Source organism: Meriones unguiculatus, chromosome 16 (assembly GCF_030254825.1).
Source record: "Meriones unguiculatus strain TT.TT164.6M chromosome 16, Bangor_MerUng_6.1, whole genome shotgun sequence".
Classification (NCBI taxonomy): Eukaryota; Metazoa; Chordata; class Mammalia; order Rodentia; family Muridae; genus Meriones; species Meriones unguiculatus.
Window position 1 is genome coordinate 58,237,121 of NC_083363.1, and position 130,341 is coordinate 58,367,461.

Below are 130,341 nucleotides of genomic sequence, written 5' to 3' on the forward strand. Positions count from 1 at the left end.
TCCTATTCCGGGCCAGCATCTGCAGAGTCCTTGTGGGCAGGCAAAACCCCACCTGCACCAGGAGTAAAAGGGGAGACCCCACCCATCTGGATGTCCAGCAAAGTCGAGCAGAGGTACTGGACCTCCATCCAGCCCAGGCAGCTGAAGAGATCCCCGTTAACCTTCAGGGTCAGAATCAAAGACTGAGGAAGCACAACATGTAAACCAGACCTATGGTTTCATAAGTTTCATTCAAAACCACTCAAAAAGACTACCGGGAGCTGAGCTGAGGAAGAATTCTCAGCATGAGCAAGAAGGTAGCTGACAGATACCAACATCAAGATGACACAGAAGAGAAACTGTCAAAATAAAAATGGAGTCATAATTGGCATGATGGTACACAAAGCCAGAGGGCAACACAGAGAGACCTAGCTCAAAAACTAATGATAAAAAAAAAATAAAATAAAATAAAATGGAGTCACTTGTGCCAGCCTTCCAAAAGTAACTAAAGAGTTTGGGCTTGTATGTATGACTGTCTGACACAGATTTGGCTACCTGTATTCTGCTTTTGGTATAAACATATTTTTAGAATTTTCACGTTAGTCTAGCAACAAACATTCCCAGACAAAGGAAAGTTAAAAGAATTTGTTGCTGGTTGACCTCTAAAGGCACAGCTAAATGAAGTTCTCCGGACAGAAGAGGAACAATAACAGAAGAAATCCTGGAGCATCAGTAAGAAAGAGCAAAGGAAAGGGTGAAAGAAGGATAACCACAAAGACCCCACCCCCATCACCTTTAAGTAAAAACTCAGAGCCCTGGCAAGACTTGAAGCTCCAGAAAGTGTGGAGAGGCTCTAAAAGTGTGGACAACCATATCAGAAGTGGGAGGAAAGGCCCAGGGTGGCTCTAAAAAGATGTGGTAAGGCCCAGGGCTATGGAGTGAGCATGCATGTTCGGCATGCAGCAAGCCCTGGCTGCACTCTCAGTACCATAAAGCAAGTTAGGTCATATAACACCTCAGAGCACACATCAAAATCTCTGTGTAAGGAGACACAACCAAAGACACTATAGGCCAATCAAAACTGCACTCCACAAAAAAAAAAAAAAAAAAAAAAGGTTTCAAGCAACCCACAATGGCAAGAGAAAGGAAAACAAACAACAGAAAACAGGAATAAAAGGGCAGACTGAAGCCCTGACATATCTATAATTATATGTAATGGAAACAGTCTAAGCCACCAATTCAAAGATCGTCACAGGGAAAATCACATGCTAAATGCAGTCAGTCCACTAGACATTCATGTCTCATATAATCACATAGGTAAGTTTAAACAGAGAACGGAAAAAATACACAAACACGAATCAAAAGAAAGCCAAGGAATTGAGTGCACCTCAGGGCGTACAGGCCCTGGGCTCTGTCCCAAGGAAACGGTGGGGGCTGAGAGAGACGCAGTCAGAGAAAGTAAGTCAGACTTCAGCTAACAACAGGGACAATAATTACGTGATGATAACTAGGTCAACCCAGGAAAAAGGCAAAGGAATCCCAAATGCATTTGTACCCAATTACAGAAATGCAAAGCATGTAAGTAAGAACTGGCAGAACTGAAGAGCTTGTAGTGGTGATTTCAACTCCACCCTGACAGAATAGCAGCAGAGTAAGCGTTCCTGAAGTGTTCACAGAACAAAGGGCAGAGTGGACCACATCCCAGACCATAGCACATCTCGACAAACACGAAAAACCAAGTGAGCCATCATCTGCACACTGTCAGACTGACAAAATAAAACACGTCAAGTGGTAGGGGACAAGACAGCAGGTCGCACACTGCTGCTGAGTGTAAATGGCACAGCTACCCTGGACAAGTTAACACAATAAAATAAAACTTCACCACAGGACCGAGTAATCATACTTCTAGACACTTAACCCTACAAGCACATGTTCGCATAAAAACTTGCACACAACCACTTGCTGCAGCTAGAGGCATCAAGATGTCCTTCAAGTTCTTTGAGCCCAGAGGCCTAAGTAGGATGATGAAGAGAATGTCCCATTTTGGAAAGCATGGACTTAACATACAAACACTGTGATGCTTCCATGACTCTAAGGTCTTCTGCCTTCCTGAAGTGTCTCAAGAAAAAGTGTAAATGGAAGGGCAAAGCTAGCAGGACACTGGGACAAATAAGGCATCTCATTTGGACACGAATCCCATTAAGGAACAACAGCTAAATCCAAGAGGACAGTTAATCCTCAGATTTAAATGGTTAATCATAAAAATGCATGCTCTGGTTTCAAAAACTGAAGGAAAAAGAGGGTCACGGCGCAGCTGCACTAGAACACTAGTCAGCAATAAAAGGAATGGACTACAGTAAGCCGTCACACAACTTGGACAGACCTCAAAGGAGTTACACTGGGGGAGAGGGAAGACAATGTCAAAGGTCATGTACTATACGGTTCTATTTATGTATCATTCTATTTACAGAGCTGAAGAAGGGATTAGTGGTTGCTCTGGGCCAAGATGGATGGTCATCAAGGGCTAGGACAAGAACTCTGTGCAGAGGGAACACTGGGCCTTGACCGTGCTTGCAAGAATTCAGTGACAAAGAGCCACACGCATGAAAACTGCAGGCCTGTTATCCCAGCGCTCAGGGAGGCAGAGGCAGGCGGATCGCTGTGAATTCAAGGCCAGCCTGGTCTACAGAGTGAATCCAGGACAGCCAAGGCTACAAAGAGAAACCCTGTCTTGAAAAACCAAAAAGAAAAGAAAAGAGAAAGAAAACTCTCATGTGCATTATATGCCCTGGCACAGCAGTGGAGGTCAGAGGACAGCTCTGGGAAGCTAGTTCTTGCTGAGGGAGGGTCTCTTTCCTGAGGCTGTAAACATCAGGCTAGCTGGCCCGCAAGCTTCCAGGCAATTCCCTTTTGCACCTTCCACCTTTCTGTAGGAGTGCCGAGATTACAAATATGTGGAACCAAGCCAGCCTTTTACATGGGTTCTGGGGGAGCAAACTGGGGTCATGAGGCTAGTGAACTAGTACTTTTACCCTGAGCCATCTCCCCAGGCCTCAACTTTCTCATTTTGGTATGCTAGCCAGGTGCAGGGGTGGGAGCACCTGATGCACATAGGCCCTTCACTATCACTCTTAAAGCAAAGACAGCAAAATAGCTCAGTAGTTCATGGCTCCCAACTCTTCTAGAAAGGCAGGGCTATGACCTGCATGACTCACTGGATTAGGGACTGGGTAGGGTAAAAACCAGCCCCTCAATGGGCTCAGGGCAGTCGTGCTGTTTTGGGAATTTGAACTGAGAGATAAGCACCCACCAAAGAGTGTGTGGACAGCCCTAGACAACAGGAGACAAAACAAAACTAATCCTGAGGGGCTAGAGAGATGGCTCAGCAGTTAAGAGCATGCATTAGTGGCTCTTGCAGAAGACTCAGGTTCGGTTCCCAGCACCCACATGGTGTCTCAGCCATCGGTAATGCCAGTTCCAGGGACTCCAACAGGCACACATATGGTGCATATACATGCATGCAGACAAAACACTCATACACATCAAGTAAAAGATATTTAAAACTAACCAAATCATGAAAACAAGGCCACAAGGCAAGCAGCAAGGCACCGTGTCTGCACAGTGCTTTCTAAAGTCAGACTCCGAGGGTCATGCCTATCATCTCAGCACGGGAGGAAGAGGCAGGGAGCTATGTGAGTTCCAAGCCAGGCTGGGCTAGAGTAAGAACCTTTTCAAAACAAGGAGCTCGGAAGTGAACAGACCCACCTAAGGGGTAAGCCAGCTTCTGCTTCTTCCAACTACCAGTCCTCACGCACATGCTTAAAGAGGAAAAGGCAGCTAAGACTTGTCCCATCTTAATGCTATCAGAGCCTCACCGGTCACCTGACTCAGCAGCAGGTTCAGGAGGAGAAGTGGGAGGGAAGTAGTTGGCTCTGCTAAAGACAGTTTAATGTGCCAAGTGTCTATGGCAGCTCTGGTCTGCCAAGGCAGACATCCACTACACAGCTAGACTGGCCTTTAACACTATTCTTCTGCCTCTTCTTCTTCCCATTTTTTTTTAAAGATTCATTTTTTTTATACAGTATTCTATCTGAATATGAGCCAGCAGACCAGAAGACACCAGATTTCACTATAGGTGGTTGTGAGCCACCATGTGGTTGCTGGGAACTGAACTCAAGACCTTTCAAAGAACAGCCAGTGCTTTTTTTTTTAATATTAATTACAGGTTATTTACTTTGTATCCCATCTGTAGCCTATTCCCTTATTCCCTCCCAATCAATCCCTCCCTCCCTCATCTCCTCCCTGCCCCCCTCTAAATCCACTGATAGGAGAGGTCCTCCTCCCCTTCCATCTGACCCTAGTTTTATCAGGTCTCATCAGGACTCAGCCAGTGCTCTTAACCTGAGCCATCTCTCCAGCCCCTGCTTCAGCCTCTTGAACCCTGGGATTACGGACTTTTGCTGGCGCATTCTGCTGTCACTCCCTTTGTAGGTGAGGAAGAGGTGCAGGCTCCTGTCTGTTCTGGGTTCTGAGAAAAAAAACCAGAAGGATCTAAGGGTCAAAGGGAATTGGGAGGTCCTTCTTGCTACAGATAAGTTAACTGGAAGGTTAGAATCCACTTAGCCACCTTTAAATCCTTATCTTGGGGTTAAAGGGACAGCTTTAGAATTCGCACTTAAGAGTGAGCCTCAGGGGACAGGAGTGAGAGGTCCTACCTACAGGCAGGCCTACTGAGAGCTCCACAAAGGCAGCAGCGATATCTTGGCTTGGTGGGAAAACTGAGGAGGCCACATTCTCCTCACTTCCTAGGCTGGTCTCCATTTCTGGTCTTGCATCTCAAAACTCAAAACAGACACACGAGCCTGTACCTCTTCCTCACCTACAAAGGGAGTGACAGCTGGATGTGGTGGCAAATGCCTGTAACCTAGCATGCTGGAAGCTGAAGCGCAAGAATCAGGAGTTAGGCCAGCTCAGCTCCCTGAAACCCGGTTTGTGTTTTTGCTTTCATTTTTCTTACGAAGTCTAGTATTCAGGTCCAGAGCACCTGACAGCAGCCAGCTGATCTCAGGCACCACCACTCTATCTCCTCTGCACAGGCAATTCCAAAGCATGCAAAACCAAATGAAAACAAGTTGCAGCACAGAGTTGAATGCTTTGTTTTTTTATTCTTTTTGCTAACGTAAGATCAGAACCATAACTCTGGCTCACTTCTATGAATTCATCCACCCCAAATTATTACAGCAATACAACCAAAGGAAGACAAGTCTTTGCCCTCAGTGACGCCTTCCACGGGGCACGAACAACCCCTCTGCTGTCCGAGAGTAAAGCCTTCCTGACCCTTCCACATACTCACAAGAGTACTACCTTCTGAGGCTACGCCCTCAAGTCTGCCACGAGGTGGGTAGGGTGAAGCATCTCTCCACATTCCAAGCAGTGCAGTTTGAGATGGGACCTGAGGATGTGATCTACAGCCTCCAGCCACTTCCTTGTTGGTGAGTTCCCTCAAAGGTGAAGATCAGTGTACTGTAGCTCCCCTTCCTCAGTTCTGCAGTTCTTCAGGGTATGTAGGCCATGCCTCAGAAGTCACCCATGGGATGCACACATTCACCACCAAAGCAGGATATGTGTTTTCTTTGGTTCCAGAACACAGGGGCAGCATCTTTCAGCAGCAGCCCCTCCAGTGTTGTTCAAGCTGTTCTTCTAAGTCACAAAGGGTTATTCAGGCCCCTCTGCCAACCTTAATGATTCCTAAAACTTCCACAAAGCCCCAGTCTTATCCTCTCTTTTGGTGGTTATATGCTCTGACCTAGGACATTATCAAGGCCCCAGTACTGGAGGCCTCTTCTAGATTCCATAGCTTCTCAAATTCATTGAGTACCTTCTGAATTTCAGAATACAGCCCCACTCTGTGAACCACTGCTGCTCCACAGCCACGGGGTGGTGTGGAGTTTGGAGACCTCCTTACTCCTATCCCACGCCTCTGACCTGAGGCTCTTCAACACCATGTGTCCACTCAGATTACAGGCGAGAGGGCTTTGATGTAGCTGTATGTGGCCCGTGAACAAAATCACACTTGAGTTCCTTTATTTCTTTTCTTGACGGACACTTTCTAAGTATGAAAAGGAAAGGAGCCTGCTGTGGAACCAAACACAAAGCCAAACCCCACGCTACACCTGCACAGCGTAACAGGAAACAAGAGGCTCAGCTCCACCTCCAGGGCCCACATCACCAGAATCCATGATCTGTAAGGCTCAGGCCGGCACCAGAGCTGCACACAGTAGTCACTGCAACAACCTTCCTACTTCTAAGCAGAAAGACAAGGTTCTAAGGAAAGAAAACGAATTCCAATGCACAGTCTTCACTGTCCTACTGCCCCAAGCTTCCTAAAGCAGATATAGCATGGTAGCTGGTCAACCTGCTGCATCGCCAGCCCCCGACAGGGCTCTCAGGGACTCAGGATCTCCCTTGGACAAGGTAAATTCCATTTCTCTAGCTACTACTACATCCTCATGTCATGCAAAGCTCCGAACCCAAACTGTCAGCAGCACAGGGTCTGTGGGCACGTCTTGCCAACCATTTCCTCTGCTGTTCCACCCCTCCTCTTCCGTCTTTTTGAACCCACAGGCTCTCTGGTACAAGGAAGTGTACAAACACAGTGAGGAAGAGGAAGGGGCTAGCTTTCTCCTGGTAACCACTGTTCCCACATCTTAGAGCAGCTAAGGGCTGAAGGCCGACAGCCCAGCTCTCCCTGCCTTCATTATGACACTGCAGCCAGCAGTTCTATACTGACACTGGGGTCAAATTCCATCAGTCTTGGGCTAGAAAATCCAACAGCCCACAGGTGGCTAGTCCTGCTGGGGATATGAGGAACCAACTAGCTGGCCCTGGATAGTACTCCCCTTGCTGCACTGTATCATCCGGTCTAATGCTTTCTCAAGACCCAGAGGCCCAACCCCAAAGACAGCTGGTAGAAAGGTGACAATGACTGTCTTAAGGACATCTTCAGACACTCCAGACGGCTCAGCAGGACCACACGGTTCACCTTGAGGCAGCTGTCACCAACCTGGTAAGGAGGACATATTGCTGGCATATTCAGGGTGCTGGAGGCAGGCGCTGTAGCAGAAGAAGAGTGAAAAAGGGTCAAAGCTTAGCCAGGCTAGCCCCCTCCTTTGACCCAATCATCCCACTCAATCAAATGTAATGATCAATCGGAAGATCAATTGGAAAGAAGACACATAAGATAAGATGCTGTAGTATCCATGCACTTAGCAGAACATGAATTCTAGAGTCAAAATTCTGACCATTCCTTAGGGTAAGGACTCACTAGCTCATAAGCTCTGTGAACTTCCTTTTCCTCACCTGTGGACAGAGACGGCAGCACCTGCTTCCCGTGACTGCTACAAGAGCTGAGTGAGAACTGCATAAAGCATCAACAGTGTACCTGATGCTCAACCACAAACATCAGCTCTTGGCAGTGGTCCTCACACCGGAGGACAGAACAGGAAAGGACACAGGTGCGTCACTAGACAGATCCAAAGGGAAATTTCCACAACTGTTCTGACAGTATAATTTTTAGGTCTTGGGAATTTTGGAGGCACGAGGGTCCTAGACTGTTGAGCTCTGCAGCCTGGGAAGAGGGAAGCCAGGTGAAGGATGGCATCTGCTCAGCAAGTCTACCACGTTTCTATACTTCACACTTGCAGAACCCCCAGGAACACAGTGAAAAGGATGAAGAGAGTGGGAGGGAAGGATGAAGAAGCATCTGATCAACTCTCAGAGGATCCACTTCCTGCTTGCTCCAGGACAGAACTGCACACAGGAGGTCACTGTCCTCATTTTAAGTGAGGGTAATTGATCAGGGACTCCTGCAAGGCTGCAGTGAGGCCCACTGCCATGGGCAACGGCTAGAGGAGGGCCTCCCAGGCTGCCACCGTCATGGTGTGGTCAGAGGGACACAGAGTGGAAGCATAAGCCAGTGTCTATTCTCAGAACTATGATATATGGTACAACATAACCTTCTTCCATTTGCAGCCCTTAGGTTTCAGGACACTCAAATAGCTCATTCCCATCAAAGCAACATGCCAAGACCTAACAAAAGTTAGTTGGTACTTATACTCTTTCTTTAAAATCCATTCCATGCAGGAGCACCATCCTACATAATCCTAAAATAAAGAAAAAAAAGTAGAAGACAAGGAGGAGAAGACAACAACTACTACTTGTTCAAAACAAGGTCCCACTGGCCTGAGTGGGCTGAGCATGACTCTGGGCCTCCTGACTCTGTCTCCTGGATGCTGCTATTATAGGCACTCACCACCTGATTGACTTATTCGGTGTACTTAGGGCTTCACGTATGCTAGGGAAACATCTGACCATGCCCACCTCCAAAAAACTATGTTTTGTTTTGCTGTTTTGTTAAATGAGACAGACTTGATAGTTCCTGCCTTTAATCCCAGCACTTAGAAAGCAGAGGTAGGTTGATATCTCCGAGTCTGAGGCCCGTCTGCTCTACATTGTGAGTTCTAGGCCAGCCGGGGCTATATATAGTAGAACTATGTCTCAAACAACAAAAATTAGGTAAAACATCATTATCACATATAAAAAGTTTAACAAATGCTAGGCATGAGAACAAAGGCCTGTAACCCCAGTACTTAGGAGACAGAGGAAGAACATTGAAATAGAGAGCGGTCTGGGCTACATATTTGAGGGCGTGTCCCAACAACAACAAAGCAAACACTGTCTTAATATCAACAGGTATCCAGAGTGTTCAAATCTCCAACTGCCTCACAAATATAAACAATGGATGGTTTGTTTTTAATCACTTACACAACTGTGTTTTTAAGGTCCCTGACTCTGTTGTCTAGCTTTATGTCAACCTAACACAAGATAAGAGAATTCTGAGAGAACCTCAATTAAGAAAATGCCCTTTCCCTCTGAGACTGGCTGGGCAAGCCTGTGGTGTATCTTCTTGATTTTGATAATGGAGGTGAGAGAGGCAAGCTCACTGTGCACAATGCCACCTGAGCTATTGGTCCTCTAAGAAAAGCAGGCTGAACAAGCAATTGGGAGAGCAAGCCGGCAAGGCTTCTGCCCTGGCTGCTTCATGTTGGTCTGTGATCTGGACATGTGAAATGGAATAAATCCTTTCCTCCCTAAGCTTCTTATGGTCATGGGTGTTTTATCACAGCAATACAAATCCTACCTAAGACACCGACTTAAGTCAACCTCCATACCAAACTAGATAAAAAGACCCAAACTTCAAGAATCCATGCAGTTTTCTCAGAATCACACAGCTGAAACAAAGAATAACCCAAAGAACACTGTACTATCTGCCACAATGTACAACAAAACTCAAAACTCTTCCAGCAACACACACATGAACTCACAAGCAAGAGTTGGAAGCAAAACCAAACAAAAACCTACAGGTTTATATTAGTAAATGGAGGCTAAAATCTCAAGCAAAACTGGAGCTAATGGAATGGATACGCTTCTCCTCTTAAACAGGCTCTTCTTTTTTCCAGTTTGTTCTCCTTTGATAGGGTCTTATTTCCTTTGTACATATAATAAAAGCAGTAAGAGGTCTATAAAGTGAGTCTAGGATAGGCAGGGCTCTGTTACAAACTCTCAGAAAAACTGTCTCACAAAACCAAAAACCAAAAAAGAGAAGGAGAGAATGTAGAGTGTAGACAAGAACAAGAAGGTGGCACAAGGCGCCTGGAAGACACTGCACATCTGAGGGAAGAACTGAAGAAAGCGAAAATGAGCTAGCTGGTACATGCCACCTAGATTTAAAAGACTAAGCCAAGAGGGTCAGGTTTAAGGCACTGTGGGTTATGCAACAAGACCCTGTCTCAAGGAAATAAACCAAACAAATAAAAAGAAACCAACCAGACATACTGAAAACAACAAAAACAAACAACAAACTACTGAATTTAGAATTCAGACGGTTGAATATTGGGAAGGCTCTTTAATGAATCACTTTAACTAAAAAGGAAGTGTTTTTAGTTTTAGTGTTTTATGTTCAGTCATCTCATACAGATGATTCTAACTAAAAGGGCTTGGGATCTGCATTTACAGACACCAAAAGGCTAGTGTAAAAAGAGAACAAAGCCACACAACAGAGCCACATGTGTGCAGTAACATGGAATATTAAATAGAGGACTTCAAATGCTTTTTAAAGATGATTTATTTTCACCTTTAATGGATGAAAATAAAATAAATTATAGCTGCGCATGTGGTACGTGCCTGTGGTCTCCCAGTGCTAGCAAGGTTAAGGGCCTGAGAGTCTGCCTACCTAGTGAAACATCTCAAAAACAGAAATAAAGATGGTCAAATATAAGGGCAATCTATGCCCTTATAGGGAAATCTGTCTCAAAACCAAACAAAAATGGCTGGGCGTTGTTCTAGCAGATGTGAGTGTCTCAGTCAGTTTGAGGCCAGCCTGCTCTATATTATCAAGCTCCAGACCAGCAGAGCTACACAATGAGACCCTACCTTAAAACAAAACTTTTTAGCTGTGTGCCTATAATCCTAGTTATGGGAGGCTAAAGTAGAATGATTACAGCAGGTGCCCAGGCAGGTTGGCCTGGTGGGAGGACAGGAGCTGGGCTCGCCCACAGATAAACAGCCTGCATACCCCTCGCTCATATGCAGATGAGCTGCCAGAACTGAGCTACTGGAGAAGAGTGCAGTGTTGGACCAGGACTATGCCTCCCTCCTATCTCTGGATGGCTCCTCAGATCAACATTTTCAGATTAGGAGCACTTAATTTACTTTAAAAAGTCTTAATGAGGATCAACTAAGAAGAAGTGATGGCAACTTCCTGGGTAAACCCTAAAAACCTAGCTATATCCTAAAGACAGCAATTAAGACAAGCTCTGAGAATCAGCCTCTACTCAAAAGCTGTGAATGACAAAACAATTTGTCCTCCGCCTGGTGGGAGGAGGAGAGGAAGAAAAGAGAAATACACAAACTACTATATCCAGCCATGGATGTACTTGACTATTTGCAGCCGCCAGTTTTACACCTAGGGAAACTCAAAGAGATCTTGCCTTGCTCAAAGTGACAGGCTGTAAATCCCAGGGTCCAGATTTATCTAGGAGCTCACTTCCTAGGTCTGTCAGGCCAACTCACCTGTGAGCTAGATGGCAGCATCTGGGAGCTGGGCTCCTCGGATGGTGCAGCTCCTGAGCCCATAGGGCTTAACGTGCTGATTCTGCTTGGCTGGCCACGGAGCGTCAGGGTGATGGTGGTGGGGACCTTTAAGCCTACGTAAGAGACAAAGAGACAGAAAGACAGGGTATTGATTCAGAGCCTCTGTGTTCACGTAACAGTTTCTTTTCCCATATAAAACTTCCTCTTGACTTCATTCCTGGGGGGAGGGGGTAGGTCTATGCTCTGTCAGGAAATCTGAAAGGCAGCAGCAAACAGCCTGTGTTCTCTGCCCTCCCTGAGGGCAGGCACCACAGAGCTGAATCCAGACTCAAGGGCCATGTGGGGTAGGCTTACACCTATGTGAGATTTGGAAATACTCAGATCTGGAAGTCCTCATTATTTTCATGAGACTTACCTGATGCTTGGTTAGAAATCTGAGCCAAGCCAGGTAGGCTGCTTGCCAACTTAGCGAGGCCCCCATTGGTCAGCAGCTGGTGGATGGCAGTGGGCTTCCCACCAGGAGTGGCACCCAAGGAGGAGAGAGTGGTGGCCACAGGAATGGTACGGACAATGGTGCTTGTGCCTGTCGTGATGGCACCCAGACTCTGCATGGGGGCTGACAATTTCACCCCAGTGGCCTATTGAACATACAAGCAGAGATTAGAAGTTACCACCCACAGCAACACTGGAGCCTGGACAGCCTAAAGCTACTATTAAAACTAACATGCACAGTACCCACCGGGTTAAGGTACGCTTCCAGGAATTCTGCATGCACTTTCTTTAACCATCACAAATGCATAAGGGAGCTAACACTATTATTTTACAGATGAAGAAACAATACATCATAGATTACACTGCCTGGTAGCTTTTTGGCTGTGTACTGAGAAGGCTTTTCTGTCCTTAACCCATTAATGCCAGACTTAAATCTCCCACAGTGCCCAGCACAACAGGTGATATACCTGTGGGGCTGGCCCTGGGGAGGGACTTCCTGGGACGCCAGAGGTCTTGCTGCTAATATCCTGCAAGCTGAAGCTGAGGCCTTGGAGGAGGCTGCTGGCTGAAGCGGCCCCTAGGAGAGGACAGGGCAGAGAGCAGCAAAGGTCAGTCACTTGTATGTACCCACAAGTGGCCACTCTTTCACCCTTACCAACAACTCCCCTACCCTCAGAAAGATACCAGGGGACTCTTCACAGCACACACAGCAAACAGCACACAAGGAAGGTGCTATGCCAGACACTGCCTTGGATTTGCTCTCCATTCCCAACCTGTTCCAAGGCAGTGATGCCTGACCACACTACACAATTCAACACCCTCAAAGAAAAAAATCTGCTTAAAAGGAAGATTAACTAATTAATTAAACTAATCTGAATTAGTTAATTCAGCAATGCCCTAACCCGTGTGAGCTAGCTATCAGTCCTTCCATGCAGGCTGGGTGCAGAAACAGTAAATGACATAGGTAAAACACATCTCATTTTGCTGATGTCCAGTTTAGCACCACCTCCAGCTCTGTCTAGACAGAGGTATCAAAAGAAGAGCAATACAGGCATTGCCCATCCTCATAGTTGAAGAAACAGCCCCCACAGATATTAAAGACAAGAAATCTCCCTCACCGAAGCTAACTCCAGCTTCCCATTCACTTCTGCAGTCACCGGGACAGCAGATACTCCGTCCAGCTTCAGAGCTCCTGGTCTAATGCAACCCTCTAGCATCAGATCCAAAAGACTGCTGGGAGAGGAGGTGATGGGTTACCATATACCTGGAAGGGAGCTGCCTGGAGAAGTGGCCACCAAGCGGCTCTGCAGTGTATGGATGGCATTAGGTGTGGCATTGCTGGAAGCCACAGACGGGGCTGCACTGGCTGTAACTCCACTTTCAGAAGAACCTGACCTGGAAATAAAGAAAGGAGCCCTGTCATCCAAAGGGCAGCAGCCACAGAGACCATCCAGAAGCAAGTCAGCAAGGAAGAGTTTTCTGTTTCTTCATTCAGCTTCTAAGCCCCATCTCCATCCTTCTAAACACGAGTCCTAAATTACAGACTCAAGTCTTAGGTAAAGTCAGTTGGTGCTCTGTAATCTCATACGGAAAAATGAACTGACTGAAATGAAAGAAAGCTCCCAAACAGAAAAATGTCACATGCCTGGAATGGACAGACTCCAGAATCTCTTAAACTTTTCCTGAACACCAAATGAACCAGAAGTTAAGTGCAGGGAAAGAAAGGTAGGAAAGGCCAAAGGCAGGCTCACTTGGCAGTGGTGAGAAGTCCTGTGAGTTCCTTGGCTCCTGAAGACCCCAGTGTCATGGTGATGGGCTTCCCTCCAGCAGCTGCAAAACAAGCCCAAGACCAAAGGTCAGTCCTAACTTGACCCTAAACCAAGGCTAAATTTAAGACGGGGAAGTGAAAAAAATAGCTACACTCTTACAAGAGAGTTGGGTTTTTTTTCCTTCCTTCTATTTTCTAAAGCTTTCTAGAGTATCTCAATACCTTAATTGAAAGCCAAAGAGGAAGAAAATATGTAATGCTCCAAGTTGCCTCATAAGCAGTGTTACATTGTTGAGACAATGTGACCACCACTTTTTCACCATGTGTAACCTCAGACCATCTCTGTTCCAGGTGTCCATCACACTGACAGAGGCTGGGCTGCCTGCTGGTAAGCCTCTACCAAACACTCCACAAAAGACTCACCTTCAGGCGTTCCACATGGCCCTCCAGCTGTGTCCCCTTGGGAGATCAGGGACACTTTGATCTTCGGTCGCTTGGAGGGCTTTGCGCCAGGAAGAGGACTGGAAGGATGGTGCCGCTTCAACTGGACCCTAAGCTCCTCTTTATCAGCTTCCTCCACTGGTTCTGATGAAATGGGAACTAAGAAATGGAGCTGAGGTAAGAGCTCCCATAAGCTTATAGATGTCATAGGTCAAGCCAGCCAGAAGCAGCCATGTGGGGGATGCACAGGAGAAACACTCCAGGTACAGGTTACACCTCAATATCTACCTCAGATCCCACCCGCTGTGGACCCTACTTGGAGCATCTCAGATAGTCCAGTCCATTTCATCTGCCCTGGAGTGGGCAGAGAAGGGGCCTGGAGCTGTTGGGAACCAAAGGATAAAAGGCAAGTTGATGCTGCCTAGCAAAACCAACATCACCAGAGAATAAAGCATAGTGTCTCTCAGCACTTTCTGTACTCAAGGGATGTGACCACTTCCTTGTTATATGTCTGCTCCCTCGCTGTCCCGTAGTTGGGGACAGTAAATGCCCTTTGAGGAACATATGGAAGGCGGGCCACCTACTCTTTCTGCAAAAGGGTGTTTTCACAGGGCTTCCAGGAATCTCCATCATGCCCTAGGTGCTCATGTCTGAGGGGTTTGCATGTCCAATGGAGGTAGGGCAGACTGTCATCATGACTTGCTGGCTCTCAGGAACTACCAGGTGAGGCAGCATTTCAGCTGCTGCCAGAGACAACAAAGCAGTAGCAGCCCATGTCACAAACAGGACTGGCTTCCATTAACTCAAACAAATCACTGTGCATAAAGACAAGCTTTCTGGACTCCATAACCTTGAGGCGTTCTCAGTTTTTCTACTTTTTACACTCAGACCTCTCCTCTCTTCAAAGGCAAACAGACTAGGGTAGGAAGAAAGACAGTAGCCCAATGAACGTGGGGGCTTCCTGACATGGGGCTACAGTGAGGGAACCAAGGACTGCTCGGGGATGAATGTACTGGCCAAGGGCAAAAGAGAAAGGCAAGCACTGGAAGAGGCTCCTGTGACTGCAGCAATCAGAAACAACCAAGGCAGGGAGAACACAGACAAGGAAACACAGGGTCACAGGCAGACAGGAGAGACACAGAGCCAAGCAGCATGGCAGAAAAACCACAGTGAGAAAGCAAAAACACCACCAAAGAAACCAAAAGAAAGAACTGAGAAAAGCAAATGCCACTGCATAAGCAAGGGGAACTAGTAGAAAGAGGAGACAAAAGAGAGGAAAAGAAGAAACAAAGTGGAGAGAAGGGGAAACAGAGGCGGGGGAGGAGAGCAGCAAGCCTAGGCGAGCAGGTGAAAGTGATACTCACCAAAGAGACAGGAGGAGGCGCCGGGAGGAAAAGCTTTCCTCACCAGCATGTTTTGTTTCAGAAAAGCAGCAAACTGTGCTGGAATGAATCAGAAAGAATTATAGAATCACAGCCAGGTAGAGAATTGAGGAATAGAGTGGGAACAAGGAAAAGATGAAAACGGTCACTTGCTCTTTCTATGGAACCTGACTTTGCTGTGCCACAGGGGGCCATTGCCAAACCTTAATGAGCTAGAGCAAGTCAACTCCAAAGAGAGGGGCAGCAGACAGTAGGGCTCTGTTTATATTAACTACTATTCCCCACCTACCCAACAGCTCTGTCAAAGCTATAGTTTTATGGCTGCTGCTGTCCCCACTGACACTTGGTCTCATCCTAAACCCAGCTTACCACTCAGCCTTCTACATCAACTTAGTTTCTCCAGTAAGCATGCTACCCAGAACTACAGCAACCCATTGGTTCTTCCTTCACCATATTTCTAAGGGAATCCCACCAGGGACTCAGCTTGAGCCACCACTCACAGAGCACTGACACGGAGCCCAGGGCGCCTAGCCTCTTCTGTTGCCTTCATCCATCCACTCACACTTGTTAGTGGTACTTCCTAAGAAGCCTGGGTTTAAGTAATAATCCACTGGCTCCATTAAAAGCAAAAAGGGAGGTAAGCAGAGGACCATGTGGTTGTGGAGGGAGTGGGGAATGGAATGGACCAACATAATGGACAGAGCTAAACCGATGCCTTTTTCTTGACTCACTGACTTTCCCCTTTTCTACAGCTCCTCACATAGCCCTTGGATCCCTTCAAACCCTGATTTTAACAATATAAATGTTTCTAAGCCTTATCTAAAGTGTAACTGCAAAATCCCAACCAAACTGTACATGTCCCAAAATGGAACTCTTCAAGACCAAATCAAGGAAGGGAAAGGTGAGCTAGCCTAGAATCTGAGGAATAAAATCTGTCACCCTGTGCTTATCATCTGGAAAGTGCTCTGACTCCAGGAATGGTTGGCAAAATATGCAGCTTCTCCAATTAATAAGAAAAAAAGTCAGACCACTACACACAGCTTGTAAGCTCAATGTCTCCAGCACACCAAGACAAGGCTGTGACTAACAACCACAACGCCTAGTACCACAGCCTTGGGATTTTGTCTAGAAACAATGAGAGCCTCCCACACTGCAGATCTAATACTTCCCAACTGCCACTAGTAGGAGACAGACCCCACTGGGGTTGCTGGGCCAGGAGACTGACTATACCTTGGGCTTGTTTGTGGGTCAGCACAGCTTCCGTTCTCTGCACATGTCTTTTCAGCAGCTGGGGAGTCCCAATCTGACTGGACTTCTGGACAGAGGCGACTGTGGTCACTTTGGTCTTAGGGCTAGAGGTGGGGCTGCTGGACACACTGGAAAGATCCTGGATAGAAAAGGTCCAAATAGATTTGTATCCAACCATCATTCCGCATGACTCCCTGGATCTCCCCTTACAGGAATTCCCAGATACCCCTACAAAAGAAGACCCAACTATGCGTCTTGAGATATCAGCAAAGCTACCCTTTCCTGCCCGAACTACCTCTGAGCCTGAGGGGGATGTGGGGAGTCTGGCAGCTGGGGAAGCAGGTCGACTGCCTCGCTCAGGAATTTCGAAGGCCAAGTCTCTTCGGGCCAAGTCCCGGGGCTTCTTCTTCTTCTCAGCATCCTGATCCCGGGGCTCAGAGCCCACATGACCCTCAGCACGGGTTAGCACCCCAGTCAGGAAGTCCACAATCTCATCCTAGTGTGAAAAGAAGCCATGGTTGTTATGGATATAAACACGTTTTTGTTTTACTCCCAGGTGTGGGATATGGGACTGATCCAGATTGTACATAGCAGCAAGCTATTTGCCTCGTGTGGGCTCTGAGAGGGGCTCTTTGCCAGCTGAAATTAGTTGAATTTTGAGGACTTGGAGGGGTATAAGTATGAGGAAGAAGGCTTTTGGCTTGGAGAAGTCGGAAGAGGACTGCTTGCTGCTCTTGCTGGTTACTTGGACTTCCTCATGACAGATACTGGTATTGGCCCCAAAAGAATCCCATGATCCTACCAAGCATAAAGAAGTAAAGAGGGCTATGTCCCCTTTTCCTTACAACCTTCTTTTTCCCTTGCCTGGGGTTAGGGGGTTGGTAGGGAGGTATAAACTTTAAGGAGCCCCCAAATAAAGTAGCATTTGAAAAACTGGCGCCTACACAAAGCCTTAGTCCTTCTCTGGAGAACAGGACCCTCCAAGATAGCACCAAGCTAAACAGAACTCCACTCTCAAATGATGGTTGTTCCTCATCACAAAACCACACAAGGGCCAAGGTTCTTAGCTGCTATCCTTGCAGAAGACCAGCAGGGGCCTATGTGAAACTTCTGGGCATACTCCACCCCTCCATTCTGTGAGATACCTCACCCAAACCTTAGTTCACCTTGCCTTTGCTCCTTTTCCTCCTCCTTTCTCCCTTTATTTGACTGTGATTTGGTATACCACAGAGCCTACTTGAAGCCCTTCATGCTCCAGAGCGAGTAAGGTTGCTACCAGTAAGATGAAACCTAAACACAACAGAAATGAGGGCCGAGCTACAAAACACACGAGAAAACTGTTTACCTGAATACATCTGTCCACCATGCTTTGAGTTAACCCTTCTGACTTCTTCTTTGCTTTGCTTATTCTAAGAAGCAAAAAAGAGAAACAGTAAGGCCAGTGAGATGACTGAGTGGGTAAAAGCACTCAGAGAATGCATGATGACTAAGTTCAAACTGCAACCGAGTGAAAGGAGAGAACTGACCCTGAAAGTTGTCCTCTGACCTCCACACATACCATGCTCCCATGTCCTGGTTCATGTTTATCTCCTTCATATAGATCTCAGGGAGAGAGAGAGAGCGAGCGAGAGCGAGCGCTATAAAAAACTTTTTATTTATAAAGAGCCTGTCTAAAAATAACAAAAACCTGGTTTCTGAGTGAGGCTTTTGGCAAAGAGAAAACCAGGCCCCTAAGTTATACCACAGAGAGCAATATTATATTATTGAAACTATATTTACTCCAAAATAAATTAATGATGCTTAATACAAATAATACCTATGTTCATGTTGATCCTCCAACCTGAGTTGTTTAGGAGCCACATGGTTCAAGAGAAGAATTAACTCTTACAAGTTAACCCCTGACCTTCATAAAGTGTAACATCTGCACAAACAAAATCAGTACTAAAACTCTAACTTAAAAATCACAAAAAGATATTTTTTTTTAGCCAGGTGTGATGGTACACACCTTTCATCCCAGCACTTGAGAGACAGAGGCAGGAAAATCCCTCAGTCTGAGGCCAACCTGTCTACCTGAAGAGTTACAGGATAGCCAATGCTACAAAAAAGAGACTCTATCTGAAAAACATTTTTAAAACTAAAATGTAAAATGTACTGTAATGAATGTTTGTTTCCAAAGATAAGAGTCTTATTGTTTTCTTCCAATGGATTGGTAGGTGACCTGATCTTAACACCATCATTTTGCAGATGAGAACAGTGAGTTACAGAAGTTAAGCAACTTACTCAAACCTCTACATAAAGGAATTAAGACTAATGGAAGTTTCCCAAATTTTTAGTAAAATGATCTTCCAACGATGTCCATATTTCATAAGCAGCACCACAAACCAACAGCCAGCATTCCCATCCTTCCCTATTCCCTAAAAGCCACTCAGTTCACACACACACACACACACACACACACACACACACACCCCACACTTCTATTCTCTGTGGATAAGATCATTTGAGTACCTATGAAAACAATGTGTTTACATGAAAACACTGCTTTAAACACCAACAATCAAGTGGTAAATGACGAAGGCCAGGAAGACAACTCCAATATTCCCGAGGGAAAAAGCCACACACATGCCCACCTGTTCAGTAAACATGAACAACGGAAGCTGGGCACACCTTGAATCTCAGCACTCAAGGCAGAGGCAGATGGCTAGCCAGAGCTACATCGTGAGGCTGTTTAAAAAACAAACAAAAAAACCCTACAAATAAAGGTGTCCTCTAAGACTGTCTTGGATGACCAAAGCTACAAATCACCTTCCCCGAACACCCTCCCCCCAAATTTTGGCTTTATTTATACTTCAAAATGTATCCAGTCAGTCTTAACCCAAGTCAATCTGCATTCACATTGATCGTCAAGAAATAAAAATTTTTAAATGCCTACGCCAGTAAAAGTTTGATGACAAAGAATCTCAAAGCATGTTCTCCCCACAAGATGACTCCTAATTACAAAGGGGAAACAGTAATTTCATAGTGGAGAACCCCACAACAGCTACCTCAACTGTGTGATCCAAGTTTTCTTCAGTAGTAATAAGGCAAATTGTATTATTTATCTCCGACAGAGTACACTGAGAAGCTGTGTCCTCTCGGTGGCATTCCTGATAACACTGAACATCTTCAACATAATCAGAAGAAAATAACTGATTTGTTCCATTGCTATTTTTTATTTTGTTTTTCCAGACAGGGTTTCTCTGTGTAACAGTATGAGCTGATTTTGAAACATGGATCTGTAAACCAGGCTGGCATCGAACTCACAGAGATCCACCTGCCTCTGCCTCTCAAGTGCTGGGATTAAAGGCCTGTGCCACCACGCCTGGCTGAAAATAACTGAAAGAACTATCTATAACTGGTCAGCTGTCTTCAACACTGTCAAGGTTACAGAAAACAAACACTGAAGACTGGGCATGAAAGTAAGGTCAGAATGATCATATTCAAGGTCATCCTCAGCTACATGGTAAATCTGAGCATAGCCTAGGCTACATGAAATCTTGTCTCAAAACAAACAAGAAAAGGGGGAGAAGGGGAAAGAGGGAAAGAGGAAGAGAAGAAGGGGGAAGGGTAAAAAACCCACTGAGAAACTAAAAGTGAAGAGTTAATACAATCTGTGATCTTGGACTGGATCTTACATCAGAAGAGACATTAGGGAAACATAAAAATCTAAGTTTCTTATTTAGACTGGACAATGCTTTCAAATCAACACTAATTTCCTCATTTTGAGAGTTATATTTTGGTTATACAAGAAACTCTAGGTAAGAGATAGATGAGAGTTCAGATTTCTTTTACCAGTTTTACAGATTTTGGAGTTTTTGAGACAGGTTTAGGCTGGCCTCAAACTGAATCCTCCTGCATCAGCTTCCCAAATATATACATAAGGCTTATAGGATGCAACTTTTAATTGATACTTCAATCAAACTGGCCTGTCAGTACTGCTTCCAGACAAGCATTCTTTTAACATTCTAACACTCCTTCTCAGCTCAAGGGAAATGTACCCACCTGAGATTATCATCAGCTCCTCCAACCACCACCAAGCTATTTTCTGCTCTAATCTTTTCCCGAAAGTCCTCCATGGCTTCAGGGTGACACTGTAGAGAATTCTGACCAATGACAAAGAGGACTGGAGTCTTCATGTCCAAGAGTGGGTCATCCACATCCTAAAAGAGGCAGCAGTTTAGATTTAGCCAGTCAGTCCTCAGGAAACGCTGTCCTTGAAGCTGTCCAGAAGGCTCAGCTTTAACCTGCAGGAAGCCTCACCCCGCCCTAGAGGCAGCATGCACTCCACTGTCCTGTCCCCATTCCTGTTGTCTGCTATTCCCACTGCCAAAGACCAGCCAGCTTCATCTCACTCCTTGCTCTTACCCCCCGGGGGCCATCCACAGTAAGCAGAGGAAACCCAAGACAGACAACTGCAGCGACGTACTCCATCACAGACACCTGTAAATAAGGACACCAGTAAATAAGGGCACCGTTCACCTTTGGGGCAAATAAATTCACTGCAGCTCAGCCTCCCCAGGATTCGGGGGCCTGGGTAGCCCTGATACACCTGTCAGCCCCAGCTTTCTTTGCTTGTCCTAGCCTTCAGTTTTGTCAGCCATGTCATGATTAGGTGTACGGAACACAGGCTGTCATCACCTAGAGAACTGGAGCCCTGACAGGACCCTCACACACACCTGTCATACTCAGCCCTGTCGACTAGAGCCCTCCTTACTTTGTTACTGAGAACAAGTATAATCAAAAGAACAAATGTTGCCAGGCTGGGAGAATAGCTAGAGCAGAGTAGCACACTTAGCTCACATGTGCAAGGACTTGGCTCCCATCCCCAGAACATACAGAGAAACACCCCAAAACAGAAAAACAAACAAAAAACACAGATGTCAACACTGTCCCTTAAGTGTAGAATCTCTCACCAGTGGTTTTAGCTCCCACAGAGCTGAGACTTCTCAAAGCAAGTGGCTACTGAGAGCTCTGTTCTGGGGTATGCACAGTGTAGCAATGCTTGCTCTCTCACCACTCTAGATAACACACTTAACTATACTGGCTGGAAGAACCCGGGCTTTCAAAAGTCAAGGGCACTTACATAAACTGATGTACACATGCAGGAAAAAAATGCCCCTTGATATTTATAAGCATGACTATAACATCAAAATCAAAACTACTATTTTGTACCTATTTGAAATGTTAAGAAGACAGCACAATATAATATTTACGTCTTGAGAAAAGAAATTATTCTTTTTTTTCCCAGAGATATATACTTAAACATATATAAATGAAATATAGTATTTGGGATGTTTAATGCTGTTTTGTTTTCTTCTCCTAAGAAGTTTGGGATAGCCCAGAACTCAGTATATATAGCCCAGGGTAGCCCCAAATTCATGGCAATCTTCTTGCCTCAGGCTCCCTAGTGCTGACATTACATGCATGTGTCATCATACTTTGGAACTTCAAAATAATCTGCAACACAGAGAAGGTGGGCAGGAATACGACAAAAACAAGCTATGAGTGAATCACTGGTGAAGCTGGGAGAAGAGATCCAGGAGTTGCCCTATTCTTCCTACTGTAACATTTCCACAATAACATTTAAAAACTCAGACTGTCTCCCGCAATGTGAACAGGTTCCCACCCAAAGTATCCAGCACTGAGACAAACAACGAAGAACTCAACGTAACAACAGTAGCACCAATCCCATGACCACCTTCAAGTTTTCAGTGACCTCCAAACATAACAGAAGTTACTTACATGACAAGCCACCAAAGCTCCAGTATTCCATCCAATCAAGATGATGGGTTTGTGTGGGAAATGGCTGTGAATCTTTGTGGCGAGAGGAAAAAAAAAAGACAGTTAAAAAAAAAAAAAAAAAGACTGTGCATGGACAGAGAACAGACCCACATGACTGGGTACACCTCAGTGACTAAACCTGGACATTCTCACCTCCAGCACTTTGCTTCTCACTGTCCCAATCATGTGTTCAAGGCACTGCAGAACTCCTACCTCACCGCCACTGTTCAGCAGATGGGTGGATACAGGGATGACCTACAGGGAAGAAAGGACATCCATGCCAAGCTAAGTTTCAAACATCAATTCTGCTTAACTTATCCCAAATTTCTTAGACAAGTGACACTTAGATGCTAAAATTAGAGTTAGGGGACAAACCACACTGAGTTCAACAAACTTGACATCCTCCCACAAGGCTTTCTCTTTAATCCTCCAAGACTATACCATCACCTTGCCTAAGCAGGAAAGCTGCGACTGCCAGAAGCGCTGGCGGCGTGAGGCGGGGAGCACGGAGCTGGAGGGACCAGAGGAGGCGATGAGAATCAAAGGAGAACCAGGCAGTTTACTCTGAGGAGACAGAATCCCATCCAAAAACTGAGTGAGAGGTATTCATCTAGAAACTCCCAGCACTGATCCTTTCGCTCAGAAAGGATGGCTCAGCAGTTAAGAGCACACACTGCTCTTCCAGGGAAGCCGAGTGCAGTTCCCAGCACCCATATTAAGTTAAGGCCTCCAGCTGCCTATAACTCAGTTCCAGGTGATCCGAACCCTCTTCTGACCTCCATGAGCACCTGCACTCATATGCGTGTGCACTTGTGCAAGTGCACACACACACACACACACACACACACACACACACACACTTTAAATAAATCTTTAAAAAGAACCCAAGCTATCAGTGAGAAAAGGTAGGCCACATATCTTCCTCCTGCCAAGCCTCTAGGGCTCAGTCTGAATATTCATGTGCACATAAAGACTGCTGATGTTAAGTCAAGGCTGAATACCCAACTTACTGGTTTGTTATGAGAAAGCACACCAACAGCAGGGTCCCAGGGTCTCTTGAGGAGGAGTGACAAGGCCTCCGCTCCTGCAGCCCCAGTCTTTGTGTTGGATGACACAAGCATCCGGTCGATCAAAGTTGGGATCTACCCCCCCAAAAAAAAGAGCACAAATGCTTTCAGTATGAAGTGAGAATGAGAAACCTTCCCTCCAGCAGCAATCCGCAGCAGGAAGAACCCCACTGAGCTCTGAGCTCTTATGCACAGCCTCAAATCAATGCAGACAGAGTACGCTGTGAAAGGAAAGCGGAGCTGATCCTTTGAAGGCAAGCTGGTTGGATGCACCAAGGGACAAGTTTCTTCCACCTCCACCCCCATGACTGTACTTCAGAACTTTCTCATATCAGAAAGCACACAGCAATCATGGTGACTTATGCCTATATGATCCTAGCAATTGGGAGGTGAATGCAAGAGGATCAAAAATTCAAGATCAACTTCAGCTAGGGGGAGGAGGGGAACACAGACATGACAGCTTGGGATACAAAAGACCGACAGACAAACAAATAAAAATATGGATATAGCCTTCAAGTTGAAACATGTATAATGAACCCTGTTATTGTTTCCCCCAAATATATCCCACTATATTAGGTATACTGCTTTATAACATGTGCTGTTTTTAACTATTCCCCAGAAAAATGACCACACCAATATATAAATATAGGTTTCAGACATGCTGATGCTGCAAAGAAATATCTTTATAAATCCCACAATACCCACAGAAAAGTCAAAACAATCTCAAGGAAAGAAAAAAAAAAGATTTTTAGGTATTAAAGGTAGTTTTCAGAGGAATTTTAAAAGGTTTCAGAGACTAGAGAATATGGTTTGAGGTAGACATAAAATCCTAAGGCAGCAGGCTAAGATGAACTACTCTTAACTCAGGGGAAAAAGAGAGACAGACAGACAGAGACATGCAGAGACAGAAAGACTGAGTAGAAGCGGGGAGTAGCTCTTAACCTAGGATTTGCAATTAATTATTTTGGGTTTAATTTCCACCCAAAATAATTAACTAAAATAAAACGAACAATGCAGTGTGGTATGTTACTTGAAATCCCTCATCTGGCCTTCATATAAATATGCTTCAGATAAATAAGCTTAATAAGATTTGAAATCTGGGTCCAGTACTCAGGAAGCCGAGGCAGAACGGTACCCAATTCAAGGTCAGAAAAGGGAAACCCTGTTGCAAAATAAGTAAATAAAGAAGAAAGGGAGAAGGGACACTAACAGGAGCTCTGCATGAGACTTTGGAAAATTATCATCTCTAGACTGTGTCAGTTAACTCACACAGTTAACAAATACCTCAGCTGCTTTTACAAAGCAGCGAGCTAATCCTGCAAAGGGATTTAATCTCAAAGGGTAAGAAAGATAAACCAATGGGGTGGGGTGGGAGCAGGGGAGCCCTATACTGCTGACAGAGCCAACAACAGAATAAGGAAACAGGCAGTATCTGAAGCAGCAATCCATGAGCTGAAACAGGCTTAAGATAGACAGGACTCCAATGTGACATGAGGTATGAGTTATTAGTAAAGGCACAGCTAGTTATGGTAGTCCATCCCAGTTATCCCAGAACTTGGGAAGCAGAGATAAGAGGATTAAAGCAAGTTCAAAGCCTTGCTTTAATTTGTTCACAGAGCAAATTCCAGGTCAGACAGGGTCCCAGTGAGATCCTGTCTCAAAACAAAAAGCAAGGATGTATAGAGCTTATTCCAGACCCAGGTGGACTTCAGTAACAGATTCCAGCAAGGAAGTAGGAGTATACAATGACAAAGGTTAAAGACAAACAGCAAACGCTCACCACCCCAAACTGGCCATCCTTTATAACCCCTCTAACCCCGAGCCACCACTCAACATTGCACACACTGAGCTCACTTACACAGTCTCAATAGGCAGCAGAGTTACCAATGAAACTGAAAAGCTTTCAGGCTCACTGAAATCATGAAATCGGCAGGAGCCGATTCCACCGAAGAGCTAGAAGACCAAGCTCCCCAGCCCTTCCAGCCCGGTATTCATTCTGCTTCAATACAATTAAGACCCTGGGTTTGCTGTCCCTTCTCTGCTCTTTCATAATGAAAGTAAAGGTGAAGACAGCTAGACTAAGAGCAGAACCAGTCAGTTGCTGTATAATACCCAGCAATATTTTAAAGAAAACAATAGCATATTCGTTAACAGCTTTACGCCTGGAGCTAGAGGAACTGGGAGACCACAGCCCGGTGCAGACACACCTTATAGTCAGTGTGCTCACTGACTGGTACACCAGACACGCTGGTGTCATGCCCTTCCAGCTAGCCTACCCTGGACCCCAGCAACATATCTAGATAGCACTAGCAGCCACTGTGCACACTTAAAAGAGTCCACAATAACTTAAACCAGAAGTAGTGCAGATTTGTCTCTTCAAGCAGAGGAAATCATATCTAAATCCTAGCCAGGCTTAAGTGTGGCAGAGCTTCACTAGTCACCAAATATACTTCTTGTTGCTCACTTCCGTGCCATTATAATACAAAGTATTAGGTGAATGAAAACAGGTCAAATATCTTACCACATATATAACTCTTGTATCTAGTCCTAAGATTTGTTTTACTTTGGTACACTACCAGTTTTCTTTATCTTTCTAACAAACTCAGCATTCCGCAACTCCAAAAAACAATTAAGATTAAGAAACAATGAAATCAGAAGCTTTGAGGACATGACTGGGCAAAGGCAAGGACCCAGGCTATACACCATGTAAAAGAAAACAAAGTAAGAGCTGAATTAAGAACCACTGCCTATGGCCATCTTGTGCTGGAATGAGGCACATGCTCCTCAAGCCCCTAAGAGAGCTACCTGAATAGCCCTCAGTGTTACTGTGGGCTTCCCATTTGCTTGCTTTTGTGTCAAGAACTCTACCTCATTCACTACCTTAATTCCTACAGAAATAAACTTGCAGTGTAGACCAAGCTCAAAGAGATGGAGATCCACCTGCCTCGACAGTTCTGGGATTAAAGATGTGTACCACCACACCCGGCCTACCATCCATCTCTTGTAAGGAGAGACTTTAAGCCAGGCAGTTCCTTGCTATGTAATCCCTAGCCCTCTTGAGGAGTCACTGATCTGCTTCTCACACCTCCTTATCAACGGTCCTCCTCCACAAAACCCTCATCTCCTCCACCACAATTCAACTCAGCCATGACTCAAAGCATGAGCTGCAAGGCTATTGAGGTTAAATATGCATTTTTGGTTTTCAGATGCCATACCTCATCCATAAGACGGCAGGACTGAAGAAATTTACACCAAACACAAACCTAAAATGATACCCTTTTCCCATTTTTAATAATCAAACTGTTAGCCTCAACCATGCTGACCTGGTCACATGGCTTGTCCAAACCTACATGCTGAACCCACAGCAAATACTGGATGCTGCCACTAGGTCAGAGCAACCTCTGCCTTACCTTCCCTTTCAGGGTCTGCAAAGCATCCAAGTAAGCAGCTAGCATGGGCAGGCTCAAGGTCTCCACAAGGGTGGTGTGCAGCCACTGGATCAACTTGGTGTCCCAACTTACGCTTGCCAGAGCCTGCCGCACCCTCCTTGCACACTTGTCCACAGCAACACGACGTAGCACAGGCTCATTGCAAGCCTGAAAGATGTTCATGAAAGAACAAAACAAGAGTTATACTGGACAGCAAACTGGGGGGAGGGAGCACATGGGACACAAACAGGCAGCCAGTGAGCCCTGAACTAAGAGAGTCAACTACAGACAAATCTCCAGTCTTACCCCTTCATTGGCCAAGCGTGCAAGCCGGTCAGACTGTAGGGCCTTGAGGATCTTGTTAAACAGCTTGTTCTGAGCCATTGTCCAGCCAGTCCTATAACAGAAATTCTGAGAAATTACAAGTGTAACCCTGAGGATGTTTCCCATGTATGTCCACCATATAGAGATGCTGTCATGTTTTTGTTCCAATCATGAAAGAGGCCAAGGTCACTGAGCTAAAGCATGAAATGATATCTAGCTTTTGGTCCCAGTCATAGAGTCTTTCAGAGCTCAAAAAGCTAATTACTTATTTACTGGCTAAAATAATCATACTAGTAAGCAAAGACATGGTATCAGCGCAGACAGGTCTCAATTCTTTGTACTATTTATTTTCTAGACAGGGTCTCACTCCAACCCCTCCTCCTCAGCCTGCAGAGTGCTGTGATTACGACAGGCCACAGTGCGTGACTCAGCAGACATCTCAATGTGCTGCACTAGAAGCAGAGAGTAGAGTAAGAGCTCTACTCAAGCCAGTTTGAAGAGCAAAAGCATAGCCGCACTACAAGCACGGTTCTCCAACGTCCCAATATTGTACCCAACACAAGTTTTTTTCTTTTTCCACAGATTTTACATTTTTTCTGTCACAAAAATTAGCACAGTAATGTTGACATTTTATTATCCTAGCATATGACAATGCCATTAAAATATTTACCTCCTTACTGACAGCTTTCTGTGTCCTTCTACACCAGAATCAACTACAATTACAAGCCTATCTTACTATCTTCAGCCCACACTTCACTACCAACATGGCGGTTCATGCCTCACCTCACTCCCCTCCCAGCAACCTTAGTAATCTTGACATCACACCATGACTAGTCATCTTAGAGGCAGGAGGAGAAAGGTAACAAAATATGTATTTAAACTTTACTCATTCTCCCTTCCATCAAGAAATTCCCAAGAAGCCAGGCATGGTGGCACATACCTTTAATCCTAGCACACAAGAGGCAGAGGCAGACAGATCTCTTTTGAGTTGGAGGCCAGCCTGGTCTACAAAGTGAGTTCCAAAGGGCTCTGCATAAAGAAACCCTGTCTCAAAAACAAAAACAAAACAAAAAAGCCCAAATAAAGCAAACCAGGCCTCCACAGCCTGGTAACAGATTTACATTTAGGGGCTGGTAAGATGTCTCTGTGGGTCAAGTGATTACTGCTGTGTAAGCATGAGGACCTAAGTCTGTGTGGCTAACACCCACGTAAAGCCGGGCATGCTGACACATATCTGTAACTTAGTGCTGGGAGGTGGGGAGAGAAAGAAGGATCCCAGGACTAACCAGTCAGCAAGGGCTTGGCTCAGTGACAGACCGTACTGTATGAACAGAGATTACAGGAAGATGCCAGACCTCAATCTCTGGCCTCCGCCTGTATAAACACAGGTAAGCACAGCTATACAGTCCACAGTATTCTTGAATACACATATACATACACGCAGCACACACACACCAAACAAATACAATGTAAAAAACAAAAGTTAAACTTCTTGTAATGAGCCATGTGGACCCCAGGATCTTCCCAAAGATTGTCACTCCTGGTTCGGGGTGCTCTTCGAGCCTGACCAGCAACCCCCATTCCCTACACACACGGGCATCAAGAGCAGCCCAGCCTGCACCTTTTTCCTTTTCTGAGCTCAAACAGTAATGCCCTCTTTCCTACCTTCTAATGCTTCCTTGATCCCTCTTATCCCACTCTGGCATTCTCTAGCTCCATCTTTTCAGCTGTATCACCACCTCACATTCTAGCCACACTATGTGTTTGGCTTCCTTTGTTAGAATGCAAAAGCCATGAAAGACAGGATTTTTATGGTCGAGTTTTAATGCTGTATCCCTAGTACATGCAACAAATGCCCAACACACTGAGGTATTAAACATCTGGGAATAAACAAACCAATTGTGCACACTGCATTCTAAATGCTCTGAACAGCTAGGTTCATCCTGTTCCCACACACACACTCTACTAAGCACACAGGTTCTAAGCAACAAGAACACAGCAGGAAGATGTAGACTCAACATTCAACCAAGCTCTTTAACACTCTAAGGTGGTCAAGCTGCAGAGAAGCTACTTGACATGGTATCAACAGTCTCCATTTCTTACTTCAGGGATCAGTATCTTTTCCATCACACCTTATCTTATTCAACAATATACTTCATTTAAAAAAAAAAAAAAAGGAAAGAAAGAAACAATAAGCCTGAAAAGATGACTCAGAGGTTAAGAGCACTGACTGCTCTTCCAGGAGTCGGGTTCAATTTCCCACGTGACAGCTCACAACTGTCTGTAATTCCAGTTACATAGGTTCTGACACCCTTATACCAATACACATAAAATAAAATTAAAATTATTATGGGGCTGGAGAGACGGCTCAGAGGTTAAGAACACTGGCTGTTCTTCCAAAGGTCCTGAATTCAATTCTCCGCAACCAAATGGTGGCTCACAACCATCTATAGTGAGATCTGGTGCCCTCTTCTGCTGTACAGGAACACATGCATATTCATTTCTATAGCTTATGGGTCTACAACTACTAGTATCACGGTCCAGGGACTATACAGATGAAGGACAAATTACCCTTTTAATTCATTCTGTTCAACTAACTGAACAAATATTTACTAGAAGCTCCTTTTCTCTCTGTAAAATAAAATCTCCACCTACCACACAACTTACATGGTCCAGGAGAAGCCTAACCAAGAGGCAGGACTTTATAAAGAAGAGGGAGCTGTGTACCAAGTCTTCTTGTTTAAAAACAGACATGGACTAGATGATCTCTAAGTTACTTAAAATTCAGGTTAGCTACGAACGAGAGGAAAGCAGGCAACCCCTCTTCAGAAATGCCATCATCTCCCACCTTGGTAATAGAGACCTAGCCTTGCCAAGTATCTTCCTGCTAAGTTAGGGCCCTGTTCTCCTTTTCTTGAGACAGACTATCAAACCTCTCAAGTTGACCTCAAACTTATATATCCAGGCTCACCTCCAGCCCTTGGTCTGCCTGTTTCCAGCTCTTGAAAGCTGGGATTGCAGGAATGCAATATCACACCTTGCCAACCAAGCCTCCTTCTATCTGCAAAACTTTCCCTGCAACAGGTAAATCCCTTCTGAGCTCCCATTATTTACCCTCTTGTAATAACTGTGGAGGTAACTAGAAGCCACCTTAGGTTTCTAGACTGTGTTTTTTCTCTTTTCCCCTAGTTCTCTTGGCATGACATAGAATGATGTCTGTTTTTGTTATGGTTTGTTACTCAAAGAGACAAATATTTTGTGAGTATTTTCACAAACAATTTGGAAATGTAGACTGAAAGCCTTAGCTCTATTTGGAATAGGAAGGCTTGTCGGTCCCTAGCCCATTGGTTCATATTCCTTTTCCTTCACGGTACTGAAATGCACAGCATATTTACCCTAGTAGCATCTCTCCATGTACAGTGATTCTCAGGTGAGCTTGAGACTTGATGTGTAGAGGTTGGGAGGAAAGAGAATGTTCACAAACAGTATAAAAAAAAAAGCTTTCTGGAGACATAATGTACTGCTTGTTATTTAATCATTGGTTAAATTTTACCCTATTTTTTGGGGGTAAGAGGGTTCAAGACAAGATTTCTGTGTAGTCCTGACTACACTGGAACTCTACAGGCAAGGCTGGCCTAAAACTTAAGAGATCCGCCTGCCTCTGTCTCCCAAGTGCTGGAACTAAAGGCACTCAACTGCACCATCCAACTGAATTCTACCCTATCTGTAAGCACTAAGATTATTATTTATACGTGTGGTGTATAAATCTATATGCATGTGGGTGAGGTGTCCATGTGTGCACATGTGGAAGCCAGAGGTAGAATTTGGGTGGCCTATATTTCTCCATATTGTTTTTTGAAACAGGTTCTCTCACTGACTCAATACTTGGCTAAATGGCTGGCCAGTAAATTTCAAGGCTCTCCTCTTCCTCCAGCACTGGGGTCACAGATGTGTCACTTTGACCAGCTTTTTTTCACAAAGATGCTAAGGATCCAAACTCAGGACCAGGTGCTTACACAGCAAGCACTTTATCCTCTGAGCCATCACCTCAAGCTTTCCTTATTCTTTTTTTCACTCTATTTTCATGATGAAATAAAAATGATATGAGGAAGAAACATGATCTGAACAAAAGAGGAAAGCTAAAAATCTATTTAGAAATGACTACAACACATGAAGTTAAATTTGAAAGCCGAAACATTTGAGAGTGTACAAGCTCAGAAAAATTCTTACGATTGTTGCTGTACATACAACCAACTGACCCAGGAACTGAAATGTGTTCTATGCATTGTCAGCTTTGTGAGAGGCTAAAAAATTAAATGGGCGGGGGGGGGGGGAATCTAACCCAAGATTAAGAGTGTGCTAAAGATATAATTAAGGAAAAATTCAAAAACAGGAAAGCAAATTTTAATTATGAGCCTCAACAGTCAGGGAGCCGATGGGAACTATGGTGAGTCAACTGACCCCTCCTCCCCTTGGGCCTAAATCTATTTAATTTTCATTAGTGCAAGAAATGCACTTTTTAATTTCATAGATGAGATCAGTCTTTTGTTTCTTTAGTCTGACCAACCTGAATGATATGCTGACCTCAGGCTCTTCATAGTTAAAGTAAAATAACATACTGGTCCTAGAAAACCTGACTCACTCTTCCTTTTTCTCTCTCCCTCTTTTCTTTCTTTCTTTCTCTCTTTCTTTCTCTCTCTCTCTCTCTCTCTCTCTCTCTCTCTCTCTGAGACAAAAGTTTATAACCCACACTGGCCTCAAATATGGATCCTTCTATCTTTGTTTCCCAAAAGCTAGGATTATAGACATATACCACAAAACCAGGCAAACCAGTATTTTCAAAGATAATTATTAATTCCCCAATTCTGTTCCAAGGGAGACTGATTTAATGTAAAAATGTCAACAGGAAGCCAGGCGTGGTGGTACATGCCTTTAATCCCATCACTCAGGAGGCAGAAGCAGGTGGATCTCTGTGATTTTGAGGCCAGCAGAGTCTACAAAGTGAGTCCAGGACAGCCAAGGCTACAAAGAGAAACCCTGTCTTGAAAAATAAAAAAAAAAAAAAAAAAAAAAAAAAGTCTAAAGAAAAAAGAATTTTTTTTTAAAGATTTAGTTTTATGTGCATAAATGTTTTGCTTTCACGTATGTATATGCATACATGGTGCCCAGAGGCCAGAAAAGGGCACTGAATACCATGAACCAGAGTTAGGATGTGTGCAAGCCACGTGAGTGCTGGAAACAGAAACCGGGCCCTCTGCAAGAAGAGCAAATGCTCTGACTTGCTGACCCACCTCTCCGGAACCCCAGAATGTTTGTGTACATGTGTGTGTGGCGTATGTGTGACATATTTAGGAAGGGCATGTGCCATGCCACTTACACAGCCAGAAAATGACCCTGTGGAGTGGCTTCTCTCCCTCCAGCCTACACGGGCTCCGGTCGTCAGACTTGCACCAGGTTTATGTTTTGTCAAGTGCCATCTCACTGTCCCTGTCTAAGAAATTTACTTACTTATTTTTATTTATTTGTTTGTTTGTTTGATTTTTAGTCCTCTCTACATAGGCCCAGCTGTCCTAGAACTTTATAGGTAGAACAGGCTGGCTTTCAAACTCAGAAGTCTACCTGCTTCTGCCTCTCACACACTGGAAACCAATATGTGTAAAGAAAATTTTTAAGTGAAAGTCAACAAGGATAAGACAACCAAGTCACACAATTAAGAAAGGAAAGAATAAAAAAAAGGAAAAAGAAAACGGGCCAAGCAGTAAGGAACCAGAGAAAACAACTCAAAGATCTCAAACTTGAAATATCAAACATACAACCGGATATACACATATACACACATATATGTCTTAGTATAGAGTATCATAGCATACACATATCATAGCATATAACCACACAAAGTTCAGAAAAGGAGAATGGGAAGCCTTTTGGTTGAAATTCTGAAGTTCTAATTTCTAAGATACAATAGCTTACTTTCCAATGCTGAGTTGTTTTCAAACTAAAATGGTAGATGTTTTAAACTCATCTGACTGGGCTGGGTGGTACTGGTGCACACCTTTAGTCCCATCACTCAGGGAGGCAGAGGCAGATGGATCTCTGAATTTGAGGCCAGCCTGGTCTACACAGTGAATTCCAGGACAGCCACGGCTACATGGAGAAATCCAGTATTAAAAAACAAAACAAACAGCTGGGTAGGGTGGTGCAAGCCTCGAATCCCAGCACTCTGGGAGGCACAGGCATGTTTATCTCTGTGAGTTCAAGGCCAGCCTAATCTACAAAGTCCAGGACAGCCAAGGCTGCACAGAGAAGCCCTGTCTCGAAAAACAAAAACCACACCTCATCTAAGCAAATGCCTTATGTTTTGTCAAGTATCTTCCCAAAGGCAGTGCATCTAACACAACTTTCCATAAACAGACTGGGTGGGAGAGGAATGTAGGTGGCCCAACATCTTCAGGATTATATTACTTTGCCACTAAATAGAACTCTCAAAGAGCCTGTTTTTATATGACTGACACACAGGCAAAACAGCATGACCTAGACCCAGTTAGCTATCTACTTGGATAAGATACTATAAACACATGAGGACTACAGAACATATGGTCCCCAACCCCACTATGAAACTCTTGTTCTGTGTAAGAGCAGCCATGGGCAATAGCTGTATTCCAATAATTGGTATTCATAGACACTGAAGTGAAAATTTTATGTGTCATGAAATAACATTTTCCCCAACCACTTAAAACAAACAAAAAACTACTCTTATGGCATACAAAAGCAAAAGACCAAATCTGGCACATGGGTCAGTTTGACAACCCCTGCCTAATCTACACAATTAAGCAGAGATACTAGGATTACGTAGTGTGTAGTGAGAATTAAGATTTGCCTCAAGCTCTCACCAGCTGCAGAGAGTTTATATATGGAATTCTGGGGACTCTGAAGAAGGACTAAATGTGCCAGAGTCCCAGGAGGCAGCAGCTGCTCCCTCTGGTGCTGCTTCTGCTGGTTGCTGATTGCTTTTGTTATTTGCTGGATTGTAGGTTGGAGATACTCTGACAAAGAAGATCAAATTTACCTCAAAGAGCCTGACATCCCTAATCTGCAGGAAATAGTCTAATGAGATCTATGTCCCCTTTCCCCTTTATCCTTCTTTCTCTCCTACCTATTGTGTGTGTTGGGGGGGAGGGCTGGAAGGGATAGGGATGGTGTAGGAAGGTAGGAAAAAGAACGCAATAAAGTAACCAAAAAGCCTGGCTACAGTGGTGGTAGTAGATTGTTTCCTACACACAAAACAATCTGTGGGCAGTTTCTACTGAGTAATTCAAGAGGTGGGGAAAAGAGCCCCAATAAAGAATGGGAAGTTTCTGACTCTACAGATACAAGCCCATATGCCAGCAGTCCCTCTGAAGATAAAAATCTAGATTCTAGGGAGCTGTGCTACAGAGCTGTCCATGAAGTTCTCAGTGTGGGAAACTGTAATTTAACATGGCTCACACAGGAAGAAAGGAAGCAGCAATTTAACAATCAAGGGAAACAGGGCAGTAAGATGATTATAATCACAGCAGAGGCAACTGAAATCTTTCAAACAAACTACAGAACAATGATGACCTCTTTAGCTAATAAAGTAAGTACTAACAAATAATGAAACCAGCTACCTGCAGAAGTGACCTAACTAAAGAGATAGCTTAATGGCTGTTGCTAATAGGACACCTCCCAAATCTCACCAGACACCAAGACACAGTAACAGTTTATTTCAGAGTAACAAAACCCTATCAGAGTGCAGTGGGGTCCTAACCGAAGGATGAAGGCTCACTCTTGAGACTGGAGAAAGACAAGCCAAAACTAGGGTCTCTCAGGTGTTTTCTGAAGCACTCAGCAGGTGCACGGGTATCTGGTCTACTTGGTGTGTCCATCTTCCTGTAAAGATCCTCCATTCACCCACCCCCACCCCCTATGGAACACAATGGCTTCTCAGACTTTTCTACACACCCTGGCCAGGTACTCCACTATCTCTTCTGCTTTGCAGTCTTCTCTTTCCTTATAAATTAAGAAATTAGTGACCACACTGATGGCATGTGCTTTGGCTTCCACAGTAAAACCATGTATAAAAATAAAGGAAAGGCACGTGGTGACACACACCTATAATCCCAGTACATAATCCCTCTACATAGCAGAGGCACAGGATCAGGAGTGCAAGGTCAGCCTATGCTACAGCAGAGACCCTGTCTCAACAGTCAATAAAGGGGTAGAGGTAGCTCAATAGATGTGAGCACTTGCTGTTCTTCCAAAGGACTAGAGATCAGTTCACAGCATCCACAGTATCCTAAGTACCTTCAGCTCCAGAAGATCCAACAACCTCTTCTGGCTTCCAAGGGTACCCACCACATTCGGCATACATCGGTATACACTCAAGACATATATACATTAATATAAAATGCATCTTTTAAAAGGAGTGGCTGAAGGCACTGTTATGTACTATTAAGTCTAATGACTTTAATAAACATAATCAAGGGTTAACTGATTTTTACCATGCATGTTTGTCTGAGACTGTCAGATTCCCTGGAATTAGAGTCACAAACAAGTGTGAACTGCCAGGTGGGTCTTGGGAATTGAACCTGGGTCCTCTGAAAGAGAAGTCAGTGCTCTTAACTGCTGAGCCATTCTTCAGCCCCTGTGCTCATATTTTCTAAAAGTTGTATTTTTACTATTTTTAACTGTGTATGTGTGTACACATATGTGTGTGGACATGCAAGCAGGTGCCCAAGTAGGCCAAAGGCACCCTTGGTCCTCTGAGGAGCAGTACATACTCTGAACCTCTGCACCATCTCTTTAGCTTCTCTTACCATTTTTAAAAATTAAGTTCTGTCATGGAGTTATATCCCCAACCTTGCAATCTGTATTTTAAATCAATTCAAACATTTTAGCTTTGCATGTGATTCCAAAACATTTACTACTGTAACTGTAGATCATATAAATGCATATCTTACAAGCATAAACTTAGCCTTTTTAGGTAGTTTGGGTGTTTCTTCCATTGCAAAACCTCTAGTTAGTCACACCTATGCCCAGCAAGCCAATTTATGGCTTTGTGGTGCTGGGGCCTCATACACACCAGGAAAAAAAAAGCACTGTGCTATATCCCCTGCCTCCACTTCTTACAAAAAGATTAGCGTTCACTATGCTGCCCACACTTGTCTTGAGTTCAAGTCCTCCTCCCGCCTAGGCCTTCCACGATGCTGCAACTACAGACATCTGTCACTACATACAACAGTCACTGTGCTATAGTTAGGGAAGCAACTGAGATGCATCCCTAATGCCAACTGGTTCACGGCAGTGAGCGGAGATACAGCGCAGAGGGAAGAGAACATCCCACTTACATGGCCATAAGTGAAATGTTTCAATGAAGATGAAACCAAAGAATTACAAATACTAACCGTTAACCCCAAGTCAACCTAGCGAGGAGTGGCCTACCTGTTGACATGCTCTTCCCAGTCTTCCGGTGGAGGAGGGGCATCTGCGTCTGTCCTGGCGAAGATGACATGCCGCTCACACTCGTTCATCACGCTTCGCGCCTTCTGATTGTCATAGAGTGGAACAGGAGTTGACGTGACCGTCTCCACATCTATTGGAACGTCTGATTCACTGTAAACAGGTGAGGAAATAGGACCAAGCCACACACACTTCACACAACACAGTGCTTAACAATCATCTGGTTGCCAAGGTTTAAAAAAGGTCTACTGAACATCATTAGTTTTAAATGATTTTTATATCCACAAGAAAATGTTGATCCAGTCATCTTCCCAGACTCTCACGTAGCTCTCACCTTTCCCTGGTGTGTGCCTGGGAAATGCAAGGTCATTACACTTTTAGTAGCTTTGGTTTTTCTTCTGAAACAGTTTCATCATACTGGCCTGCAATTGACCATGTTGCCATGTAACCATGTTGGCTATTTTTGCACCCGGTTGTTACTGTTTCACTTAAGATTTAAAAACAAACCGTGGGGGTATGTGCACGTGGGCTCAAGTGCACAGAGGCCAGAGGCATCTGACAGGGATGCTCGGACTGAATCTGGGTCCTCTGCAAGGGCAGTCTATGATCCTAATTGTTGGCCCATCTCTCTCCAGCTACTAGCCTTAACCCTGACAATCTCCTTGTCTCAGCCTCACCAAGGGCTGGGATTACAGGCATAAGCTACCCACCTATCTCCAAAGTCTTTTGTAAATGCAGCTAGACAAAAAGTAACAAGCAGATATTTAAATATATATATCCATGAGCAAATAACTGGCATTCTACACATAAGGACCAAAGACAGAAGCTATAAACCACAAGTGGCTATTTAAACTGATTAAAACAAAACAGAATTAAAAATTCAATTCCTCAGAGCTGGAGAGATGGCTCAGCAGTTAAGAGTGCCTGCTGCTCTTACAAAGGACCCAAGTTTGAGTCCTAGCACAAACATGGGGTGACTAACAACCACCTAATTCTAGACCCAGGGGGAACTGCTGCTTCTAACTGCTCAGGACACTGACACTCAATGAACATATCCATACTCATAAACACTATTAAAAACAAAGCTTCCAATACAGTAATTCAGTTCCTCAATCACTGACTCTCATTTTAAGAAAACATCAAGAGATACAAACACAAAGCAAGTTTTACACACTAAAACAAACAAACAAATAAATAGAAATCAGATTCTACTTAAAGAAGGTTTTCAGTCATGCCCCAGGCAGGAGGCATCAGGATTATGCTAGATTGTTCCCCCAAGGACCTTGAGGAAAAGGAAGCCAACAAAATGTTACTATCATTAGGAAATAAAGGTGGTGGTGTAGGTCTTTAACGCTAAGCAGAGGCGGTCGAATCTCTGTGAGCCAGCCTGGTCTACAGAAAGACTCTGTCTCAAACAAACAAACAAATAAACAAACCACTCTTCTAAGCCACACCTCTGACTGCAATCTTAAAATAGGAAGGTCAAAAGTTTGCTGCCAACCTGAACTACTACTCAGCAAGTTCCAGGCTAGCCAGGAGTGCACATTAAGACCCTGCCTCAAACACACACAGGCGGGCACGCACACACGCGCAAACACTAATCAAGGTGGCATACACTTATAATCCTAGCACCTGAGAGGTGCATGGAGGGAGATCAAGAGTTCAAAATCATCTTAAATTACACTATTGTCGGGGGGGGGGGGGGGGGCGTGTGAGAGAGAGATAGAGAACACAGAACAAACTTCAAACTCCAGAGAGAGAGAAAACACAAAACGTCAAAACTCTAACAAACAAACAAAAACATCTTCTATACATTAGCGCTCCCTCTACCTCATTAAGACTCAAGGTGTGTGTGTATAGAAGATCTCCACCCCACAAAAAAAAGGAAAAAACGCTATGCTTGACAAAAGATTAAACATGAAGTCAAAACAAAAACAAACTCAAAATCTCTTATCCAAAAACTTGTAACGATCAGACTAGAACATTTGAACAAATCCTGATATGGGTGAAATCAGAAGGTTCAAAATAATTACTCAGGTAAATGTAACCAAATCACTTATCAGAAAGTAAATTTTTGAAATGTTCTTACCCTCTAACATGGAGTGGCTGGAAATGAGATTTAGGAAGGGTTTAGAGTAAGCCACAGGTGGCTTTCTGTGGGGAGTAACAATGAAGGCAATGCTTTGGGAACTCCCTCAGAGTGTTTACACTGAAGCCAGGGACTTCAAACAATAGATTATAGCCACTGTCAAGCAAATAAGATGCTTCAGTAAACTGGGGAGGAAATTCTTCAGCTTCCTCTTTCCATAAAAGTTTTATTACTCTTATCCAAATGGACTAAGCTGTATTTCCATTCCCATATCTCGCTTTTCTTATTCACATTTGGAAATGTCTGTGAAGATGTCCACACTTGCCCTGATGTGCTTATGCTGCTCATCCAAGCTCTCCAGTCACCCTTCACCCCCAATCACTCCCAAGAGCACCTCTCTAATCCCCACCACATGATCACTGCCACCATTCGGCAGAAGTAGCCCTTAAGAAGGAAACCCAAACTCACATGGCGTTCTCAAACTCACATAGTATTCTCCTGCTGCCGACGGGGCGTTACAAAGAGCATGCGGGTGGGGCGGGCACTACTGGCATCCGGGTGGGCACTCCATGGTTTTGCATAGCTATGATCCAGGAAAACGAGGTCCAGTTCCCGCTCATGCACTGAAAGCTGGAAGAGCAGGGAGGTCCCCATCCGGCGGGCTGAAGTCTGGAAGTCCCTCTCCCCACCCCGGTGGGCCATGTCAGTAGCCGGCAGCCAAGTCAGGGTGCAAACATCTGCATGCTAGTCACCTGCAGTGAAATTCGGCTGTCAGTTCGGTATCTTCACTTTGTCCCACCTTAACACTATCTAGACACGCTTTTACGCCTCACTATCATTTGTGCCATGTATTACGCACATCTCTGCCCTCCAAGGGAACAGCTCCCTCACCACCACCAGAAAGGTGCTGGTGGCAAACAAAAATCCACAATTATGTAACTGTAAACTGACAAGATTCCACAGCTCACAAAGACATGAACTCTGCAAGTCGTGGCGGGGTGTGCCTTTAATCCCTGCACCGGGGAGGCTGAAGACTGTGAGTTTGAAGACAGCCTGGTGGCCTGGTGTACAAGAGTGAGCTCCAGCCAGGGCTACACGGTGAGATCTCCTCTCAAAAGGAAGAAAAAAAAAATAAAAAAAAAGGCAAAGCAAAAAACAAAGACCTAAATTTGCTGGGCGATTTCCTTCCTGGGAGGTAATCACGAATTCTGCAAAGGCTGAAGATCCCTACTCTCCACCCATCCCTACTCTCCACCCTCTAAAGAGGACGTGGACAGGGCCGGTTGGCTCCGGCGCCCCTGGAACAACAGGCTGACACCGCGGGCCTCCAGGAAGCTGGCTGCAGCCAAGGGCTCCAGGCCTCGCCGCTTTGGGCTGAGATGGAGGGGAGCCTCCCGTGGTCACGCTCCACCAACCTTGCACCGACCTCATGTTAGGCTCAGTTTCGAAAAGACAAAATCGAGCGCCCGTGCCGGGACCGGCCCTCAGGAGGCCTTTCCTCCTCAGCCCTCCCTCGCCGCGGCGCCCGGCAAACTGACCGCTCCTTCGAGGGGTTCCCGCCACCGAACCACAAAACCTCCAAACGGCCCACCGGGCGGCCACGGCGGCGGCTCAGGGGGCCACGGCGACCTGGCCAAGGTCATCCCGAGTTCCCGACGAGGAGGAGCCGCCCGGCCCCGCCTCCCCGGGCCCTTCCCGGCCCCGCGCCTCGGCCGCCGCAGCGCCGCGTCGGCCTCCCGCGCCCGCCCAGGCCCGCGGCTCCGGCCCCGGGCCCGCCCCCCGCACGCCCGCGGAGCCCCGAGGGCCTCTCCGAGGCCGCCGCCCGCCGCCTCGAACCCTGCGGCCCGCCACCCGCGCCGGGGCAGAGCCGCGTCTCACCCGCAGTCGTCGGCCGCGCGCTCGCCCGAGCCGGATCCCAGCGCGCGTGCGCCCCACCGCCTGCGCGCCCCGCGCCCTGGGCTCCGACGGAAACGCGGAAGTGGATCGCTTCCGGAACCGCGGGGCGGCGAGCCGCAAAGCCCGGAGCGGATGCGCCCTCGCTGCGTCGCCGGCCCGTGGGTAGCGCCGAAAGCGCACGCCACACTCCCGGGCGGAGAAGTCCTCCCTCTGCGTTTTCTGTAGGAAAAGTGAAGGCGAAGGTCAAGATAGTTCAGACAACCCCAGTGCGCGGAGCCCCCACCGCAGTCAGTTCTTTGGCCATTACTGAGCTAGTAGGAGGGTGGGGGGGTTACCTTCAACCCAGTGAGGTGACGTGTGCTCGTAATCTCAGCACGCAGGAGGATCGCGGTGAATTCCGGGACAACCTGAGCTACATAGTGACAGTCTGTCTCAGAACTTCAAACTAGAGTGGGTGGAGAGGAGGAGAGAGGGAAAGCTTTGCAGAGTGTTGGGAATCAATACTAGGAGGGCTCTGCGGAGTTTAAGGGATGACGAGAAGTTGGTGGCGTTCAGACTGGGAGGAGGTAGAGGTGGGATGCTAGGTACAACATTTAACTGCCAGGCTCAAGACGCCAGCAAGCAAGGCCTTTTCGTCATCTCTAAATGTGCAGATACCTAAGACCTGCCTCACCAGGTTGCCGGAGGAATGCAGTGGGTTCTTTCAGCCACCTGTCAAGAGCTGGAACTGCTTTCTTAATGGCAATTACTATGAGCTACCCAACCTCCATGCTTTAGAACTCAGTGTCTTTGGCTGGTTTTTATTTATTCATTTATGGAGGAGATAGTGAGACAGGGTCCTATGGATCTCAGGCCGAGCTATGGAGACAAAGATAGACCTTGAATTTTCTTTGTTGTTACTGTTTTTAGATTGGTTTGGTTTGGTCTCCCCACCACCCCCAGACAGGCTTCCTTTGTGTAGCCCTGACATCCTGTGGCCTCAAACTCAGAGATCCACCTGCCTCTGCCTCCTGAGTGCTGGGAGTACAGGCCTGCATCACCACGGCTACATAGAACAGTGTTTTAAACTCTAGGCTGCAAGCCCACTTAAGCATGAATAACTGAAGGTCAGGAAAATTAAGCAACTGCAAGAGATTTCTAAATGTGCAACGACAGAAAATCAATTCAATGGGTGTTTCTGGCAGTTCATGAGTATGTTATATCCAGTGTTACTGTAGACTTGCTTCTGAACACACACCATGCACACTTTTGCATGACTCATGGCATATAGTCTTGCAGGATATTGGATCCCACTCGGATCCCCAAAACTGTGAACTGTAAACCCTGTTTCGTTGGTGTGGTTGAGCCCTAGCACACACCTTTAATCCAAGAGCCATCTGTTTATTGTAAACTGGTGATTATGGTGTGGTTGAGCCCTTTCACATGCCTTTAGTCCTCTTATACCAGATCTAATAAAGTTAACCCTAGGTCAAGAGGCAGAACTAGAAACCAGCTGACAGGGATTAAAGAGCAGGAGGGACTTTGAGGTGAGGGGTATTTAAGACAGTGGGAAGAAAGGGAGATTAGTTCAAGCTCTGGCTTTAGTTTAAGCTTCAGCTCCTTAGCTCCCTGGCTTTTTGGGCTTTGAACTTGTACACCTTCAGCCTTGGTTTTTGTTGTTGTTGTTTTGTTTTGTTTTGTTTGTTTGTTTGCCTTTTCCTCCTGGGCTGTTAGCTGAAATAGTAAGCCTTTTGGGTGTTTTTTCTATCTAGACCTGAGTTGAGAAGGAAAGTCATCTGGGTGCTTTCTCTGCCTCTCTGAGCTAGCAAGTTTTCACCCCAGCATCTGGCTCCTGAGTCTTTATTAGTAAATTAGAAAGGTTGGGATTTTCCTTCATTTAAACAATATAGTTACAGCACCAACAAATGCAATCAAAATTCCTCAGCTCAGACTGTAGACTATTGTATGTTATGAATTGCAGTGTTTTTACAGTAGATACAAAGTTTTTTGCTCTTACAGAAGCCTGATATAGTTTCATTAGGAAGAACAAAGGCTTTTGATGTTTTCCTCTCTTTCCTCAGCACGTATCAAAGTGCTGTATCTTTGGATTGTGATTAAATGCTTGGCTTTAGGAATTGCTGTTTGAATGACTAACTTGGCTTCATAAAACAATCATTAATGAAGTGTTTAGCTTAGGATTAGAACAGAATGTCCATTCATTTCTGGAAATACTTCTGCCTTTTTGTAGTATGTCTTTATAGGAAGTAGCTTTCTTAGCATTAATTATTGTAAAATCAAAATAGCCATCACCTCAGGGCCAGCCTGTGCTACATGAGAACCTGTCCCCCAAATAAGAAGTCAAACAGAGAAAAAATAGGCCGAATGTTTTGCTTCCCTGTTAGAAAGCACTCCCCTGAGGCCTCCCTGACTTCCCTGCACATATATTTTGATGGCCTCACTTCTTTTTTATTTTCTCATCTAAATTGCATGACTTGGCCAATAATTCATCTCCAGACAGAAGAGAACTTTATGTCCTGCGTTGAAAAGGAAATCAGTAAAAGAAAAGAAAGGAGTCATCAAAACTGCTGGGTCATTTGTCTGTGTAGGCCTCATCACCTCAAGCCACTTTTTATATACACTCTGTCCTATGCCTGCCCCTCATCTCTTCTGGAGATTCTCTCCGGAACCGAGAATCAGTTGTCTCTGTGATGTCTCTCTGTTGCTAAGCTCCACTCACCCTGGGAACCCGAGACAGTGGAGTTCCAAGGAGCAAGCCGTGGCCCTGAGGAGAGGATTAAGTAGGCGTCCACGATGCTGAGGGTTATTGTGGAGTCCGCCATAATTAACCCACCTCTCAGGCCCCCACCCAAACCCTGCATAAGCATCTACTTCAGAGGTGAGAGCTGGGGTCTAAAAGGCAATCAGGAGCCCCGCTAGGCATCACACAGCCAGAGAGAACTGAGTTGTTCACATCCTACTTCATGAAAGATGTTCTGTGTGACACAATGAGGAGGTAGACGCTGACTGTTTCAAAACCTGTTGTCAGATGCCTAGCATCTTGGGTACTGGTTTTGATCCCTGTTACAGGATATATTATCCAACTGCGAACCCCAAAACCGTGAACAGTAAACCCCTGTTTATTGTTTGGTTTGGTTGAGCCCTAACACACAGCTAAAATCCAAGAACTTTCTGTTTATTGTAAACAGGTGATTATGGTGTGATTCAACCAGCCCTAGCACACAGCTTTAATCCAAGAGCTCTCTGTAAAATTAACCCTAGGTCATCTGAGCACATTGGCACACGCCTGTAATCCCAGCACTCAGGAAGGCAGAGGCAGGCGAAAATCTGTGAATTCGAGGCCAGCCTAGTCTACAAAATCAGTTCAAGACAGCCAAGCCTTCACAGGGAAACCCTGTCTCAAAAAAAAAGAAAGAAAGAAAGAAAAAGAAAAACAAAACAAGGTTAACCCTAGGTCAAAGAGGAAGAGCAAGAATCCAGCTGACAGGGATTAAAGAGTTGAGGGGTTAAGACAGCGTGGAGAAGAAAGGGCTTTTTATCTCAAGCTCTGGCTTCAGTGCCTCAGCTCTGGCTTTTTGGGCTTTGAACTTGTGCACCTTCAGCCTTGGTTTTTTTTGGCCTTTTCCTTCTCGGCTGTCAGTTGTACTAGTGAGCCTTTTGGGTCTTTTCCATCTGGACCCATACTGAGAAGGTGAGCTTTCTCTGCCTCTCTGAGCTAGCAGGTTTTCACCCCAGCATCTGGCTCCTGAGTCCTTATTGGTAAAATAGAACGGTTCAGATTTTCATCATTGTTTCTAACAACAACAGATCCCCCAGCACAGTAAAAAAAAAAAAAAAAAAAAAAAACCAGCCAATGACTCCGTGTGTGTGTACATGAATGCGCTCAGTTTGTCACTTGTTTGTTTTGAGATAAGGTCTCACTGTGTAGCCCTGGCTGGCTTGGTTTAGTACTTGCTTGATAGCCTAGGCTGGCCACGAACTCGTGAGGGATTAGAGGTATGCACCTCCTGTGTGTGATTGTTTAAGCTTCATCTAAGTGGATTTACTTTATGTACCTGGTGCCTACAGAGGTCAAAAAAACGCTCTTAGGTCTCTGGAACTGGGATTACAGGTGGTTCTTGGCCACTATGTGGGTGTTGGGAACTGGACCCAGGTCCTCTGCAAGAGCAACGAATCCGATTAACTGGTGAGCCGTCTCTCCAGTCTCAAAGCCTATTGTCTTTGTTGTTGTTGTTTCTTTTATTTTGATTCTCTGTCTCACTCCTTCCCAGACAGGGATGGAGCGGGGCAAAGCAGACTTGCTCACCTTCTGTGAACTAAGGCTGTGCTATAAAGTACTGGGCAAAGAAAGAAGTCCAACGTGGCACCCATAATCCCAGGACTTGGGAGGCTGTAGCAGAAGGATCTTGAGCTCTAGGCTAGCCTGGTCTACACACTGAGATCCTATCTAAAAAAAGAAAAAAAAATCAACAAGACAGACAGATACACACAGAGAGAGAGAACCCTGCTTTTTAGGATTACAATGAGATTTTTTTAAAGATACAAAGATAACCTTTAAGTCTGACTTTTGATAATAGCTGCTTGATATATTATCAATTACATTTGAATGAGCTTTACAGTTAGCAATGCCTTCTAAAAAATATGATGACTGTTCCTCACAGCAGTTCAGTGAGCCTAAAGAGACAAAATTTACTATTTCTGCTTTAAAATAACTAAAGAAGTCTGTATCTAAGAAGGAAGAGGAAGAGAAAAGGGTGAAAGAGTTTGTGAGACAGATTAAGTATGTTTAGGGGTCAAAGAGCTGGGAGCCAAAAGGGAGAAGTGTTGCTTGGGGCTTTCGCTCAGCTGTAGAGTTCTTGCCTGGCATGTGAAACACTCTGGGTTTGATCCCACCACCACCGAAAGGGGAAGAAATAAAAGAAAACGTGATGATGGTCTTTTGGCTGAGCATGTGGAAGCTGGTACAGGACAACAAAGTTTCAGAAACTTGTAGGGAGTGAGATTATCAGGTCCAAAAGGAAAACAACAAAAAACAAAAACAAAAAAACAGTGAGGTTGACCCTCCATATCTACGGACTATTGTCTGGGAATTTAGAATCAAGTATCTTTAAGGGCAGGCAAGATGGGCCAGTGGGGAAAGCAATTATCATTCCTCCACTCCACGGGCCAGAGTCACAGCCCACATGGCTCAGCGAACGGTGACTTAGGGAAGAGAGTGAAACGAAGAGAGGGCTGATCAGTTTGATCAGGGTGGTCGGTTTGAAACCCCTGAAAAAGAAACTACGGGTGCCACGCTACAGCTGCCAGGGTTGACTTGACTTCTGCAGCACTCCGCTTCTCTTGACCCCCCTCAAACCCAGACACTGAAATACTTCCTCAGACTCATGCCAGCCCCTTGTCATCTTTGCAGATATAAAGAAAAGGACTCATCGGGAGGAAGGAAATGACCCCGTATGGAATGAGGTAAACACACCTGGGCCATCCTGGGAGAGGAAGGAACAGCTCCAAGAACAAAGGGGCAGGGCTGGGCACTAGACACGTGCCAGAGGAGCTGACAGCGAGTCTCACCGGGTCGCTCTCTCTTTTTATATAGTTTATCTATGTTTATTTTATGTGCACTGGTGGTTTTGTCTGAATGTATGTCTGTGCGAGGGTGTCAGATCCTGGAGTTACAGACAGTTGTGAGCTACCGTATGAGTGCTGGGTGCTGGGAATTGGACTCTGGTCCTCTGGAAGAACAGTCGGTGCTCTTACCACTAAGCCATCTCTTCAGCCCCTCACCCGGGTTTCTTAAGACTGGGGCAGCCTGGCCTAGGTTAGTCTCTGATCAGATAGGGCTGCAAAAGTCACATCTGTCCACAGCTGTTTTTGCTCTCTCTCTTCTGCCTTTGGGGATGAACCACAGCATGGTCCAAGCACTAATCCATCCACACCACTCTTGTGGACCTACAAGCCTGAAGGGAGACAAGGCTCCTTGTGCAGAAGCCACTCCTTTTATGCACTCATGCTGTCCCACCCACAGTCACCCAACTCCTGACATGCCCAGGATATCCCACATGGGGGGCCAGGTAGCAAACACATTCTCCGTAGGAAGGTAGACAGGACAGAAACTCCTGAGGTTCAGCCCATTCCCCTAGACTTCCCGTCACTCCCTAGAAGAGTGGAGTGTGGGAAGGAGGAGGTAAGAAGTGGCCCGGCACCACACTAGGAATCCCAGAACTCCTAAAGCTGAGGCAGGAACATCACCAAACCCAAGGCCAACCTGGCCTACCTAGTGAGTTCCAGCCTGGACTTCATAATAAGGCCCTGTCTCAAAACAACCACTTTCAAAATAAAAGAAAATTAAACAATGAAAAATGTTGATTTCTCCCTGTTCCCCACAGACCCTAATCTGGCACCTCTTGAATCAACCACTGGAAAATGACTCCTTCCTTCAAGTCATCCTTCAGGATGAGGACTCTAAAAAGAAAGACAGGTGAGGCAGAAAGAGAGGAGGAGGAGCCTGGCTCCCTGACCAAACAGCAGCAGACCAGCTGCTAACCCATTTCTAAGCCATACCTAACTCAAATGAAGGACCAGCGCCCATGCCACACAGTGGGGGGGGGTATTAAAGGATCACCAAGACTCGGAGATGAAGTTGGCTAGGATACAAACCAGGATACCAGCAGCAGCTCTGTCTTGAAGCCACAAAGATCTTGAATGTCTGCCTAATCCCAGCCTCTGGTCAAAGCCCAGTTCTAGTACTGAACCTAGACTAACATCCCTCTAGAAGTGAAGCCATGGCACACCATGGGCCTTTTCCAGGACGGAGGATCTGATTGGTCCATCTTGGCCAAGTGCCCATCAAGCAACTTCCCACAGAGTGGAGAGACCCCACCCTACCGCCTTCTGGTAGAAAACCAGGCCCTGGGAGAAAACCATCCATAGGGCACAGCTGGGAATCTTCCATCCACTCCTTGCCTCCCCCAGGTTCATTGGCCTGGCCACCGTCCTGCTCAAGCAGCTGGTGCAAAGACCAAATGAAGTCTTTTTCGTGAAGAACCTGACCCTGCTCAACCATTCCATGAAGCCCACTGACGTGAGTTAGGCACCAGACAGCCCAGGCAGGGCGACTGGAGGAATATGGGCAGCTGGTGTAGAGCAAGCAGGGGTCCTTTGTGCCCTGGGAGGACCCCATCGCATGATTGTCACGTTCCGGTCCCCCATCCGGCCATCCATGCTGGCAGGCATGCTGGCAGGCAGGGGAACGGGAAAGCTTTGCAGTAGCAGACAGGGAAGGCTTCAGTGTGCTCTGAGTGAAGGCTGCTGTTTTAGGAAAACCAAAGACAGGTTCACCCAAGCGATTTATTTGGCTTCTCCTAGTTGGTCCTGTGAGACGGAAGCCTGACAACCCGAGGTCCCACTTGTGGGAGGCAGGGTACTGACTCCCACAACTTGTCGGGCTGATGTCCACGCCTGCAGCTTAGCCACAAACATGCCCCACCTCCCTTACCTTACACAAAATAAACAAGGAAAATTTAGGTCATCTGTCAAAATTGCCAATGATCAAGTCCTGGCCATTTGGGGCTGACGGTTATTGCTTGCTGTCTTGGCTTGTAACTAGAGAGAACGGACTGACTCCCCACAGAGAGCAGGCTGGCCTCCTGGGCTGCTTTCTGTAGATAATAGACTGGTTTTCTGGACTGATGGCCCCAGTGAGACTCCTGTTATATGTGGTGTGGTCACCATCAGCGTACATATCCAGACTCTCAGAAGGACGTGAGTTTGCCCACTGGTCAGGAGAGGCAGTTGCCAATGCAGAAGGGACATGGGGAGAAGGCAGGTTCATGGACAGCAGGCTGCCTGCACTACTGGTACAGGATGGGGCTGGAGACAGGAGGCAGGGGGAAGGGGCTTGTGGTGTGTGCTGCTAAGACTTGAGCAGATAGTGGGTGTCAAGTGGACAAGCCTGGGGGTGGTCTGAAGGTGGCTGGGTAGGTGAGGAGTATTTGGAAGAAGGATGTCCGTGAGGAGGCACTGACAGGAGCTTTCCCACTTCAGGAGACACTAAAATTGCAGTGGGTGGACACTCTAGTTAGCACGATGGCTCAGGACAGGTCCTAACTCACACTTTCCTCTCCTCAGCAACCTCTTGGGTCTTTGTGTCACTGGCATCAGTATAATTCCGTTACCGTTCAAGTCCCCTCCATTGTAACCCGTGGCTATCTCTTCACCAGTATATAGCACACACACACACACACATCGCACAGATGCCCACAGTATAGATAGTGCTGCCCATGGAGGAGGGGGAATGAACCCAGCCAGACCAGGAAGGCTGGTGCTAGAACTTATTAAGATCTAGCTTCCAACTCCCTGCCTTTGCTTTGCAGTGTACTGTCACCCTACAGGTGGCCCAAATATCTGAGCATGATCCTGAGATGACAGGTATGTCTTTCTAGGGCTCTTTGGGACCTTTGAGACCCAATTCTTAAGGTGCACCAAAACACTGTGGCCAGATAAGGGTCCCTGAAAGTTTCACAGACCTAGCAGCCATCACTTGCCTGGCTGATGCCACTGTTCTAGTTTGCTTTCTATTTCTGCAGTGAACACCATGACCACCTTGGGGAAGAAAAGGATTATTTCATCTTACGGCCTAAAGTCCACCATGAAGGGAAGTCAGGGCAGGAGCTCAGGAGGGACCCTGAGGCAGAGACTAAAGCAGAAACCATGGAGGACCATAGCTTACTGGCTTTCTCTCTCCGTGGTTTGCTCAGCTGGCCCTCTTATGCAACCTAGGACCGCCCATAGTGGGCTGGGCCCTCCCACAGTCATTACTTATCAGGAAAATTCCTCCGTGGACTTGCTTACAGGCAATCTGATGGGGGCAATCTCTCAATTCAGGTTCTCTCTTCCCAGAGACCTCTAGGTTTGTGGTAAGTTGACAAATACCAGCCAGCACAGCTGCCATTTTCCATTTCCATTTCTCATCTCCAGATATAAGGCTTTTCTTAATGGGGACAGAAGGACATAGGATGACCATTTCCAAGAGCCTTCATGTATGAATAGTGGGGTCCAGGTAGCCATTAAGAGCATGTTCAGGGCAAGATATGTGCCCCATCAAGATCAAGCTTTTAGTCAGAAGTAGGTAGTGGGGGCCAGAATGACTAAAAGGGGGAAAGGCTCAAAGGTCCCTAACCTGCCCCCTCTGGACTTTTCTGTAGGCAATGAAGAACTCCTGAGCTCAAGTGCGAATAAGGTGACCCAGCAGAAACTAATGGCCCCTGGCTTCACCGCACACAGGGCTCTGGCTTCCAAGCCTCAACACTTCCAGGTGAGAAACTAGAAAGCCTGCATAGACCAGCCAATGCCATTGCCTTTTCCCAGACCATCCCCTCCCTTCTACAAGGTCCTGGTAGATTGCAGATCTTCAGATTCAGCGTCGGGTCCTCAGCTCCTCCTGCCCCTGTTCCTTCAGGGACCATTTAGGAGAAATTCTACCTGTGACTGGAGCTAGACTGCCCTGGTGAGGCTGGGAGGAGTGTGCAGAGCCCTGAAGACTCTGACAGACAGGTTCTGGGGAGGCAGAGCGGAAGGCACAGGCCCCACCTTCCCAGAGCCCTTGAGCTGTTGGCAAAGCAAGGCAAAGCACACACAAGATCAAAGAAACTGCAGGAGAGAGGCCAAGGCTGTGTGAAAGGATCTATGGGGTGATCCATGGCTTCTGGAAGAATTCTGGAAGCCCATCCCATGCCCTGCCAGCTTCCCTCTGACCCCTGTCACGTGACCTAGCATTTTTTTCTTTTTTTAAAAAAGATGTATTTATTATGTATACAATGTTCTGTCTGCATGTACAGCTGCACACCAGAAGAGGGCACCAGATCTCATTAAAAGATGGTTGTGAGCCACCATGTGGTTTCTGGGAACTGAACTTAGAACCTCTGGAAGAGTAATCAGTACTCTTAACCTCTGAGCCATCTCTCCAGCCATCTTTCAACCATTCCCTAACCCAGCACATCCCAGCCTTGAGTGACCCTTTTCCTGCATCCAATCAGTGGCCTAGTCCTGTCTCTTACCTTTCCCCACTTCTCCATCACTTTTTCCATTCCCTGCCCTGAGCTTCACCTGTCCTTTCCTTGGACCACATGGAGAGACGGAGTTCTCCAGAACCCTTGGTCAGCATATCCATTCATTCTTTAGTCCAAAGTATTTTTAAAAATATACGCATCTTGCCCTATATCTGTCTAAAAAGCTTTGGGGTCAGCACACATCTGGAATCCCAGCCACTTAATGGGGGTGGGGGTGAAGGCTGTAGGATCAGGAGTTTGAGGCCAGTCTGGGCTACACAAGGAGATGCTGTTTTAAAAAATTAGCCACAGAGAGGGGCTGGGGATTTAGCTCAGTTTGCTCTTGCTAGGTGCAAGAGCAAGGCCCTGAGTTTGGTCCTCAGCTCCAATTAGCCACAGTGTTGTGGATCCTCAAGGTGGCTGACCAGGCCCTTGACAAACCAAGTCTGCTTCTTAACATTCAGCCCCTTCCAGCCTTCTTCCCGGAGGTTCTTTCTGTCTGTAGTACCTAGAATGTTCCTTTTCAAGAAGTTTTGCTCTTGAGAGAAGAATCCCTGTTGGAGGAGGGAAGTCCACGCCTCCATCATCAGGCCTTTTGTGTCCCCTGTAGGTTCGGCTGAAGGTGTTTGAAGCCCGACAGCTCCTGGGCAACAACATCAAGCCGGTAGTGAAGATAAACATTGCAGGCCAGCAGCATGTCACTCGGATCAAGACGGGAAACAATCCTTTCTTCAATGAGGTAGGCTGAACAAGCCACCTCGGGCAGGTGAGGCAGCGGGAGCAGGCGGGCCTTCCCCGGAAGCACCTGGCAACCTTGCTTCCTAAGGGGGATGTCTGTAAGCGGCAGGCATTCACTGAGCACCTCCGAATAAGCACCACGTTTTCTGCAAACAGGATGGGTTAGTCCAGAGAATTCCGAATTTGAGGAGCTAGTGATCTGACAGCGACAAACCATTGCAGTGGGGGGGAGACAGAAGTCTGGGGAGCACCGTTGTTGGGGCTGTGAAAACATTTCATCACTGCACACCCCAGCATTCTGTGGGGAACACAGAAGGTGCTAGGCAAATGCTTGTTAAATTAGCTTGTGACTATATGAGGGAAAATGGAAGCTGCAAGGACCAGGTGCTGGGACCATGGAGAGGACTCAGGGAAGGCTACAAAACCTCTAAAGAAAGAATCCGCTAGAAGAAGACAGAACGAAGGAAGATACTTCAAGAACTTGAAAGCAAGAAGCAGTTTTGATTGACTGATTGATTTTGGCCAAACTGTAGGGGAAAGGTGTGGCTGGGAGTGTGCACTTTAGATTAGGGTACCACCACAGATGGCACTTTAGAGCCATGGGGACTTAAGCAGCAGAGTGATGAGGGAAAGGAGGTTCTGGCTAACCCAGAGAGAAGGAGTGGGGTGGCCAGGCAGGACAATCTAGAAGGAGCTCAAGGTTCGAGCCACCCTGGAGCAGCTAGCTTTTTGAACTGTTGGGTTCTCTAGGGAACCCCTTTACTTGGGCAGGACACCCCTGGCAGCTGAGGAATCCTCTGTGTCTGGAGGAGTGTGAGGCCGTCATAAGCAGGGAGTCGCCAAAGTGGGCACATAGAGAGGGGAGAGGCTAGCAGTGGAAGACACACATTATTCCAAAGCTTCAAGTTTGCAGGGTCCTCAGATAAAGGAGAAGAAACTTTTGACCTACCCCCAATTCTTTCTGCTCCAGCTGTTCTTCCAGAATTTCCATGAGGTCCCTGCAAAGTTCTTCGAGAAGAACATCTTAATCCAGGTAAGGAGACAAACTGGTGGGACCATTTTCCTGTCCTACCCCAGTGCAAGAAAACACTGTCTGTCTCCAAGGCAGCAGCCTCTATACATCCGTTCCCCTTGGTAGCCCAAAGACCTCATTCTCTTCTTCACTCATTCAACCAGTATTAGAGATTGCCTGCCCTAATGTGGCTAAAGCAGCCAGATTCTCCTATCACCAGAGTGACATGCCCCCAGCCTCCAAAAGAAGCCAGTGACAACGGTGAATACATATTTATAAGTGCCTTCCTGGTGCCGTGCCAGCACAGGGCTGAGGGGCACTAGGGAGCTTCTCCACTAGGGCATTTTGTGGTTTTGGGCACAGAAAGAACCAGAACAATATGTACTAAAGGGAGTCCATTTCAAAACCGCTTGCCTTGTGTTGATTTGGAACAAGTAACTTGATCCCTCTGCTCAATCTCCTCATTGATGAGGTGAAACTAAAAATATGAACCTCACAAGGTTCCTCTGAGAACTACACACACACACACACACAAAAAAATGGCTTCCAAGTGCTGACCACCAGAAGTGCTCAGTGGGGTGGGTGTGGCAGCCTACACCTGGAACCCTTGAGAGGTGGAGGCAGGAGAACCAGGGGTCCAAGGTCATTCTTGGCTGTACAGTGAGTTTGAGGCTAGCCTGGGCTACATGAACGGGGGAAATTGGCCTTTTGAATGATAAGCTCTCTCTCTTTGGAAACTCCTTGAAGGTAGTGGACTCCGAAGCATCAAGATCCAAAGCAGAGATCGGGAGATTCCAGGTGAGCCCTGAGAAAGAAGGAGGCTGGGAAGCTGTTATGGAAACCCAGGCTGAGCTCCAGGATCCTGTCTGGGGAAAAGGGCTTGGTGTCTCGTGCAGATCCGCTCTTGGATCTCAGCTGTAGGATGATAAAACAGTTGTAACAGCTGTCGCGATAATGCAGCCATGCTGTGGGAGCACTGCCAGGGCCACAGCCTATGCTGTGGGAGCACTGCCAGGGCCACAGCCTGTAGGGTTAGAGGAGGACTGTGCGCCATGCTGACTTAGGCAGTTCCACAGTACTGTGGACATGGGTCGCATCTCTGCTTCCATCTGTGGACCCAAAAAGGTCACCCCAAGTGCTGAAGAACTCTAGAAAGAGGCAGCTGCCTTTGAGGGACAGGGTCAGAGGAAAGATGTTCTTGTGACACAGCCCAAACTGGCCAAGAACTCACCACGTAATGTCATGCAGGCTGGCCTCAAACTCATGGCCATCCTCCTGCCTCAGTTTCCCAGTTGTTACAGGCATGAGCCACCATGCCTGACTTAGTATTTTTATTTAATTTTAATGTTTTTATTTTTAAAGAGGGAAGGTTTATTTTTATTTTGTGTGTACATGTTTGTGCTCATTTGCATGTGCTTGCGTATGTGTTTCGGGAGGCCAATTTCATGCCTAGCTTTTATTTAGGTTTTAAGGACTGAACTGGGCCCTTGTGTTTTAGTCCATACTTACTAAGCCATCTCCCAAGACCCTAGAATTTTTATTTTTACGTTATTATTTGTGTGTGCCTGTGTGCGTCTGTGCATGTATCTCTATGGTCGTGTGTATTATCTGTATGTCTGTGCATGTGTCTCTCTGTATGTGTGACTGTCTGTACATGTGTCTGTGTCTTTCTCTGTGTGTCTGTATGTAACTATGTGTGTATGTGTCTGTGTGTGATTGTGTCTATATGAGTGTGAATATGACTGTGTCTGTATCTATGTGTGTATCTGTGGATGTTTGTGTCTGTCTCTGTGTGTATGTTTGTCTATGTCTGTGACTATGTATGTGTGACTGTGTGTGTCTGTATCTATGTGTTTATCTGTGTGTTTGTATCTGTCTCTGTGACTATGTGTGTGTGACTGTGTCTGTGTGTGTGTATCTGTGTGTGTTTGTGTCTGTCTCTGTGACTGTGTGTGTGACTGTGTGTGCCTGTGTGTCTGTGTGTGTGTCTATGTATGTGTATGGGTATATATATGTGTGTATGTGTATGACTGCGTATTTGTGTATATGTCTGTGTATATATGTGTGTGTGATTATGTGTGTACTTGTGTCTGTGTGCGTGCACATGTATGTTTGTGTCTGTGTTGTGTGCACATGTATGTTTGTGTCTGTGTTGCTAAGGATTGAACTCAGTGCCTTGTGTAAACTGGGAGAGTGCCCTAGCCCAGCTTATGCTTTTCTTTGTTTGTCTTCCTGGTATAAGAAGTTTTTGCCTTCCTGGTATAAGAAGATGCGCAGATGCGTGGAAGCAGGCCTCTGGATAGAGTCTTGTTATTGATCTGTGAACTGGGCACTGGCCCTATTTTACTGCCTCTTGTGTTGTACCATCTCCCTCGGGCCTAGTCTGATACCCTCTCCCAGGAGGAAGGAAAGCCATGTAGAATCTCTTTGCCAGCGACCACTCAGTCACCCCCATCCCAGGCACCGATGCCCTTTCCTACCCAGGGACAGGGAAGACTTGAGTGTATTATATTCTAGATATTTCCAGCACAGGCTTCCTCACTCTGTTAAGCCTGTGTGGCCTCCTCTATAGAGAGGGCAAGGGTCCTTCCAGTTTCTTCTGAAGACAGAGTTCAGACTAAGCCTGCACTTAGGCCCTGGCCAAGTGGCCACTGGGTGAGCTGGATTACAGATCTTGGTGTTGGCTTGTGCTGTACAACCTTCTCTTACTAAACAAATACCTGTGATAGTAAGCAGATGATCATGCCTTTAACACATAGTCCTTGGGTAGGAGGCACTTAAGGTCCAAGCTCACTGGGTACGGTAGCAGATGCCTTCAATCCCAATGGAGATAGGTGGATCTCTTGTGAGTTCAAAGCAGGCCTGGTCCACATTCTGAGTTCCATGACAGCCAGAGCTACATTGTGAAAACCTGTCTAAAACTTAACTAATCTTTACTTACTCTTATCTTTTCAGACAGACATTGGCTTTGTCTACCATTCCCCAGGTAGGTGACAGTTATTACAAGTATATGTAACTTGAAAAAAAAGGGGGGGGAGGGAAGAAAAAAAAAGCCAGTAGTAAAATCCCTCAGAATCCCCGGCAAATGGGGAAAAGATATCACAGTGTCGGAATAACTTTCCTTGCTTGAAAATATTTACTCTATGCTGTATTTTATCATGACTTATGATAAAAGCATCTTTCTCTGAAAAGCTCAACACATTGGAGAGGGTCAAATGCTCAATTTTTATTAAAAGTTATATTTCTAATTTGTGAAGCCAGTACCAGAAGACCACAGCTTTGCTGCTTTTCAAATTTGTTGTGTTGTTTTTCTTACTATGCATCTTACTATGTACCCCAGGCTAGCCTAGAACTCATGAACCAGCCTCTGCCTCCTGTGATCACCGGCATATGCCCCATACCACGCTCTTTTTAAGCATACTGTGTTTATATATTGAATTTCTTTTCACACACACACAATGCTGATTGTTTTCTCATCCAACCCTCTTATCTGTCTCCCACTCTTGTCCACCCCATCGCTCCCTGTCTCGACTTGGGTTTTCATTGCCACAACAAAACATCATGACCAAAGAGAAAGTTGGGGAGAAAAGGGTTTATTTGGCTTACACTTCCACAACATTATTTCCTCATTATTGAGGAAAGTCGGGACAGGAACTCAAACGGGCAGGATCCTGGAGGCGGGAACTGATGAAGAAGCCATGGAAGGGTGCTGCTTCCTGGTTTGCTCCCCCTTGCTCAGCCTGCTTTCTATAGAAGCCAGGACCACCAGCCCAGGGATGGCCCCACCCACAGTGGGCGGGGCCATTGATCACTAATCGGAAAAACACCCTACGGCTGGATCTCATGGAGGCACCTCCTCAACTGAGGCTCCTTCCTCTCTGGTGACTGTAGCTTGTGTCAAGTTGACACAAAACCAGCCAGGACACATCCCTATGAGTTTATTTCTCATATCTATATATGTATTGCGTTGTGGGATCCACTGAGTTTAGCTAGGGCCATCTGTGCGACCACGGGTTTAGAGCTCTCCACCGGAGCCTGCTGGGCTCAGTGGTAGGTACACATCTGGAGACAGCAGTTCTCCATCTCCCGCAACCAACAGTTCAGCAGTGAGGGGTGGAGACCCATGAGCCACTCCTTGACCTGTGATTGCTCACAGGGCTCAGAGCTTGTAGCCACAGCGGCTGTGAGTTCATGATCGTGGTGACTGGGTCGTGCCTGGGGGATGGCCGCTGTCAGCCCACTTCCCTATCCTCGGTCTCTTCCGGCCTCTCTTCCGCAATGCTTCTTGACCCCTAGAGGGAACATCAGAGGGTCAGGATTTCTTGTTTAAGGCCGAGCCCTCAATGTCATTTGCTCTTAGCATCTTAGCCAGCCGGGGGTGCCCTGCATTTGCTGACATTTTCGTTTTGTAATTTTGAGACAAGGTCTCACACACCCAGGCTGGCCTCACATTCACTATCATTTCTCCGTACTGAGAATGTCCACTGTCCTCTCTGTCATTTTGAAATGGACAATTATTGTCAACCACCATTAATTGGCTGTAGAGCTCCCGGTCCTTCCTTACCCAACTGCATCCTGCATCCACTAATATTCTCTCTCCACTCGCCTTCATCCTCCCCATCCCAGCTCTGGTACCCCACTATTTGACGAGAGATTGAGATTGCAGTGGGGAATTCTACCATGAGCCATCCATAACATGCCTACCAGGTTGACACTGAATCTATGGGGGGGGAGCTGCTTGCCTCCATCTGTCTGGCATCAGGCTGGGGTGGAGAGAGGGGATCTCCTCTTTCCCAGAGGTGTTAGGAGCCTGGAGAGTTTACCGTCATTACGTGGTAGCGGAGGAGACCCCCCTTCTCTGCAGTTAGATGAGAGACAGTGGATCTGAGGCATTCCCTGCCTTATTTCCCTAGAAACAAGGCTGTTTTTAGGAGGGGGAGGGGGCGTTGGAGGGCCTCTCACTTTGGCCTACCGCCCCAGGTCACACACTCCTAAGGAAATGGTTAGGCCTCTGCCAGCAACGCAAGACCACCAGTGGAGTGAGAGGCTACTTGAAAGTCACCATCTCTGCCCTCGGTGTGGGGGATCAGGCGCTGGTGAGGCTGCCCCCCCTCGTTCCCAGTAATATTCTTACCCGACTGCTTCCTCGGGGACCTCTGAGCCTTCCAAGCAGCCATTGGTCTACACCTCCTTCGTTCAGAGTGTCATAAGGGGGTTGTCCACTCTCCTTGCATCAAGTGGGAAGTTTGGGAAAATCAAAAGGGGGTAAACTTGGCTGTGCCCTGCCTCTGAGCCCAACCCTGTCCAATCCTCTGGTGTCTCCAGGTAGACCAAAAGCTGCCGTATGTGACTGACACTGAAGTCCAGATCTACAAGTCAACAGAAGCTCCAGTCAGCCTGGCTTACTTACAGTTCTTCATCTACTGTGCAGAGGACCTCCATTTCAGTTAGAGGCTGCGGGCAGGGAGGAGGAGGCTCCAGGCATCCCTGTGCACGCGTGCGGCGGGCGCGCACGCACACACACACACACACACACACACACACACACACACACACACGGCGGAGGGAACATGCACATACGCTGGAAGCATTGTGTAAACGGAAGACAGTTCTGCTCAAAGGGAAAAGAGCTAAACTGGGGGAGGGGCTAAAAGTCGTCTAGTTGTCCCATTTCCTCTTCCTGACCCCTCCCCCCAAAATGATGCCTCTGTCTCAGAAGTCCTCTTCTCCTCCTCTCCTAGAGAACCACCAGTCAGCTGCTCCTGCCTTGGAGGTGGAACTGATTGGGGACAAGGTAGGCAGAGAAAGGCTCTGAGACCTAGAGAAAGCAGCACATGGGGAAGGCAGCGCATAGGAAGAGAGAGCGCTGCAGAGCGGGCCCAGTCCGAGGCCAGCCTGGGCTACATATAGTGAGTTCCAGGCCAGCCAGGGCTACACAGTGATACCTTGGCTCAGCCAAATACAATAAAAATAAAATAAAATAATGTGCGCTTGCCATACCATATGTGGTGCATGTCCATAACCACAGCACTTTGAAGGGAGAGGCTAGCCTTGACTACATGAGACGTGTCTCAGGTTTAAAAGGGGGCTAGAGGGACTGCTACGGCCACCAGCCATGCTTCTGGCCATTTGTTTCTGTTGGAACTGATCTAACAAAACCTTTGTACATGCCTCATGTGACAGAGTTGGCAGTGCTGTCTGGGAGGTGGGAAGAGCACTGCCAAGCCCAGGCCAGAGCCTGGCAAATACGGTGAGTTCTAGGCCAGCCAGGGCTACCCTGTCTCAAAACAAAAGGAAATCGGGTCTGGCTCTGAAGTTAAGAGTATGGCTGCTCCTCCAGAGGACTTGAATTTAATTACCAGCATCAGCACGGTGGCACACCACCATGTGTAGCTCCAATTCCAGAGGTGTACAGACCCTTTTCTGGCTTTCTCTGGCACCAGGCATCATGGGATGCACAGACATACATGCGGGCAAAACACCCACACACATGAAAATAAGTAAGTAAATTAAAAGAACACCACCCCCAAAAAAGCATAAAAGGAAAACAAAATAAAGAATTGAGGTATTGCTCAGTGGTAGGGTGTTGTTCTAGGGTATGTGAAACTGGGTTTTCAACACTGCTGAAAAGAAGGGTGGGAGGCGGCACTTTAAGATAGAGAGTCAAGGGAATGACTCTGGGACTGTCGACATTGTTGTCCAAGGATAACTTCAAGCCAAAGGTTAGGAATTAGCCCGATCACCAGGTGCTGCAAAAAGTATCCACCAGGGACTGAACAGGGAGGCGGGAAAGGAAGATCAGTATTGGGAGGAGGGGACAGCTAGCACTGACTGAGCCTTGGGATGTTCTCAGCTCAGGACACAATCACAGATCCATTCCGACAGCCCAGTATGGAACCAAATCCTCACCTTCCAGATTCAGGTATGGCTGCTCTGTTACACCTTCCCTCCCCTTCCTCAAATTCAAAAGGGAAATTCTGGTGTTCATGTTGGTATGGATGGAGGCCAGAGCCACTGAGTACAGTCAAAAAGGCTCTGCTTGGTAGGAAACACAAGGAAACCCAGGGTATGCTGTTCAGTCCAGTAGAGAACAATAAGGGGACATACAACCAAGTTCCAGAAACTCAGATGTGCCTTTCACCCACACTAAAAACGAAGTCAAGGGTAGACTGGAGAGACGGCTCAGGGATGAAGAGCACACACTGCCCTTACAGAGTACCGGGGTTCAGTTCCCAGAACACGCATGGCACTTACATATGTACATGGATATGGGCCAGGACACACATGTGTAGGTCAAAAAACAGCCTGAGGGAGTTGTTTCTTTACTTACGTGATAGGCTCCAAGAGGCTGGGCTCATGTTATTGGGTTCGCACGGCAATCCCTTTCACCCTCTCAGCCAGCCCCAGTCCTGAAGTGTAAGCAAGCAAGGGTCCATGTTAGCATGAAGAATACAAAACAAGGCTAGAGAGATGGCTCTGTGGTTAAGAACTCTTGTCCCTATTGCAGAGGACCCAGGTTCAGGCTTACAACCATCTGGAACCTCAGTCTGGGAGCTCCAGTGCCCTCTCCTGACCTCCACGGGCAGCAGACACACATGTGGTGTACTTACCTAGACACAGGCGCACACTCACATGTACAAAATTAATCTTAAAAACCTAATGAACACAAAGCAATGTCATATGGTCCCAGGGCTCTGGCAGCAGCCTTTGTTAGCGGGAAGCCTGGCAGTCAAAAGGGCCGAAGCACAGGATAAATCCAGCTTGACTGTACTTGAATGGGAACCGAGGCAGGGTCTTCCCACCCATTCGCGAGGTCCCCTGAGGACCACACCATGCCGGTGTAACTTCACCTTGGCCCCCTGCCTTCCCTTGCAGCTGCCCTGCCTCTCTAGCTACATCAAGTTCAGGGTCCTGGACAGGTGAGCAAATGGACTAGAGATAGAGCCACACACTGGGGAGGAGGAGGCAGAGCTGGGCCAGGGGCTCAGCCTGCAGTGTGTTTCCCAGCTCCAAACACAATTGCCAAGAGGAGATCGGCTCTGCCAGCCTGTGCCTCAACCAGATCTCGTCCACTGGCGAGGAGATCCAAGGCAAGCAAAGCTGGGGGCCCTTCCCTCTGCCCCCGTCCCACCGGAGCCCCTGACTGCTCTCATGCTTCCCCCTTCCAGGGATGTACTCCGGCTTCCTGCCCTGCTTTGGCCCCAGCTTCCTGAATCTCCATGGGGGTAAAAAGGCCCGTTTCAGGATTCCAGAGGAAGGCTCTGTAAGTATTTTCTGTCAGCCTCGGGGACGGGGGGAGGGGCAGCTAAGGTTGACTTTCATGAAGCACTGGAGGCTGAGAGATGTCCAGGGAAGACTCTGCCTGGCCTCTGTCCAGGCACATAAATCGTCCTGGATACAAGGGATCCTAAGCCCTGATACAGAAAAGGACAAATGGGGTGTTCTAGATGGTCACTGAGAAAGATGAACCCTTGGTGAGGTTTCCCGTCAGTAGGAAAGGCACACGGGGTGAAAAAAGGGCAGGCTCGCTCAAGATTGCTTATTAATGCTGGAAACCCAACTCAAAATTGGGCCCAGTCAAGAAGGGAAGAAGAGCTCTCAGGAGGCCGATGCAGGAAGATCGTGAGTCTGAAGCTGGCTGGGCTACACAGCAGTTCCTTATCTTACAAAAAAAAAAAAAAAAAAGTGGGGCTGGCAAGATGGTTCAGCCAGTAACAATGTGGGCTCAGTCTCAGAACCCACATAGTGGAAGGAAGAGCCAACTCCCAGAAATTGTTCTCCCCTCTCTAGTCTCATGCCGTGGCTCTGCCCATTCCCTCAACACATAAATACGACCAAATTTAAAATGATAAGTAGAAGGGGAAATGTGAGGTGCTTAATAAGGCTGGAAGAGAGTTTGTGAGAGGAGCCCTTCATTGTCACAGACTTTGTCTCTTCCTCCACGTCACCCTATGGGTAACTCCTCGGTCTCGGTCACCTGCTACGGTCAGCTCCTGCTGAGATGCTTCCCGCAAGACCAGGGAAGCACTCTAGTTGTCCTGTTTTAGGCTTTTATGTTGTTCTTGGAGCACTCACTTTCGACAAGGAGGCAGAGCATGCATTGACTGGCCAGGTTGGGGACACTCACTCTGGTGATTACTGTACCCTCCAAGCTCCAAGCATTTTAGTTCAAAGTCCTTCTGGTCAGCTGGCAGGAAAAGTCGGCATGAACAAGGAATAGTGGGTGGCAAGAGTGCAGAAGAGGGGCCATGACCCAGAACACCTGGAGATATTATCTTGACTACCTGATTCTTTAACAGGCTGTGGTTGGCGCCATGCCCAAGGTGACCATCGCGGGACAGAGTTGCCTTGGCTGTGTGGGCTCCAGGGGGGTCTCTTTGCTCTCTTTGGATCATCCCTTTCTCTCTGTTGCCCCAGTGTATTCTCGATGCTGTCAAGGATGGTTTAGCTTATCGAGGCCGAGTCTTCCTGGAGATAATCACCACAGTCAAGTCTCAGCAAAACACTATGATAAAGGACCTGTCTCAAGAAGTGACCCGGGTAGAGGTAATCACAGAATACAGGTAACCCAGGGAAGAAAGACAAGTTTCTCTGCATCCCCCGGACCTACTGTGAACCCCAGTTTCTGATACCGCAAGAGACATTGGCCACCAATCTGCTGGGAGTAGAAGGGTGCCTGACCAGTCTACTGAGTGTCCCCCAAGCACCTTCCAGGGCTTTCATGCTCAGCCAGATCCCTAGTGGTCAGTAAGCACAGGGTTGTGGCTTTGGAAACGTTTTCTGAGGAAGAAGGCAGCTTATTCACACCCCATTTCCTCGGGGCTTTGTAAGAGAATTTTAAGGCCTTTGGATTTCTTCCTAAAGCCAGTGGAGTGGCCCTGAACGGGAGCAGTAGAGGAGCAGGATGGACAGCAGGTTGGAGGGGATAAGCTGAGGTAGCTCAGTCAATAGAGACGAGGACACAGTCTCAGCAGAGGAGAGGAGGAGAGAAGAGAGGGTCCAGGGACCCCTTGAGACAAAGACAAAAGTGAGGCTGACACCTATAGGCTCCTGCCCACTGGGAGACATACACATAGCTGAGCCTGGAGACTGCTAGCTACATAGGCACATCATGATAAGCACATCATGATTGAATCTGTGCTCTCAGGAACAGCAGCCCGAGAAGAGCAGGGGGACTGAAAGGAGAGGAGAGCTGAGGATGGAGCCTAACCTGGCACCACAGCCAGAACTATAGGAGGGGAGGAAAAGAGAGCAGAGATCTTGAATGTGTGTGTGTGTGTGTGAGAGAGAGAGAGAGACAGACAGACAGGCAGACAGACAGACACTGAAAACCCTGATGGCTGTGGTAGCTCATGTCTGTAATCCCATCACTCATCAGAAGGGTGATGCAAGTGGACTGCCATTAAACTCAATGCCAGCCTGGGCTACAGATTGATACTGTTTAAAAAAAATAGAAAGAAAAGAAAGAAGGGAAGAGAGAAAGGGAGTGTGGGAGGAAGGGGGAAAGGAGGGGAAGGAAAAGCGGAAGGGAAAGGGAAGCCGGAGAGGGAAGAAACATGGGCCACACAGCAGAATATAAACAAGTGGTTGTTGAGGCGGACAGAGGACCCAGGCAAGTGGGGAGCATGGCAGAGACAGACACAATTAAGAGACAGTGGTAGCCGAGGCAGAAGGGGAAAGGGGCAGCCTTTCTGGATAAGGAAAGGAGAGGTGACGAGAGCCACCAAGAACAGTGCATGTGTGCATGCGTGTGGAACACAGAACACTTTAGGACAAGAACATGGTACTTGTCCTCATGCCCCTGCCTGTCAGGATAGCCTGAGCCATCCTTTATGTACTGAGGATGTGTGTGTATTTGTGGTTATTGTTTTAGAAGCAGCAGTATCGCCAGAAGTATGGGCTGTGCGTCATCTTCCTTTCTTGTACCATGATGCCCAAATTTAAGGACCTGATTCAATTCGAGGTCAGCATGGGCCACTATGGAAACAAGATGGATCCAAACTACAAGCCTCTCGTGTCAACCACACAGTACAGCCCCGTGATATATGATGGTAATAGTCAGATCCAAGCAAGAAGTAAAGCGGCTCACGCGTGTGCGAGGCTCTTCCAAGGGGACTGGCTCACAGAACATTCATAGACGTTCCCAGTCGTTTCTAGGCAGGATCTCACCGGCCTTGATCGTGGTCCCCCTGCCTCAGGCTGCCAAGCAGGATTGCCACATCTGCACTTCCACACACTTCACACTCGATGACAGTGAGGTGCCCAGCAGTGAAGTCACTTGCCAGACAATGTATAGCTCAAGAACAGAAAAACACCACGTAATTATGTGCTGTTCATCTCTCTAGTCTCTATCCATTACTTTACTTCCTTCTTTCTCTCTGTGTCTGTACACGTGTATAAGCTTGTGCATGCACTCGAAGAGGCCAAAGGAGGAAGTTGGATGTCCTGCTCTATCACTCTCTAGATCACTCTTTTTTGAGATAGCCTCTTGCTGGACCTGGAGTTAGGCTTGTGGCCAGCAACCCTCAGCAGTCCTCCTGTCTCCACCATCCACAGTACCAGGGGTACAGCCCCACATGGCCCCAACCTGCTTTTCAGGCAGGCAGTGGTATTTGAACTCGGGTCTTCAGATATGTGCAGCAAGCTCTCATCCATGGAGCTCTCATCCAGGTCCCGGCCCACTAATTTAGACATTTAGTTCTCCTATCCACTCTTCCCAACACCCAATCCATCCATTCATCCCCTCATCCAGTGTGAGTGAGTCCGGAACCTTCTCTATCCAGTATAGTCCCTGGGCCAACAGCATCACCATGTTACAAAGTCAGATTCTCGACCCCACTCCAGACCTAGAGAAATCAGAGACGTCTATGAATAGAGCCTGACAGACTGTCTGGGCCTGCAGGTGATGTGGGTACATGTTAAAAATTGAGAGCCCCTAACCGGTTCCCCCTTCCTTTCCATCAGCTTCAGCCTGCCATCGCCTATCAAGATGCTTTCCTTGGGCCCCACTTCCCTACCAACTCTTCTAAATAAAAGCTTTGTTGAGATATAATTCCCATAACATGTAATTTGACCTTTTGAAGCATACAGTCCCATGGATTTTAGGATTTTCACAGTTATGCAACTGTCACCACAACCCATTTTAGAACACTTTCCTCTCTCCCTAAAGAAGCCCTTGGCCCATTAGCTGCTCTTCTGGCTCGCTCACCCCCACAGCTGTCGACAACCACTAATCCACTCTAAGTTTCAATACATTCTCCTAGTCTGACATTTCACACACATGGAATTCTACGCTTTGTGGTCCTTTGTGGATGACCGGCTTCTCCCCTTTAACATAAAGCCCTGCTGTGTTCATACAGAGAAATCCGTGTGCAGAAAGTCTTAAACTGTGTATGTGTAGCTTTGAGAAGGGTAAGTGGGGTTCTCACCCTCTCACCATCCGGTCAGTCCACAGAAGGCTGCCAGGGCCTTAGAAGGCCCCTTTGTCAGAGGACTGATCGTGAGTCTGTCTCTTAGGCTCGTCAGCCTTTGGTCCTCTTTTTCATTTTTATCCTCTGTGTGTGACCCCTTGAGTGGCACACGCTCTTCCTGCTGTGTCTGAGAGGACTCAATCCACCGACATGCATCCGCCTCACACCTTCTGCCTAGCATGACTTGACTTCTTGGGCATTTTATTTCCATTTCTGGATGTACCCCGCTGTGTGAGCGGACCATAAATTATGTGGTGGACATAGATAAGCTGGCTGGCTTAATAACTTTGTTGTAAGCATTCTTGTACGTGTCTTCTGGTCACAAGGACAGGGGTTCCTCTAAATTATATACCTAGGGGTGGGAGGGAGTCTCAGAGCAAAAGCGATTACCGCAAATTACACTCCCAGCAGCACAGGATGAGAATTCCTTTTGTGCTCTGTTCTCACCAGTCTTGATGCTGCCAGGGTCTTAATTTTTGTCGTGCTATTACATGTGAAAAGCCATCTCACATGACCACAATGCGATTTTTCTCATTATAAATGAAGGGTAAGCATCTGTGTATACACATCATTTTCCTTTACCCTGTATCTTTCCCTTATCCTGTATCTTATCGTGGCTGTACTGTTTTATACATTAAATCTTTTTTCGGCTCTGTGTACTTACCACTCACCTTAAAATATAGATTAGACATACACACACACACACAAACTTTCTGTTTTGTTGTTTGGGACAGGGTATGTAGTAGCCCAGGCTGGCCCCAAGCTCACTATGTAGCTGAGAATGACCTTGCATTTCTGACCTCCTTCACTCTACTTCCCAAGTGCCAGGATCACACTTAAGCCCCACAAGGCCCGTTTTAACGTGGTGCTGATTACCAATCCTAGAGCCCTCCGAACACTGAGCTGCCACACTGCCAGCCAGAGCTGCACTCCCAGCCCCACACATCTTCCTTTAGTGAAAGGACTGCGTAAGCTCTCTGCCTATCAAATTCTGTCACCTCTGTTTGCATACTTAGCGTGTGTGTGTGTGGGTGTACGTGTGGAAGGCAGAGGGCGGCTCGCAGGAGTTGGCTCTGTCCTTCCACCGTGTGGGTCCTGGGACCAAACTCAGGTTGTCAGGCTTGGTGGAAAGCACCTTTATGACGAGATCAGGTGTTTCTAGGGGCTTTTGTTGTTGTTTGGGGCTTTTGGAGGGAATGGCCTTGAACTCAAGATCCTCCTGTCTAGGCCAAGCACCAGGATGACTCAGCATGGCAGGGTGAGGGAGCCAGTGTGCCGGGGTTTGCACACATGCATGTGGAGAGCAGAGAACAACCTTTGGCAGTTGCTCCTCCCCGTTACGGTCCAGAGACTGAACTGAAACAATTAATCAGGCTTGACGGCAAAGTGTTCTTACTCACTGATCCCTTCTTTGGCCTTAACTTAATTTTTTTTATGCAGTGTGAGAATTTTTTTTTTTTTCTAAATAGTCAACTCAACACTATTTGCTAAGAAACATTTGATTTCTGCATTGACTTTCCTTGGTACCTTTCCTAAAGATAATTAACAATGTCGTCTCTTTCTAAAATGTCCATTCTGTCCCCTCCCCCTTTTTAATTTTTTTTTAATTATGTATCTGTATCTGTGAGTTCAGGTGACTATGAAGCCAGAATAGGGCATCAGATCCCCTGTAGCTGGAGCTTCAGGCTGTTGGGAGCCATCTGACATGGGTACCTGGAATCCAGCTCAGATCCTCTGGAAGAGCAGGAAGCTCTCTTAACATTGAGCCATTTCTCCAGCCCTTATTATCTTTTGAAGTGGCAATATTTTAAATTTGGATCATATATGTATTAGACAGGGTTTCTCTGAGTAGCACTGGCTGTCCTGGAGCTCACCAGGTTGGCCTAAAACTCGGAGACCTGTCTGTCTCGGCCTTGCAAGCGCTGGGATTGAAGGCAGGCCACCAGCGCCCATCTCAGTTATTATTTTTTTCACTGTGTCATTTTTCCAGAACTTGCCCTTACATAAAGATAGGAACTTTTTCTTCCTATTTTTTTCTTTAAAAATATTAGGTGTTTGGTTCTTGCATTTAGTCCTGTGATTGACTTTGAATCAAGCTGCATGCCTATTTCGTGCTGTTCATGTACCATTTGTTAAAAGTCCTGTCCTTTCCCTGACTGACTGTCCTTGGGTTCTATGAGAAAGGACTCCGCTGTGTTTTACTTTTTTCTGAGGCGCTGTCAAGTGTGGGTATCACAATTCCCCTTGGTTCTCTTCGAGCTGTCATTTTCTCCCTGGTCCTCTTTTGACTCTGCCTTTCCATTCCATTTTGGTCACTTGAGAAATTCATGTTCTCGGTTCAATGCCCCACAGCGAATTGTCTTCAAGGTTTAAATGTCACCGTGGGACTTCCCAAAGTTGTCTTTCTCGGGTGTTTTTGTTTTCTCTTGGCCAGTTTACTGAGTTCTGCCCGCTCACATTTCGTCCTCGGAGTCCTGCCTTCCTTCAGGGAGTGTATTTTTGCTGGAACTTTTCAAGGCCTCCTCTCCTCAAGCCTTGCTTCCCACTGTGGGTCTTGTTTCCCTCTTCCCCACAGGTGACTTCTGCTTCCTCGCTCCTCAGTGCTTCTGAGGAAGCCTCTGGGTTGCTTTTGGCAGTCCTTATGTGTATTTTGAGTCTACAGATTATCTCTGTCTCCCTGTTTGCTGGAAATGGACTTTTTTTTTTTCTTCCCTTCTTGTTGTGTTTGGAAGGTCTCCAAGATTGGAAGAGGAAAGTTGCCACCTTGGATCCCAGGCTCCTCCTCCGACCCTCAGTCCTGGATCTCTTTTTATTAATTATGCAGCCTACTCATTCAGTGCCGGAGTCTAAAAGTGCTTTCTTCCTGAAACCCTAGACAATTTAAGATGGTCCTCTTGATGAATTGTCCTTTCTAATAGTCTCTCTGTTTCCTTCTGGAAGCAATCCGCTCTTACATACCACCTCACACTACACTCCTACCCCACCCCCCATTGTTAAATCTCCTGCCCATACTTTTCATACTGGGCCCTCTCTGGGCCACATCTGGAAACCTTTAGATCCTCTCAGGGTAGCCATTCTGTTTTGTTTGTTTTTTAAAGATTTATTTGTTTGTTTGTTTATTATGTATGCAATGTTCTGTCTGCATGTACACCTGCACACCAGAAGAGGGCACCAGATCTCATCACAGATGGTTGTGAGCCACTATGTGGTTGCTGGGAATTGAACTCAGGCCCGTAGGGAGAACAGCCAGGGCTCTTAACCTCTGAGCCATCTCTCCAGACCCACCACTCTGTTTTAAATGGCCCCTCAGGGCCTGCCTTCCTCCACTGTATTCTGCTGAGTGGTACTTTCTACCACTCCAAGCACAGTGCTATTGTTTGGTGTGCTTGCCCTAGGACCAGTAACTGGACTCCATGCTTTGGTTGGTTTAGTATTCCATGAGTATGTTATTCTTGACTCAAACCTTTACTTAAGAAATTGAAAAATAGTGACGCCCTGCTGAGCACCATGGCGGAAGACGCCACCAGCCATTTTTTTTTTTCAGTCCCAGGGGCTGTGGTTGGCTTTGAACTTATGCTGACAATGAATACTTATTTATTGTAAAAATATAACTTATCCTTTGTATCACGTACACAAAGAAAAACAGTGAGGTCAGAAAGCACAAAGTCAGGGTTCGAGGCCAGCCTGGTCTACAGAACGGGTTCCAGGACAGCCAGGGCTACACAGAGAGACCCTTTCTGGGGAAACAACAACAACAAGACAATGGGAAGCTGGAAGTAGGGAGTCCCTGGGAGGGTGACAGCTGCAGTCTCTGGTGTTCTCTGTCTGGCAGATGTCATTCCACTCTTCAGCTTTACCGTCCCTTGACTTCTGATGGTGCTGGTCTTCACGCAGACACCATCTCTCTGTGTGTCTTCCAGTCAAACTGGCTTAAGGACCATCCTGCTCCACAGCAGCAAATGACCTCATCTTAATTAGTTATATCGCCAGTGATCCTGTTTCCAGAGTAGATGGTGTATTGAGGCAGAAGGGTTAGGACCTCAGTGTATCTTTCAGGGGTTGGAGGACGTGGGCTCTCCTGTTAACCTGTCCACAGCTGTCTGTCATATTCTCATGCCCTGAAGTTACCAAGAAGAAGCACAACTTTTCCAAAATCTGAGCACTGGCCTCCCAGGTTTGCTGCCTAAACATTTAGGGTACTTGAGGTTTGTTCCTTTGAGGCCAACACAGCCGGAATTGCCGGAACAGTATCCTGTAGGGGAGATGGCTCTTACTGCTCTTCCAGTCCCCAGTACCCACACCAGCACCAACCTGATTTCCCTTCCTGTAAACCAGGGGCTTTGAGAAGCCACATGACACACTGAACATCATATACACCCTATAGGAAGCAGCTGTGTTCATCAAGTACTCTGGGCTCAGCTGGGGCCCCCGCTTGGCATGGTTCAAGGATCCTTTAGGAGGATACAGTGATAAGGACCTTCTGGGTATGGTCCCTCAGATATCCCACCCCCTCCATCCTGTGTCTCTTTGTCTCAGGGACTATCTACCATTACGTGCCGTGGTACAACACGAAGCCCGTGGTGGCTCTGACCTCCAGCTGGGAGGATGTCAGCTTCCGGATGAACTGCCTCAACCTCCTCCACATCACCCGGGATCGCCTGGTGAGTGTGTATGAGGGAGCTGGGGTAGACGGGAGCCGGAGGAACGTACATCACAGTCCGAGGAAACCAGCCACACAGCGCACACTCTTATACTACATCACTGAGAAGTGTGTCTAATACAGCACAGGGCTGGCGAAGAGTAAACACAGACCCGTCCTCATTGGCTGCACAAGTCAGAGATGCGCAGTCACTGTGCAATGTAGCTAGGGTTGCCATGGAAACGCAGGTGCCAAGAGATTGAGGATCGGAGAGATGGGGATGGGGAGGGCAGAAGAGAGCAGTTAGGGGGTTTCATAGGCAGTGTCGGGGGATGGGCGCACAAAGGGGATGATATGTGTGACGTCACGGTGATGTGCCAGTTTTTTAAAGCCATGAGAGGAACTAGGGCTGTAGAGGCATCGTGGGAAGCAGAGAGGCTGGGAAGACCACACGACAAAGAACCTTAGGTTCCTGTCAAGGAGCATAGTTCTCAGAGGATCTGTGCATGTAGCGCCCCTAGTCACAACTTTCTCATGTCTGCACATGGCTTCCATGTGTCTCCATCTCCTGCCACCCCTTTCCTCTGCTGGGTGCAGGAAGTGGGGAAGAGAGGGTGTCCTAGCTTTGCTAGGGTGTGCAGCAGTCTGGAATTGACCTCACTAGGTTCCTCCTTAAAGGCCTCTGGGGCCTGTCAGCCCTATCCCAGGAGAGCCCCAGGTTGAGGCCAGCTCTGCTCTCCCTTCCTCTCCACAAGCAGAAAGCCAACCTGGACACCCTGAAGTCCATACGGAACCCGAGGGACCCAGCTCTGCTCCAGCAGTGGAAGAAACTGCTGAAGGAGCTAACAGAGGACTGCCGGTAGGAGCTAGGGTCCCCTGGCCAGGGCTGGCTTAGGCTGAGACGGGTGAGGCTCCAAAGAGAAACTGGATGCTTTGAGTAGCACGCAACAGACCCTTACCCCAGGAACACTACTCAAACCTCCTCCTCCTCCAGCCTGAACCCACACACAGCTGCTTTTCCTGCCCGTGCAGAAGAGCCCTGGACTCCAGTCCAGCACGGGCTTTGTTGCTCCATGTCCACACTTGATGCCTGTACCACATGGGCAGATCTCCAATGACTAGAAGAGCCTACACCTCTCACATCGCTCATCACATCCAGTGTGCCTGTTTCAGGCTCACTGGGAAGCCTCTCCCTGCCCCCTTCCCACCTCCACCACCATGGTTTGGCTAGCCTCTTCCCTGGAAAACATCTACCCACAACAAGTCTTTGGGAACCAACATAGCATACTCCAGGACCTCAAGGCTGGAAGAGGGCTGGGTGGGAGCCCCGGTCAGGCCCACAGTAAGCCAGCTTCCTGAAGAAGAGAGACGAGCACGCCTTCCCAGGTCAGGCCAGCCATGAGTCAGGTAGAGGCCACAGGTTAGAAGGCGAGCGTTGCCCTGCAGTAACGCTGGAAGCAGGCATCCCTCCCTCCTCTCCTGTCCTGGCCACAGGCGACCTCTGCCTTGTATGACTGATCATCCCAAAGCTAATGACTTGGACAAGAACAAATGGCAGCTTCGAAGCCATCTTCTGCAGCAGCTAGCACAAAAGGCCAACGCTGCCACGCCAGAAAACATGGTGGGCACAGTAGAGGACTGGTTGCGCCGTCTCAATGCTGTGATTGCTGAGGTGGGTGCTGGCTTTGCTAGCTGAATGGTGAGGCCTGGAGCTGGCCACACAAGTCCTGACGTGCTCCCGCCTCGGCAGCCCCAGGAGAGCCTTCCAGAAGTGATGATCTGGCTAATGACGAAGCAGCAGCGAGTAGCCTATGCTCGGGTACCCGCCCACACTGTCCTGTTCTCCCCGGCAGGACCCCTGCGCTCTGGCAAGTTTTGTGGGAAGATTCAGAACCTCCTCTTACAGGTGGGGAAGGAGGGGTGTCTTTTGGGGAAGATGGGATTCCCAAATCCCTAGAGAGAACTCCTGGGGTTGCAAGAAAGTCCCGTGGGACCTCCTGAGGACATGGCCCGCGTGTTCTTCCTCGGCCCTGCATTAAGTAGAATGGAGCTCATACAGTCTCCAGAGGAAGGCCTAGGGCTGCACTTCCCAGCATGTGAGCTGCTGCCAAGCCCACAGCCGTGGTAAATGCTCCTCAAATCCCTCACCACCTCCATCACTCCCATGCATACTGCTTGGTCTGATACCTTGTCATCACTCCTGTGAACCCCAACTGGGTGACTTTCAGAATATTCAGTGACTGTAAGATTTGATACTGGCTCCTCCTATCAGAAACAAGCTCTAACGTAAGATGGGCCGAACCCCCAACAATGCCCTTCTGGCTTGGAGAGGAGGAGGGTCCTTATGGGAGGGTCCCACTGCCTCTCAGGGCAAGGCAGCCTGCCTGGCCTGCCCTAGCCACCTGTATCAAACCTGTCAACAGACAGGCCACTAGGTCTACCCAGACCCAAACATGCCTGCTCTTGCCCTTTCTACCTTGGTCCTTTCTTTGTCCAGTGCCTGGCTGAACCCTGAGTGTCTTACTCAGGCCAGTGGGCTTGGTGACCTCACTGGGCTATGGAGGACTGGGGTGCTTAGAAAGCGACGGGGCACAGGGTGAAGGAATAGACAGGAAATGGTAGCCAGCATCAGCAAAGCTGCCATCACCACCTCCCTCCGGCTCCCCAGGCAGTCTCGCCCACCTTCCCCACTCCTCCTTTCTCTTGGCCTGTTGTCTCCATCTGTGAACACCAGGGCAGAACTCGCCTTTCGGCCCAGAGCTTTGTGCTATTGTAGACTCTCTGACTCCAGCACACAATGTGAGGACCCTCCCCGCCCCCCCTTGGTCAAAAGGGGTGGGTGTGGCCCATGCTGCAATGCGTGGCCCTGCCTCAACCTCTCCCTCTCCCACACCCCTGTTCCCTTTGGGGAGTGGTACCCCGTGGGATTGATCTGCCTCTGGCTCAGTACCCAGAAGGGGAAGGACAGAATACACTCCCAGCCCACCTCCGGGTCTGCATGTGGCTTGGCGATGTCACACACAGCAAGGACCTGAAGCTCCTCCAGCAGGGCAACATGGTGGTGTATGCAGAGACGGTAAGTGGACACACATGGCATTGGGAGGGTGGGGTAGAAGGAGCATGACAGGGCCAAGGCAGGGAAGAGGAGGCCAGATAGTGGGACATGCAGTTCAGCAAGGGAAGGTGAAGAGACAATAGCTCAAACTCAAATCTGACAATATGAGAGAGCTCCGAGAGGTGGCAGTGATGAAAGCACTCATGGATCATGCTAGCCTGCTAACACTCACACGTACTAACAAATGGGGTCTGAGTGGCCCTCTGGTGTCTGGCCACACTGTTCCTGGTGGAAGTTTATTGAGAGCTTTCTCAAGGTATGTGAACATATCAGGGCTCCAGATTGTATCAACAGGCAGCTTGGGACCCCTGCAGACCCTTGCCAGACCTTCAGGCCAGACTGGAGGTCATGGGCGGTGGGGAAAAGCCAGGAAATGGAAAAAAAAAAAAAAAAACAAACAAACTAGAGTGGAGGCTTCTGCCCACAGAACATCAGGATTCAGGGGAACAGCTGGGCAGATGGCTCTGCAGAGGGGAAGGGGTGCCCTTTGCACTTTGGAGGAGGGCTGGCCCAGGAAAATAGCTCTGCCAGCAGCAGGGAAGAAAGGTTTGAGTGTCAGGCTCTTAGTGACCTTTTCTGGGGAGATGTGAACAAATGTGTCCCCGCTCACATATGCTAACCTCAGATGTGCTCACATGGACTACAGACCTCAGATAGGTGACCGATGACAGAGCAGGGAAACAGTTCCGTCTAGGTCCAGCTTGGTGAGCCAACAGGTTTAACTAGGGTTACTTCCAGAAGCACAATCAATGTAGGGGCAGCTACAGTGCTGAAGAAGCTTCCTCCCAGCAAGCGTTAACTGCTGATACACAGCGGGGAGTAGAGGAGCCCATGAGCCTCGTAAGCCTCTCATGTAGGCCAAACAGGAGCGGGTGGAACCATCTTCCTTAGTCTCCTATGAATAGTCATAGCTGATCTGATGTTAGGACAACAGCAGCTGTGTCTTGTCTGGAAGACAGAATTCCACAGCACAGGCCTTTTAAGTTATGGAATTATAATGTTTGTGGAGTTGATTGGCATGTGCATGGAATCTCAGCACTTGGGAGGCTTAAGCAGGAGAATTGCTGAGAGTTCTAAACTGGCCTGGGCGTTAAAACAGTGTTATGTTTTTAGGGTGCACATGCGGCTACTATAACACAGTAGGTCCCCCTTGTCAACAGTGTCTACAGTCATGTGCAGAACCAGCTGTGTCTTGAAAATGCAGTTAAGTCCGTGACGGCTGCATCTATACCAAACATGTGCACACCTGGTGTCACTGTGACCTTACCAATCCTCTAGAACAACTGCTGACACAGCACTGCCATTGGATTGGGCCTTACGCCACGTATAGATGAGTTAAGGTATACGTTACACACAGGTGCTAGGCCATTTTGAAGTGTGAGGGACTAGAGCATGGATCGTGGTACTCAGGGACATTCTGGAACCATCCCCCTGGGGTTGTCAAGGGACAGCTGGGCCTAGCCAGCTCTGCATAAGGCAGAGGTAGAGATGGAGGGGGTGTTGTAGCAGAAAAGACCCAGGGGTAGCACGAAAGGGTAATTGTGCCCCAGGACCGGATTTCTCAGGTCTGCGGTGACCCAGGAGTAGGCAGGCCACACTGGAGATTCAGGCTTTAGCCGGGCCTCACCCCACCCCTCTTCTGGCTAGGCAACGCCAGGTAGTGTTGGCTGCTGAGCTTCACTCTGATAGGTACATAGAGAGATGGCCCTGCCTTGCCTGGCTACCGCATCTGTAGAAGCTGGGGAACAGGGGTCTGAACATCACCAGGACCAGGTGGTGGGTGAAGGAGGTGCAGGCACTGACTGCGACTCCCCTCCCCCAGTATGAGAATCAGGCCAAGTACAAAAACCAGTGGGGACAGCAGGGACTGTACCACTGCCCCAACTTCTCAGATGTCATGGGACACAAGGCTGTCCCCAAGACAGATTTCAAGGCTCCCCGGGGATGGCATTGGCAGGGCGACTGGATGGTGGAGCCTCAGAGGAGGTAAGGATGGTGCAAACCCTGACCTGGCTCCTGGCATGTCCTACTCTGTGACTCCCTCTCCCCTGGAAGGGAACTTAAAGAGGTGGCCCCAAAGCCACTGAGCTAGTCCCTGTGAGTGGGAATACACAAGACCAGCGGCCCAATACCCTGTCTGCATGCCAGGCTCTGCCTTGCTCAAGGGAGGTGGGGTGTTTAGCCAGCAGAGGGTGGCTCCTGGAGTTCAGACGGCTCTGGGAACTTGGGGTATCACTGCTGCCTAGACTCCTCCTGGACATAGACATCAACAAGAGTCAGGTGCTGGAAGAGGTGTATGAGAACCAGAGCCGCAGCGCCTTGGGGTCCTGGGAGCCTGCAGTTATCCCCAACACAGACGTGGTAAGCATCCTGCCATGGTCTGGGAGGCGGGCAGGGAGAGGCAAGGACAGAGGGGGAGAATCAGAAGCTGGGGTGGCCAGGTAGTATGAGCTATGTCTGAGCTCTGTTCCATTCAAGCTGTGGGACCCCCAGATAAGCATTTCAGCCCTGTGGTGCCCTCTTTTAGCACTGATGAAGGGGTTGTCCTCAAGGGTAGCAAGCTGTAGATACCTTAAATAGGATGTCAGAAAGACCTGGACACTGCGGTGCCTGCCTGTAGGCCAGCTGCCTTGGGCGAAGGAGCAGAAGGGTCACTTGAACCCAGGGCTTGGAGTTTGAACCTGAGTTCTATCCCCATTACCCACATAAAAAGTCAGGTGTGGTGGTATGTACTTACCATCCCAGCAGCAGAAAGGCAAAGGAGGTGGTCCCCTAGTGCTTGCTGGACAGATAGCCTAGCTTAACAGGCCAGCACCCAGATCCCAGTAAGATATACCATCTTGTGTGGTGTGGTGTCACATGCCTGTAATCAATCCCAGCACCTAGGGAGGCAGAGGCAGGTGGATCTCTGTGAGTTCGAGGCCAGCCTGGTCCAGGACAGCCAAGGCTACACAGAGAAACCTATCTCAAAACACAAAACAAACAAACAAAAGATATTGTCTCAAAAAAAAAAAAAAAGATGGATGGGTTCCTGAGTGAGGAGATAACCAGCATGAGCATGTGTATGCAACACACACACACACACACACATACACACACTTTATCATGACATAAATAGTCTTTCTTCCCTATCACTGTTGAGCCTAGAAAGTATGGTACTGTGATAGTCTTTGAATTTTGTTTCATTTAATGGAGTAAATTAAGTGAGTAGAATCATACAAGTCTAGCCTGTCCAGTGCCACAAGGAGCAGGCTGTTCACCTCTAAAGAAAAGAGCTGTGGTGGCAGCAGAAGGAGCAATATTTTCTAGCTGAGGGGGTGGCTGGAGGGTCAAAGATTGGGGGGTGTGTGAAAAAGGAGCAAAGACAAGTTTTCATTTCCCTCCCATGGCCTTCCCGCCCCCTCCCCATCCCTACAGAACGGACAGCCTGTAGAAGCCCTGGAGGATGTGAAGTGTCCCCAAGGCTGGCACTTTAAGAAGAGCTGGATAGTAGAGCTTAACCACGCAGTGGACAGCGAGGGTCAGTCTTTGGTCCATCAGGCATGAAGTCAAGTCTGGTTCTTCTGGGAGCCTCCGAGCAGCCAAGCTCTCAGGCCAGATGGCTCTGAAATACTGGAGTTCCCAGCTTCCAGGGAGTAGGGCCTCTACTCCCTAGAGTTGAGATGCAGCGGGCACCTCCCCAGGCCTGACCCAGCACAGACCTGGTGGAGGGATGTCAGTGAACATGGATTTGGTTGTAGAGCCTCAGTTTACCCTCGGTTTACCTCAGTTTACTCCAGGGAAGGAGCAGTGGGTTAGAAGTCTTGAAGCCTGGGCTATAGAAACAAGCAGTTGCTGCAGTTGGTTCCTAGTAGTCCAAATTACACCATTTGTGAGTGTCTTCCTGGACATGAGGCTCCCTCTATCCCCAGAACCTGTCTCTCTAGGGCCCTCTTCTCAGGCATGTCAAAGCCCCCCAAGCATGCAGGTTCAAGTGGACCCAGAGGTCACGGTGCTGCCCCTGCAGGCTGGGAGTATGGAGTGGGGATCCCACCCTCCGGCATGCCCCAGATCTGGAACTCGGTGGAAAAGACCTACCACTCCTGCCGCCGGCGACGCTGGGTGCGTGTGCGCTTCCGGAATCACCAGAAGCTGAGCCAGGAGCTGGAGGCCATCTCCTTTCTGCAGACGGTGAGGAGGAGGAAGGGACCCGACTGGGACACGGGACAGGAACACGACTCTGAGTCCCTGCATTCCTCCCTGCAGCAAGACCTCTCTGAGGAGCGAAAGGAGGGCTGGGAGTACGGCACCTTTGACTCCAAGTTCCATCTGGACCCTCAGCCCACAAGCCGGTTCCGTCGCCGCTGCTGGCACCGGCGGCTGGCACCCAACAAGGTCAAGGGTGTGGCTCCCATATTCCTCCTGGAGGGATCCTTGGTAAGGCCTCTGTGGGTTGGGTGACACTTGCTCCACCTACCACAGGATGGGGAACACACATCCCTGACTCCTGCTGGCTGGCCCCAAATCCTCAAGTTTGGCAGAGGGGTAGAGGGTGGCTGGGCCCCCGGAGGGAGGAGTCGGGGAGGACCTTAAGAGGGCCTTTCCGGGCACAGGCAGTGGAGCTAGAAAACCAACCTGTGAGGGAATTGGAGAGGACGTTGTCATGGAAGACCTTCTGGAGGCACACCCCCGAGGACCCCCGGATTCCCACCATGCCTTTCATCTACTGCGTCTTCAACAGTGAGTGAGCCAGGCCTGGGAGTCTACTGAGGGGCCCCAGAGGCTGGCGCCTGAGGTGGGGGTGGCGGAGCAGGGAGGAGCCTGTGAGGGCCTTGGGGACCGGTGCTGAATGAGGCTTCTCTTTACCCAGAGCCTCGCTACTACCAGCTCTTCTGCTATATCTACCAGGCCCGGAATCTGCTGTACAACCAGATCCTGACCTTTCAGGGTAGGCGTGTTCCTTGTTGTTCAGCAGGGTCTCCTGTCCCCCAAGGCTCAGCACATAAGTCCACGATGAATATGTAACAAAGATGCAAATCCCAAGAAGCTTGTTGCTATGGCTGTGGTGAAATGCCATGACCAAAAGCAACTTGGAAAGCAAAGGGTTTATTTCTCTCACACTTTCCTATAAGAGTTCATCATCTAAAGTAGTGAAGGCAGGACCAGAGGCCATGGAGGGGTGCTGCTAACTGGCTTCCTCCTCACGACTTGCTTGGCCGCTTTCTTATAGAAATCAGGACCACCAACCCAGCCACACCAACCACAATGGACTGGGCCCTCCCACATCGATTGATAATTAAGAAAATGCCCTACATGCTTGCTTGCCTCCACCTGGATCTTATAGAGATGTTTTCTAACTCTCCTCTCCATTGATTCCAGCTTGTATCAAGTTGACGTAAAACTAGTCAGCACAAAGTTTATGGCTGCAATGGGCAGTATGTGTGTGTGTGGGGGGGTACTCCTCAAAGTCTCCAAATCCAGGGTGCTCTTGAGACATGACCCTAATGCTGTGAAATTTGGAGGGGATGCTGAGGAACTCAGTCACTTAGCTGGGATCACACTAAAGGTCTAGAAGAGAGAGAAGCTTGCAAAACAGAGGACTGGAAGAGAGGGTGAGACTTGAAAGAGTGACAGACTGGGCTGAAGAGGTAGTTCAGTGGTTAAGAACGCTGGCTGTTCTTCCTAGAGGACCTGGGTTCAATTCCCGGCACTGACTTGGCAGCTCACAACTGTCTGTAAATCCAGTTCTGGGGGATCCAACACCTTCGCACAGACATATATGCAGGCAAAACACAAGTGCACACAAAATAAAAAATTTAAGAAGAGAGTGCTGTGACATGCTGGGGAACCACACCACTTGAGTCTTTGTAGACAGGAAAGAGGCCCCTTGTGAGGAAGAGCCATAGAACCATTCAGGAGATGAGCTGAGTATTCCCACCCTGTCCTGTTAATGGCACTGTTTGTAGAAGACAAATAATGGGTGGCAGAAAACTGGGATGCTTTCTGAGATGTGTCCCTTGAGCATCACCAGCCATATTAAAGGACACGCGCTGATTCTGTGCACAGTCAGTAAAAGGAAACCTTATCCCCAGCACCCTTCCATCCCTGTGAAAGCCAAGGTGTAACCACAGTGGGCGTGGCATTCACAGTGAGTGTGGCATCTACGTGGATGGAAGGGAAGGTTCCCGTGGCCTTGTGGTGTATGCACAGTTGATCTGCAGCTCCTGCAGAAGGGTTAGCAGCCACAGTGGCTGTCTGTCCTGAGTCTCCTCAGGTCTACTGGTTGTCACTTCAGAGGGGAGGGGAACCTCCCTTGGCAGTTTGGAGCTGTGACGCCCTGCCCTCACTTCTTGCTCTAGAGCCTTTTATCCGAGTGGTATTCCTGAACCACAGCCTGTGCACCCAGACCCTGCGAAGCTCCGCAGCTCCGACGTGGGCCCAGACGCTCATCTTCCAGCACCTTCTGCTCTTTGAGAACCCCAAGGATACCAAAAAGAACCCTCCACTTGTGGTGCTGGAACTGTGGCAGCATGACTCAAGGGTAGGGCAGGCTGTGTCTGAGGGGGGAAGTTCTACCTCACAGTTTTGCTTCAAGATAGAAGTGTATTTTAGAACAAGGTGTTAAAGTATTCAGTGAGGCCGTTGTTCAGAGGCTATGTAAATGTGCTAACTGCAGCCCACCCCCATGCTGGAAGCCTGGTTGGGCCTGCACGGTCTATGAACTCCCTTCTCCTCTAGGGAAAGGAGATCTTGTGGGGGCGGAGCATGTGGCCTCCAGTGGTCTGGCTGAACCTCCGAGGCTGGGCCTTGGCCCCTCTGAGGTGGCACCCCCTTGTCAAAGAGTTGGGAGAGGAAGAGGGCGAGGTCTTGGCGTCCTGTGAGCTGATCCTAGAGACACAGGTACAGATGGGAAGAACTAAGCTCTCATGCCCTCGGCCCTGCCTCCACCTCCAGGTTTCCACAAACACCAGGACCCACCCTCCCCTCTGGAAAGGTCTGAGCCTCAGGACGGATTCAGTGCTGTCAGCCTGGCCAACCTCCCTCTTAAGTCCCCTCCAACTCCAACCTGTAGGCCTGGGGCTTCTTTAGCAGAGCCCACTAAGGGGTGTGTTGCTACTACAGCCTCATGCTCCTCGATTTTCCTCCTCTGCCCTCCAGAAGCTGAAAGACCACCACCTGCCAATCCTAAGTGTTCCCTGTAGGAATGGGGTTTACATGCTTCCCAAGAACATCAGGCCTATCGTGAAAATGATGGCCATTGAGGTGTGTGCAGATGGGGAGGTAGGCAGGGACACGTGAAATGATACGTTATCATTTGGGGGCCCTTTTCTAGTCACCCACTCTAGCTCTCAAATAAATGACATGGAAACTCATTAGAATTATTAATAAGCTTTAGGTTCAATAACTGGGCAGGTAGGATCTCGTCTAATCCTCTAAGCTAGTCCGGCTACTTTGCAGCCATACAAGTTACTTGCCACATTGGTCCTGCCTGTGCTGTCTCTGCTCCATCAGGCCAATCCCTTTCTCTACATCTTCTCTCTTCTCCTCTTCCTTTTCCCCTCGTGGTCCCTACCTGAGACCTCAAGGCCTGTCTATTGCCTCTGGCTAGTAACTGGTTGTCAGCTTCTTTACTAACCAATCAGAAATAATTGGGCAGCAAAGTTTACAGGTGACAATGTCCATGTCCAGACTGCAACTAGATCTCAGGGCCCAGAACTCAGTACACAGAGCACTAGACCAACCCCCAACAGATAAGCCTTCCCCAGAGCAGCCTTGGGCACCCTGGAGCTCTTGGTGAGACTTTTCTGACCACCTGGTACAAAGCCTGAATCCTAAGAATATATTCTCAGAAGAAAAATGAGAGCAGAGGCTTAGGCAATACAGCCAGTCAGGCAGGGGGGCAGCAGACCTGAACTATCTTGTGCTGCTGATGCCTGTACATAGGGTACTGACTTCCTGAGGAAGAAATCGAGGCTCAGGGACAACCTACTGTAGCCACCCTGGCTGGAGCCTGAGGACAGAAGCATGATTTAAGCCCATCCCTGCTTTGAGGCCAAATGGAGGCCTGCACAGTGGCTATTCAGGATTTGGCAGATAATAATCAAGTTGTCCAGGAACTAGTGACTCCTTAAGACTCCAATGTCATTGGTCCCCACTCAGCTGCCAAGGAGGGTCTCATGAAGGGTATGGACATTGCTTTGTCAGTTTAGAGAGAAATTACAGGGTACCAGGTCACTGGTTGGTCATGGAGCTGTCTGAGACACAAGTCAGCAATAAGCTAGATGTTATAGGGACTCTGAAGAATCTGGGCACTGCCTGTTTCTGGGGGCTCTAGAGGCAGCCAGCCTCAGGAACTTACTGAGGACCATCTGGAGACAGTAAGCCAACAGTGAGCAGGTGTGCCACTTAAGGAGGTCAGTGGGGGGCGAGTGACAGACTCAGCTGCTGGTCAGAGGCCACCTTCTTCATGGAGAGAGCAGCCGGCCCCATCACAGGGCAGGAGACCTGGAGGAGCCTCAGACGCTGGCTCCGGCACTGCCTCGTTCCTAACCCTGCCATGCTTCTTCCTGCACATCACTTCCTGGCCACTTTGTCCCCGCCCTGACTAAGCGGTGCTCTCCGCCCCTTGCCCTGCTTTCCCTCCCGGTTCTGACAGATTATGGCCTGGGGCCTTCGCAACATGAAGAAGGTGCGTTATCCCCAGCTCCTGGTGGAATGTGGGGAAGAGTCCCTGAAGACAGAACCCATCAGCAACTTCCAGGAGAACCCCAACTTCCCTTCGTCCACCTTCTTCCTCACAGTGGTAAGAGGCTGTGGGATGGGGCTGGACAGTCTTCTCTCCTGAGGGGCCTCACGGTCCCCTCTCTTTGGGCTTGTAGTTCATGCCTATGGAGGAGACCCATGCACAGCCCCTGGTGGTAAAAGTGGTGGACAACCAGGTCTTTGGCCAGCAGGTCGTGGTCGGTCAGGCCAACATTGACTTCCTCCAGCCCTACTTCTGTGACCCCTGGGCTCTGGACTACATACCCGTGAGGCTGCCAAGTATGACTCTCTCCCCCTGGCCTTGTCTCTTGCTCTCTCCACAACACCCTCATTAGGAGTAGGGTGGGACCTTGGCTTTTTTGTGGGGTTGGCACCCCTTTCTTGGCTTCTCTCTTCCTGAGGCTTGTAACTGTGTTCTCTCCACAGCTCTGTCTGTGAAGAAGCTGAATACTGTGAGTAAGGGCCACAGGCTACCTTCTCCCATACCATTCACATGTAGAGGGGTGTCTATAAAGCCAGGCCTGTGAGGAGGCTTAACCATACAGGAGAAGGCTATAGGCTTGGTCCTCAGGCAATTCTGCATGTGAGAACCACCTGAGGTTTCCTGTTTTGGACCTAAGGCCCAGTTCTGAGACAGTCTCATGTATCTACGATTGGTATTGAACTTGCTATGTAGTTGAGGACAACTTCGACCTCCCTATGCCCTGGCCTCTTCTTCCTCCCAGGTGCTGGGATTACAGGCATTCACCCAGATCACCTTAGCTTTTACTTATTAGTTTATTCATTTCTGTGTGGGGAAAATGTCAGGGGATGTGTGCATACATCAGTGGAGGCCAGACATAACTCCACCTTGCTTTCTGAGTTCGGGTCTCCCACTGGCCTAGAAATTGCTAACTAGGTTAGGCTAGACAGCCTACCAGGACTGCAAACATATACTGTCATGCTGGGTATTTTTTACATTGGTTCTAGAACTTCAGATGATCATGCTTGCAAAACTGTGATGGTTAACCCTGAATGTCACCTTGACAAGATCTTAAAATCACCCAGGAGACAAGCCAGGTGTCTATGAGGGATGGTCTAGATGAGAATAACTGAGGTGGGAGGACCCCTCTGAATTCGAGCTGCACCATCTCGTGGTTGGGTTACTATACAAAACAGCAGAGAGCTAGCCTAACACTGGCATTCATCACTGTTTCCCAAATCCGTGTGCAACGTGACCAGATGTCTCCGACACCTGCCCACATCTCTTCCTCACCGTGATGTCCTGAATTGGGAGCCAGTAAGCAACTTCTTCCCATAAGTTGCTTCTTGTCAGGTGTCTAATCACAGCAACAAGAAAACTGACCCAAAGCAAGCACCGTGTGGACTGAGACCTCTTTACTGAGACCCTGGCCCCCGAAGGATCCCACTAGAGCTGCCAGTCATTAAGATTTTATCCCAAGTCCCTTTACCCCTAATGCACCATGAATACAGCTCTAGGGCAACAGCACCAATTTTAAGGCATAGCAGCTCCTAAATGCCTTCATCAAAAGCAGGTGCTGCCAGACAGAGTGGTACATGCCTGTAATCCCAGCACTCAGAAAGATGCAACAGGAAGTTCTTGGGTCTGAGATGGCCTGAGCTATGTAAGCAAGATACTGTCTCAAAAAAAAAAAAAAAAAAAAAAACACAAACAAACAAACAAAAAACAACCAAGGGCTAGGGATGTACCTTGAGTAACAGATTGTTTGCCTAGCACGCACAGACTGGGAGTTCCAAACCTAGCACAAGATATGGAGGGAAGGTTGACTTTGCTGGGGCATAGTGGTTAGGCCTGTAGTCCCAGCACTGAAGAAGCTGAGGCAGGAGGATCACAATTAGGTACATTGTGAGACTCGTAAAACCCCAAAAGATTCTGCCTCCAGAGGTTCAGATGGAGTGTAGAGTTCTGCATCTCTGAGCACGTTTGAGTCCTGTCTATGTAGATGGGCAAGAAACACCAGAAAGCATGGTTCCTCTCCTTCACCCTCTCCTATGCTGTAAGGCCTGTGTAAAGTACAAGGGGACAGGAGAGCGAGGCTGGGCTCCCACCTCAGCCTGCCTTTTCCATTCCCCTCCTCTAACCTTCCTCACTTTTCAGTTCCTGGACTCACTCTACAAGAAGTTCTGGTACAGTCCCAGCAAAGACGAGGTAAAGCAGATGCAGACCAGGGAACAAGGGACAACCCCAGTCAGCTCAGGGAGGGAGGTGGGCTGGAGTCCTGCCAGAGCACCAGCAAGGGCCTCTTCTCTGTCAGGATGACTATGACCACGATGTGGACTGGTGGAGCAAGCTATTGTGGGCCACGAACGAGGACAACTCCCCGAAGTACAAGTACCAAAGCCACCACACCCTACAGGTTTGGAGGGTTCTTTGGCAGGGTACCAAGAACCCCTCTACCAGCTGCTTTAGCTGAAGCAGACAGTGGGGCCAACACTTAGAGCAAGGCTTGGGGGCTCGCGGTCCCTTCATATCTTGATTCCCCAAACAGTCCCTTACCAGCCCACACCCCTGCAGGTGTATGACTGTGAGCTGGAGGCAGTTCCAGCCTTCCAGGGCCTGCAGGACTTCTGCCAGACTTTCAAACTTTACCAGGAGAAGCCCAAAGTGGACAGTCCTGTGGTAGGGGAATTCAAGGTGTGTCTATGACAGCTTGGCTACCCGTCTCTCTGTAGCCCATCTGTCCCCATAGTCTCTAATAAAAGCCCTGGCCCTGCACATCCCTCAGGAAGGTGAGCAAGGACCGGAGAAACAGCTCCACAAGTAGAGTGACACAGATTGGTCCATGCAGCCAGGGACTTTGGGAGGCAAGACTTTCAGACTCCCAGCTCTGGCTCACGCTGGTCTCCCAAAGACACAAGCCTCCGACACGATCAGACCTGAGGGGATAGCTGTGCATAGTCTGGGGACATCAAATAGCTTCAAGTGCCTTTGTCCAAGGCTCCTTTAAACTCAGTGGTCCCTGCCTGAAGACTCCTGCTGCTCACCCTCAGCCCCCACCCCACCCAACACTGTACTCAGGTGGTGACGGGGGTGGGGGACACCTCACAAAGTTAGGCTAGCACAGCTGGATTGGGCTACAAATGCTGTCTTGCTCTTAGGGCCTCTTCCGAATCTACCCCTTTCCTGAGAACCCAGAGGCCCCTAAACCCCCACGACAGTTCTCATGTTGGCCCGAGACTGAGGATTTCCCTCAGACTTGCATGGTACGGGTGTACCTGATCCGAGCCATCAACCTGCAGTCACAGGACTACAATGGCCTGGTAAGAATGTAATCCCGTGTGTCACCAGTGGCCCCACCCCAAACCCAAGTCACCTCCGGCTGTTTACACCCACACAACCACCCCTACAGGCACACCCTCCCTAACTTTGACCAACTCCCCTCTTCCTTTCTACCCAGTGTGACCCTTACGTGATCCTGAAACTGGGGCAGACGAAACTTGGCAGCCGGGACTTGTACTATCCCAATACTCTGGATCCCATCTTTGGCACGTGAGCTGTCCCCCGTCACCCACCGTCACTTTTCTAGTCCTCCACGCTATGCTGGAAGGCAGTTCCATTCAGCAGATGCATTCCTTTAGAGCCTCCAAGGCCCCCAAGGGGTGCCTCGCTGGTTCTTAGGAGCTTAACAGGTGGAACAGAAGTGGATAACCCACAACTTTGTCACACACCCCACCCTCCCTCAAAGAAAGGCACTCCGGCCTCTGCTCAGGCCATCTACGTTACTTTCAGCCACACTCAGGGGCTATGCCATGCTCGGCTGCCCACCTTCGCTGGGAAGGAAGGAAGAGGTGGGGCGGGGACTCTTAGGCCGAGATGTTGGCCAGTGAGGCAGAGTGTACAAGTCCACAACCAACTTCTAACGCGTTGCCTCTAGGGTGTATGAACTCATTTGTAACATCCCATTGGAAAAGGACCTAGAGATCCAGCTATATGACTTTGACCTAGTTACTTCTGATGATGAGATTGGAACTACTGTCATTGATCTTGAGAATCGACTTCTGTCTAGCTTTGGAGCCCGTTGTGGGCTCTCGAAGTCCTACTGCATGTGAGTGTGGATCCTTTCAGCAAGCAAGCTGGGGTGAAGCAGTGAGCCCACAGCTTCCTGGGAAGCTGGGAACCTGGCTGGACCCGTGCCTCTGCCTGCATTTCTAGTACCCTCACCTGCAGCTCAAAGCAGTGTGTCTCCAGGACGTGCTCCTCCCTATCTGCAGCTCCTGTATCCTCCCACAGGTCAGGGCCCTTTAGGTGGCGGGATCAGATGTCCCCGAGCTCCCTTCTGGAACGCTACGCCAAACAGAAAGGGCTGCCTCCACCTGTATTTAACCTGGAGGATGACTCTGTTTTCTACAATGGGAAAAAGCTCCAGCTGGAGAGCTTTGGTGAGCCCAGCAGACTTCCACACGGTGCAGGTGACCTCAGGGAACCAGTGAGAACACAGGCAGAGAGAGGAGGGCAAGATGAGGAGTTGCCCCTGTGCAGAGGAAACATCTTTTCCCTTCCCCCTTCCTTCTCATAGAAGTGCACCCAGCCAGGGTGGGGGAAGGCTCGGGCGGAAATGCCAGCGACCTCATCCCATCCCATCTCCAATCCAGAGCCCACACCCCCTACCTTGGAGAATTTGGGACCTAAGAAGGAGCGCCTGGCACTGTACATCCTGAACACCCAGGGCCTGGTTCCTGAGCATGTGGAGACCCGCACGCTGTACAATAACAGCCAGCCAGGTATTGACCAGGTATGTGATTGCAGAGGCGGCTCCTGCCTCCTAGGGATTGGACTAGACCAGGAGATATGGGTGTCCATCCACCCAGGACATAGTCTACAGTGAGAGGCAAGGACATGCCAATAACTCACATACATGCACAGACAGGAGCCAAGCATTATTTGTCAGTAAGAAAGATGCTCCAATGACATCAGAGAACTTCACACCTGAAAGGGCCGTAACGAACAGATGGATGCCTCATGGCAGCTGTGGGAAGCTGTTACAGGGCATCCTACAACCAATAATGCCACTATTTTGCTCTCCTGGGGACAGAGAGGTGACACTATAGATCAGGGAGCACAAACATCGCAAAGCCCAGCTCTGGCCACCAAACTGCAGGCTGCCTTCTCTATGGCAAGGAACCCAGGCATACAGACCCCCAAAGGCACCATAATTGTCCCTCACTGTCCAGCTACCAAAATGGCTTCATCTTCTATAAAGCTTTCACACCCATGAAGCCCTCATGAAGCCTTCTGCTGAACAGTTTTTAAAATAACCGTACTCATTAAGCTGGCTTTCTCAAATGGGTCAACTCCCGAGGAATTAACGTATATGGTCAGATGGTTTGACGGGCAGAAACCAAGGCTATTTTTCCCTATGTCCCGCTTTTTTCACTACTAATTCTCTCTTGGGACTCACTACTTTGAGGCTGGCTTGAAATCTGTAGGTTGTGATCACACAACACAAAACGCCCTTATTGACCATCTGGTTTCCTCTCACTTAGGGCTTCCATGCTGCTGAGTGCATGAGGCCTAACCCCAACATGGATCCCCACCAACAGGCCATCTCACATGACCTCCTCATCCTTCACCCCCAAGTCATAAGTGAGACCTCAACACCCACTCATGGTCTCCAAGTCAGATTGTCTACCCCCAATCACTCACCTTCCCAGCCAAAAACTAAAGGGGCTGCCAGATGACACTCACCCCCTAGGGGGTAATACTTGCCATGTCTAAGCCTCATCCCTGGGTGGTGAGAACCCCACCTCATCCAAGCCTCATGCCCTCATGCCATCCTACTGCGAAGAGACAGGCAACCCCCAACCAGCAAATCCATCCATCCCGGCTCTAGGGGAAAATACAAATGTGGGTGGACATCTTCCCCAAGCTGCTGGGGCCTCCCGGGCCCCCAGTCAACATCAGCCCCAGAAAGTCCAAACGGTGAGTATGTGAAAGCCCAGTTCCTGATCATGGCACCCAGTGCAGCCGCAGGGTGCTGGCTGCCTCTGTCCCCCAACCCCGAACAGCTGGAATTCTCTATCAAGTTGAGCAGGAGCTTTACTGCCCAAGCGTGGGCTCTGTGGGCAGCTCCTCCCTCAGCAAGGCTGGCTGGGGGCTGGGGGTGGGGGCTGGCCCTCCACCCAGCCTCAGAGCCCAGTGGCTGCAGGTACGAACTGCGCTGTATCATCTGGAGAACCGCCCAAGTGGACCTGGTTGACCAGACTTTAAGTAAAGAAAAGATGAGCGACATTTACGTCAAGGGGTGAGGCACGACCTCGGGAGCAGGACCACCGCAGGAGGGCCCCTAGTTCCCTGGTTCTGTCGCCATGCCGTGGCCTCCTAGCCCTCAGGGGAACACCTGTCTGCCACCACTTGTGCCTTGGGGAGGGGGGACCACACACGGAACCCCCAGGTGGAAGGATCCTGTTCCCCCAGGTGGCTATTTGGGCTAGAGGAGGACATGCAGAGGACAGATGTCCACTACCACTCCCTGACCGGGGACGCCACCTTCAATTGGAGGTTCATCTTTACCCTGGACTACCTGTCAACTGAGCGCGTATGCATCCGAAGTCAGAAGGTAAGGGGTGGGGAGGAGGGGTGGAAAGAGGCCTAGGGTCCAATGGGTCCCGCCTCCTTTTGGGGACCTGAAAGCTGTGACAGGGCGTTAGGATGTGTACTCCCCCAGAACCCCTCTTCCTTGATGTCTGTCTGTCACTACTGACCAATGGGTACCCAAGAGAACTGTCTAAGAGGTAGGCCACTAACAGCCTGCTGCGGTCCTCCAGGACTACATATGGAGCCTGGATCCCACGTCAATGAAGTTTCCGGTCCGGCTCATCATCCAGATTTGGGACAACGACTTCTTCTCCCCAGATGACTTCTTAGGTGAGTCCTGGTGAACGGTGTGTGACACCGGATAAGGAGCTGCTGTTGCTGATGTCCTTCTCTGGGCCCAGGGGTCTTGGAGCTGGATTTATCGGATATGCCCCTTCCGGCTCAGAAAGCCAAACACTGCTCGCTCAAGATGATGGAGACGGACTCCAAACAGCCATCTATGCAATGGAAGCACATGTCTCTCTTTAAGAAGACCAACGTAACCGGATGGTGGCCTTGCCAGGTCAACGATGGTGACAAGTGGCGTTTGTCGGTAGGAGCTGGGGAAGGTGTTAAGTGACTAGGACCGCTATGCCAGCTAACCTAACTCTAGCAGGCTTCTTGGGGGCCGTAGGAACCTCTTCTCTGTGGAGGTAGGGAAGCGGTCCCGAGAGGAGCATGCCATGCTGCTGACACAGCAGCCCCTGCTCCATCCTTTGGTGTTCCTAGGGTAAAGTGAAGATGTCCCTTGAGATGCTGCCGGAGAGAGAAGCTTTAATCAGGCCAGCCGGGCGAGGCCAGTCTGAACCCAACCAATTCCCTATGCTTCACCCTCCTGTGTAAGGGCCCGAGGGGGAGAGGTGCAAGCCCGCTTTTCTCCTCTTTGGTGTAGGGTGGTGGGCCTCCATGTGGAAAGGGAAAGCTACTTCCTCCTACAAGGCTAGGCTGACGTCAGAAAATAAGACTTGGGGTTGGCTGTGAGGGGCTCCCTGATCTTTGCTCTTGATCACTTGAGCTGACGGTTCCTCTTGCCTTGCATCCCTGGCACCGGCCATCGTGGGCAGACGCCATGACTTTCTCTTGTGGTACCAGTCACCTATTAAAACTATCTGCTACATTTTCTGCAAACGCTACCGCTCCAAAATCATATGCTTCGTGGTGACACTGATCTTAGGGATTATACTGTTCAACTTCTTCTATTCGGCTCCGGTGAGTGCTGACCAACAGGGAGAGGTCAAAGGCATTGGCCACTCTTGCAACACTCGGGAGTACATTTAGGTTGCTACTTTGAGCTAATGTGGTGTCTCTTCTCTTTAGAGCTATTTGGCCATGAAGTTGGTCAAACCTGAACTTCGGCTGAAGCCTCCCATTAAAATAATCAACCTCATCAGCTCAGTGAACACCAGCAATGCCAGTAGTGTCAACTCGTCCACTTACACCATGGAGGGCTCCAGGCTACAGCCTTTAAAAGACCAGGAGCCAACACTCCTCCAAGTACCCACGAATAACACGACGGCCATCCTCCCAAAGATCCAGCTCCACAGGGCTAGGCGGCCTGGCGCCTCTCCCGCCTGCCAAGGACCTCGCTGCCTTGGGCTTCCTGGCAGATACTTGGAGCCTTGACGGCCATGTGCAAGGACTGTGCATACTGACTCGTATGTTGAGAGACCGCATCTAGCGGGAGGAGCAGAGCTGTAATTTTCTACTGAAATAAACGTTTTTCTAACAAAGCCACCTTGGAACTTGGGGGTTGGGATTGAAGACAATGTGAAAAGCTGAAAATGCCAGCTCTTTATTTGAGACTTGGGAACGATGCCACATTTAATCGCCCCATCTAGTCCTGTTTTTCTTCTGTGTGAGGCTCTGACAGAGAAACTAGGGAAAGGGTAACTGTGAGTCATATACTGAGGCCACGGCTTACCCAGGTGTGAGCAAGTGTACACGAGTCATACCAGGGACAGGCACTGGCTCCTCCAGGGCACATTCTGGGCCACAATGCCCACAAAGACAGCCTCACTCGTTGTGGGAAACATTCGTTTCTGCCACAAAAAGAGCTGGGGCAGGATGCATGATGCTGAATGGGTGGGGGTTTGGTTGGTTGGTTTTGGTTTTTCGAGACACAGTTTCTCTGTGTAGCCCTGGCTGTCCTGGAACTTGATCTGTAGACCAGGCTGGCCTCAAACTCAGAGATCCACCTGCCTTTGTCTCCAAGAGCTGGGATTAAAGGTGCACTACCACCACCTGGCATGGGTGGCTTTCCTGTGCACACTTCTCAAAGGGGAAAAGACTGGTTCCCAGGCTACGTGGGAACTCCAGGTCATATCTTCTGGCCTCCTGTAAAAGCATCAAGGTCCTCACAGAGCAACCGCACAGAGCTGACTCTCTCCCTCCTACTCCTCTCCCGAGGGAATCCTTTCTGTCCCACTGCTATGAGAGTCCTCTCAATAGCCCACTGAGGTCCTCTCCCACAGACCCACCCATTCTTCCTTTGAGCTCCAAACAGACAAAACTATCACTTCTAGTCAGTGCTCCTGGTCCCGGGCCAAGTTCTACATCCTAGTTTGCCCTGGCTCCCCTTAAGCTCTTCTGCTACTGTAGGACGGTACACCGAGGCTCTCTGCACCCCACCTTTGCAGCGCACACCATGCTGTTTAATCGAGCACAGAGGCCCGAGAAGAGGAACACCCAGGGGCAGCAAGGGTGACCCTTTCTCCTAGTGTGGGGTGGACAGGGTGAGGGATGACCGTGCGGGTTTCCCCAGCTACCCAGGAGGGGTAGGGTAAGAGCTGACATACTTGAGGCTCAGGAAAAGGTGGGAGCCTCCCCACTAAGTCCACCCTAGGAGACGGCCACTGAGCCAGAACTCATGATTGGTTCCATCAGCTACTTTAAGACTTTCCTTTGGGCTACAGAGAACTCAGTTTCAGGCCCCCCAGGAAGACTGGCCTGTAACCAATTTCATCACAGGGCGGAGAGGTGAGCAGCACGTGACATCTGTGGAATAAGGCAGTGGAAAGGGTGACACACCGGCCACTCCACCATCAGAGCTCTTCCAGGCACAGGGGTGAGGGCTTCTGCTCTCAAGAGATTTGTAACATGACATCAGCTCTTCTTAGGGCGTGTCCAAGTCCAGGGAAGAAGAAGGCTGCTTTTTACTTCCAACATTCAAAGCAGGATCCCAAGAAGCATGGCAAACACAAAACATGCAACTAGGCAGACTCCAGTGTGTCCAGACTACCTCTATACAGGCAGCTACAGCGAACGCAGCTCTGTGCGGCACACCTGGACCTGGCTGACTGCACAGGTAATCTCCCGGAACCTGTGAACTTGTCTAAGCTTCTCTTGATTTGTAACGACTTTTAGCCAAACCATCCAAAGGCCTGAAAGGCTCTGATTAGGAAAGCTACAGACACAGCAACAGTCAAAAACAAGACTTGGGGCCAGCAGGGAGCAGAGGGCAATGAGCTAATGTGAGCTTCTTTCTTAGCTCAGGATGCACAGAGAGGACAGTGAGTGGAGGGAGGCAGAGGCAGGTGAGGCAGAACTCTCCGTCCAGCTTGCCAACGGGCTCCTCAGGCAGAAAGGGGCATGGGCAAAGCAAAAACTAGTCAGTGGGTTTCCAGATTGTATGAGCTTGGTTTTCTATTTGGGAATCTGAAAATGTAGAAGGCCACTGTGTCCAGTCCATGCTTGGGCTATCTATGCAAATCTGTAATTTAGGCATCACAATAAGTAGTTCTCCAAGTCTCTTCACTCCTAAGTGGGAGGACAGCAGGGAAAGGCACATCACAGTTGCTCGGCCCTGTAGGTGGTGTCTTGGGCCAGTGAGATGTTCCTGTGGATGACCATGCGAATGCAGAGTCCCTGCATTCAAAGCTCCAGTGTCAGAACACAGTCCCTCAACAACAGCTGATGACTCAAGCTGACTTGCCAGACTGTATGCCCAGACCCACATCTCATGGGTAAACATCATAGAGGGATTGATGGCAGTAGGCTCAGTAGAAGCGTTTTCGGCTCTGGTCATGCCATTTGTTGTACAGTATGATACCAATGACAATGGCAAATACAGAAAACACCAAGGAGAAAAAGACGATGAGAAATAGGGCCAGGCCACTCATGGGCGTTGGTGGTACTGTCACTGAGGAAGCAAGAGAGAAAAACAGTAAGGAATATAGAGGCCACCCCACAGTGGGTCAATAGCTTGTCCGGTTTCTGACACCCAATTCTGGGGAACCACAGCCCAGACGCCCCCTTTCCAGATGGCTCAGTTTAAAAGCGAAGCAGGCCACCTGCTGCTGCCTGCCTGTGACAGGACAGGTGAGGAGGTAGTGCAAGCGTTCCACGTGCCTCAGAGGAGCACAGATGGACCAACCTGACAGCTGTGGGTGCCGCTCACCCCAGACACCACGGACACTGAAACCTCCTCTCTGACACAGGCCATTTCCCAGCATCCCACACTCACTCTCAGGCAGCTTCAGATTATCCACTGAGGGCAGGAACACATCTCGATGTAGCTTTTCTTCTTCTGGGGTCCTCACTCCGGTCAGCTCAAACAACTTCATAGAAATGACATCATGATTATCTAAAGGAGAGAGCACGAAGGGTTACTCCAGCTGCCTCAACAGGAGGGCTGCTGGCACTAGCATCTTGCTTCAAGCCTCTGATCCAAGCCTCCCCTGCCCCCTGCCAGCAGTGACAGGAAGAAGAACTCTTGAAATCTAAAGTAGAAGGACTGTTTTCAGGGGAGCAAGGAGACTTAACAGGGGCGGAGAGGAGGAAACATGACATGAGGATGGTGGGGAGACGGGGCAAACACACCATGCTTTCTCTCATGTGGGGATGGAGGGTTAAACACAGAACCCAAATGCCAAGGGAGGACAATCACGGGGAGGGAAGACTAGCGGAGGAGCAAAAAGACAGCGCTGGGGCAGTGAATGTGCACTAAGGACAATGACACACAGCGAATAAAGTGTCATATACGACCCTGTGATGGTGCATGACTTCAGCGCTTCACTGAAAAAGAAAACAGCCAAGTGTGGTGGCCCATGCCTGTAATTCCAGCACTTGAAGGCAGAGACAGGAGGAATGATGCAAGTTCAAGGCTAGCTTGGTCTATACAAGAGACTCAGGCCAGCCAGGGCTATGCCATGAGACTATCTCAAAAGCAACAATAGCAAAAGCCAACAAAAACCAAACTTTTTGTTCGTTTGTTTGTTTTTTCTGAGATAAGGGTTTTTCCATGTAGCCTTGGATGTCCTGGACTTGCCTTTATAGACAAGGCTGGCCTCGAACTCACAGAGATCCACCTGCCTCTGCCTCCAAGTGCTGGGGTTACAGGTGTGCACCACCTGGCTAAAAACCAAATGTTTTTAAAAAGTTAAAGCCTCATCATTTTCTTATCTAAAAGAATAAGGAATTGGATTTTTCTATGTATTTTACTGGCAAACATACATTACTTAATTAATAAAAAAAACTTGAAGAGAATATTGAGATAACTGGGGCTAGGGAGATGGCTCTGGGGTTAGGAGCACGCGCTGAGGCCCGGAGTTCAGTTCCCAGCACCCACATCCAATGGCTCAGAACTACCTGCAGCTCAAGCTCCAGTGGTCCACACCCTCTTCCAGCCTGTGCAGGCACCAGCATACACATGCGCCTACAACACACACTCACACACAGTCAAAACCTCACACACTACTGAAGCTAGCTCAGTCTCCTAGTGTGCACTAAGGCCTCTCAGTAGTAAGACACACAGAAATGCTGCTTCCTATTGGTGGGGCATAAACACACGCGTGGACAGAGACACAGAGAGGCAAAATGGCCCCCACTATCTGCTTACTTGGGGCCTTGGTAAGTCAGGTCAAGATTACGCAAACGGAAGATGCTGCTCTTCCGAACTCTCTCTCTCTCTGTGGCTCCTTGGAGTTCTGACCCTAATCTCCCTAATGTACAAAAAAGGAGATCAAGGTTTCTCTCTTTCTATGTATAGGTACAAACAGGCAAGACAGAGTTTAACAGTGTGGTGCAGGTTGGCCTTGAACCGCTGACCTTCCTGCTTCAGCCTCCTGAGTACGGGGATGACCGGTGTTTGACACAATACCCGGGCCCTACGTCTACCCTTTGTTTGTTTGGTCCGCTTGGTATTAGGAGACAGACTCTAACTGTGTAGGCCAGGCTGCTGGCCGCACATCTCTGCCTTTCTTGTCTCAGCCTTCTTCATGCTGGAATTGTAGGTGTGAGACACTGTGCCCAACTTCTCTCTTTTAAAGTTTTTGTTGTTGTTTGGTTTTTGTTACTCTGGTTTTGGGTTTTTTAAAATTTTTTGTTTGTTTAAGCGGAGCGTGGTGGTGCATGCCTTTAATCCCAGCACTTGGGGAGGCAGAGGCAGGCACATCGCTGTGAATTTGGAGCCAGCCTGGTCTACAAATCGAGTCCAAGACAGCCAGGGCCACACAGAAAAACCCTGTCTTGAAGAAAAAAAAAATGGTCGGTTGGTTGAGACATGGTACCTCTGTGTAGCTCCAGTTGTCCTGGAACTCAGAGAGCCACCAGCCTGTCTCTTGAGTGCTGGGACTAAAGGCGTGTGCATCACACATGGCCTTCCTGGCTTTTCTGAGAAGTTCTAGGCCTGTAACATTTCTTGCCTCAGATGTAGCGTCAGCTAATTCTTGAGGAAGCTCTGCTCCCTTCAGCAGGGGTGGACACCGAGGCTGGCTGCTGTCAGGGATGTTTCTGCCATTAGGGCACCTCCCTAGCTCCTTGTTCAGCTACAGTCCTCAACAAACCTGGAGTGGAAGACACTGCCTTCAGCTTCATCTAGAAAATGTTTTTGCTGTCAGAACTGAGCTTAAACTGCAAGACAGGATAAAAGGCCAGGCCAGGCCAGGCACATAGCACACATGTAATCTCAGCACTAAGGGGCTGAAGCAGAAAGATCCTGAGTTTCAAGGCTAGTGTAGGCTACACAGCAAGTTCTAGGTTAGCCTGGGCTACATAGACCTCATCATAAAACAAAGTAAAACAAAGACACAAATAAAACAGCGAAGACGCTAACAGAAAACTGACATTCCTTCTTTCCTTTCTTTTCTTTTTGGAGACAGGGTCTGACTTTATCTGGCCTGGAGCCGTTATGTAGTCCAGCTCATCATCTTTCTTTTCTTTACTCTGTTTGTCTTTTCTTTTTTTTTTAAAGATTTATTTATTTATTTCATGTATATGAACGCTCTATTTTCATGCACACCAGAAGAGGGAATCAGAGTCCATTACAGATGGTTGTGAGCCACCATGTGGTTGCTGGGAATTAAATTCAGGGCCTCTGGAAGAGCAGCCAGTGCTCTTAACCACCGAGTTGTCTCTCCAGCCCCACTTTTTGAGGCAGGGTCTCACTATGTAGCCCTAGCTGCCCTGGAACTCATTATGTAGATCATGCTGGCCTCAAACTCAGAACTACCTCCCTTGGCCTCCTCTTTTTTTTTTTCCTTTCCTTTGCCTGTCTTTGTCCTTCCTCAAAGTCAGGGCAATGCTCTCTATATTGTGGGGACATCAAAGCCTGGGCCAGTAGAGCAATATTTGAACTGTCCCAACAAATCCTTGAATTTAAACAATGAGACTATGCTGAGCGTAGCTGAGCACACCTGTAACTCCAGCACGTGGAAGGTTGCAGCGGGTGCTATCGCTAGCTCAGGGCCCGGGTACAAGGCAAGACTGACTCAAAACAAAAACAAACAACTAAACCTCAAACATGCCAACAAACAAACAGCCAACATTAATAACAACAAATCTATACTTCTACAGGTTGGAAGTTTATAGACTTTTTAAATTGGCTGCCTGCACCAAAACTAGGTACCACGTTAACATGTCAACCAGGGAAGGTAAGAGCTTCGGAGTGCTGGTGAAATGAGCTGAAGAGTGGTCAAGAAGACAGGTGAAGGCCCGGGCACTGTGTACCAGGAGGCAGACGGTGCTGTCCAGAACAAAGCCAGACAAAAGTCCTCTACGGTGTCTGCACATCAAAGAGTGGTGGACATGGAGGGTGCAGATGCAGGACCGAGTACAGCTCGGGAGGAGACAGGTGGCCAGCACGTGTGGACACAGGCTCCATCCAGACGTCTGAAGAAAGGGGCACAGAGGGCTGTTTAGGAGCGGGGTGATAGAGTCGAGGAGCAGCTCTGTGAGGAGAAGGGAACTAACTGGACACAGTAGTAAGGACAGGGCAAGGAGCCTGACAACAGGAAAGGCAGGAAGAGGTAGGAAGCAGGGCATTCATTCACACAGGCTGGCAGAGCTGCCTAGACAAGCACACACGCTGCTTTAGTTAGCGCCTATTACAGCTGTCCCAAAAGAGCCTGGGTTGGAGATTTTACAGGCTCTAGACAAAAATGTGTAGCATTCTTAAATCATCCATGTGGCTTCCCATAGCTCTTTCATGTGGCATCAGGCCTTGGGTCCTAACAAAAAAGAGCTACTGAGGCAAAGAGAGAAAGAACAGAGCAATACCAGAGAGATCCCCAGTGATGGAGGAAGTGCCGAAGTAATAGCCCCGGGGGAGCCGGACCCCAGGCATCTCGAGGCAGTCCCTCCACTCATGCTTGCCATCAATATCCATCATTATCTAGAATAAAGGAGAGAGATATCAGGGACAGGCCACAGGAGCAGAGCGCATCACCAACTGCTCCAAGGCAGGGCTCACCGTCAGGTGCCTCTTGACGTAGCGAATCACGAGGAAGGTGTCATATCGGAGATTGCGGACAATGGCTGTGCAGCCCCCTATCTCCGTGGGCCGCCCATCCCGCTCGTGATCGTAGCTGAGGGAGCCATTGTTCACCATAGCTGAGATGTAGGGGAACACCCGCTGGAACACAGGGAGGGAAGGAGACCGTGAGCAATGCCTGCACAACAGTGGGGAACTGAGCCCCTGGCGGATGAGCAGAGCAAACCGCCCCACTTTATCTTAAGTGGCCCCAGCCCTGCCCAAGGACCCACGTACAGATGGTCACACAGGACATGAACCCCGGAAGCACGGAACTCCATGCTTGGTGTTAGTAGCTCCTCGTGCTCCAGGCCTAGGGTAGACCTGAAGTGGCCCTGCAAGATGCTGGAGTGACTCTGCTCCTCACAGGAGCCACCATGTGGCACTTACACACCAGGACAGATACTGCTTTCCCCCCTTGCTTCTTAAAGAAAAGGAAAAATCACCTTCCAGGCCTCCACTTCAGCCCTATCCCTCTGCCCAAGCAAAGTGTTTTGCACACAGCAGGTATTCTGAAAAATACCTGGTCGAGTGGCCAGGGAACCCTTTCCAGTCTGGATAGCTCTTTTCAGCCTCTGGGCTCCTACACTAGATAAGGCTAAGCAGGACCCGGAAAGCACTGTGGCTGGCACAGGTGCGGGCGGGCTTAGCCACAACCACTGCTCGCAGTCAAGGCTTTCAGCCCACCCACGCATAGCTTCCCCCGACGATGAGACAGGGAGAGGGCAACTCACATAGGAAAACGTCAAGGTTCCCGTGCTACCTACTCGGGTTCCCACTACGTAAGAGATGCCTTCTCTCCAACAGAGCTGTACTAGCAGACTCTCTCCTCACAACTCATGAGCTAACCATTCCAGAACGATCCCAGTGCAAGTCACTGCAGAGGGGCAGGCTGATGGGGGGGGCAGGAGGCATGCCGCTCCTTGCACAGGCTCCACACTGAGACAGTCAGCATGCAAGGTGGAAATGCGCTCAAGACCAGAGACGCGCGACTCCCGAGGCAACAGCCATGTGGATTCTAAGCAGCAAAAAATGTTGGATGGACACGTGAGAATACAGGGTGATCATGGTGAGCCAAGAACCAAGTACCTGGACTCCTGGAGAATAGCGCCTCTTCTGGGCCTGACAGGGTCCAGCAGTTATTACAAAAACAAGACAGGACACAACACGGGAGACCAAGTCAGGAGACAGCCTTGGAAGAGCTTTCCCCCTGCTTTTGCGGATGAATTACCAACCTAAATGCCCATACAGAATTTTAGGGTCCACAAAGGGCATGCAGCAAGTTCTTGAAGCCTCACAGTATATGCCAAAGTCCATGCACAGGTGCTCGCACACCTCCGTGAGGCTGTCTGGCTGTCACCAGATTCTCAGGGAGCCGACCACAGGCTTCTCTGCCCCATGGAGGGACCTGAGACTTCTAGCAGCTTGTAAAGCACACTGGCTTGCACTGGGCTATGTCTCCCAGACCTCTGTATTTCTACAGCATGGAGGAAAGAGACAAAAAAAAGAGCGGACTCGTCTAGGCTGGAGATGCCTTGTGACACTCAGTGTCTCAGGGCACAGCTCTTGCCCAGAAGAAAGAATCCCAATGTACGAGACCATGAGATTAAATCTAATCCAAAGGGATCATTTACCCTCTAATTGAGCCTCATAGACATACATTTCCAAATAACTGGTGTCACTCTAACCTACAACATGGGGGCAGAGTGAAGCTCCGTGGGAGCGTAGCAGCGTGAGACTGAGAAAATCACTGGGCTTGAGGGTAGCTTTGCCTCAGCAAATCTCCACAGCTCTCAGCTACCAGCACTGAGAGAAACCCTCACATGCTCAGCTCAGCTCAGTTCATAAGAGGGTGGGGTAGGGGGTCCCAAAGCATTCATTCCTCTCATCCTTAGTGAACACCTAGGGTAGGAGGCAGGACTGTTCCAAATGCTGGGGTCCAGTGGGAAATGGGCTGAACAGGTATCTGCTCTCACAGAGGCCTCAGGGAGCAGGGTGTGGAGGTGGGGGAGGTGTCAGAGGAGCAGCCCAGATGTTGTGAGCCACTGGTAGAACATATACAGCACCCTGAGGGGCATGTCATTCATCGTGGATGATTAAGCCACCATAGTTACTCTTATGCAACTGTCATTTAGAACAAGGTAATTGCCGGCATGCTATTAAGTAATTCTCAGAAATGGATTCTCAGAAAGCTCGTAACTTCAGTGAACAATTAAGGAAAGGAAGGGATTAAAAAAATGCCCTGGGGTGCTCTGATGACCCCAAGATTTGCTTCATTTATCACCTCCAATTACAAGTTTGACTTCAGCAATCCTTAGTCACGGATACCCAACTCTCCCCAAGGCTGGTGTGCCATCTAATCAGCCAGCAATAGCCAACGGGCAAGCTGGACCCAAGCTGACCTGGAGGAGCTTTTCATCTTTGTGTACCGGAGTCAAAGGCTTTCACAGCAGTCTAGATGGGGCCCAGGGACTCAGTCCTGGTTTTGTTTTTTTGAGACAGAGACGCATATAGCCCTGGCTGTCAAACTCTCTGTGTAGCCAAGGATGACTCAAGAGTTTCTCATCTCCCTACCTGTGTTTCCCAAGTGCTTGGAATAAAGAGACAGGCCAAAAGAGTGCTGGGGACCAAATCTAGGGCTTCTTGCATGCTATGGAAGCATTCTAAATGAGCTACATCCCCAGCCCCAGGAAGAGCATGACGTGCCGTCAAATGAAACACTAGATGACACTGAGCCACATGTCTCCAACGCTACCATCTGCCTGCTTCAGCAGCTCTCACTGTGCCTTCATCCAATGCCAGATCATTGTATGCTCCCAGTTAGGAGGATTTAAAGTTTTCTTCGGTGGCCACTGATTCACAGGATGGCAGTCCCTGGAAAACAGCCTATGGCTGGAACCAAACACTGAAGAATCACACTGACCTAGGCAAGGTGGGAGTTTCATTCCTAATTTCAGAGTCACCAAAAGTATGAAAATTCCCAACTATTGTCCAAATGAATACTGTCTATATTACAGGAAATGTTCCTGAACTTTGTATCACGGAGCCACTCGGTTTTGAAAATGACCCTCTAACAGCTAACCATACAGCATTCACTCACTAAAGACACTCATGATTCTTCCTCAGATCCTTCCTACTCTCGGGAGTTTTCTCACTTTTCTTGCTATGTCACCTTCTTTAACTTGGCTTTAAAGATAGAGAGCGTTTGAGAGAGGGAGGGAGCTGGGGCTATAGCTTAAATGGGAGGATGCTTGCCTGGCATGCACAGGCCTTGGGTTGGATGCTCAGCCCCACATAGAATTGGCCATAGTGGCACAAGCCTACACATGTCTACAGTTGTCCTTGGTTACACAGAAAACTCCAGGCCAGCATTAGCTACATGACACCCCGTCTCTCTCACCATCCCCCCCCAAAGATACTCACGAACTTTTGAACCTACAGATTCTATACTAAAATTCTACAGGTCCAAAGCACATAGGTTGTGATCGCCTAACAGAAACAGCACTGAGGTCACAGGGTGCCGGGTCCCGAATACCTTACACAGTGTATACCTTTGGGCGGGCTATGGGCCCTCTGCATCACTCTCATTGGAGGAAGTGAGAATGACACGTAAATTCACAGGGTTAATATGGGAAGGAGATGAGGTGGGAGGACCACTTGGCACAGTGCCTGGCATTCAGGAGGAAGCCAATAAAAATCCAGTCAATTAATAGCTAAATGAATGAATTTTTACATTAAACACTGCTCAAAGCCAAACATTCATTACTGAGAGGAGTAATTTCCTTGGATGACATAGATGAGAAAGATGTCCAGAAACATTTGGGAATTAATAGGCTCAGTCTCTTTTTTAAATGTTATTGTTGTGTTTGTTTGGTTTTGTTTTTTGTTTCTTTTGAGACAGGGTTTCTCTGTGTAGCCTTGGCTGTCCTGGACTCACTCAAACTCACGGCGATCAGCCTTCACCTGCCTCTGCCTCCCTGAGTGCTGGGATCAACGGCATGCATTGACACACCCAGATTCTTTTCCCTTTTTTAAATATTGCATTTTAATTAATATTAATTAATTAATTAATATTAAAATGCAATTAAAACGTTATCTATAATACCATTTTGCAAAAGCACATTTTAACACCAAAAAGTGAAGGACCATATAACTTCCTGAAACATACTTCAACTTACTTAGCACATAGGAGACTGGCACACAGGGGAGCATCTGGCACCAGCACGCCAAGCTCACCAGCTGGCACACAGAAGCCGCTCTTTCCAGGCAGTGCTTCCCAGGCTAAACCTGCTACAGGCTGCTGAGCTGTGTCCCCATGCTCTACAACTGAGACGTGAGGAAGAGGGTGGGGAAAGGAAAGACGAGAGAGGGCTGCAGCAGCTACTCCACGGTGTTTGCAGCGCTCCCGAGGCGTCCATTTAGTGGAGAGGCAGCACTGTGCCCAGTGGCTCCCACACGCTCGCACTTAACTCTCACTCCTGTAAGCCATACTGGTACTAGTGTCTTTGTTTTAAAAATTACATTTATTTATTTTGTGGGGAAAAGGAATGCCTGTGTGCTTTGGCGTGTGTGCACTCTGAGGTCAGAGGCCAACTTGAGGGAGCTGGTTCTCTCCTTTCACCTTTTGGAGTTCAAACTCGCTTGGTGACAGGCACCTGTAACTGCTGGGCCATCTGTGACCCACCGTCTCCTCACATCACAGGCGAGCTCGTCTGAGGAAACACTGGCACTTGGCAATGCACTTAAGGTCTGAAACCAAGCGGTCAGCTCAGGAGCCCTGTCTCAACCGCAGTGCAATACTATCTATCCATCAATGTTCTTTTTTTTTTTAAGATTTATTTCTTTATTATTTATACATTATTCTGCCTACATGTGTGCCTATGCATCAGATCTTACTATAAATGGTTGTGAGCCACCATGTGGTTGCTGGGAATTGAACTCAGGACCTTTGGAAGAGCAGTCAGTGCTCTTAACCTCTGAGCCATCTCTCCAGCCCCCCATCAATATTCTTAAACTAAGTTCCAGGCAAGTACAGGGGAGAGCTCCCAAGACCCAGAGGGGAGAGGCAGGACTGCTGCCATGAAGGCCAGACCAAGATACAAAGTAAAAGCCTTTATATTTAAAAAAAAAAAGGTTTAAAATGTGCTATCTTTAAAAGAAAAGTCAGGTCTGTAAACAGAATGCTTGCCTGCCTAAAGCACAAAGACACACTGCAGAGTGGTTCAAAGTAGAGTAAGAGAGGGTGGTGAGATGGCTCAACAGGAAAGGCACTTGCTGCCAAGGCTGAGAAGCAGAGTTTGATCCTGGGACCCACAGGGTGCAGGAGAGAACCAACTCTAGTTCTCTGACCTTCACATGTATGTACCTACCCCCACACAAAACAAATGAAAGCATTTAACGAGAGCGAGCTCTAACAACTGAGTGAATGAAAACGGGCCCTGGGTTTTCTTTTGTTAGAAAGGACATAAAGGGCACTTGGCAAATACAGAGTAACAGCATGCTCGCCATTTTTAACTCCCCTACTCTGATCACCATGCTAGGGGTGACAATAGTCCTTGCTTCATTAGGAAAAATATACAAGCACTGAGGGTTAAGGAGGCAATGTTCAACAATTATTCTCAGCCAGCTGAGGTAGAAAACCCACACGTGTGAGGAAGTGTGGGCATGTAGAGGCACACAGAAGGACACAGGCTGGGGGTAATGTGGTACATGACTATAATCCCAGCTACTCAGGGACTGAGGCAGGGAGAATACCTGGACCAGACATTTGATACCAGCCTCGGTAGTATCAACACGGTAGTATCAACAGAGTATATTCTAGAACTCCTAATGGATTACAAATCTATAAATCTAAAACTTCATCAAAATAAAGATTGACCTGAATCTTATGCTCCCAGATTTTCACAGTTATGTTTTCACACAGCTGCTCTCTGATGTGACATTTTCATCTGTAAAAAGATGCCTGTGTAGATTTGTCTTTTTTCCTGCTCCGGATTTTCTGTGGTAACAAACAGCTCTTCCACTAGCTGCTGCTAGGAACCAAGCTCCTCCCAGGCCGTGCACAGAACCCCTCAGACAGGGAACGCAGCACTTGCCACTTCTAGCTGCACCTGTCCCTTTCCAAACCCGACCGGCACTGCTGGCTTTGCAGTACTCTTTAGCTAGCCCTTTGTGCAGGAACCTATACAGAAAGGGCACAGTAACTGAGCAGAACCCATGCTACCCAGAGCAGGCAATCATCGGCCAAAGTGTCACCGCATGACCCCATCAACCTCCCACTGACTCAGTGGCTCTGACATCAGCTCTCTCAGCCCTGCCAAGGCTACCAAAAGTGGTACTTCCAGGTCTCCTAAATGATGTTTATATACTTGAACACTGTCATGATCTAAGAAACTGAAACACAAATAAAAAAGGAATCACATTTAAGTGTTATAACAAGAAAATTTAAGAAGTCAGAATTCCTTTGAGAAACAATTCCCTAGATGGTAGTGGTACACGCTTTTAATTCCAGTACTTAAGAGGCAGCAGCAGGCAGATCTCTAAGTTTGAGGCCAGCCTGGACTAGAGAGCAAATTCCAGGACAACCAAGGCTACACAGAGAAACCTTGTCCCAAACAAACAAACAAACAAACAAGAAAATGATTCCCTGGGCCAAAAGACTAAGTGGGCTTAGTTTGTTTATTGAGAAGAGGCTAAGGGAGTACAAAGTGTGCACCCGTGTGTTGCAGGTCTGTGGTGGTAGTGAGTGTGTGAAGGGTGTTAGGACCGAGCCCGGGGCCCTCTGCATTCAGGGTGTGAGTTCTATCACTATTTCCTCAGCTTGGAATGTGTCTTCAAGACATTAATGTTAATTTTTTGTCCAGGTGAGTGGAGAATATATATACATATGTGCCTCAAGCACAACTTCCAAGCTTAATCAGGGCAGGCTGGAGAGCTGTTCATGTCGCTCCACAGCCAGCGGCTTCTATCTGCTGTGGGCGAGGCTCAAGCATGTCATAGACAAGAATGGGGCCAAGCCTGCCGACAGCTGTGCTTCTGTGCCGATGTTCCAGGAAGCCTTTGCCACTAGACTGATTTCAACTGGATGAAGACATCTGTGCTCCATGGGTGCTACCAAGTTCCCCCAGTGTTCACCAACATCTGGGTTCCCATGGGAAACATGATCCTCAGCGGAAAGGCTCATGGTGCCAAAAGGCCTCCGACTCATCTCTCAAGCATTTCTGAAGCAACAGCCACACTGAGACGCAATCCATACACCCCTCGATCCACCCAGATTGGGTGTTGGTATGTGCTGGTGAAGGTGGTGGTTATCACCATTTCAGAACATTTATAATCACTGTGTAACGTGCCCACTGGTAGTCACTCTCCCCTCCCCACCTGAGAGCCTCAGCCCTGGATAACCACTCATCTACCTTGTCTCTGCAGATCTGACCACATTTCATAGACATGGGCTCACACAATAAGGACTCTTGTGACTGGCTTCTTTCACAGAACCAAGAGTCACCCGTGTCAGACCCCAGAGCAACACTTATTTTATCACTATCGGAGCTGATGATATCGGAGCTATCTATGTTTTGGCCGCTACACATCTGTGCACAAGCTTTTTCATAGACTTTTTACTTCTCTTGGCTATACATACACTAGGGGATTCACCAGATCAGAGAATCTCTATCTTTAGCCTTCTGAAATGTTTTCCAACCGTGTCATTTTACATCTCCACTAGCAGTGTGTGGTTTCCAATGTCACCACGGCCTTTTACTGTCTACATCTCTGCACTTGCATTCCAGTGGCTGTAAGGAGCTCATTGTGGTTTTCATCTGTTTCTCTAAACACTAATGACATAGAGCGTCTTTTCATGTTTATTGGCCATTAACTTATCTTCTTCAGATAAACATTTATTCAGACCCCTTGTCTACTATTTTATTGGTCTGTCTCATTGTTATAATAGTTCTTTGTAAGATAGTTCTTTATATATTCTAAAAATAGGTCTCTAATAAGATTTGGATATATTTTCTCCCACCTTCAGGTGACTCAACTTTCTTGGTGTGCTCTCTGTGCTGGGCCTGAATCCAGGGCCTTGTGCACATGAGGCAAACACTCTACTAAGCTACCCCACCGGCCCTCCTCCTGGAGGGCTTTGAAGAACACTACTTTGAAAAATAAATTTCAGATTTAAGTGTCTATTAGTGTTTTTACTGCATGTATGTCTGCACACCATACACATGTCAACAGAGGTCTGAAGGCGGCATGGGCTCTGCCTAACTGTAGCTGTGGATGGTTGTGAGCCATCATGTGGGTACTGGGAAGCAGGCCTGGCTCCCTGGAAGAAGACCTGGTGTTCTTAACTGCTAAGCTGTGTCTCCAGCCCCAAGTTATAACTTTCTGTGAAACTCAATTTACCTATGGTTCCTTCTGTCATTTCCACTTTTGTTACCATATCTAAGAAGCCAAAATAATGGAATTGGAGTTCTGGGAGTCAGATCTGTGACCCATGTGACACCAACATGCTTTACAGGCTTTCCTGGGCACCTTGGGTTCTTACGCATGCAGCAGAGATGGTGAGCGCTGCAACAGAGAGCTGCTACAAGCAAATGAGACACCTGAGCAAGGCCCGGCACCTAGCGCAGGGTATCAACATTAAGATATTTGATTTTATCCTCTGAGACAGCCCCAGTTTGTTGGGGTGTGGTAAAGAAGACAATTTTCTACATTCTCTGGACTGACTAGAAGCTCAAAGAACTGAAATCACATATATGGCTTTTCTTTTTTTTTTTTTTTTCTTTGGGGAAGGGTTGAGGGATGTCAAAACAGGGTTTCTCTAGGACAGCTTTGGCTGTCCTAGACTCACTTTGTATACGAGGCTGGTCTCAAACCCGTAGAGATCTGCCTGCCTCTGCCTCCCTGAGTGCTGGGATTACAGATGTGCACCACCACACCCAGCACCAAAATCACATAAATGAAAATACCTAATGTCTCCTCTTTCACGACAGAAATCAATGGTGAGGAATACGATGCATGGGTGGACGTAAAGCACCAGAATTGAGGGTAAGCCTCAGAACAGGTAGACCCTGAAATGGCTGCTATGTTAAACAAGACAACTTCCCCGCTTAATCCCTGGTAAAGGGAGTCACGCTGTTACTGCCAATCTAATAGCTCAGGCACACAGTTGGCATGTCTCGTGTGCCTAAGAGGGAAGAGAATGAATTGCAAACAGTGTAGATCATGAACTGTATAGCCCAGCAAGGCTGCTGGCTGCTCTTCTTTCTAGCCTGTTTTTGAAGCTCTGTGTTTCCTTATGCTCCTTGTCCCCTCTCAGAGCACCTTAATATACGCTTTCCCTCTGCATGCAACACTGGCTCCTTATCCTGCAGACCTCAGTGTAAATGTTCCGTCCCAGAGGGAGGCTTTGCAGCCACCACTGCGACTACCCCATCAAGGTTTGGTGAGTCTACTGTGTCCTCACAAAGTGCTCAGTCTCCACCGATCTTCACACCACAGAGCACAGAGACTGTGCTGCTCTTGCTAATTCCCAGGCATCTAGCAAGGGTCTGAAGTGCCTGGAAAAATGAAAAGCCCAGAGGAAAGAAGATCACAAGCCTAACTGACCCACACAGAGGATTACTCAGCTAACAGGTCTCACTTTCCGGCTCCTTTGAAGTGAACAGTGGGGAACTCTGACCGTTACACCTGAGCGTGACGCATAGTGGTCACTGTATGCACTTTAAACTTTTTTCTGATAAATCTTTGAAGAGAAGTAAGAAATCTCCATCTCTACTCCCATCTGCCTTCTGCCAGGTACCCGGTAACAACTAGCCCTTTCTCCACCATCCAACGGCAGTGCCGCAGGAGAGAGGGCACAGCCCTGTGCCAATTTAAGAGATTACTAAAGAACCCTCAGGGTAGTTGGGTCTCTGCAATGTCTAGACACTGGGTTCCACTAAGTAGTGGCCCCATTTGTAATCCAGGGCTCAGAAGGCTGAGGATGAGGATCTCAATTAGCTCAAGGCCAGCTTGGGCTACAAGTGAAACCTTATTATTATAAATAAATACAATGATTTCATCAACTTTTTACTTAACCCTATCTTATTTGTGCTGGGAACTGTTGCCAGAGAAGATTAAGATGCTGGAAAGGGTAGGTACCTGGCACAAGAAAGTACACAGTGATGGTTAAAAGTCTGGGTCACTCCTCTTTCCCTGTGCTTTGGCCTTAATCTAGACGGCAAGCCACCACCAGCCAAGAGCGCTCAATTCCAAAGGCTGCCTTATGGAGATGAGTGGGAACACTGCTAGCACTATAGAAAAGCACCAGTGTGACAGCTCCTCCTGAAGGACTGCTGGGATCCAAAACAGTTCTCTCCAGAAAAAATTGCCAAGGACATCAGTTTTTGAAGGTCAACAGATGGGGCCCTCACTGTCTCTCCCGTCCCCTCCTATACACTGCCCCTGAGGGAAAGGACTGTGACATCAGTAGAGCTGTCCTAACCCTGACCCTCGCCATTACCTCTTGCTGCTTCTCCTCATTGGGATAGGTGTCTATAAACACTCCCAGCCCCACAAATTTGTCCATGTTTCCAAAGACAGGCCCTAGAGAGAGAGAACAGATGATGAACAATGACATAGAGCCAAGAGTTGACAAGGGATAATATCTTATATGGCAGAGGAAAAGGTGATACTCAAATGGCTACCAGATATTTGCTAAGATGAGCACACACACATGAACGCACCCAGCAAAGTGTAGGGCCTACAACTGGGCCCACCAACAGCTGTCATAGTTTGCTGTTAAAGGCAGGAGGAGGAGGAAGGCCACTATCTCCTTGTTTTGTACGGCAGTAACTCCCTGATCCAAACTGGTTGCTAAGGCACCGCTACCTACAGAATTCTGCTTCATAAACACTTGGTAAAGGTTATGGCCCCAAGAGAGAACTGAATTCCCAAGTTCTATTTCTTGTTGCAAGCAATTAGGTCAAATCAGGGTCAGCCTGCCATCCTCTTGGAACACCGTCTCCAACAACAGCAAGGAAAGCAGAGAATTTTTCTCTTGACTCAAGTACATGTAGGTGTATGTGTGTAAGTGTCCAGAAGAAAGCAGCGCACCCTGGAGAGCAGTGTAATCTGCTGGCCGATGGCCAGGCTGCATGGGAAAACACGGAAGGGACCAACAAGCAAGGAGTCATCCCAGGATGAGCCAAGTTCAGACTACTGAGGACCCAGACCCCACTCTCGAGACTCGATGGGCTAACGCTCATTCACAGACACCAAGGCAGAGGGAAAGCTAGGAGGAGGGCCCATACACAGGCCTGCTACACTTATGCAGGAGCGCCCCAGGGTCCCTAATACCTGGCTGCATTCGGTCCTTTGTGTACCAGATTGCCAGGCCATCTCCGTGCAGATTCTTCTTCCCTTGTCCATGGATCTTGAAGTGCACCTGCAGCTCCCAGTCCTTCAGGAAACACGGCTAACATGAGGAAGACAGAGGTGTAAGAGAGGAGCACGAACTCTGAACCCCATAAAGCCCTCAGCAGCAGTCTACAGATGTGGAAAGCAGCTTTGGAATAAGACTACATGTTAAAATGAGATCTGAAGCTTAAAACTAAAGGACTCTGTCTTAAAACTAAATGGACCGAGCCATTCAACTGTTTAAGGTACTATGTACGGAAGACAAATATCTTCACATCTTCCAGCACAAACAGGACAGGACATGCAAGCTGGAAAAGGCAGTTAGCCTGCCACGATCTTTCTTCTACCCAGAAGTGCATCTAGCCAACTGGGTAAAGAGGGCTGGCTTAAAAATACTTGTTTGCAATGTAAGACTATTCCTCTGACAAAAAAAAAAACTCTAAAAAGCTAAGCTTCAAAGAAAGGTCAAAGCCTCCTTCATTAGAAAAGAAGGAAAGCTAAGTCCCACACAGAGGTTTCCAGGGATAATTAGCAGATGTTATGAAGAACTCTAATTAGCTAAAGATGGCATTCTGCCAAGCTGAAGGGCAAGCCTGAGTTCCCAAGAGAACAAATAGGAAGCTACAGTCCCCTAAACCTTTGTGCCCCCCCCCCAATGGAAGCATAAATGTGCCAGAGGCAAACATGATCTCCTTCCACTGGGACAACCTCTTGGGGGCACGTGGGGATGGGAAATGGGGAGACACATTAAGAAGACAGGCGTCACTCAGATTTCTGTTTGGCTTTTGTAATTGTGTACCAAAGCCTTCTGCAGACAGGGAGAGCAGTGAGTGGCTGGCTAAGTGTGTGACACAGTTATAGTGTTTTCAGAAGAAACCAGGGTGAGGACAGTATTTAGTCTGGAGTGGCATCTAGTTAAAATCTGCTGTGAGGAAAGAAGGGAAGGAGGGGTTCAGCTGGGCTTGGCCAGTTTCAGCCAAAGGGTTTCTAAACCCTCCTCTTGGAACACCATCTCCAACAACAGCAAGGAAAGCAGAGAATTTTTCTCTTGACTCAAGTACATGTAGGTGTATGTGTGTAAGTGTCCAGAAGAAAGCAGCGCACCCCGGAGAGCAATGCAATCTGCTGGCCGATGGCCAGGCTGCATGGGAAAACACGGAAGGGACCAACAAGCAAGGAGTCATCCCAGGACTGTTTTGGGCCTTGAGCAACACAGTTTGACCATTTTCAGTTTTTTTGTTTTTAATTTCTGAGGCACCATCCAAAAGAATGATACAGAATACAGAGTCAAAATGAAAGGAGGTTGGACACTTTTTCACCTAGCAGAAAGCCCTGATATCTCCAATAGCTTGCCCTATTCTAGCCCCCCACCCCCGGACAGGATTTCTCTGTGTAGCCTTGGCTGTCCTGGACTCACTTTGTAGACCAGGCTGGCCTCAAACTCACAGAAATCAGCCTGCTTCTGCCTCCTGGAGTGCTGGGATTACAAGCCTATAACACCATACCTGGTTCTATTCTGCCTTTTCATTTTGGATTATCTCTACTGTTTCATTTAGTTTTCAGGACAAGAAAGATTTCAGAGGCAGGAAGCTGTCCTGTAACCAGTAGGTAGCACAATGGCCCTGAGAAGAGGGCAGGCCAGAGAAGCCACGGTGGTCAAGAGGCCGATGATTCTTGGCCTCAGGCATCACAATGCCATACAGTTTTGCTCAGGGTGATGTTTAAGAGTGGTTCTGAAATTTTGCTGCATGTCTGAAAATCCCAATGATCAAACTATTGGTGGTGGCAGGAGCCTTTAATCCCAGCACTCCAGAGGCAAACACAGGAGGATCTCTGAGTTCAAGGCCAGTATGGTCTTCAGAGCAAGTTCTAGGTCAGCCAGGGCTACACAGAGAAACTCTATCTCAAAAGAACCAAAAACCAACCAAACAAACAAAAAAAAAAAAAAAAGAAGAAAGAAAAAGGAAAAGAAAACCCAATGACCAAAAGATGGCAGAATGCCATCTTTAGCTAATTAGTACCCTATCCTAATTAAATCAGTATCTCTGGGGTAGGATCCAGGCATAGACTCCAGTGGACAGCCAAGTTTGAGAACCACTGGCTCAAACTATGTATCCCACTCCAGTAGCTCAAAAATGGTCCTTGGTTCATTCTGTTGAGAATGAAGGGATCAGAGAATCTTACAGGTTAAGGTCATTAAGCCTTGTACATAATAATTTAATAACCTACAAGAGCCCATCAGTGAAACTGAGAGCAGGTCTGATAACAGCATTTATTTCTATAACCATTGTAGCAAACTTTGCATGAAGTCTTTTCATGCCCACCATCTGGTTATGCTCTGACAACTCAGACGGGGAAGTCAGACAGACATTATGAAGTCACTTTAACAGGTGGAGAAAGAGACAACAAGAAGGCAGCCTAAGCCTGGGGCTCATGGTGGCTGGGTGGCCACGCTGGACTTAGAATCCAAGTCAGTCAATGATTCTTACGTCTTCTGCCATGCCCCATATTGAGCTCAGCACTACAATCTAGGTTACGGGGCCAACCTCTGCAGATGGCTCACAGAAAAAACACTCTTACCCTTCTGCTCCCTTAGAACTCTTAGTTAGAGAAAAAATGAAGAGGGAAAAGAAACAGTCCTCTTTTATCCACTCACAGCATCTCTAGCTAATGAGAAAAACAAGGAGGTGTAAGATTATTCCCCATTCATTTATGGGAAACCGGGAGAAAATGTGAAAAGCTGCCAAAGGCACCCCTAAAAGTAACATGGCTGGGAAAGTGTAGACAGGACCAGGAAAATGGAAAGAATCAACTCACACTTGAACAAAAGCACAGTGTGGCCACTCCAGGTACTCACTCCTTGCCACCATACCCAAGGAAGACAAAGCAGCTAGAGGGTCCCCAGGACAAAGGAAAGGATTCAAATGGCTCAAACTGAAATAAACTCTTCACTGAAACAAGGGACGGCTACTAAGATTAAGTTTGGGGTAAGTGTATTTCTTAATGCTTATTAATATATTTATTTATTTATTCATTCATTCACTTATTTAATAGCAGTATCCTACTATGACTGAGGCTAAATTTCTGGGCTTAACTGGTTTCCCTACCTTAGGCCCCCAAAGTACTAGAACTACAGATGTATAGCACCATATCCAGAGTAGGGAGGTTGAAGCAGAAGGATCGCATGTTTGGGGCTAGCCTGGGCTACTATCAAGTTCAAGGACAGCCTGTATTACATAGTAAGGAACAAACAACAGTAACAGCAACAAAACAACAGTTTTCTGTTTAACAAGGTATTTAAATAAGGTTTAAGCTAGTAAGACCCAAAATGTGGTATGGCAGGTTAAGGAGAAAATAAATTATTTGCTCTAAGTTAATAAGAAAATAAATCATTTTCTCTAATTGGTCCACAGAGAAATATCTGATTTCTTTATTATGGCATTCACCATTATCCTTGAACTAAAGAATTTTTAAAAAAAAAAATCAGTGAGTTATTTATTTCTATTTTATGTGCACTGGTGTTTTATCTGCATGTATGTCTGTGTGAGGCTGTTGGATGCCCTGAAACTGGAGTTACAGACAGTTGTGAGCCACCATGTGGGTGGTAGGAATTGAACCCGGGTCCTCTGTAAGGGCAGCCAGTGCTCTTAACCAACCGTTGAGCTGTCTAAAGACTTGTAGTACCTTTAGAAGATGGAACACTGGGAAAAGATGGTAAGACAAAGTAATGTCACAGTCATTTCTGGGCTTTTTTTTTAGGACATTTGGGGTCCTAACACAGGAGGCCTCTTACCACCCGATTCCACAAGGCACCCTGTTTACTTTGCATGTCTGGAGTGAGGCGGATATACTGCGTCATCACCATGGCATGGCCCATCAGGTTCCACAGCGAAGAGCTGCTTGTTCCCACACCTGCGAGGAGGGAAATAGATCAGCTCACAGTCTTCACCAAGTGCTCACAAAACCTCCACATAGCCTACAAAAGCTGGAGCCTTACCTTTTTCCTTTAGTATTAATGAATAAACCTTTTTTTTCCTCTTTTTTTGACATGGGGTCTCAATCTGGTGCCCAGGCTGACCTCCAACTCCTAGATAACTCAAGCAATACTTCTGCTTCATCCTCCTGAATGAATGGGACCACATTAAGCTTCCTTTAGCTAAGTCCTTCAGATGAAGGATGCACCTCAGAGCTGTCATTTAGGCATGGCACAGTAACCATCCTCTAGGTCATGTAGTAAGTCGGACCTGTGTTAGGACCCTGAATGTCCTAAAAAACTCCATGTGTGAGTAAACTTTAGCACCGTGAAAGGACAAGAATTTTCTCATTTTATACAGAAAGAGACGGACCCTCAAAAGCCTGTGGGCTTAATCATATTCTTTTAAATTCAGTCTTCCAAGCTGATTCCCCGTCCCTAAGTCCCTTAAACTCCAGAGTGAAAACCAGTCTAACCCATACTATCAGCAGGGACCAAAACTGACTTCTTAGTGACAGCGTATAGCTTTCTGCAGTTTGAATTTTTGTCTTCTGCACCCCCTCTCCACAGCTCTGTGGGGAAAACAAACTTGTGTATTAAGCCTTCCGCACTAATTTCTTTTCTTTGAAGACACCTGTGTCAATTTTCTGACACTGAGCTGCGCTTAGAGACCCAGAAATCCCTCAAGAGAGCAAAGCTAACCACCTCTTTCATCATCATCGGGGCTCGCGGCCTGGGAAGGAGCAGGTGTTTTCTAACCAACAAACAGACTTTACCTCCTTTCTTACTCCGACCAAGTTCTACCCGAGTTCTCGCTCCTGCCGTATTTCTAGCGCAGCCCCCGCTCCATCCCGACGCTGGCTCCTCGCTAGACGTCCCCAATCGTCCCTCTCTATCCCCAGTTCTCTCTCCTCGTGTTTCTGTCCAGCTCCCAACACACCTTCCTCCCAGCCTGACACCGATGACATCTGAGAGCCCTGCCTAGATCTACCAGAAACTTCCAGCGCTCGGAAAGGGGCGGCGGCGGGGGCGGACCCCTGTCCTGTGGACCTGTGGCTCTTCCAGGGAGCGGGGCTCCCCGGGGGAGGAGGAGCGCCCCGTCCCGCTGGCGGCTGCGTCCCCGAGCTCAGTCCGTCTCAGTCCCCATGCCCTCCCCTGCGCGACCACCTCGCCCCGGGCGCCTCACCCTGGTAGGGCTTCGACAGCGAGTGCTCCCGTTTCAAGTACTCCACCGCTTGAGCCGCCATGACGTGCCGCGGCCCCTGCCCGGACCCCAACAGAAGGAGAAGGACCAATAGCCTGAACCCGTCCCGAGCCCACGCGCGCCGCCGCCACCACTGCCACCGGGAGGGTCTCAGAGCCGCCGCCATCTTTCCCACCGCCGGCCCTTCATCAAAAAGCCCGCCCCGCTGCCCAACCCATTGGCCTGCGGAACCATCGGCCCGGCCTCCCATTGGCTCCTGGCGAGTCCCCGCCCCCGCAGGTGAGTATCTCACCGATTGGCTGCGGGGTAGCAGTTGCCTTGCCAACCCAGGCAAGGGGCGTTGCCGAATGTCCAGACTCCTTTCTTGGCTTTGGTCCTAGGGCTCCGTAAGGCCTGCTAGCTACCTAGCGGTTCTTACTTTGTTTCTGCGTTCCATAGTAAAATTAAAACATTTTCCCCCCGGTCCCAAGCAAATGTTCTAACGTCACTGCTATTTGTACCTACTTGGCCTCCAAGCTATCAGTCAGGAGGACGTAGAAGTGAAAAGGAGAAATAGACAAATCAGTGAATAAAATAAATGGAAGGAACTGAAGACTCTGTTGGTAAAGGATTTGCCTTAAAACGCAGGCGAGCTTTCGGTAATCCCAGCACTCTAGAGACAGAGGCAGGAAGGTGGGGAGTTCAAAGCCAGCATGATGAGTTAGAGGGACCTAAGTAATTCATTAAAATGAAAACGTTGGCTCCGGGTGGTGGTGGCGGCGCATGCCTTCATTCCCAGCACTCAGGGAGGCAGAGGCAGGCAGATCTCTGTGAGTTCGAGGCCAGCCTGGTCTACAAAGTGAGTCCAGGACAGCCAAGGCTACACACAGAAACCCTGTCTGCATAAACCAATAAATAAATAAATAAATAAATAAATAAATAAATGACCTGATGAGCACTGTTAACCAACATTAGATGATGACATTTAGACATTTATAGAAATTAAATGTTTGCCAAACTGTAAAAAAAAAAAAAAATGCAAACGAACAGTCTATTCCCTTTCCATAACTTCTTTCAAGCCACCTATGTCCAACCGTTTTCATCATGTTATTAATCAGCCCTTATCATCTCCAGTCTCTCCACGGGCACATGAAGCTCTCTGCCATCTGGCTCGTGTTCCAGCTTCCTCACCTGCTTGCTCACTTCCTACTCTTTCAGAAACTGGCTTCCTCTAACTACTTCCTCTTGGAGGCTTTCCTGACCCCCTCAGGCCGGAGCAGGTGTGTATCTTTGAGCTGCAAAAAGCTCCACAGATATCTACAAAGGACTTGTCAGATCTATGTTTACGTCTTCCCAAGAAACATAGCCAAGGTTAACGCTCTTCTGAGTGTAGGTTTAATAGAGAAACAAGACATGAAGTTGCTTCGGAGAAGATCAACTTTTGAAAGCTGTCAAAGCTACGGATCTTTACACACTCTACCCAAAGCAGTTCCCGGTGACAAGACTTTGGGCACTGCAGTTAATCTTTTTTATGTCAGACACTTACTGTAAAACCATTCGTGATCTGCAGTGGCCATAGAATAAAATCCAGTCTCCCTAGCGGGGCATTCAAGGCCCCTTACAACCTGATCAGATCAATCTGTGCACATGCCCATTATAATGGCCATCACTGGAATTATGTCACTCAATTAACAGATTACGCATTTTTCCCCTACCGAGGAAGGCAGTTCATGGGCCACAGGAAGTCGTTCTTACTCATTTCCTATGCCAGGCCCCACTCACTTCCCCAACCCACCCTTATCACCAGTACAGAATAAGGGTTCTAATGGTTTTGAAGAATTATTTCCACTGTATTTCTCTGTCAACTAGATTGCTTTTGTTGTGTTTAAATAATAAAATTTAACCTTTGGTTACGTTTATTAATTTGTTTGGCTAGCCCATTGCCTTGGTTTTTCCCCCCCTCCTTACTGTGCTGGGGATTAAACCCAGACTTTGCACATGCTAGGTAAATGTTCTGCCATCAGGCTACATCTCCAGCCCTGTTTATTTCTCTCTTCTTTGCATTATGGGGGAATTGAATCAAGAATTTCATGCATATTAGACAAGTACTATACCACTAAGCTATGCGCCCTCAACCCTCTTTCCTTTTAAGACAGTGTCTTATGTAGCCCAAAACGGGCTTTGAACTCATGATTCTCTGGCCTCAGCCTCCCAGGTGCTGGGATCACGTGTGTGAACCAGCTCTTCATTTCTAAGTACAGCATACAGCACAGGCTTAGTAACATAAATTCATGTTGCTCATTGTAAAAGGACAAAGGAATAAGGCAAATGAGCAGGCAAGGTGGATTTTCTGGTCCCTTCCTCACACAAACACCCCAGACCTGAGATCTGGTCATCAGGACTTTGATTTTTATGAATTCATCCTTGGCTAAATGAAGCAAAAAAGTCATAAACCCAGGCTTGTTGTTTGTTTGTATTTTAATCAGTGCAGGATCTCAAGCATGTTAGACAAATTCTCTACCATTGAGCTACAATCCTCGTTCTCCAGCTCCTCCTCTTCCTCTTCTCTGCTCCCTACAAATGTGTGTGTGCAGTGTGTGTGTGTTTGGTTTCTTTTAGACAGCTCTGGCTGTCCTGGAGCTCCCTGTATAGGCCCAGCTGCCTTAGAACTAACTGTGCAGACCAGGCTGTCCCAGAACTCACAGAGATCTGCCTGCCTCTGCCTCCTCAGTGCTAAGACTGAAGACGTGCGCCACCATGCTTGGCTCAGCCCTTTCTTTTTTTGACAGGGTTTCATAATGTACCTCAAGTTGGCCTGAAGCCAGCCAGCCTCTACTTCTAGTCCTGGGATTATAGGTATATGTCACCACATCTGGCTCTTCATTAGTTTTTCTTTCTTTTTTTAATTGGAAAAAAAACCTATGAGTCAGGATCTCATAACTTACCCTGTGGCCCCAAATTGAGGCTGGCCTCAACTTGAGACATCCCTTCTGCTTTACCATCCTGTTACCATCCTGAGTCTCAGGATCACAGGCATGCATTCATATACCCAGCAAGCTTTTAGTTTTCAAGACTTACTTATTTTCTTTCTTTCTTTCTTTCTTTCTTTCTTTCTTTCTTTCTTTCTTTCTTTCTTTTTTTTCTTTTTTTTTTTTTTTTGTGCCTGAGTGTTTTGCCTGGATGTAGCTGTCTGAACCACCACCAAGTGGGTGCTGAGAAATGAACCCAGGTCCTCTGTAAGAACAAGCACTTTCAACCACTGAGCCATCTCTGCAGCCCCATGTCTGCATTTTTGGAAACCGAGCTCTGCTGTATGAACTCAGGGAACTTATTTCATCTCTCTGGATCTCAGTGGATAAAATGAGTGTGAGAAGATTAGCACAACCTAGATTTTTGATAGCATGAGATCAAAGCCTGTGAAGAATATACACGCACAGTGGGATTCCAGAGAGTTCTGTGAGAGTACATGAGGGTTTGTTATGCTGGCCTACTTTTTTCTTTTCTTTTCAAACTTACTCTGTATACTAGTCTAGCCTTGAACTCAGAGATCTGCCTGCCTCTGCTTTTAGAGTGCTGGGATTAAATGGGTGCACCATCATGCCTGGCTAATTCTTTTTATTTTCTTTTTAAATTTTATTTATTATTATTTTATGTGCATTGGTGTTTTGCCTACATGTATGTCTGTTTGAGAACATCAGATCTTGGAGTTGTGAGCTGCCATGAAGGTGCTGGGAATTGAACCTGGGTCCTCTGGAAGAGCAATTAGTCCTCTTAACTGCTAAGCCATCTTTCCAGCCCCTTATTTCCTTTTTTAAACATGATTTTCCTTTTTAAAACAATTATTTCTTTGGGATGAAGAGTTGGCTCAGAGGTTAAGAGTACTGGCTACTTTTCCAGAAATCCTGAGTTTAATTCCCAGCAACCACATGGTAGTTCATAACCATCTATAATGAGATCTGATGCCCTCTTCTGGCACGTAGGCACATATGCAGGCAGAACACTGTATACATAAATAAATAAATAAATAAATAAATAAATAAATAAATTGATTGTTATACATAATAATTATAATAAATTATTATTATACATAATAAATAAATCTTTAAAAAATATTTCTTTGAGAATTAGGTACAATGAGGTTTTGTTTTGTTTTGTTTTTCAAGACAGTGTTTCTCTCGGTAGCCTTAGCTGTCCTGGAATTCACTCTGTAGACCAGGCTGGCTTTGAACTCATAGAGATCTGCCTGCCTCTGCCTCTCTGAGTGCTGGAATTAAAGGTGTGCACCAAAACAATGAGTTTTGACCACATGCAACATCCCCAACTCCTTTGATACACCTCCCTCCTTCCCTCCCCAACTACCTTCCTCTCTCTCTCTCTTTCTCCCCCACATTTTGTCCAGTTTGAGGTGCCCATGTATTCAGGGATGTGAGGCCTTCCACAGGAGCATGGTTGACCTACCTTCTCCCATCAGCCTGATAGATCCCCAGCTAGGGATCAGGCTTCGAGTCTGCCTCCTGTCTCTCCGCTGCGACTTGGTTTGGCTTGAGCTTGCGCTGAGCTTGGATGTGTTGCTGTAGCTGCTGCAAGTTCACACAGTTGCTCACCTATATCTGGCAAACACCATTCGTTGCAGCCACCTCCTGACTCTGGTTCTTACACTCCTCTGCCCCACTCCCCCACCCCCTTTCTGCAATGATCCCAGAGCCTTGGGAGGAGGAGGAGGTGTGTTCCATTTAGGACTGATCTTTTTGAAGGCTTTTATCTTCTGCACTTGACCACCTGTGGGTCCCTGTGTTGATAACCGTGTACTACAAATCCAAGACTCTGATGAGGATGAGAGCCTCCTTAATCTACGAGGTCATTAGGAGTTTGCTTAAAGGGTCTCAACAGGTGGCCTGGGTGGGTCTCCAGCTTGAGAGGCTCATACCTAAACTTGAAATCTTCCTTCCTTAGCTCCTAATGCTAGGATTGCAGGCCTATGCTACCATGCACGGCCCTTCACACTTGGTAAAATGTGTTCTGCGAAAGTGACTCTGGTCCTTTTAAAAGAAAGCAACTGGTAGAGCCAGATGGCTGTAATCGAAGTTGGAGGCCAGCCTTGTCGTCTCACCAAAAAGAGAAGAAGAAAAAAGGAAAGAGAAGAACCAACAAGCAAAAGCAGGCCCTTTGGGACCAATGGAAACAATGAGCATGTCCAGGAAACCAGCCTGGAATCTTGGAGGGTGTCCTGGGTCCAAATCCCGAGCCAGCGTGATGATGGCAACCCCCAAGGCTCTTTCGGAAAGCTGAGAGAGCAAGGTTAGACTGCAGATTGATGGGCTGAAAAGTGAAGACTAGGCACAGAGTTGTGCTATACACCTGTAATCCTAGCACTGAGGAGGCACAAGTTCAAGGCCAGCCTGGTCTACATAGTGAGTTTCAGGTCAGCCAGTACTACCTAATAAGAGTCTCAAAGCACACAAAACTCTGACTTCCATAAGCACATTCATATGCGTGCACTCAGACACAGACAGACAGATAGACACACATACAGATATACACACACACTGACACACACAGAGACAGTCACACAGACAGACAGAGACATACACATATACGCAGGTACACATACAGGGGCACACACACGCAACCAAACAATACAAACAAACAAAACAAACTGAAGCAAAACAAGTAAAGAGCCCAAATGCAATAACAGGGCTGGGTTTCTCTAAACCTTACTCAGGATGTTTAAACATCCAGCTGCATGCACGGCTGGTGCTTTTGTTTTGTTTTTATTTGCAAAACAGTCTTGGCCTGGGCACAGTGTTCACGCTTTTCTTCCAGCACTCTGGAGGCAGAGGCAGGCAATCTCTATGAGTTCAAGGCCAGCCCAGCTTACACAGCAAGCTCCAGGCTGGCCTGGTTACTATGACAGCCTATTCTACAACAGAACAAAAAGCACACAACAGTCTCACTAGGTAGTCCAGAGCGGTCTGAAACCAATCCTCCTGCCTCAGCCTCCTGAGTTCAGGGTCTTACGTGAGGAGTATTTCAGCAACTTCTTTATTGCTGTTTTGTACCCAGGACGGTAGCCTTGCTAAGCCCACATTCTACCACTAAGCTGTATCCCTAGCCCGTGGCTGTTTCCCTACAGACTTTTATCTTCTATCTTGATGATGTCCTTTAGTTTCAACAACTCTCGGTGAAAATGACTCCATGGAATACTGGATAATCAGGTTTGGATCTCCGCACTGTGCTGTGCTAGCCTTGGCTAGTCACATGGCCTCCAGCAAGGTATGTAAGCTGTTTGGCAATTATTTTTTTCCTGTCCGTAAAATGGGAATACCACAAAGACTTCACATCACAGAATTGCTGTACATGCTGAAGTGAAGCAAGGAGAAAAGGTGAGTGGCTAGGACACAGGTAGCAATTGATAAATGGGAGCTTGGTTCTGATTTGCTTTGTTTTATTGGTTTTATGAAAGAAGGTCTCACAACGAAGCCCTGGCTGACCTGGAACATGCTTTGTAGACTAGGCAGGCCTTGAACCCATAGAATCGCATGCTTCTGCCTCCTGAGTGCTGGGATTACAGCATGAATCATGCCCAGATCATACTTAGCTTTTAAAAAAAAGTGTTCATTTATATTTGTTTCCTCATATCTTTGTTTTTGTTCGTTTTAGCAATGTTGTTGTTATGTAACCAAGGCTGACTTTAAACCCTCAGTCATCCTGCCTTTGCTGAGGGGTGTGTGTGTGTGTGTGTGTGTGTGTGTGTGTGTGTGTGTCAGAGAACCTGTAGGAATCAGTTCTCCTTCTACCATGTAGATCCTAGGGACTGAACTCATGCTGCCAGGCCTGGTAGCAAGTGCCTTTTCCCACTGAGCCATCTTGCCAGCCCACAATACAGCTTCTCAGCTGAACCTCACACTCACCCAACAGACTCTCAACAATACTTTCAGATTTTTAATTTCATCATCTCCCCCCCACAAAAGAACTCTTGTCTCTCCCTGACTAGATTAAAACCAAACTCTAAGCTGTCAGTCAACGCCAAGTCTTTGACTATAATTCTATACTTTCAAAAGAAATGCAGCGCTTCTGATAGGTTTGGATCACAGAAAATATAACTTATAAGTTGTTTGTCAAGTCTCATTCTGGCTGTCGATTAAAAAAAAAAAAGATCATAGGGGAATAAGATGGAAGCAGAGAAGCCAGACAGGAGACAAGCAGATAGCCTGGAGGGGAAAGGCTGGGCGGCTGGGTGATGACAAAACAAGTGGGGAATTCTAATTGGGTTTTATTTATGTATTCATTCGATCATTTGTTTATTTGTGCATTGCTGTGCTTTTGCCTGCACGAACACCTATGTGAGGGTGCCAGATCTTGGGGTTTTAGACAGTTGTGAGCTGCTATGTGGGTGCTGGGATTTGAACATGGATCCTCCAGAAGAGAGTCAGTGCCCTTAATCACTGATCTACCTTCCCAGCCCCAAGTGGGTTTTCTTTTCTTTTTAGATTTATTTTATTTGTGCGTTTTGCTTGCATATAAGCAGGTGCACCATGTGTGTGCAGTTCCCGTGGAAGCCAGAAGAGGGAGTCAGACCCCCCCAACTGAAATTAGAGACACTGAGAATGGAACTCAAGCCCCCTCCCTGCAAGAGCAGCAAGTGCTCAACACAGAGCTATCGCTCCAGACACTTGCTGGATTTTATTTCTGTTTGCTTGATTCTCTGTTCATTTACTCATCGTAGTTCTGAGCATTATACCCAGGGACTCATGCATACTAGACAAGTGTTCTAACAATGAGCTCCAGCCCCAACTGCCTGGAGTTCACACCTACGGTCTACGATTCGTTATCACGGGTCAGCTTCATAAGGTCTTACCATGTAGCCCAGTCTGGACTTGCACTCATCAACCCTATTGCCTCAGATTCCTGAGGGCAGGGATTACGCACCTGAACCACCACACCTGGTGAAAATATTGTTAAATCTTAATTCTGAGAATCAGGATAAGGTGCTCGCCACCAAGCCTAGTTACCTGAGTTTGATCCCCGTGGTGGCGCATATATGTGGCACACACATACACATTTACATTAAATGTAAAATAAAAACTTAATTTTATCTGAAAAACATTTTTTATCTGAGTTTCACACTTGCCTGCAGTGCCAGCTCTCAGGTGGCAGAGTCAGGACACTCTTGAATTCAAAGCTATTTTGGCTACGTAGGCTTTGTCCTAAAAAAAATAATAATAATAACGCTGGCGGCTGGAGAGAAGTCTAAGCTCTAAAGGGTACTGGCTGCTCTTCAAGCGAGCCTAGGTTCTATTCTCAGCCTCTGCATGGTGGCTCACGGCTGCAAGAATTCCAGTTTCAGGCTTTGGGCACCTTTTTCTGGCCTTTCTGGTACATATGACATATCTGCAGACAAACACTCATACACATAAAATAAAATTTAGAATAAAAATAATATTATGCATCTGGCCATGGTGACACAGATCTGTAATCCCATCTATATGGGAGGCTGAGGCAGATGATCACAAGTTCAAGGCTTGCCTGGGCCACCAGCAGACAACTCCAGACCAGTCTGTGCAACACAGAAAGACCTTATTTCAGGATAAATAGGAAAAGGTGGCTGTGGCTAGAGTTCAGTGGAAGAGCACTTGCCTAGCAGACAGGAGGCACTAGATTCAATCCTTAACATGAAAACATATATAAATAACATCTGAACTAAATAGATAGAGACTTATCTTGTGCCCATTGCATACACAACTGTTAACACAGGATTTTCACACTCTTAGATGTCCTATAATCTAGAGATGATTTGAGGTAGATGGAATGGGAGTTGGGCATATTAACTCAATAGCAGAATACTTCTGTGGCATGCATGGGGCCCTGTTTGATACTCAGTGGTTCACAGAAGAAATGGGGAGAACCACATAGGAGAGTAAACATCTGTGGATTTTGGGGTCCTCCAAAGATCCTGGAACCAAGCCTTTGAGGACACCAAGGATGACTATAATTTCCATGGATAGCCGACATGGCTTGTTGGTGAGACAGACAGGGATGTGATAGAAAGAGAGCAGGAGGCATAAATCTGAGAGATTTTGCCATGGCAACTGGAAAGATAGAGTTGTCATACAGAAAGAAAATGATGGGACAAGCTGGGTGTGGTAGTACAGGTGGGGTGGGGATTTGTAATCTCAGCACTTGGGTATTTGTGAGTTGGAGTCTAGCCTAAGCCGCATAGGGCATTCACAGCTGGCCTGGGGAGCTAGAGATACCCTATCTCAAAATAATAAGAAGAAGAAGACAGTAATGATGATGATGACGGTGGTGGTGGTGATGAAGGTTGGGGAGCTAGCTCAGTAGGTCAGAGCGCTTGCTGTGCAAACATGGCCACCTGGCTTTGGGTCTCCAACCTCCGTGTAAAAAGCCAGGAGTAGCCAGACGACTGGAGAAATGCCGGGACCTTGCCAGTTGCCACAGGTTCAATGCCCCCCCCCCCACCCCACATATTCATGTGCACATACCTCACAGGCATACGTCACACACACAACAGAAAGTACTTTCAAGTGAAAAGAGAACTGGGGCTTAGCACAGTGGTAGATTGCTTACCTGTCATGCATGAGGCTCTGGATTCAGCCCCCAGGACTGAAGACAATACAACAGAGAATTGCCAGGATCTTAGAGGAAGAATGGGAGCTTGGTCCTGGGGTTTGTAAGTTTATTTGTCTATGGGACACCTGCGCAGAGGACAGTCTCCCCAGTGAAGCCAGGTTTCCCCGTCTTTAAAAAGCTGTTGGGATCCCAGCAGGGGTCTCCCAGGATTGCTGGTCTGTGGTTCACAGGCTAGTTACTTTTCGTTGCTGTGACAGAGACCCTGACAATGGTTTCAGGGAGGAAGGATTTATCTCAGCCTGTCAGGATGGGGAAGGCAGGGCAGCGGGGGGTGGGGGGTGGCTCCTGTTCATGGGGCGCAGACAGGAAGCTGGAACCAAGATAAGCTATAATGCTCTTCCTAGGCCTGCCTGCATGACCTACTTCCACCAGGGTTTCTCTGTGTAGCCTTGGCTGTCCTAGACTCGCTCTGCAGAACAGGCTGGCCTCTAACTAATAGAGATCTGCCTGCCTCTGCCTCCCACCCCTTAAAGGCCCCACAGCCTTTAAAATGGTACCATCACTGGAGACTGGTTATTCAAAATGTGAGCCCATAGGAGGCATTTAAGAGCCAAGGCCGGCCCAGCCGTGATAGCACACACCTTTGATCCCAGCACTCAAGAAGGCTGATCTCTATAAATTTGAGGCCAGGCTGGTGTACAAAGTGAGTCCAGGACAGCCAGGACTATTACATAGAGAAACCCTGTCTCAAAAAACCAAACAAGGAAAGAAAAGATTTAAGGCAGGGCTAGGGCATGGTGGTGCGTGCCTTTAATTCCAGCATTCGGAAAGCAGAGGCAGGAGGATCTCCATGAGTTTGAAGACAACCAGCCTTAGCAAGACCCTGTCTCAAAGAAGTAAAACAAAACAAGAGGCAATTAAACAAAAAGATTTAAACCATAGCACTTAATGAAGAGGGTATTGTTGTATATCCTGTGACGGCCAGATTCCTGATGGCTGTTTTCATTTTACAGTGCTTATGTGGTTCTTTGCTGCAGAATATCAGAGTCTGTCCAGGTGACCAATGGAATAGGAGTTTAACAGGAAATAAGTACTGGCTTGTTGCTTTGTGAGGAAAGGTCATAAAACACACCTTGTCCAGTCTCCTTCTCCTACTTTCTTGGATCATTTATTCTGAGGAAAGAAAGGTACCATGCCGTGAGCAGCCCAAACAATGCAAACCTATAGCCTCCTGCCAATGGCCCTGAATATGAACTTGGAAGTGGATTTTCCAGCCCTTAATCAAGCATTCAGGTGACTGCAGCCACAGAAAACACCGAGTGCAGCTTGTGAACCAGAACCACCCAGATAAGCTATTTCATAATTCCTGTGGTTCAGGAATTATGACTTAATAAATGTTTACTGGTTTGAGCCACTCAGCTTGGAGGAGGGGTAATTTGTTATGCAGAAAAAAAAAAAAAAAACCCTCACATACCTCTTACAGTCAAGTGGTAGGGGAGACACAAGAAAAAGAGAGAGGTTGGCACCTCAGGCCCTCATCAGACCTCTCCTCAGGCAGGGGACTTAACACTCTGCCTCAGGACTACTACAGCAGAAGGGTGAGAGATGGAGAAAGACCTGGAGCAGAGAGGGAGGTTGGTGATGGATGGTCTGAACTGTAACCATCAGGACACTAGTCCAGGAAGGATGCTTGCAGGCCAACATGTTGTATGGCTTTTCCAGGGTAAGCAGGAACTAACATCTGTCTGTCCACTCCAGATAGGGCACTGGGCACAGACCAAAGAATCCCTCAAAACCTAGCTTAGAGGACCAGTGAGTTTTCCGGGTTTATGTACAAGAATATGGGGGATGGATCGTTTGGAGGAACAGAGATGACACAAAGGTAGAGGCAACACTGAGAAGCCTACTCCAGAAAACAAAAAGCTGCATCCCCAAAGCTCCCCTCAGGGCTTGCAAGCGGTCCCCAGGCCTGGCGGGGGAAAATCTCCTGTCCCCACTACCTGTCACTCTTGCAATGCCGGGGAGGGGCTTTGGGGATCAAGGACATCCTGAGACTTGGAGATTTAGTTCATTTACTGAGTCATAATGAGCCTCCCAACTCCTGCAAGAGAAGAGCATTTCCATTCCAAGGAAATCCCCACACAACACAAGAGCCACCCAAAGAGTAGACATGCACAGAGCTGAGCTGAACCTGCCACTAAAGGAATTCACAGAAGAGGCTGGCAAGATAGCTAAGCAGACAAAAGGGTTCACCACCAAACTAACGACCTGAGTTCTAGCCTTAGGACCTGCATGGCAGGAGAGAACTGACTCCTGAGAGCTGTCTTTTGACTTCCATGTATGCACCATGGCACGTGCTTACATGCACGCATGCATACTCGACTGCATAAGAATCCAGGACCTGCTCAGCCTGAGCACACCTGTAGTCTCAACACTCAGGAAGCACAGGCTGTAGGATCACCCCAAATTCAAGGGCCGTCAGGACTACATAGTCAGACCTTGTCACAAGACAACAAAGAAAGCAAAAACCCAAAATCTGCTCACAAGGTAAACTAGCCAAGCAGTTAGGACTAAGAGTGGAGTTGGGGGGGGGGGTGTTAAATTGGCCAAGACTATGGGAAAAAGAAATACTCATCTCTCTTGCTTCTAATAGGTCCCCAAACTTTAGGCCCAGGAAAAGAGGTGGGGTGGGGGTGGGGATGTGTTGCAGAACCAATCTATGCTCGGCTCCGCTCAACACCTGCAGACACAGGTATACACACGTACAGGAATACTCACATTGTACATCCCTGCCAGTCCAGTCAACAACTGGAGGGATTTGAGAAGCTGCAAAGCGCTTCCTGCCCCAGATCTGGAGGGAGCTTGCTTGCACACCTGAGACCCGCCAGTTCAATCCCCAGCTCCCTCTAAGCCTGGAGAGAGGTGAAAAAGGGCACAAGCGATGTACGTTTACAGCTGGGATAATAGCATTTAACCCATCTGATGATTTTTTTCAAATATTTTCATTTAGATTTACTTTATTTTACATGTTTGAACGCTTTACTTCCATGTATGTATTCCATGTGCATGGTTGGTGCCTGCAAAAATCAGAAGAGTGTGTCTGTCAGATCCCGTGGAACTGGAGCTCCAGAGGCCGTGTGGGTGCTGGGAACTGAACCAGATTTTTCTGCAAGAGCAACAAGTGTTCTTAACCACTGAGCCATCTCTCCAGCCCCTACGTGTGTCTGTGTGTGTGTGTGTGTGTGTGTGCGCTCATGCAGGAAGATGCAGTTGCCTGTTAAGGCCAGGGAGGGTATCAGATCCCCTGGAACTGGAGTTACAGGTAGTTCTGGGAATTGAAGTTAGGTTCCCTGTAAGAGCAGAACATACTCTTTTTTAAAAAATAATTTTTAATTTTTATTTATATGTGCATTGGTGTTTTGCCTATGTGTGTGTCTGTGTGAGGGTGTCAGATCTTGGAGTTACAGACAGTTGTAAACTGCCATGCGGGAACTGAACCTGGGCCCTCTGGAAGAAAGTCAGTGCTGAGCCATACTGCCAGCCCCCAGAACAGCAGAGTCACCCCTGCAGCCTTGACCAGCTTTATTGTTGGTTGGTTGCTTTTGAGACAGTGTCTCACCGTGTAACTCTGGCTGGCATATAGAACTTGCTATGGAGACCAGGCTGGCCTCAAACTCACAGAGATCCACTTGCTTCTGACTTCAGGGTTCGGGGATTAAAGATGTTCACTGCCATACCCAGCTCTGACTGGGTTTTTAATACGTAAAGTTACATGTGGGATCCTTCCAAATCTTCAGAAGAAATTTGATAGAAATTTCTTATGCACTTTTATTTGAAAACAAACAAACAAACTATACCATATTATAACCTTGTTTGGTTGAAATTCCTCAAAAAAAAAAAAAAATGCTGGCCAAGCATGGTGGCACAAGCCTTTAATCCAAGCACTCAGGGAGGGAGCAGCAGGTGGATATGAATTCCAGGCCAGCCTGATCTACAAAGCCAGGATAGTCAAAGCTATACAGAGAAACCCTATCTCGAAAAACAGCAAGAACAACAAAAATTTGCCTTTCTGTTCCTTGAACATAAGTCCACAGAAATATAGGCAGGGATTCTGAAGGATTAGAACCAGGACAAGGATAAATGTGATCAAAATCCACTTCTGTGAGAACCTTAATGGGTTTCTTAACCTTTCCAAATCCCCAGCACTCCAGAGGCAGAGACAGGTGGATCTCTGTGGGTTCAAAGCCAGCCTGTTTTACAGAGCAAGTTCCAAAACAACCAGGGTTACACAGTGAAACACTTTCTTGAAAAAAACCAAATAAACTAAAATAAATATATAAATATATAAACAAAATTATGTAAAGTGGCAGGTGTGATAGCATGTGCCTGAAATCCCAGCACTTGGAGAGGCAGAGGTAGGCGGATTGCTGTGAGTTTGAGGCCAGCCTGGTCTACAAAGTAAGTCCAGGACAGCCAAAGCTACCCAGAGAAACCCTGTCTCAACAAAAACAAACAAACAAACAAAGAGTAAAGTGAGCATGGATTTGTGCTCCCAATAGGGCTGGGGGTATAATAAAAAACAGAGACAAGAAACAAATAAAAATGACTAGTTTTTTTTTTTTTTTTTTATTCTAAGGCTGTGTAGGCTTAGATTTTTCAATAAACCTATTTTATGTAGGGGTTCTTAAACACTTCTACCTCCCTTCCAACCCACTGGCCAGAGACAGAGGAGAAAGAAAGTTATTAGAAGAGGGGGTTGTGGACCTTTTTAGATTCCGTTTTTTGGAGCAAGCCCACTCTTGGTGTCCGGATACCAGCAGTCCAGTCCAGTCCAAGTGCCAACACCAAACGGCAACACGAATCAGCACGATTCAGCAGAAACAGCAGGACTCCCCTGAGTCAGAACAAGTCAGCAAAAGCCCCTAAACTCACCTGGCTTGCCCCAAGAAGTTCTCTGGAACATTTCTCTCTGCGAAGCGAAGTGTCGAAAAGCAAAGACCACTGAGATACATTGATACAAAAAGTGTTGTATCTCCTCTTCTCAGTGTCCACCATGAGTGTTTTCAGCTGGCCAATGGCATGCTCCTCATGTAATTTTGCTCACACTGAAACATCACGTTCCCTCTCACAACACAGCTTCTAGCAAAACATCACGGGACACAACTGAGTCTTTAAAGAAACCAGAAACTTACACTTCAGGGCTGGAGAGATGACTAAGTGGATAAAGGTGTTTGCTGCCAAGCCTGAGGAACTGAGTTCAAGCCCCAGTGCCTACAGAGTAGAAGCCAAAAACTCACTGTGAAAAAAGTTGTTCCTCCAATCTCCAAACATGTGTGGCAGTACACACACACACACACACACACACACACACACACAGATAAATAAATGCAAATTTTTTTCAATAGATTTATTTATTTATTTATCGTTTTTCTGAGACAGGATTTCTATTTGTAGCCTAGGCTGTCTGGAACTCACTCTGTAGACCAGGCTGGTCTCAAACCCAGCGATCCGCCTGCCTCCGCCTCCCAAGTGTAATAGATTTATTTTTATTTATTAATTGATCCTCAGCGCCCACAGGGAAGCTCATACTCTGTAACTCCCGTCCCACGGGAGCTGGTGTCCTCTCATGGCCTCTGTGGGCACTGCACATACATGGTTCACAAACATATGTAGGCAAGCATTCACACACAGAGAATAAAAAATAAAATCTAAAAAAAAAAAAAAAGACCCACACAGAACATGGAAGAGGTGCCCATCCCCAAGGTCAGGAATGGGGTGAGCCGCAGAGAGGACAGGCCTTTGAGGAGACCAAAGCAATCCATGGCCACTCAATCTCAGCTAGCCTTTTCCTTGATGGAAACAGTTCTCCCTTTGGTTGACTAATATTTTTGTTTATTTGTTCTTATAGCTAAATCCTTGAGACCAGCTAATTTTTAAGGAATAGGAGTTCACTGGGCTCATGGTTCCGGCATCTGGTGAGAGCCTCTGTGCTGTGTCTCCCCACGGCAAGAAGGCAGGCCTTGGAGAGACTGCAAACATGCCCAGTCCTCTCTTCCTCTTCTCACAAAGCCACTAACAGCCTCATTCGAGTGACATTACCTAATCGTCATTCCTTCTCAAAGTCTCAGTCTCCAGGATAGCATCAACACATGACTTTGGGGACTGACTTTCCAACACATGCATTCCAGGGACACACCCAAACCGTAGTCCCAGGAAGGACTGTGCAGCCAGGAATTTAAATTAGAACAGAGCCTACATCTGATTCAGTGGTCTTGTGCAAAAGGCCCTGAGGCCCAGCCACACCAGCCACTCACTACGGGCTCTCTAGGGAGCTAGTGTGGCCGCAATCCTTTAGATCAACCCGAGGAAATCTGGACACTTGGGAAGGAGGCCCTCCTACTCTGATTTCTCCCTGAGGCGGGGACACAGTCAGAACTTGCCTCATTGATTTGCCCTAGACGATTGATTGCCACATGTGAATTGTGAGGTTACTATATGTCTTGGGGTTAGATTGCGGTGGGGAAACACCGAGACCAAAGCTAAGTGGGGAAAGGGATCATTTGGCTCACACTTCCACATCACAGTTCATCATCAGAGGAAGTCAGGGCAGGAATCTGGCAGCAGGAACCTGGAGGCAGGAGCTGATGCAGAGGTCATGGAGGTGTGCTGCTTCCCTGCTTGACTCTCGAGGCTCGCTCAGCCTGCGTATAGAATCCATGAGGACCACCAGCTCAGGGAAGGCCCCACCCACAACGGGCTGGGCCCTCCCCCATCAATCAATAATTAAGAAAACGCTCTACAGCCAGATCTTATGGGGGCATTTTCTCAATTGAGGTTTTCTCCTTTCTGATGACTCTTGCTTTCATCAAGTTGACATAAAAATATCCTGTATACCATGAGTGTGAACACCAGCGACAGAGAACTGAAAAAGAAAACATTCTAATACTCCAAGGGCAGTTCCAACAGGATGCTTACAGTGACACAGGAGACCAGCTCTTCTTGTGGATTGGTCAAGAAGTCAATTTAAAAGACAGGCATGGTGGTGCACGCCTGTAATGCCAGCACTCAGGGAGGCAGAGGCAGGCAGAGCTCTCTGAGTTCAAGGCCAGCCTGATCTACAAAGTGAGTCCAGGATAGCCAGGGCCACACACACACAAAAAAACCTTGTCTCAAACAAAACAAAACAAAACACAAAAACAAACAAACAAACAAATAAACAAAAACAAGAGAGAGAAAGAGATCAATTTAAGCCTGGTGGTAGTTGCACACCTTCAATCCTAGCGCTTGGGAGACAGAGGCAGGTGGATCTCTAAATTTGAGGCCAGCCTGGTCTATGAAGTGAGTTCCAGGACAGCCAGAGTTACACAGAGAAACCATGTAAAACAATACAAAAAGGAAGGGAAAAAATAAGAAAGAAAGAAAACCATTTGACTGGGTCAAGATCAGATTTTTCTCTCTTTTTCTTAGGAAATAAAATACCAGGGTTAGATAGCTCAATGATTAAGAGCACTTACTGCTCTTGTAGAGGATCTGGGTTC

General features: G+C 47.8%; 3 protein-coding genes across 15 annotated transcripts; 1 reads left to right on the forward strand and 2 right to left on the reverse strand.

The window, feature by feature from the left end:
- Window positions 1-5,124: 5,124 nt before the first annotated feature.
- Window positions 5,125-40,666, reverse strand: Kansl3 (KAT8 regulatory NSL complex subunit 3). 9 transcript variants are annotated; one of them, XM_021631593.2, is made up of 22 exons: window positions 40,545-40,666; window positions 39,154-39,418; window positions 36,560-36,730; window positions 27,083-27,173; window positions 26,759-26,944; window positions 23,292-23,423; window positions 22,729-22,845; window positions 22,435-22,536; window positions 22,243-22,314; window positions 20,866-20,940; window positions 20,503-20,660; window positions 17,807-17,870; window positions 16,757-16,957; window positions 16,444-16,600; window positions 15,196-15,273; window positions 13,814-13,990; window positions 13,374-13,452; window positions 12,887-13,017; window positions 12,090-12,199; window positions 11,546-11,768; window positions 11,110-11,243; window positions 5,125-7,092 (listed from the first exon to the last, which is right to left on the reverse strand). In XM_021631593.2, the coding sequence occupies exons 2-22, from the start codon at window positions 39,366-39,368 to the stop codon at window positions 7,072-7,074; spliced, it is 2,694 nt and encodes an 897-aa protein (XP_021487268.1). In that variant the 5' UTR covers window positions 39,369-39,418; window positions 40,545-40,666; the 3' UTR covers window positions 5,125-7,071. The 9 variants fall into 9 exon arrangements, with proteins under 9 accessions (XP_021487268.1, XP_021487270.1, XP_021487271.1 ...); XM_021631595.2 differs by lacking the exon at window positions 40,545-40,666 and adding an exon at window positions 40,205-40,526; XM_021631596.2 differs by lacking the exon at window positions 15,196-15,273.
- A 2,686-nt stretch (window positions 40,667-43,352) lies between these two features.
- On the forward strand, window positions 43,353-90,997 carry Fer1l5 (fer-1 like family member 5). Its single transcript, XM_021631611.2, has 53 exons — window positions 43,353-43,437; window positions 45,970-46,022; window positions 46,943-47,034; window positions 47,529-47,637; window positions 48,929-48,983; window positions 49,760-49,869; window positions 51,213-51,341; window positions 52,311-52,373; window positions 53,100-53,150; window positions 55,308-55,338; window positions 57,333-57,448; window positions 57,678-57,798; window positions 58,094-58,146; window positions 59,206-59,274; window positions 60,228-60,271; window positions 60,360-60,442; window positions 60,521-60,615; window positions 61,770-61,898; window positions 63,226-63,403; window positions 69,359-69,483; window positions 70,220-70,320; window positions 70,956-71,133; window positions 71,212-71,367; window positions 72,409-72,537; window positions 74,399-74,562; window positions 74,823-74,937; window positions 75,994-76,096; window positions 76,583-76,746; window positions 76,822-76,992; window positions 77,169-77,295; window positions 77,426-77,503; window positions 78,915-79,096; window positions 79,294-79,455; window positions 79,714-79,818; window positions 81,212-81,358; window positions 81,435-81,597; window positions 81,745-81,770; window positions 83,438-83,488; window positions 83,595-83,696; window positions 83,855-83,974; window positions 84,439-84,600; window positions 84,738-84,829; window positions 85,215-85,385; window positions 85,571-85,719; window positions 85,933-86,072; window positions 87,171-87,259; window positions 87,486-87,581; window positions 87,755-87,896; window positions 88,105-88,204; window positions 88,276-88,466; window positions 88,643-88,752; window positions 88,978-89,122; window positions 89,231-90,997. The coding sequence occupies exons 1-53, from the start codon at window positions 43,353-43,355 to the stop codon at window positions 89,534-89,536; spliced, it is 6,228 nt and encodes a 2,075-aa protein (XP_021487286.1). The 3' UTR covers window positions 89,537-90,997.
- Window positions 89,690-113,437, reverse strand: Lman2l (lectin, mannose binding 2 like). 5 transcript variants are annotated; one of them, XM_021631590.2, is made up of 9 exons: window positions 113,216-113,437; window positions 111,850-111,968; window positions 107,997-108,114; window positions 107,161-107,243; window positions 97,749-97,781; window positions 96,600-96,761; window positions 96,407-96,521; window positions 92,376-92,495; window positions 89,690-92,051 (listed from the first exon to the last, which is right to left on the reverse strand). In XM_021631590.2, exons 1-9 carry the CDS (start codon window positions 113,397-113,399, stop codon window positions 91,909-91,911), a joined length of 1,077 nt encoding a protein of 358 aa, XP_021487265.1. In that variant the 5' UTR covers window positions 113,400-113,437; the 3' UTR covers window positions 89,690-91,908. The 5 variants fall into 5 exon arrangements, with proteins under 5 accessions (XP_021487265.1, XP_060225842.1, XP_021487266.1 ...); XM_060369859.1 differs by having other exon boundaries at window positions 111,879-111,968; window positions 113,216-113,236; XM_021631591.2 differs by lacking the exon at window positions 97,749-97,781.
- Window positions 113,438-130,341: the final 16,904 nt, after the last annotated feature.

Excerpts from the sequence above, each read along its gene's own strand:
- Kansl3 (XM_021631593.2), bottom strand. The coding sequence starts at position 39,368 with ATGGCCCACCGGGGTGGGGAGAGGGACTTCCAGACTTCAGCCCGCCGG. Across the intron at positions 20,941-22,242 it reads GAGCTTTGGTGGCTTGTCAT|GTGTCTGTGATGGAGTACGT; the intron begins GTAAGTAACTTC and ends CCTTATTTACAG. Across the intron at positions 17,871-20,502 it reads GGAGCTGATGATAATCTCAG|AATAAGCAAAGCAAAGAAGA; the intron begins GTGGGTACATTT and ends TTTGCTTCTTAG.
- Fer1l5 (XM_021631611.2), top strand. The coding sequence starts at position 43,353 with ATGCTGAGGGTTATTGTGGAGTCCGCCATAATTAACCCACCTCTCAGG. Across the intron at positions 74,563-74,822 it reads ATGGTGGAGCCTCAGAGGAG|ACTCCTCCTGGACATAGACA; the intron begins GTAAGGATGGTG and ends ACTGCTGCCTAG. Across the intron at positions 83,489-83,594 it reads ACAGTCCCAGCAAAGACGAG|GATGACTATGACCACGATGT; the intron begins GTAAAGCAGATG and ends CTTCTCTGTCAG.
- Lman2l (XM_021631590.2), bottom strand. The coding sequence starts at position 113,399 with ATGGCGGCGGCTCTGAGACCCTCCCGGTGGCAGTGGTGGCGGCGGCGC. Across the intron at positions 108,115-111,849 it reads GTGCCTTGTGGAATCGGGTG|CCGTGTTTCCTGAAGGACTG; the intron begins GTAAGAGGCCTC and ends TCCTCATGTTAG. Across the intron at positions 97,782-107,160 it reads ATGAGGAGAAGCAGCAAGAG|GCCCAGAAGAGGCGCTATTC; the intron begins GTAATGGCGAGG and ends GGACCCTGTCAG.